Here is a 117,500-nt window from a genome sequence, read left to right as displayed (position 1 = left end):
GGAATGTCTGGGAGAAGGAACTGGGGATATGTAGGCCCAGGAGAGGTTTGGGGTGCCAAGGTGGGGCTTGGATGGCTGAGGGAAGGAGCAGAGGATAAATCTGGGGGGTTACGGGGCCCGGTGAAGGGGACATTGGAGCAGTGTGGGCCTGTGGCGGGCTGGAGGGGGAGGCAATAGGAAAGGTTTGGGGAGGGGGGAGGAATGGTTGAAGGGTTTGGGGTGTCTGGGATCTTTAATGTAACTGGGGGATTGGGGAGACCTCGAGAGACAGGTGGACCCTCCTTGCCCCTCTGCAAACAGCCATGAAGGGGTAACCCCTCAGAAGCCCCATCAACTTTGGCCCAGTCCTCTCCCCACCTGCTGGCCTGTCCTCCCAGCCCTGTTCCGCCATCCGTGCCAGGCCCTAGGGCTGGGGTCTGCCCACTCCCTCCTCACCCTCCCGGTCCCGCCTCTGGCAGCAAGCCTGGGCTCTGCTTGAACCAGCATCCCATACCCACTTCACACACGCATTCCATTCATACACACAGACACAACATCCATCCACACACACACAACACCCATCCTTCCATTCACACACCCTCACACCACAACACCCTCCCTGTGTGCACACACACACCCTCTCTTCCTTACACACTCGCACATCCATCCATGTTCCCACAAACAAAACATTTTCCCCATATTCATGAGCATATCCGCACTCAGAATTCTCTCCACGTTGCTCAGACCACCCCCATACCCACAACAAACACCCCCCCACAACATGCACACACATCCACATCCACTCTGCTCCCCACTCCACAGCTGCCAGCTGGGAGGATTTTTACAGAGAGGCTGGGGGGTTGCTCTGGAGGACACCCGGGCCCCCCCGGCCCCCCCAGCCCAGGTCTTAGGACCACACCTGGCCTTCAAGAAATCACGGGGGAGAAGGGTGTTGCCGGGGGGGCTGTGTACAGCTGGGATGCCACAGCTGGAATCTCCCACATTCCTCCCTGCTGGGGCTGCCCACCTGGCTGTGGCTGGCAGCAAGTGTCTTCTTACAATGCAGGTGTGCCGGGGGAGGAGGAGGGAGGAGTGGGCACCAGGCCCATGGCATTACCCAGCCAGGATGCTGGGGGCAGTAGGAGGCGGTACCAAAACATCTGGGCTCCAGCAGCCAAGTCCTGGGCCACCAAAGGTGGGGCCAGGCATTGCTGGGCTCCGGGGCAGGTGGGCAGGCCTCTCCGCAGAGGAGGATGAACATCTGGTACACAAGATAAGTCAAGAGCCAGGCTGAGGGTGCTGCCAGGGTCAGGGAGGGGTGCCCTAGGCCCTCCTGGCAGAACTGGGGATCCCCACTCCCCAAGAGGGCCTTATGCCTCTCCTGCCCAGCCTGGAGGACATGGTCTGTGCCCAGGCTGAGGTCCTAGCCTTGTGCTTGCTGCCCCGTCCCTGGGCTGGGAACCTGTAGTGGGGAATGAGGAGTTACAGCCCCACTGTCAAGGCACACCTGGCCAGGCACCTGCGTCCATGCCACACACACACACACCAGACTCCTACAGTCACGTGCACACAGAATCAGAAAGACACACACAGGCATGCTCAGACACACAAAGATACAGACCCTCCTCCTCCTCTGGGCAGTCGTGTAAAATGCCATAATCACACACGGACACAGGATCACCCAGAAATGCTGTCACACACCCTTAGTACACAGACACACAAGCATACAGCTGCAGAGAAAATCCCACACAGATCTCCCCCACAGAGTGACACCAATAACACTCCATTCACACACAAAGACCTTCACCATCACATAGACTCCCCCATAGAGACTCAGATTTACACTGACTCACAAAGACAAACCCAGTTATACAGACTCCCAGAATCGTACGCTGAGTCCAGTTACACAGATACACACAAAGTCACACAATTACACAAAGTTTTACAGACCTTTTGAGTCACATACACAGATGTTCTCAAAATCATCCATAGATGTGGCACACGCAGGGTGACACAAAGATATACGGATCACATATACACAGACACACAGGATCATCCATGGTCACAACTGATCACACACTGACACCCAAAGACACACACAGGCATCCCCAAATCACAAATGGGGATACTCAGGCCAGCCCGCAGCTGTGCACAAGGTGCCACAGACACACACTCACACGTGCCCCAGCAGCACAGCATGGCTAGCGCCAAGGACAGGCAGGCGGCAGGGCTTCCTGTGGCTAATGCTCATCTGGAGGCAAGGGAAGGAGCTGGGGAAACATTTCATTTGCAGCCGGCTGGAGACCCACCCCACCCGTCCTGGAAACCTGGCCCTGGCTCCTGAATGGGGCCTCTGTGCTGCCACCACCCAGCCGACCAGGGTGTGGGTATCAGGGGGGTGAGGCCGGCCGCACTGTGTCCCTGGCTGAGCATCAGGGGCCACCCAGCCACATACCAGGGCCCAAGCTGGAGTCCCCCAGACCAGAGGAGCCCCCCTCACCCCCATCCCCACTGCATCTGGAGGCCACTCCCCAACCCAGCCTGCAGAGGGAAGACAGAGCAGCAAGGCAGAGCCCCGGCTGGCACTGGATCTCCAGGTATCCCCTGTCTCAGGCCCACATGTGTCCTCAGGCTGAGCAGCTGCCGGTCCCATGTCACAAGGCCTCTTGATCCAGCACAAAGGTAAGACACCACGGCTGTATGTGACAGCATTGCTGAGGATGTGACACAGTGTAGCCGGGCTCCCTGTGCAGCCTTGGCGTGGGGGTGGGGCAGTCATAGCCCCTTGGCTCATGTCATCACACACTCACTGTCACACACATAGTGTCACATCACACCTTCAATCACACAGCCACACACAGCCACACTGTCTCATCTTCAGTCACACTGTCACACACCACCACACTGTCACACATGCTGTCACACACAGAGACACATTGTCACACCTTCAACCAGCAACCCTGCCTGTCACACCCCCAGCCACCCTGTCACACACAGAAGTACCATCACAGCCTCAAGGATTCTGGTCACACGTGCCTTCAACCACACTGTCTCACACATCCTCACACCCACCCTGACACGCTGACCCTCACACTGTATCACTGTCTGACCAGCAGGGGCACACTCACATACCCGGTCTGGGTGCCCCTTCAGCTGTGTTAGCCACGTGGCCACACGGAGTCACTGCCCCGCTAGGTCACAAGGAGGGGAAGCAGATCTGAGCACTTCATTCCCAGGGTGTGGTGCACAGCTGCCCCTCGAGCCATGTTTGAACCCAACCAGTTGCTCCAATAACGCGACAACACACCCTGATTGTCACAGAGCAGGTAGCCCGCAGGTACAGGCCACTGAAGAAGTGCTCACAGACATTCTGATGACATGCACTCAGCATCTCACTGTTGCAGGTGACAGGTACACATCTCGCACTGCCCAGAGTCCCCGGACAGAGCTACAAAGAAACAGTGGGGGACAGCCACACCACAGTGACAAGGACACCGTGTCACACAACAGTCATTCTCCCCAATACCTGTCACAACGTTGAGACAGTCCCTTAGCCATCCCAACAAGCAGCCAGGCACACTGACATGACCCCCACAGTAGTCACTAGGAAGCCCTCCAGCCCCCCAAGTCATGGAGACGGGGAGAGGCCCACGCTGCTACCCGCCTCTCCCCACTGCAGTTGGTGCCTGGAGAGCAGGGGGGCTAATAGACGCGCAGCTGTAGGCAGTGGGTGCCAGCCCCTCTGCCTCATGCATATTCATCAGCTGGGGCTCTCCTGAACCTGTGGGGAGTGGGAGGTCCCAGGCAGCTGGGCACCCCCTTCTGCGCCAGGAGGCCCTCAGGTGAGGGGGGGCTCAGCCAAGCCCTGGCAGTCCTTGGAACCTATACCCAGTACACACATAGGCACATATAAGTTTGTGAACACGGACCCCCAGACCCACAAACAACCGTCACACAACCACACCCAACAACGGGGCCATCCACCATCACACACACACACACACACCAGGCATGCAAACACAGGCACACACACTATCACATGAGCCCACAATCACAAACGCATAATCACACCCAAACCACAGACACCCACCATCTCTCTCTGTCTCTCTCACACCCACCCCTCAAGCATGCAAACACGGAACACACACACTGTCACATGAATTCACAAGCACATAATCACACCCAAACCACCGACACACACACACACACACACACACACACACACCCCAGGTATACAAACACAAGGGCACACAAACAGTCAAAAGACCACAAACACACAGATACACCATCACACCCAAACTGCACACTCACTGTCACACACAGGCATGAAAACACACACACACACAGAAGCACACAGGATCTCACTCTGCCCATCTCTTATGTTTTACAGAAGGGGACACTGAGGCAGTGAGTGGCTGAAGGCCCCTTGAAGGAGCACGGCCTCGCCTGACTCCAGGCAGAGGGTACCGCCGAGCGCCCCCTGCTGGCCCGGCCCCCTCACGAGCGCGCGGGGCGGGCACACGCCTGACGTAACCATGGCATCCTCTTGGCACGAGCGGCCCGCACGCGGGGAGGGCGGGGCGGGCGCGTTGCCATGGCGCTGGCTGGCCGCGTGAATGGGGCATTGTTCGCAGCGGCGCCCGGGCCGGGCTGTCCCGGACCCACCCGGACCCACTCGAGCCGGCAGAGACTGGGAGAGATAGAGACGGGGAGAGACAAGAGATGGAGAGAGACAGACAGAGCTGTAGATGGGCAAAGACACTTAGAAGCCGAGAGAGAGACAGAGATGGAGAAAGAGAGATGGGAGAGACCTGCAAGAGAAACGCACAAATAAGGAAGGACAGAGGGAAAGGGCCAAAGGGAGGCAGAGTCGGAGATCGAGATGGAAGATGAAGGGCTGGAGTGGGAGACAGGACCAGCCAGCCAATACCCACAGAGCACACTGTGCCTGGCAACAGGATGAGGCAGAGGACCAGGGCCCACAGACAAAGTCAGAGATGCTGAGAGGTGGGAAGAGACACTGCCGTAGAGAAACCCAGTGAGAAGGAGGGTCAGAGATACCTAGGGAAGAAATGAAGGAAATGCTCTGAGAACCTCTGGTCCCACCCACCTTGGTCCCTTCTCGACCCCCTTTTGGACCACACGCCTTCCCTGGTTCGACACTCTCAGAAGGCACACCTCTTTCCTACACATCTTCATACCCCAACTGACAAGATATCATTGACACGGGGTCCCAGTCTTCGGGGACCCTCCCCCAGACACTCCAAGACACCCTCATGAGCACAGTGACACCCACAAATACACCGACAGCCACCCAGTGACCCAGTCATGGTCATAGCCAGACACACCCCTATGACAGGGACTAGTACCCCACACCAGAGTGGCACTCACAGTTATAGATATGGCCTCTAGATGTGCCGTCACATGAGGATCCTGCCAGACACGTAGTCCCGGTAACACATGGCCACGCACCACCACACGGGCTCATGCACCATGGGAACGCTGTCATATGTGGCCACTCCAGACACACAGTGCACCCTCACACATGCACAGATGTTTCCCTACATTCATTGACACCTTCACAGACACGCACGTGCCTTCTGCCCAATCTGACCTGCTGACTGGGCACCCTGTCCCTTGATCCAGATTGGTATCAAGGGGGATGCTGGATCCAGTTCTCCATGTTTGACAGACATCAGTCACCAGCCAACACTGGGAGGGGTGGGGAAGGAAGTGAAGCCCTGTCCCCGTCCCCCTCAAAGAGCCGTGTCAATCCGGGCTAGGGTAGTCCCCTAACTCCTCCATGTCTAGGGCAGCTTGGCCCAAATCTGAGCCAAGGGTGTCCCCTGGTGGCCATGCATGTTATCTGCACCCATCAGGTTAGGGGGTGGGGGTGTGTGCTGGGGATGGTGGGCAGCCCAGTGACCCTGTCTGAATAGAAGGGCAGAGAGGACAGGCCAAAGTCAACACACAGAACCCAGAGACGGGAAGCCAAGGTCCAGCAGCAAGGACCCAGACCCAGAATTCAGAGTCTGGAATCCAAATCCCAGAATCCAAAACCAGATCTCAGAATCCAGAACCCGAATCTAGATCCCAGATACCAAGATCTAGAATCCAGATCCAAGAACTCAGGACCCAGAATCTGAAATCCAGGTCCAAGCACCCACAATCCACAATCCAAAAATCTAGATCCTATCCTCCAGAATCTAGAATCAAGGACCCAGTGGGAATTCCTTGGTAGTCCAGTGGTTAGGACTCGGCGCTGTCACTGCCAGGGCCCGGGTTCGATCCCTGGTCAGGAAACTAAAAATCCCACAGGCCATGTGACGTGGCCAAAAAAAAAAAAAGTAGAATCAAGAATGCAGATCCAAGAACCCAGAGCCCTCCTCAGAGCCAGCTCCCTGCCTTCCCCAAGTCCCCCACGTTAGAGCTCTGCCAGCAGGGGTTGGTGAGGACATGAACAAACTGAAGGGGCAGGAGAGGAGTCCTGCAGTGACCACACAGAGCCTCTCCCTGCTGCTGCCCCTGTGCATTCACAAACACACACATACACACTTTGACAGGATCTTATACACAGACCCACACACCCAAACATACAGCCTGTGACCATCAGGTGTACAGCACCACACACCCTCAGATACACATGCACAATCACATACACACACACACACACACACACACCATCACACACCATCACACACACCATCATGCATTCACCCAGACACACCGTCACCCAAAGACACCTGGAACTGCCATACGCTCCTCTCCCAGCACATGAACACGTGCCCATCTGTGTACCCACATGATCTCAGAGCTGCCCCCCAGCCCTGGCCATCCCCAAGCTCAGACACACAACCACCATGCCCAGAGACACACAAAAACCCATGACTTCCAGCCCTGCACGCAGATACGCTCGCTCACAGAATTGTGGAGGCTGGCACACACACACAGACACACACACACACACACACATGAACTCTCCCAGGCACAGAGAAGCCCCGTGCCTTGGCAGCCATGCAGCCCCTGGGAACAGGACCCCCGGGATGGGGCTCACCGCACACCCTCATGCCCACCCCAGCCCCCCCACCCCCCGCCTGGCCGGCTGGCGGGCTTTAATACAGATGCCAAACTCGTAATTGTAACTGAGGGTGACAGGGTCACCTTGAGCCCCAGATGCTCGCGCGGTGACAGATGGCGTTGGCAAACCTGATTATCGGCCCCTGTGCCAGCGCCTGTGGCACCTGCATTCCCCGCCCCTCCCCCGCTCCCCCAGCACTCATTACCCACCCATTACTGGGCCTGGGGGGCGGGGGTGGGGGCCGGCTGGCATTGCCCGGGAGGGGGCAGGGACTCTGGGGGCCCCCCTGGCACCAAGGTTCCCAGCTGGCTCCCCGGCTGGCAGGAGGTGGGCACAGCTGAAGGGGGAGAAAGCAGGCGCCTCATGCCTGCCAGAGAGAGGGGTGCTCGCGGTGCCAGGGCTGAGCTGCCCACTCGGACACTGCTTGGGGTTGGCACAGAACCCTGGAGGGAGGAGGGAGAGTATGCCCCCGACTCTGTGGGCCCCTGGTGATCACCCCCCACTTCAGGGCCCTTGGAGCAGGGGCTTGGGAGCTGCCTGCCTGGCCTGTTCCCACCTCTCTGTGCAGGCCTGTGGGGTCAGAGGTCACAGGCTCCCACGCCCCACTGGCCCATCTGTTTCCTCGGGTCCCCGCCTCCTGCTCCCCTCACCTGGGGCCTTCCTTCCTGAGGCAGGAAGAAGGCTGAGGGGGGCCTGGCCAGCCCCCGCCCTGAGCTCCGGGGGGCATTTGGAGGCAACCCTGACAGCGCCACATGTCCCCGCGTCTGTGCCAGACGGGCCCATCTGCTAGGGCCCTGGTTCCAGCCGCCCAAAGCCAGGCTGCCCTCGTCCACTGCAGACCCTGAGCCCAGCTGAGGAAGGAGCACTCCTGATGCCCACGCTCCAGCACAGGGCCACCCACTCCCAGGAAACCCCAATTGGAGAAATACACACACACACACACACATACACACACACAACCAAACTTGGCCAACCTTTATGGTTCCTGTAGATGCCACACTGGGCATGGTGCTGTGTGGAGACTGGATGTGGGGGGGTGAGGGACAGGAGGGGCAGCTGGGGGCACGTGTGTCCTGCCTCTGACTCGGGGAGCCCAGGTTTCCCCCAGCAGCTCTGTCTGCCTCCTGGCCTTGGTTTCTCGGGATCGCTAGGACCGTGTCATCACTGTGTCTCCTAGTCTGGGTGGGGCCGTCTATCTTCCCTGCAGCTGGGAGTGTCTTTGACTCATTCTGGGAGAGGAGGTCCAGCTTGGTGGTTAAAAACAGGAACCACCATGCCTTGGGTTCAAATGCCACCTCTGCCATGCACTGCTGTGTGACTCTGAGGGAGTGACTTTGCCTCTTGGGACTCAGGTTTCCTTTTCCGTAAAATGTGATGCTGCTAACCCCTATGTCATGGGGCTGCTCTGAGGATGACATGAGTTAGTACTTAACAAAGACTTAGAGCAGGGCCTGGCAAACAGTGAGTGCTCAATAAATATGCACTTTGACTATGAGTGGTCCACCCCCATGGCTGGGGCTGTGCCTGGTGTCCCTAGGAGCAGGGTGAGGACTCTGGAGACCTGTCTGGCTGTCCCTGCGTCCTTGGTTGCTGGACTGTGTGCATGGTCCAGGTTGGTGTCTTTCTCAGCCTGTCTTCCCCTGTCTCTCCACGGTGCATGCATCTGTGTGTCCATTCGTGATGCTCAGCTCATGCCTTTGGTCTGCACTGACACCCCTCAACCCACACAGTGGACATCCTTCACCTGGCGAAGGGAGGCTGGGCTGCCCGCCCAACACCAGAGGACCACAGGTGCCCAGCGCATGCGAGCGTGCACACAGCTGTTGCAGGGGATGAACGGGGATGTAGAAAGGGGAGCAGTGGCCAAAGCAGAGGTGATTGAGGAGGTAGACAGCCATGCAGCCCAGCCGGGAGAGCATCTGGGGCCAGAGGCAGGGAGATGAGTCAAGGGCAGTGGAATCTGGAACCAGAGACTTCATCCTACCTAGAGAGGCATGAACGCCTGGGTTCAAATTCTGACTCTGCCATCTGCTGGCTGTGTGCCTTGGGGCAACTTACTCAACCTCTCTGGGCGTCAGTTTTCTCACCTGTAAAATCATCAAAGTTCAACCAGGAAAAAAAAGAAAACCACTCTAGGCCTTTTTTTTTTTTTTTTTTTTTTTTTTGTGGTTCGCGGGCCTCTCACTGTTGTGGCCTCTCCCGTAGTGGAGCACAGGCCCCGGACGTGCAGGCTCAGCAGCCATGGCTCACGGGCCTGGCCGCTCCACGGCATGTGGGATCTTCCCAGACCGGGGCACGAACCCATATCCCCTGCATCGTCAGGCGGACTCTCAACCACTGCGCCACCAGGGAAGCCCCTAGGCCTTTTGACAGAGAGAATTAATATAGAGCAGGTCTGCTTTTCCCTAGCAAGAGATGATGGTAAAGATAAGGTGGCCTGGGGGTGGGCACTTGTAGGAAGCTGCTGCCACCTCCAGGGGTGAAGGACAATAGGAAGGGTGGTATTCCAGGATCCCTGGGGGGGACTAAACAGAAAACCCTTAGCTCATTGCCTGGCACACAGTTGGCAGTCAGTAAATGCTAGTTCTTCCTATGATCCCCTCCACCTAAGTGGATCTATCAACTTGCTCCCAGATCATGGCCCTTCTCTGTTTAAACCCTGCAACCCCCATCCGCCCTCCCGCCTCCACATCACCCTGCCCTTCCCCCCATCACTGCCCCAGCCACCCTGGTCTCCTCAATGTTCTTTCTCTCTTTCTTTCTTTTTCATTTATTTATTTATTTATTTTTGATGTGGACCATTTTTTTTAAACATCTTTATTGGAGTATAATTGCTTTACAGTGGTGTGTTAGTTTCTGCTTTAAACAAAGTGAATCAGCTATACATATACATATATCCCCATATCTCCTCCCTCTTGCGTCTCCCTCCCTCCCGTCATCCCTATCCCACCCCTCTAAGTGGTCACAGAGCACCAAGCTGATCTCTCTGTGCTATGCATTTGCTTCCCACTAGCTATCTATTTTACATTTGGTAGTGTATATATGTCCATGCCACTCTCTCACTTCGTCCCCTCCCTGTGTCCTCAAGTCCATTCTCTACGTCTGCGTCTTTATTCCTCGATGTGGACCATTTTTAAAGTCTTTACTGAATTTGTTACAACATTGCTTCTGTTTTATGCTTTGGTTTTTTGGCCCCGAGGCATGTGGGATCTTAGCTCCTTGACCAGGGATCATACCCACACCCCCTGCATTGGAAAGAGAAGTCTTAACCACAGGACTGCCGAGGAAGTCCCCCTTTTTAAATTTTTTGGCCGCACCATGCAGCATGTGGGATCTTAATTCCCCAACTAGGGATCAAACTCGAGCCCCCTGCATTGGAAGCATGGAGTCTTAACCACTGGACCGCCAGGGAAGTCCCTATTCTTTCTTTCTTTTTTTTTTTAATTGAAGTATAATTGATTACAGTGTTGTACTAATTTCTGCTGTATGGCAAAGTGACTCAGTTACACACATATATATATAGTCTTTTTTTATATTCTTTTCTGTTATGGTTTATCCCAGGAGATTGGATATAGTTCTCTGTGCTATACAGTAGGACCTTGTTGTTTATCCATTCTAAATGTAATAGTTTGCATCTACCAACCCCAAATTCCCACTCCATCCTTCCCCCACCCCCCTCCCCCTCAGCAACCACAAGTCTGTTCTCTATGTCTGTGAGTCTGTTTCTGTTTTGTAGATAGGTTCATTTATGCCATATTTTAGATTCCACATATAAGTGATCTCATATGGTATTTGTCTTTCTCTTTCTGACTTTACTTAGCGTGATAATCTCTAGTTGCATCCTTGTGGCTGCAAATGGTATTATTTCATTCTTTTTATGGCTGAGTAGTATTCCATTGTATATATGTACACATCTTCTTTATCCATTCATCTGTTGATGGACATTTATTTTGTTTCCATGTCTTGGCTATTGTGCATAGTGCTGCTATGAACATAGGGGTGCATGTATCTTTTTTTTTTTTTTTTTTTTTTTTTTTCTTTTTGCGGTATGTGGGCCTCTCACTGTTGTGGCCTCTCCCGTTGCGGAGCACAGGCTCCGGATGCGCAGGCCCAGCGGCCATGGCTCACGGGCCCAGCCGCTCCGCGGCATATGGGATCCTCCCAGACCGGGGCACGAACCCGTATCCCCTGCATCGGCAGGCGGACTCTCAACCACTGCGCCACCAGGGAGGCCCGCATGTATCTTTTTGAATAATAGTTTTGTACAGGTATATGGCCTGGACATGTGGGATTGCTGGGTCATATGGTAGTTCTATTCCTCGCTGTTCTTTCAATGCACCAAACTTGTGCCTGCCTCCGGGACGTTGCCCCTGCTGTGCCCTCCACCTGGACTTCTCGTCCATCCACCCTTCCCAGAGCTCATTCCAACTCATCCTTCCTTCCTCAAAAGCACCCCCAAGACAAATTTCACCCTCCTGGTAGTCTTTCTCCTAGCATCCTCATCTCTTTCTCCAGGGTCTCATAGCAATTCATTGTTATGTCTCTTTGGGGGATTGTCAAGGTTCCTCTCTCTCCCAGAATATTCACTACATGAAGGCAGGGACTCTTTCCGTCTTGTTTATGGCTATAGCCCCAAGAGGTGCATCATAACAAAAGCTAACACTTGCCGAGCCCTAACACCCTGCCGAGCCCATGCTGCTCACCTTTGAGGAACTCCCTCCTCCCCACAATGCTGCAAGGCTGGAACCATTAATATCCCCATTTACAGATGAGGAAACTGAGGCTCCAAGAAGTCCCTTGCTTGCCTAAGACTACACAGCTGCCGAGGGGACTGCTAGCCCTTAGAGCATCCCTGTGTCCCCCTGGGACAGTTGCAGCTCTGGGAGAGGGTACACAGCTGGATCCCAGGTCAGGGGTCCCCTCTGCTGTGTGCAGTGTGCACGGCTGTATGGGGCAACTGAGGCAGCTGGTCCAGGGCTGTGCAATACCACCGAGTTGTCTGAATTCAATGAAGGTTTGCTGAATTGATAACAAGCCAAGGGATCTTGGGAACTGACACCCTGGTAGGCATGGTGCCAAGCACTTCGCATGAGTTCTCAACTATTATTAACTCCCTTTTGCAAAGGTGGGACTTGAGGCATAAAGCAGGAAAGCCACTTGCCCTGGGTCACACAGAAATCAGCAGCTGAGGCAGAAGTTGAACGTAGGTACGCCTAGCTCCAAAACCTGGGCCATAAACAATACATGGTATGAATTATCAAAACCTTTACGGAGCACCAACTGAATGCAGCTGTAAGAATGCTTCCCTTACCCCTCTCATTCAGGCTGCCCAATAGCCCTTAGGAGTCAAGTACTACTATTATTCATTCATTCATTCATTCATTCATTCAACAAATACTTACTGAGTGCCCACTGTGTGCCTGGCTCTGCTCTAGAGCAGGGAAGGGGCTACAGAAGTGAACATGACATAAAAATCTCTGCCCTGGTGGAGCAAACATTCTAGTGAGGGAGATAGATGGTAAATGCAACTACAAAATCAATTTCATTTGTTAAGTGATGATGTGAACTACAGCGAGAAATAAAGCAGAAAGGGGGAACATTTTAAAACAACATCTGAGTAAAAACCTGGAGGAGGTGAGAGAAGGAACCATAGAATGTTGAAGGTGGGGAGTGCTAGAGGCAAAGGGAACAGCCAGTGCAAAGGACCTGAGGTAGACATAATATTGGTGTGTCTGGAGAAAAGCAAGATGGCTGGTGCAGCAGGAGGAAAGTGGGTGAGGGGGAGAGTGGGAGGAGGTAAGGGCAGGAGATGACAGGCATTTTGTGCAGGGCCTTGTGGGCCACAGGAAGGACTTGGATGTTCACTCTGAGTGAAGTGGGAGCCATGGAGGGTTCTGAGCAGAGGAGGGATGTGCCCAGACTCGGGTGTTCCCAGATGCCCTCTGGCCACTAGATGGAAAACTAGACTCAGGAGACAGGGTGGCCATAGCAGAAGCTGGGAGACCAAGATGGCAGCACTTGCATTGGCCCAGGTGGGAGATGCTTATGCCCCATTTTACAAGGGAGAAAACTGAAGATCAGAGACATTTAGGTGAAGGATGCAGGATTGACCCCAAATCTGTCTGGTGCCACAGCCTGTGCTCTATCAACACTGAAACCCAGCCCTCTCCTTCCCCTGCTTGAGTGAAGGGCACAGCTTTGCACATCTCCTGGGCTACTTCCTGTGGGTCCAGTGGCAGAGACAGTGATGGCCACATCCTGCCCATGCTGCAGCCTGCCTGTCCCCAGCTGCCCAGCTTTCTGCAGGCCCAAGAAGGCCTTCCAGCTGCCAAGGGCAAAGGGTGGCACTGGGAAAGCTGGGGCCCATTGACCCAGAGACTGGGTCTCATTGGCAGCAGCCTGGAGCTGAGCTGGGAGGCCTCGGGGTCCAGGCCTCCCTGAGCCTGTGGGTAGCCAGGCCCCACTGAGCAGGCTCAAGAGAGTGGTCAGCTGGCTGAGGATCATCTGTCTGTCTTTCTGTGTGTTGGTCAGTCTGGGACTGGGCTCAGGGTCCTGGGCAGCCAACCCTGCTGTCTGGTAGGTGGAATCTGTGCTCTCTAGATACCCACCCCCCCCTTTTTTTTTTTTTTTTTTTTTTTTGGCTGAGCTGCATGGCTTGCAGGATCTCAGTTCCCTGACCAGAGATTGAACCGGGTCCTAGGCAGTGAAGGCGTTGAGTCCTAGCCACTAAGGGCACCAGGGAACTCCCTCCAGATCCACCTTTTTTGTTGTTGTTTGCTTTGTTTTTTTCTTAATGTATATTTATTTATGTATTTGGCTGTGCCGGGTCTTAGTTGCAGCATTCAGGATCTTAGTTGCGGCATGCGGGATGTAGTTCCCTGACCAGGGATCAAACCCTGGCCCCTGCATTGGCAGCGTAGAGTCTTAACCACTGGCCCACCAGGGAAGTCCCCAGATCCACCTTTAATGGCTTGCCCCCAACCTGGGTAGCCTGGGAGGCACCTCTGCAAACCCACAATGGGGAGGAGAGTAAACCCCTTACCTGCTGGGTTCCCACCCCTCCCTAGCCTGGCAGGGGATCTGGGGGCTGGGCTTGCAAGTGTGTTTGGCTGTGGAGACCAGAAAGGAAAGGTGGAGATGCAGGGGCTTAGGGGCACAATGCTGAATGCCCTAAGGGGCTCCCTTCCCATCAGGGCCCCATTCTTCCATTTAGCAAACTCAGACTTTGCAGTTAGGCTTCTCAGGCTTCGGACTCAACACTGAAACTCCCTAGTTATGCAATCTCAAGTCCCTAAACCTCTCTGGGCCTCAGCTTCCTCTTCTGTAATATGGGGATAACAACAGTCCCTACTTGGGGGAATTCCCTGGTGGTCCAGTGGTTAGGACTCGGTGCTTTCACTGCCAGGGCTAGGTTCGATCCCTGGTTGGGGAACTAAGATCCTGCAAGCCAAGAGGCGCCACCAAAAAAAACCAAAAAATAAAACAGAAAAGCCAGTCCCTGCTTGGTAGGGTTGTTCTGAAGACTGGTGACAATTTATGTAAGGAGATTCAAATAGAGGTTGGTACACAGTAGCATCATGAATAAGCTATGATTAACACTATTGCTGTTGTTTTTTTCTTTGGCATGCATTAGAGGCCAGGAATAATTCTGAGCCCTGGGGATACAGGAGGACAACACGGAAAATGGGTCCTCGCTGCTACAGACTTTACATTGTAGTACAGAAAACAGACAACACAAGGTAAGATGATTTCAGAGTCTTAAGTGTTACGAAGATACTAAAATGGGATGTGCCTTAGAGGGGGGCTTCTGACCCCAGGGTGGTCGGGGAAGGTCTTCCTGTGGAAGTGACATTTTTGCAGAGACCCTAGGTGCTGTGGGAACAGCCCCGTGGGGAGTGCTGGTTGGAGTGCTGGAAGCACATAAACAGCCCCGTCCCAGGATTTGGGGCCCTGGAGGCGCCTGGGGGTTCCAGTCCTGGCCCTGGCACCTGCGCGGCTCCCATCTCACACCCAGGTGAGGAGCTGTAGGCCGCAGGGCCCTGAGATGCTGCAGGGCCGGTCCTTCCCGTGCCCTCCGGAGCTGCGAGTGCGATGGGGTGCGCTTGCCCTCTGGCGGCATCTCTCGGGATTGCACGGCGACCGTGCCCTGGACAACTGCCTCCCGGACGTCCCACCGGGAGGTGCGCGGGCACCTCCCACTGACCCCGCTACATCCGAGCCCCTGAGCGTCCCCCAACCTGCCCTTCCGCTGTCCTCTAGACCCAGCTAATGGCAGCTCCGTCCTGCCAGGTGCTGAGGCTCCAAACTTGGCAGCATCTTTAAGCCCCCTCTTTCTCTGACTCCCCCCTCCCCAATTTGATATGACTGCAAGTCCCTTCCACTTCAGAATCTACCCAGAATCCTCCCATTTCTCACTCCCTCTTCGGTCCCCAACCTGGACATAATCCTCATTATCTCCCACCTGAACCAGTGCAGTCCCTCCGCCCTGGTACCCCAGCTCCCGCCTCCTCCCTCCCTCAAAGTCTGTTCCTCCGACAGCACCCAGAGGGCTCCTCCGGGAACCACCTCAGTTGTACGGGGCTGCTACACTCTTGAAGTTTCAACATGGAAAATATAGCTAAGAAAAATGAAGTTAAAAAAATTCACAACAAGGTGCTGACGTTTGGGGGAAGAGGGATAAGAATTTACAGGTACAATTTTTTAAGTTTATTTATTTATCTATTTATTTTTGGCTGCATTGGGTCTTCGTACGTGCTTTTTTCTCTAGTTGTAGTGCGAGGGCTTCTCATTGTGCTGGATTCTTTTGTTGGGAGTACGGGCTCTAGGCAGGCGGGCTTCAGTAGTTGTGGTTCGCGGGCTCTAGAGCGCAGGCTCAGTAGTTGTGGCGCACGGGCTTAGTTGCTCCACAGTACGTGAGATCTTCCCGGACCAGGGCTCGAACCCAGGGCTCCTGCGTTGGCAGGTGGGTTCTTAACCACTGCTCCACCAGGGAAGCCCCTACAGGTACAATTTAATTGTATTTGCACACTGAAAAGAGCAGCAAGATTCTCCTGTTGGGGAGGGACATTTAAATAGGCAGATGAGATTGGCGGGGGTGGGGGGAGGGGGCGGTGTCCCTTTAGAGTTTAAAAATTCAATGCAAAAAAAAAAAAACTTAAGAAAAAAGCACAAATGAAAGCAATCAATACCTTTGTTCTGCCCCTTGTTTTTTAAGTGATTTGGGGCATTCAAGTAAGTATAGATAAAAATAGATAAACTATATAATAGATATAGATAAATATATAGTAATATATATAATATAAGTAATATAAATATATAATACAGAGAGATAAAAATATAACAAACACCTCTGTACTCATTGCAACAATTAAGAAATAAAAGATCACAGATATGAGAGAAACTGACTCTATACTTGTCCCTAATCCCTGAATTTGCCAATTATAATCCTCAGGCCTGTATTCATAGTTTTACTGTATATGTGTCCATTCAGAAAAGATACATAAAATTGTTTTGTTTAAAACAATATACACGGCATCTGAATGTATATATCCTTTTAACTTTCATCTGTCCTGCCCTTCAGTATTTCAATGCACATATATACACCCCAATTTTTTTCTCCATTATCCAATTTTTTAACCATCACAAACAATCCTGCAAAGAATATTCTGGAATGTAGCTCTTTTTCACCTAGGTTTTTGCACTTACTCTATCTGCGAGAGTTCGCTCCTTATCAGTGGTTCACATTCCTGGCTGCACATTAGAGTCACTTGTAAATGAGGAATCGATGCCCAGAATCTGCTGCAAATCAATTACTACATTGGAATCTCTGGGGATGGGACCCAGGCAGTGGTGTTTTTAAAAAAGCACCTCAGGGCTGCTGTGAACCCATGGGCTGTGTCGTTATATACAGCAGTAGATCTCAAGCTTGAGCCCACATCAGCATCACCTGGAAGGCTCTCACACAGATCTGATTCTGGGATGGAGCCTGAGAACCTGCATTTCTAATAAATTCCCAGGTGATGTTGCCACTGGCCTGAGGACCACACTTTGAGAACCATGAAACAGAGAGCACCTTTATTCTTTTTTAACATCTGCATAGTATCCCATTGTATGGATATCAGTAATTTCTTTGATAAGTCCTCTATTCTTAGACATTTGAGTATTTTTCATCTTTCATTACTACAAAAAAAATTGCCCATTGTAAGTCAACTATATTTCAATTTAAAAAATTTAATTGCCTACAATGGAACATCATTCAGCTATAAAAAGGAATGAAGTATTATATTAATTTCCTAGGGCTGCCATAACAAAGTACCACAGACTGGGGGTCTCAACCAACAGAAATTTACTTTCTTACAGTTCTGGAGGCTAGAAGTCTGAGATCAAGGCGTCACCACAGTTGGTTTCTTCTGAGGCCTCTCTCCTTAGCTTGTAAATGGCCATCTTCTCCCTGTGTCTTTACACGGTCTTTCCTGTGTGTGTGTCTGTGTCCAAATTTCCTCTTTCATAAAAATACCAGTCATACTGGATTGGGGCCCATCCTAATGACTTCATTTTAACTTGACACCTTTTCTACGTATGGTCACGTACTGAATGTTAGCACTTTAACATATGAATCTTGGGGGGGACACAACTCAGTCCATAACAAGTACTGATACATGTTACAGTATGGATGAACCTCAAAAATATGCTAAGAGAGACTTCCCTGGTGGTCCAGTTGTTAAGACTCTGTGCTCCCAGTGCAGGGGGCATGGGTTCGATCCCTGGTCAGGGAACTAAGATTCACATGCTGTGTGGCAAGCCAAATAAATAAATAAATAAATAAATTTTAAAAAACAACTAAGAAAAAGAATCCATACACAAGTAGTCACATTGTGTATGATTCCATTTACATGAAATGTCCAGAATGGGCAAATCCATAGAGACAGAAAGTAAACTAGTGGTTGCCAGGGGCTGGGTGGGGAGAGGGACTAGAGAGTGACTACTTAATGGGTACAGGTGATAGAAATGTGCAAGAAGGTGAATAGAGGTGGTAGTTGCATAACATTGTGAGTAGACAAAATGCCACTGAATCGTTCACTTTACAACGATTATTATTATTATTATTTTTTGCGGTACGCAGGCCTCTCACTGTTGTGGCCTCTCCCGTTGCGGAGCACAGGCTCCAGACGCGCAGGCTCAGCGGCCATGGCTCACAGGCCCAGCCACTCCGCGGCATGTGGGATCTTCCCGGACCAGGGCACGAACCCGTGTCCCCTGCATTGGCAGGTGGACTCTCAACCACTGCGCCACCAGGGAAGCCCTACAATGATTAATTTTATGTTGTGTGACTGTTACCTCAGTTTAAGGCCTGCCCTCAGAAGCCACTTCCCCATTACCATTTGGTACCTGCTAGATGAAGAGAACCCCAGCCAGCAGCTGAAATTCAACCCAAGCTGGTTTGACATCAGAGTGCCTACTTTTAACCTCTAAGCTCTGGTTCCCAGCTTAAAACTCAGAGTGGTTCCCTAATTTCCTGGTCTGGTAGGAAACTGTAGCTCAGATGTCCCACACCTGGCCGCCTATCAGCTCCATTCCAGGCACTTTCCTCCTCCTTTGCCTCCACTATAATTATTTATTTGTCTCACCCACAAGACTGTGAGCTGTTTGAGGTCAGGGACTGTCTCTACTTCATTTCCTATCTCTTCAAATGTCCAAGGATCCAGGGAGGTGTCCACTGAGTTAAACCTGAATGACAAGAAAGAGCCACCATGTCTAGATCCTGGAGACAGTTCTAGGCATGATAACAGCAAAAGTAATGAAAAGGCTCTGAGGTCAGTGCAGGTCAGGGACCATGTGGCCCCTTCTACCTCTTAATGGGTCTTCCTTCTTCTGCATGTTGCCCCACTCAATATCTTTTCTGCTCAGCAGCCAGAGGAGAATTGTAAGTCATATCCATTACTGCTCTGCTCAGAAACCTCCCATGGCTCCCCATTGCCCTTGGAATAAAACCAGAACCCCTCACCATGCCCTATAATTCCTGCATGGCTGGCCCCTGCCTAACACTATTCATTTTACCTCCCCCTTCAATCCTCTTCATTCACTGGACCTCAACCACGCTGGCTATCTGTCCCTCAGCAAACCCTGGGGACAGACTTGTTGAGCACCTCAGGGAAATTTCCCCGTGGGCACATGGGGACACAGACAGGGAGGCTTACTGCAGCATCATTTCTGCAATCAAGAAAAATTGGAGGGACTTCTCTGGTGGTGCAGTGGTTAAGAATGTGCCTGCCAATGCAGGGGACACAGGTTCGATCCCTGGTCCGGGAAGATCCCACATGCCGCGGAGCAACTAAACCCATGCGCCACAACTACTGAGCCCGGTGCCTAGAGCCTGTGCTCCGCAACAAAAAGAGAAGCCACCGCAATAAGAAGCCCGCACACCGCAACAAAGAGTAGCCCCGCTTGCCGCAACTAGAGAAAGCCCGCGCACAGCAATGAAGACCAAACGCAGCCCCCAAATTAATTAATTTAAAAAAAAAAGAAAAATTGGAAACAAACATCCATCAAAACAGCCTGACAGAATAATTATAGTTTATTCATACTACAGATAATACTGAGCATATATTTTTTCCAACTTTTTTTTTAACCGCTAAATGCAGTAAGAAATACATTTTACACTGTAGACCAGAGGTAGCAGATTGTACTTTCCAAAGAGGCCTCAACAATATGTCCTATCCTATATGCTCTACATACAATCCTTTGTATGCGACTGTGACAATGTGACTTTGACAATCCTTTGACTTAGTGACAAGGTCTCTGACCCCTCCCCTTGAACCTAGACAACCTTTGTGACTGGCTTGACCAATAGAATACAGCAGAAATAAGTCATGTGACTTCTGAGATTCAGTCATAAAAATGCCATGCACTTCAGTCTTGTTCACTTGGGATCCAGCTGCCATGTTGTGAGAAAGCTCAAACTGGCCCATGCAGAGAGACCGCTGTGTAGCTGTTCCAGGCAATAGCCCAGCTGAGTATCCAGCCAGAATGAACCATAAAACATGAATAAATAAAGATGCTTTCTGATGATTCTAGCCACAGGGTATAAAGTCACTCAACTTTCAATCTTTCCCACTGGGGCTGCAGATAGTATGGAGCAGAGACAAGCCATGCCCACCATGCCCTGCCCAAATTCCTGATCTACACAATGAGCATGATAAAATGGTTGTTTGGGGAAGGTTTGTTAGCATCAATCACAATTGTACCACCAGTATATACATACACGTATCTGTGACAGAAATAAAAGCTTTACCAAACAATACTTACCCTTACTATACGTGATACAATCTGACATTTTAATTTAATTCTATTTTTTTCATTAATAATAACTGCTATACACCTATGTTCACAGGAGCATTATTCACAGTAGCCAAAAGGTGGTTGCAGCCCAAATGTCCATCAGTGGATGAATGGATAAACAAAATGTGGTAAATACTTATGATGGAATATTATTCAGCCTTAAAAAGGAAGTAAATTCTGACCCATGCTACAATGTGGATGAACTTTGAGGACATTATGCTACGTGAAATAAACCAGTCACAAAAGAACAAATACTGTATGATTCCACTTGTACGAGGTCCCAAGAGTAGTCAAATTCACAGAGACAGAAATTAGAATTGTTGATTAGCAGGGGCTGGGGGAGGGGAGAATGGGGAGTTAGGGTTTAATGGGGACAGATGTCCCCTTTTGTTTGTTTGTTTTTAAGAGTAGACACCTTTATTTCTTTATTTTGGCTGCATTGGGTCTTTGTTGCTGTGCACGGGCTTTCTCTAGTTGCAGTGCGTGGGCTTCTCATTGTGGTGGTTTCTCTTGTTGCGGAGCACAGGCTCTAGGAGCAGGCTTCAGTAGTTGTGGCGCACGAACTTAACTGCTCTGCGGCATGTGGGATCTTCCCGGACCAGAGATCGAACCCGTGTCCCCTGCCTTGGCAGGTGGATTCTTAACCGCTGCACCACCAGGGAAGCCCTAAAAGTAAATAAGTTTTAAATTAACAAAAATGTTTTCTATGAATCATCCTTCCCTTAATTGTAAACCTGGAAATAAATAAATAAATGCTGGTTGGAACCCACTTCACTGACTTCCTGAATCAATAACGGCCCTGTCACCCACACTGTGAAAAACACAGCTACACAGTATGTGCAATAAATCTACATGGATCCAGGACTTCCCTGGTGGTTCAGTGCTTAAAAGTACGCCTGCCAATGCAGGAGACATGGGTTTGAGCCCTGGTCTGGGAGGATCCCACATGCTGCTGGAGCAGCTAAGCCTGTGCACCACAACTACTGAGCCTGCACTCTAGAGCCCACAAGCCACAACTACTGAGCCTGTGTGCCACAACTACTGAAGCCCACCCACCTAGAGCCCGTGCTCTGCAACAGGAGAGGCCACCGCAGTAAGAAGCCTGCGCACTGCAACGAAGAGTGGCCCCTGCTCACCGCAGCTAGAGAGGGCCCACGCACAGCAATGAAGACCCAACGCAGCCAAAAATAAGTAAATAAATACATTTATTTAAAAGAAAAAAATCTACATGGATCCACCTGGAGATATCTGGAAACCAAGAAGCTGAGGGAGAAAAGTTGCAAACTAATACATTCAGGATACTATTTATGTAAACTGTTTAAAATATATATTGATATTGTTTCCACAGACTCCAGATAAGTAGCAAAGGCATAAAGACTGGTCCTGGAAGAATATGCTAATTTCAAAGTAACTGTTACTCCTGAGAAATGGTGGTGGGGGGAGGGGGGAGCATCTGTAGGCGGAGGCCTTACTGTCATTGGAGGCTTTCATAATAGGGCTCAAGTTATATTAAAAGGAATTTTTAAAAAAATACCTGAAGCAATCGAGCCAAAGTGAATATTTGTTAAACCTGGGTGATGACACAATGACTGTACTCTTCTGTCCCTGTGAAATAATCCATTAACACTGTTAATAAGAATGTATAAGCAACTCTAGGATACATAAGAAACTAACACAAGTTGGGGTGGAGGGGCTCAGACACAGAAGCAGAGTATGGGAGATGGGTGGGGATAAGACTTCTCACTGAAACCCTTTATGTTGCTTGTATTTTCATTTTTTAAATTGTGAAATATAATAAAGCTACAAGAAAGTGTGCAGCCCACACATATAATTATATACAACTGAAAGAATAATTATAACTCAGGCATCACTGAAGTCCAGATCAAGAAATAACATTGAATAAAGTCCACTTAGAGAAAAGCAAACAGAATGGGAATGCCCAGCTCAATGACCTGTTACAAAGCAAACCCCGCCCACCTGCTGCCACGTGACCACCACCCAGATGCCTCCACAGCCCGGCGTCCCATCCTGACTTCCAGAATGATCACTGCTTGGCTTTTCTTTATCTTTTACCCCTTAAGGTGTGCATCCACAATGACACTAGGATTGTTCAACTTTATTTAAAAAAAGACAATTTGTGTAAACTTTCCACAATGAAAAACATTCCTTTATGAAAAGGAATCACTTGGGTCCTGCTTCCTTTGTTGCATAAAATGTCGGTTAGAATCATCCACATTGCTGTGAGCAGCTGTGAATGCTCCTGCATTCCTGTGCAGTATTCTGTTGGCCAAAACATCACAATTTAGGTACCCAGTCTACTGCAGATGGACTCAGGTGTGGATTGTTTCCGCTTGAGACTGAAATTTATGAGATATACGTTACCGCTATGAACTATGAACACTCTTGTCCAGGCTTCCTTGCTCACTGAGCAAACTGCTTTTTTTTTTTTTTTTTTTTTTTTTTGGCTGCGTAGGGTCTTCGTTGCTGTGAAGACCTAGTTGCGGTGAGCAGGAGCTACTCTTCCTTGTGCTGCGCGGGCTTCTCACTGCGGTGGCTTCTCTTGTTGCGGAGCACAGGCTTTGCACATGCAGGCTTCAGTAGTTGTGGCTTGCGGGCTCTAGAGTGCAGGCTCAGTAGTGGCGCACAGGCTTAGTTGCTCCGCGGCATGTGGAATCTTACCAGACCAGGGCTCGAACCCATGTGCCCTACAGTGGCAGGCAGATTCTTAACCACTGCACCACCAGGGAGGTCCCTTTTTTAATCATTTTTAAGTGTACTGTTCAGTGGCATTAACCACATTCACAGTGTTGTGCAACCATCATCACCATCCATCTCCAGAACTTTTTCATCATCCCAAACAGAAACTCTATACCTATTAAGCAGTAACTCCCATTCCCAATCTCCCTGCCCCTCCCAACCACCATTCTACTTTCTGTCTCTATGAATTCCACTACTCTATGCACCTCATATAAGTGGAATTATACAATCTATGTCCTTTTCTGACTGCTTTATTTCACTCAGTATTATGTCTTTCAAGTTCATCCATGCTGTAGCATGGGTCAGAATTTCCTTCCTTTTCAAGGTGGAAATCCTTTTTAAAAATAGTATTTAATTTCTACACCACGATCAAACGTTTTAAACGTTTTAAAATATTAAAAAATTAAATTAAAAGGCATAAAGTAACTATTTACAATAGAATTTAAAATAAAATTTCTACATAAATATCTTAAACAATAGCTACATTCAAATTTAAATATTTTAAACAGAAATGTAAATGTTAAGTACAGCTTTAAATAATTATTGAAAATTAAAAGTTTAATAAAGATACTAAGATCAAATTAAAAAGCATAAAATAAATAATGTTATGAACAATATTTAATTGTTTATAAAATTTAAATATTTCGAATAGATTTAAAATATTTAAATTAAAATATAAAGTACTACGTAGATTGAACTTAAAGTTGAAATGACATTTGAATGTTTAAATATTTAAATGATTTTAAATGTTAAACATTTAAATTATAACATAGAAGGTAGTTGCTGGGCTTCCTGGTGGCGCAGTGGTTGAGAATCTGCTTGCTAATGCAGGGGACACGGATTTGAGCCCTGGTCTGGGAGGATCCCACATGGCGTGGAGCAACTAGTTCCGTGAGCCACAACTACTGAGTCTGCGCGTCTGGAGCCTGTGCTCCGCAACAAAAGAGGCCGCGATAGTGAGAGGCCCGCGCACCGCGATGAAAAGTGGCCCCCGCTTGCCACAACTAGAGAAAGCCCTCGCACAGAAACGAAGACGCAACACAGCAAATTAATTAATTAATTAATTAATTAATTAATTAATTCCTACCCACAACATCTTCTTAAAAAAAAAAAGTAATTGCTTTTTTTTTTTTTTTTGGTACGCGGGTCTCTCACTGTTGTGGCCTCTCCCGTTGCGGAGCACAGGCTCTGGACGCGCAGGCTCAGCGGCCATGGCTCACGGGCCCAGCCACTCCGCGGAATGTGGGATCCTCTCGGACCGGGGCACGAACCCGTGTCCCCTGCATCGGCAGGCGGACTCTCAACCACTGCGTCACCAGGGAAGCCCATAATTGCTATTTTTAAAATATAGAATTAAAATTTAAATACGACTTTAATAAATTAACTGCTACAATAAAATTTAAAATTACACTTGAAGATGTGTAAAAAAATATATTACTCCCCTCTTCTCCTCCCTGCCCGGAACAGAAGCAGTAGGGAAGCTACTGGCCTCCTCCGGGGCTTCAGCAAACCTCACGCGCAGGCAGCGCCTTGGCCAGCCCGGCCAGCTCGCGAGGACCCCGTACGGCCAATATGGCTGCGCCCGTACGGCAGGCGCGCAGCCTGCTCGGGTTGGTGACGACCCTAGGCCCGGGCTCCCGCGGCTACCGAGCGCCTCCGCCCCCGCGCCGCTCAACGGGGCCCTGGTGGCCCGACCCGGATGACCCACTGACCCCGCCCTGGCAGCTGGGGCCGCGCTACGCAGCTAAGCAGTTCGGGCGGCATGGCGCCGCCTCCGGGGTGGCCGCCGGTTCTCTGTGGCCTTCGCGGAAACAACTGCAAGAGCTGGAGGCTGAGGAGCGCGAATGGTACCCGAGCCTGGCGGCCATGCAGGAGTCGCTGCGGGTGCAGCAGCTGGCCGAGGAGCAGAAGCTACAAGCCAGGTGCGTGCGTGCGGTCGGGCAGGCGCGAGGCTGCGGGCCGTGGGTGAACTGTGTCCCAACAGCAGTACTTAGTCCATCGGGCATTTTATCGCGGGGTTTGCATGCAGTATTTACGTGAATCCTCACCTAGATACAAAAGAGACTTATGAATAACAGTTCATTTAGTCATCAACAAACCTTTACTGAGCGCCTACTGTGCGCAAGGCCTTGCACCCCCTGCTGAGGACACAGCAGGGAACAAAACAAAGATAATTTCAGGTGGCGACAGAGAGCCATTAGGAAAATAAAATTGGGTGGAGAATGCATGCATGCCTGAGGGGGACTTCGGTTTGGTAGGCCTCAGGCCTAAGAACTTGACGTTTAAATGTTTAAGCAGAAACCTGAATGATCAGTGGTAGTCATGGGAAGATCGTAGGCAGAGTGTTCTCAGTAGCGGGAACAGCTGGTGCAAAGGCCCTGAGGTAGGAATGTGCTTTAAGGAACAGCCTGGACATTAGTGTAGCTGGGGAAGAGTGGGAGGTGATGGGGCATGGAATCAAGGGCAGAGGTCAGACTTGGAAGCAGGTCTGAAGGATTTGGAGTAGAATGGAAGCAAGACCAGGGACATTGATTGTGCCACTGAACTGAAGGGAGGGGGCAGCCAAAGGCAGGCAGGTGTGTTCCTGGTGTTTATTGTTCTTATCCTCACAGCAGCTCTAAGAGGAAAAGGGAACCACCCTTATTTTAGAGAGAGGACACTGAGGCCTAGGAAGGTGAAGTCACTTGTCCAGTCACTTAGACAGTGAACGGTGGAGTTAGGATGTGAACACCTGATAACCCCCGTTATCCCAGCTGGCTAACCCTGCCATGGGGCTTTCAGCTTCATGTTTCTAATTCTTAAAATGGGACAGTGACTCACACCTACAAACTCACAGGATTGGAGGGGAAGGTCCAATCCATTTCTTGCCTTCACTTCTGTGCCTCGAAGTAGGCCTGGCATACAGTGGTTGCTCAGTGATGTCTGTAGGACGGAGGAGTGAGCTGTGGGAATAGCTGGCATAACATGCAGCATAACACACAACATTCACTAGACAGCTCAGGGAAAGTTGCGTTGACTTGGGGTCTGCTTCTAGGAATTACTGGGGCTTGGTTCTCTCATGCTCGAGGCTACACATGTTGGTTTCTCTCTCCCGCCTCTCTTCACTTGTCAAGAATTTTTCTTCACAGTTTTAATGGCCATCATAAGTCTTCCCAGTCTTTCACCTTGAGATATGGGGGGTTTGGGAGAGGCAGGATGTGGGCAAAGGCTTGAGGGTGGGGTGTGGGTGGATGGGTACTGCTCTGGCTGCCCTCACTGACCACTCTCTTTCCCCTGCAGGGAGCAGCTCATTGAAGAGCGCATGGCCAAGATGCCACAGATGATTGAGAACTGGCAGCGGCAGCAGCAGGAGCGCAGGCAGAAGGAGCAAGCAGACAAGGAGCGGCGGGCTCGGCTGCAGGCTGAGGCCCAGGAGCGCCTGGGGTACCACGTGGACCCGAGGAGTGCCCGCTTCCAGGAGCTGCTGCAGGACTTGGAGAAGCAGCATCGCAAGCGCCTCAAAGAGGAGAAACAAAGAAAGAAGAAGGAGGCACGAGCTGCTGCGATGGCCGCTGCTGCAGCCCAAGACCCAGCAGACTCTGCAACACCCAGCTCCTGAGTTGTGTTCTTTCCCAATAAAACCTGCTGCCTGATAGCCCCACCCCTGAAGAGCTCTGCATCCTCTCTTATCCCACCCCTCCCTGGGCACCCTGGTTCTTTCCCCAGCACCTGGAGCCAGGGAATCCCCACCCTTCCCTGACTCTGCTCACTTAGGGACTCTAGGCCATGCCGACTAACTTTGGGGCTTCAGGGGGAGTGAAAGGGGGATGCAATGGGGAAATCAATGGAGGAGCAGATGGCAGAGGAGAAGAAGGCTTTTGTTTACCAACATTAATCTCCAGTAATTAGCCAATTACCAGGGGGGAAGTGTAGCCAAAACAGACTGTGGTGATGATGGTGGGGGGCAGGGAGAAGCAGCCCTTCCAAGGCTGAGCCAGGGCTGGGAGTGAGACACTGCCTGGGAGCGAGACAGCTTGGGGGAGGGGGAGGGGAGCCACTGGGAGCCACAGTCTGCAGAGGCTGACAGACCCCTCTGCCCCTTCATGGCACTCCCGCATCTCCTGTGCCCAACTAGCCCCAGACCCATATAAGCTGGAGTGGGATGCCCCAGCAGGCACAAACCACAGGACTGGCTTTTAAAACTTTATTCACTTCAAAACCTTTATCAGAGACACGGTTCTATTCTGGGCTGGGGGGTGGCCTTGACCTCCAGAATGACTCTGATGTTTCCCCTTCCCCAGGCAAGACAAACCAGACCTCCTCCTCCCCAGCAAAAGGATGCAGGATGGAGGCCAAGGCCAGACCATAGAGGGGTCTTGGGCCTCTGAGTGCTCACCCCAGATGGAAAGATTTGGGCCACTCCAATGGAGAATCAAAGTTTGGAGTTCCAGCTTCCCCTCACCCTGCAGGAGGGCGGGGGAGCTCTCAGGGGCTCTTTGGGGGATGGGGAAGCAAGCAGCCGCCTCTCCATCTGGCTGCAGGGAGCTGGGACAGAGGCCAAGAGGGGCCCATCTGTCACCTCCAGTCCTGCCAGCTCCTTGGAGCAGGCTGGGCTCAGGTGGGGGATGGGAGGACAGCTGTCTGGCCCAGGTCTTCTCAGGCCAAGATGGGAATGCAGGGCCACTTCAGGAGAGTGGGAAGTTGGGGTGGAGTGTTTTGGTTTTTATTAGGTTTTGATTTCTTTTTCCACTTCTTAAATAAACATGAATATATATATATTTTTTTCTTTTATAAAACTTTTGTGGAGTTGGGGGTGGGGAGGAGGGAGCAGTGGGCGGCCTGGCCTCCCGGCATCACTCGTCATCAAAGTTCTGACTCAGGAGGAAGTTGGCAGCCAAGTTCTCGTTTTTTTCACAAGCGAAGTAGGCCTGGATCACCAGGCTCTCTGGGAAGCCCAGGGCCTTCAACTGCGGGAAGATGGGCAGGTATGAGCAAGAGGTAGGGGCCCTGCCCACCCATGAGGTCACCCCTCTCAGCCAGATCTCTTACCCTCTCTATAGCCTCTTTTTCCTGCGGTGTCACCTGGATGTAGTTCATCTGTGGGGCCTCCTCGCCTATCGCGCCCACCTCACCCTCCACGTCCGAGATGTCTGCCAGCTCCCCAGGGGGCTCGTTCAACATCTGGATGAACTGCTCCTGGTGCCGGCTGATTTGCTGTGGGAGACAGAGGAAGTGATGGTGACCCACAGCCCTCGTCCCCCCCTTCCCCAGGTCCCTGTCACAGCCCTTGCTTTTTCTTTCATTCACTCAGCCAATATTTAAAGGGTGTCTATTCTGACCAAACAGCCACACGGTGGACATGGGCCCTGTCCTAGAGGAGTTGATGTTCCAGGGTGGAGAGACAGGCCATAAACAAGCAAGTTGACAGCTACTTACAATGTAAATACTGGGCGTGACATACATTAGGGTAGATCTTGGGCTGGGAAAGACTCTTTAGGCCAGGAGCGAGGGCCCTATGAAGTATTGGATGGGGAAGGAAGTTTCCCTCCACGTAGAGCAAACATCAAGTGCAAAGGCCCAGGGAATTCCAAAAGCAAAAGATCCATGTGGCAAAACAGTAAACAAGGAAGGGAAGGAGGAAGCAGAAGATCAGAGAGGCAGGGACCAGATACGCTTTCTTCTAGTATGATGGGACACCACGGTGGTAAGGATTAAATAAGGAAAGACATCTGTGTACCTTTTAAAAAGATTTAACTCATCTGGGTGTTGCGTATCTGGGGGTTCTAATATGCCTCTCTTTTTATGTACATCTGAAAATTAACACATTAAAGGAAAAAGTGCTTTTTCAGGAATCTGGCTCCTAGTGGAGAATGGACCGTGGGGTCTGTGCAGATGCAGAAAACTGGGTGGTGGCTGCCAGCGGACTTGGGAGATGAGGTGGCAGCCACAGAGGTGGAGTGCAGGGCTGGGGTGAGTGAGATCTTCTGGAAGTAGAGCAAAGAGGACAGGTGAGAGACAACCCCAGCAGGCCCCCAGTGCCTGGGGCTCAAGCAACCCCAGGTTGGTCCTGGCGGGGTTAGGGAGGGCTGGGAGGATCTGTTCTGGTCTTGGATATCTAGAAAGCATTTTCATGGAGGTATCAAGTCAGTCACAGGAGAGCATGGCATCCAGAGGGTCCAGACTGGTCATATGGATTTAAGGGTCGCCACAGACTGAAAGCCCCAGGATTGACTGCAGATAAATGGAGATGCGCAGCCCTGGCCCAACATCTGGAGGTGAGCGGGAGTCAGCAAAGGAGACTGAAAAGTCGGGGGCAGAAGCAGCAGACGCCTGAATCAGGAGACGCAGGCTTTCACAGAGGACCCAGAAGACCCTGTCACACCCAGGGGCCACTGCCCCTCTCTCTGCCTAGGAACCTTCAAGGACAGGATGGAGCCTTGCTGAGCACGGTGGTCCCAAAACCAACTAGGGCACAGCAGTCCTGGGTGCTGCCATACAACCCTACGGACATTCAGGAAGCAACAGCTAAACGCGGAGTGGAGCCAGAGCACAGGATCCAGAGACTGGAGGCAGACACACACTCCACCAGTTGCCAGGCGGCTCCAAGCCTCTGACATCTTCCTCCATGGAGTGGAGATGACAGTAGCACCCACACCCTACAGAGTGGTGGAGAGCATTACATGAAACCACGTAGGTCATTAGGTCGCACGGAACAGCAGAAGGCTGTCGTCAGCCCTGCTTTCCAAGCATAGAGATGCCTACATACCACGCTGGGCCAGGCTCACTCTCTGGGGCTGTGGTACCCACAGGAGAAGGGAGATGCTACCTGCACTGACTCCCTCTGCCCCCAGGCCTGTACCTGTAAAAGCTGGGGGTTCTCCTGGCCCAGCTGCTGAAGCAGGGCTGGCAGCAGCGCCGGGTTCTGCTGAATCACCTGCCGCATGTTCTGGAACTGGGGCTGATCCCGCAGGAATTCCAAGGGGTTCTCTCCTGCTGGCGGGAGGAAAGGGTGTGGTCAGATACCACCCTGGGCTCCCTGAAGTATGGGGGGGGTAGGATGAGTCAGGTACCTTGACAACAGACACCCCACACGCACACCTCCCAATCCACTCACCTGCTTCTGTGGCCGGCTGCTCGGGTACTTGGCTCTCCTGGACAGAACTGTGTTCTGGCTCGGGGCTCCCAGGAATTCCCTGTCAGGGGTCCTATTTAGTTCAAAGCACAGACTGCCCACTGCCTCCTTCCTGCATACTCAGCCCTGGCGGGAGACACGTGAAGCCTCTGCTCTGCCCTCCACAGGTCCACCCCATCGCTCATGTCCAGGCTCCTGCAGGAGGTCTTTCCTGGCTAGAACCACAACCCAAAGGCTTTTGGGGGCAGCTTTTGACTAGCCATCAGGCCACCGAAGCCTGCATGCTCCCTTGAGGACTCCCCAGGCGGCAGCAGCCCCACCTCACCGTGAGTAGATACTCCACTGCCCGGTGGGGATTGTTGTAGCTGGCCCTCAGGGCAGCCACGACCCGCTCCCGCTCGTAGCCCATGGACATGATCTCCGTCAGCATCGTCTCGTACTCAGAGCCAGTCACTGTGGAGGGAGCGGCAAAAGGCGGGTCACCAAGGAGAGGGAAGGACAGCTCCCAGGCCCTCCCCCACACCCCCACAAGGCCCAGCTGATGGCTGGGGCACCCAGTCATTTTCGCTCTGGGGACCACCCACCCACCTAGCGTGGAGGCCGCGTCTTCCTCTCGGCCGCTGCTACCTGAAGAGGGAACAGAGCTGCAAATTCAAGAGAGAGAAATCGGACCCTGGCTTCTGGTGGCTTGCCCTCCCCCAAGGTGTGTGGAACCACAAATGTGGGCGCTGAAATGTGCCGGAAAGACAGGGCCCAATCTGGGGCTGCTGCTCCCTGCCTTACCCGCACACAGACTCCGGGGACGTCGTGGGGGCTGATTCCTCCGATGGGCTCTTGTCCTCTCTGGCGGTAGGTGGGGGACTGGACATGCCTGAGGCAGGGGCCGATGGGAAGGATGTGGAAGACTCCGGGGCAGCAGTGGGTGAAGCCTCTGGGGGTACTGAGGTGCCTGGGCTAGTTTTGGCCTGTGACACCCAGAAAAAGAGAGCAGGCATCAGTAACTCTATCTAGCCCCAACATCCTTCCACATCTCAGCCCCACCCTGTTCATGGCTAATCTCTCTTGGGCACACATGCTCTTTGCCAGCTCCCCAGCTAATCCACCCAACCTCCCAACCAGCATACATCACCCACCTTGGTCACCATGACGACCACAAAGTTCTTCTCATCGATGTGATAGTCCTTGATGGGGACATCATCGCTCAGGATCTTGCCAGCATAGATGAGTTTCTGTCCAGCCACGGGGAAAGCATCACGACCCTTCTCAGCTTCTATCTTCTCCTTCAGCACCTTCACCTGGAGGGAGGGGTAGACAGTCACTGCAAACCCCGAGATTCTCTCTTCCCTTCTAGTTTGGGGGCAGGGGGGAGGCTGCAAGCCCTGATGGCTGAGAAGCTAAGCTTCATAATCAAGCATACTAGACCATTCCACCAATAAACAGAATATTTGCTGGACACTTGATATGGGCCAGGTGCAGTGTTAGACACTGACGATACAGCAGAGAACAAAACTCAACACAAGTCCCTGTTCTCATAGAGATGACATTTATTTGGGAGAAGAAAAAGCACATATTTCAGATGATGTAAACATGATGAAATGCAAATCAACATAAACGGGAGATAGGACCATTCCTCACTCCATGCTGCTGAGAGTGACCTTTACTAAGAGAATCCTAAGTTGACACCGCTATTGTAAACGTACACGGGTCACAAGTTTAAAGCCTCATAATAACTGAGTGAAACAGTTACCATTAGCCTCATTTTATATTTGAGAAAAACAGAAGTACAGAGAGATTAACCAACTTGCCCCAAATCAAAGAGTTAGGCTGGTCAAAAAATCTGAGTCTGTTTCCTTTTCTACAAAAAGTGAACTTCAATGTCTCCCTCGTGAGGGAAATTGTGCAGAAAGTGCCAAGTACATACGTTTGTTAGGTCCTAAGTCTCTTTTCAGCTAAAAGGACAGCATCATGTTTAGACCGTGGGCTCTCACTTGAGGCAATTCCGAATTGAATCCGCTCTGCCATGACTTGCTTTGTGCATATGCAACTATACCAATGTTCTTTAATCCAAGTTTCCGCATCTGTAAAGTGGGGAGACTCAGAGTCCCCGAATGACAAGCCTACTTCGCAGATTTAGTAAGATAACATAAAAACGCTCAGCGACTGGTGAAGAACAAACAAGGACCACTGAAACTCAAGGCCGTTTATTATTATCGTCGTTGCTGTCATCACCCGGCATCTCCTGGTCACTACTCCCAGATTCGGCCACCAACGTCCCGAGGAGAAGTTTACAAAGCTGGGAACTCGGAGGACCCATCCCAGAGCAGGCCGGCCGGGAATCCGAGCCCGCGGCTCCCGCGCCCCGCGAAGACACTGACATTGGACCCGGGGCCTGGCGGGCGCCCCGGGGGTGGAGCCTCGCCTGGAGAGAGATCCAAGAGCTCCGCCCGAGCCACCAGGGGCTGAGCCGGGGACCATCAGGGTATCTGGGAAAGTCAGGCCCGTTGGGAGAATGGGCACGGCCCGGCGCCGCGCCGTCTTCCCCGCCTCTCTTGTCAGGATCCCGGCCTCCCCGCCCCCGCCCCCACCCCATCACCAGCACCCGTCGCTCCCGCTCCCGGGCTCCGGCCTGGCTCGCACCGTCTCATCAGCCTCCATGCGGATCTTGAAGGTCTGCTGCTGCAGCGTTTTGAGCGTGATCGTGACGGCCATGGTGGGGCCCGAGCGACGCGGCGGCCCCGGGATCCTCACACGACATGCAACTCACGCCGCCGCCATCTTAGCGCCCAGCCGCGCCGTACACCGACCGCTTCCGGGGCAGGCGGTGCGCGCGCCGACCACCGCAGCACGTGTTCTGAGCGCGCCCCCTTTGCCTTCGTGAGCATGCACAAGAGAGCGGCCTCGAGCCAGGCATGCGCAGACTAAACTCTGCCTCGGGGGTGGGGGCGCTTCTAGCTCAACCGTCACGTGGCTTCCTGCGAGTGACGCCATGCCCGTTAGCGGTGACGTCATGCGGCCACAAAATGGCTCCGATGTCCCTAGTTTCAAGCCTACGAGTTTCATTTATTTGTTGACGTTAAACAAACTTCATGTACTTGTTATACTTCCATTTCTTACATAAAATGTTCGTGTTTTTTTGCTCGTTCCAAATGAGTTTTATTCTGGTCTGGCTACCCTGACAGGAAGCCTGTCAAGCCCTGAAAGAACTACAAAGGATACTTGAAAGGTCACCAACAATTAAACGAAAACTCTGTAAACACGTTTGGCCAAGGAACTGGGGACACGAGGCCATTTTGTGGCCCCATCCATTCCTGAGGGAAGAGCTGGATTTTTGGAATGAATCTAACAGTTCTAGCTCCTGGGTCTCCCCACCTCTCTGCTGCTCCTTCCCTGATCACTTTGTTCACCCAGCTACCCCCAGTCTGACCCCAAAGTGTTTTTTTGTTTTTTGGGGGGTTTTTTTGCGGTACGCGGGCCTCTCACTGTTGTGGCCTCTCCCGTTGCAGAGCACAGGCTCCGGACGCGCAGGCTCAGCGGTCATGGCTCACGGGCCCAGCCGCTCCGCGGCATGCGGGATCCTCCCAAACCGGGGCACAAACCCATGTCCCCTGCATCGGCAGGCAGACTCTCAACCACTGCGCCACCAGGGAAGCCCTGACCCCAGTTTTTAAGGAAGATGTTAACTTTCAAGGCTCCCCTACACTGAATACAAAATTATCTCCTTAAACTTTCCCTGAATATGCCAATCCTGGAGGCTTCCCAGAAGGGTGGCGCTAGGCCACAGGACACAGGAAGCTCAAAGGAGGCCTTTCCAAGGAACAAGGAATTGAAGAGTTGGTTGGCCAAAGCTGAAGAGGGTGCTTTGGCAGACAGGATGGAGGTGATGGTCTTATCTTCCAGTGAGTGGGTGGACTCTCCCCCTGCAATCCTGAACTGACCATTACCTGCCTCCTAACCTGCTCAACATTCCCATCCAAGTAGGACACCAGGCAGTCTCCCGCCACCTCACTCATTACCCAACTGTTACCAGGTCCTGCTGCTTCTCCCTTCACTGCATGCCCTGAGCTAAGAAGTTTCCACAAGAATAGGCCAGGGCCTCCCTGGTGGCGCAAGTGGTTGGGAGTCCGCCTGCCGATGCAGGGGATACGGGTTCGTGCCCCGGTCTGGGAGGATCCCATGTGCCGCGGAGCGGCTGGGCCCGTGGGCCGTGGCCGCTGGGCCTGCGCGTCCGGAGCCTGTGCTCCGCAACGGGGGAGGCCACAGCAGTGAGAGGCCCGCATACTGCAAAAAAAAAAAAAAAAAAAAAAAAAAAAAAAAAAAAGAATAGGCCAGACTTGGCTGAGGGATTCTTACCTCTGGCAACAAGGGACATCAGTTCCCAACCACCCACTGGACATAAGTGGCAGCCTTCAGGACCCCAACAGGGGTGGGCCTAGGCCAACCTTGGGGGCCCACACTCTCCTCTGCCACTTTTGCACCATCCCTTGGTGCCACCTCTTTCCCTTCAAGAGGTTCAAATCCTGACTTGGCCACTGAAGACCACTGGACAAGATAGATACCATTTCTGAACCTATTTCCTTGACTATAAAGAGAATTAATAGCTTTTGACACTGGCTAATACTAAGAAAATGTGTTTAAAACTGTCCAGTAGCTCTGTGGAGTCTTGCTCCTTAATAGGTTAAGACGTACATATGCGGCACAGTGTAAAACCGCTGGTACAAGTTGGTGGCTAAGGTGTGGGTTCAAACCCCACCTCTTACTAAATCTCAGTCTCCTCAGCAAACACAACTGGTAATAGAACCAAAACTCACCAGTTTGATGCAACGACTCAATGAGTTAATAAGTGGAGTATTTGTAATGGCACTTAGAATAGTTACTCTTTCCCACCTGTTTGGGGTTCTGGGGATAAACAAGGGCCCCTGTAACCTTATGGGACATTCAACCAACACTTGTAGTGGCTGCAAAATGAGCCTCACTTAAGAGTCACCTACCCCAAAAGGAAACACAGGAGGAAGACACAAAACTTAATTTAATAGAAATTTCATTTGTAGTTCTTACATTCTCAGTATGAGCCGAGCTAGAACCCACTGCCCCACTCGGAACTGGCCCAGTCCTGGGGGCAGAGGAGAAAGGAGAGAGGAAGTTCAGAGCTCAGGGCTTAGGAGCCCCATTCTTTCTCAGTGCTGGGGGGCTGGTGATGCCACCCTCTTCTCCTACCCCCCTGTGGGATCCAGGAAGGAGAGCAGATGGAATCTTGGGCCTGGGGCTTCTCCTTCATGCCACACCCCACCCTGAGTCCCCAAGTTGGAGGGGAACTAAGGGATCTGGGGAGATAAGGGGACAGCAGAAAGCAAAGATGTCAAATCAAGAAAGATGAAGGCCAGGGGTGGGGGCTGAAGGAGAATCAGAGACAAAACACCAGTTTAAAAAAAAAAAAAAAAAAAAAAAAACTTAAAAAAAAAAAAAAAAGGGAGCGGGAGAACAAAAACAAAATCCACCCCAAATTGGAACCCGCCTGGAAAAAAATGAAAGTTCTCTAGTCTCATAGAGACATTATTTGGCGCGGCCAGCTCTGCGGCAGGAGCACTCAGGCCTCAGTCCAGCCCTGGAGGCGGCGGTGTGGCCCCTACAGCTCATCCTTGGCCTGGCCAGCGGCAGCGTCTTCCTCCTCCTCTTCCTCTTTCTCCTCCTCCTCCTCCTCCTCCTCATCCTTGTCCTCCTCATCTTCCTTGTCAGCCTCCTCTTCTTCCTTGCGCTTCTTCTCCTCCTCCTCCTCCTTTAGCCTCTGCTCTTCGTCTTGCTTGTCCTTCATTTGTTTTTCTGCTGCCTGTGTGCAAACCACACACCTCAGGGCCCGGACTCCCCTGCCAGCCCTGCCCACCCCCAAGCCCAAGACTGGACCCTGGTCCCACCTTCGTAACACCCCATGTCTCGTTGCCAAACTCCTCAGCATATGCTTCGTCGTTGGTGATGAGGAAGTTGTCAAAGATGGTGCCAGACTTGACCTGTATGGGGCCAGGGAGTAGAGGGGTGGTCGGAAGGGTGGTCAGAGGGGATATACCTGTTGGCCTTGGCCTCGAAAAGGTCTCTTGCCCATATTCCCATAACCACTACACAATGCTACAGTTGAATGTTGCAGTTAAAAAACAGGCTGCCTGGGTTCCAACCCCAGCTCTGCCATTTCCTGCCTACCTGACCTCGGGCTGGTGACTTCACCTCTCTGCACCTCAATTTCTTCATCTGTAAAAAGGGGTCTCACTCCCTTCTTTAAATATTTCTCTAGTACCTACTACGTGCCAGGCACCATTCTAGGTGCAGAAGGTACATCAGTGAACAGAACAGACAAAAATTCAGTCCCGGTGAACCTAATTTTCTAATGGGATTATCTAACCACCTTCTAAGGTTGTTGGGGGCAATAAAATGAGTTGGTTCCCGTAGGTACTTGAAAAAACACCAAGAAGTTAGTAAGTACAACTTCATAGTGGGTGCTGTAAGAATGCCATAAAGACAAACCAGGAATTTCTTTAAAAAAAAAAAAAAGCACCATTTTGAAGTCAGACCTCCTTTGTCCCTTTCCTCCTGGGTTGACCCTGAGCACTTGAGGTCCTGGGATCCTTCTCTTCCCTCCGTGTCTCACCTGCCATAGATCCAAGCCCAGTACAGCAAAGTTTTCATAGGCGTAGATGTTGCTATCAGGGGAATACTCAGGGTTGTCGATCTCTGGGTGGATCCAGATGCCCTTGTAATCTGGGTTGTCAATCTGCCGGGGCTTCCACTCACCCTGCAGAAGTGAACTGGTGGGTGAGTGGAGATCAGTGCGTTCCCCACTGTGCACCACCCTGCTCAGAGTCCCAGTCTCACCTTGTACTCTGGGTTCTGAATCACTGGTGGTTCCCACTCTCCGTCCATCTCTTCATCCCAGTCCTCGGGCTTCTTAGCATCAGGGTCAGGAATGTGCTCAGGTTTGTCCCAGTCCTGAAGGTACATTAGGAGGTCAGAGTTGGCCCAGTTGTCCTCCACACCCTCCATGGTGGGGAGCCCCTGCCCAGGAACGAACCTCAGGCTTGGAGTCCGTAGGGTCATCAACCTTGGCTCGCTCGTCCCAGTCTTCAGGCTTTGCAGCATCAGGATCCTTTATCTTCTTGGGAGGCAAGAAATCCCAATCGTCCTCCAGGGAGCCTGACTCCACTTGGCTGTTGTCAATCTTTACCTCATAGGTATTATCAGGCCGCACAATCAGTGTGTACAGGTGTGTGAATTCATCATCCTGAAGAGAGTGGCAGATCAGTGCCCCGCCCACCAGGTTGGCCTCTGAGCCTTCCCTTACAGCCATTTGTCACCACCCCCAGAGCACACCTTGCAACGGATATCCTTATTGATCAGCACATTCTTGCCCTTGTAGTTGAAGATGACATGAACCTTCTTGGTGCCAGGGCCACAGATGTCCGGGCCTTAATGAAAAGCAGATCCGGTCAGAGCTAGAGGTGGTCCACCATTATGAACCCCTCCCCACCCATTTACAAAAAGAAAACTTGGTTCTTAAACTCACGTCTGTCAAGGTGAAAAGACAAAATTCAGATATCTCTAAGGGACCGCGATTAGGGATTTAAAGAAAAAAAAATCAGTGCTCTAGAAGTCAGTATCTTTACTTGCAGAATTAGGAAATGCCTACCTTATAAAATCGCGTGAATTAGCAGTCTTAAATCAACGATAACAATGCAGAAAGTTGCTACTAACTGTAACTATCCTCTCAGCTTCCCCTCCGAAGAAATGTCTAACCATTTAAGTGTTTTCTATGATCTTAAGACCACTTTTCATGGGCTATAAAGAACTCATGGGGTTTCAAACTCCCTCTAACTAATCAGAGGTCAGCATCAGGGTGGGGCCCGCTCACCAAACATGATGTTGTATTCAGAATCTCCATGCATGTCTGTCTGGTCCAGACCATCTGGAAATAGCTTCACGTAGCCGCCCCCACAGTCGATGTTCTGTTCGTGTTTCACGGTGAACTGCACCACCAGTGTATGACCCTTATTGGAGAAGGGCTCGAATCTGGCCGACAAAGCGTAAAACCGGGCATCCTGGCTTGTCTGCAGCCCTAGCAAGGAACGGTAGTCAGATCACGGCTCAGCAACAACCCCCGGGAGACCCTCAGGATGGGAAATACAGACGACTCTCCCTTCCTCCACCTGTTCTACTTCTAGGGATACCCAAACTGTGTGGTGACTAGGGCTTCCTCCAGGAAGTCCTCCTGGATCTGAGCACCCACCCGTAGGCTCTTACCTTTATCTTTCTCCTGGTCACCGTAGAACTTGCCGGAACTGAGAACGAATTTGCCAAAATCCGGTTTGTGTTTGGATTCGATCCAGCGCTCGGTCCACCCGTCTAGGGGACCAAAGGGGCAGGTCAGAGTAGCGGTGCTGATCACCCCCCACCAAACATCTACCAGGAGCTACAAACTGCTGGGGTCAAGGAAGGAGATTCCCCCTCCCCCCGACTGTCCCCATCCCAACCTCTAGCTTGACATCTCTGGTGGCTTAAAAGATCCTCGGGCGAACCCTAACTCCCGCCGCGGAAGGCCGCCGCGCCCTCCCCGCTCCCCAGGGACGCAGAAGGAAAGATCGCCTGCGGCTCTAGTCCCTGAGGCCACTGTGTTGGTCCTCTGAGCAGTAACTACAGGCGACACGCAGATATGGGCTGGGGGGCCAGCCGCGTCGTTAGGACGGCCTCGAGTTACCTCCGTCCAGAAACTGCTCCTTGAAGTAAACGGCGGGTTCAGCGGCGCCCAGGCCAAGAAGGCCGAGCAGCACCAGCACGGGTAGCAGCATGGCGGGCCGAGGGGGCGGCGGCGCGCTGGCCCTTTAAGTCACTCTACCAGCAGCAGCTCTGCAGTAGAGACAGACGGTGCCGCCAGCCGTGCGATTTTATACCCGGCCGCCTCTCAAACCAACCTGGTCCGGCCTCTTGGCCCTCCTCCTCCACCTTATCATTGGTCTGTGGCCACAGCTGTGCCTTTCCATTGGACCCTTATGGGCTCAGCAAGTTAGGCTGTGCCTCGGAACGCTGGGTTCCCAGATGGCTGATTTCTATTGGCCGCACCGCTGGCCAATGAAGGTCGACCACGCGTTGTGGGGGTCGCCCACCGGTGGAGTGGGGCCTCGAGCCCCTCAGGCCAGGTCATGTGACCAGACCTCGGCCCAACCCCGCCCTCGCCCGCTAGCAGCGCTAGAGATTTAGGCGTTTAAAGAATCCGCGCGAGCGCAGGTGCCGCCGCTTAGAGCTAGGGCCCTGCTCCAGCATCGATTCCGCTTATCTCCTCTATAGGGATGGGTAGGCAAGGTTTTCCTAGCCTTTTCTACCCTGAATTTGGGGAACCCCACCACTCCGACCCTCTCTCTGTCCATCTCTTTCTCTCTCTCTCTTTTAACCCCCGGCCCCCGCCCCGCCAGGATGGGGCAGAGGGCATCGAGCCCTGGGGCTTCACTTCACCCCAGCGCCAGAGCTGTGCAGGCCTGCGCGGGGAGTGACGGATCTCTCCTCCGTACGGCCCCTAGTTCCCTGGCAGCCTGTCAGACTGCTGCTGTGTGAGCTGGGGCAAGGCATTTAGCCTCTTTGAAGGCACAGGAGCTCCTGAAAGGCCAAGAGGAGCGACCCCGGCCAGCTGCTGGCCGGCAGAAATGCTTTCAAAGCTTTTAGGGATGTCTGGGACAGAGGGAAGGAAGCCCTGAACGGCTCGAAGTTGTGACTATAGGCTGGGTCTCCTACGGTTGTTCGCCTTATTGCAGCCTGTCCTTTACCCCCCATCCCCTCCTCAGCCGGTAAATGAAAGGGGTCACTGCCTTGTGGTCTCCCACAAACGGCCTGCTTTTGCAATTAAACGGCTAAAGATGAGAGGGCAGGGGGTTCCGTTGGGGAGGGAAAAAATAGGACAGATGGTGGGCAAGATAAGGTCTAAGGGAGGTGGCCAGGACCCCTGAAACTAGAGCCTTCTTCGGAAGCCAGAGGCACATGACTGAAAGTGACACACCAGCTCCCTGCCCCTAGGCTGCAGGAAGGAGGAAGGAGAGCTGGGGCTTTCCCAAACTCTGAGCAAATTGGCTCTGGACCTGGGAAGTGGAAGTAAACTGCTGCTGAAGGGGGGGATCCTGGCAAAAGGGTGGGGAGAGGGTGCTTCCCCTCTAGTGGTGGGGGCTCAGAAAAGAGAGGAATGAGGAGTCTTGGAGAACTTGGGGTTCTGCCCCTTCCCCAAGACAGTATCCAGTATTGCCCAACCTGGTCCTCCCCAACGAGGACCCCCCAAGTCTGGGATGACCACTCTAGGCCTTCCACTGTCCTTTCCCCCGCCTTCCCTCCCTTCCACCATGTGTCAGGGACACATGGGCTAGGTGCTTCCTGCCAGAGAGTAGACACTGTGCCTGTCTTGTTCACCTCACCATTCCCCCACCCCCACCCCACAGTGTCTCCTGCAGCACCGGGCACAGAACAGGCTTAAAACCTACTTGACGTGTGACAGAAGCAAGGAAAGAAGGACTCTTGCTGGAATTAAATAAGCAAAAATGGGGAAAGTGCTTTGAAGCTAAGAAGAGACTTTGAGGGATGCATTCTGAATTTTTATCAGGACCTCACTGTAGGTCCAGCATTGGGGGATATTAGTAACCCCATTTACCACGCTCAGATAACAGTTGTGATGGCTAAATGAGTAGGTGCTTAGAACAGCACCTAACACAGAGTCCACACTCAATTTAGTACCAGCAAGTATTGCATACGTGTGTGGGTACTATTTCACTTAATTCTCACAGTAACCTGGGCTCATATCATTTCCATCCAAGCGAGGAAACTGAGGCACAGAAGGATTAAGTGATTTGGCTGAGGGACAGAAATGGCAGATCTAGGATTAGAATCTACTTGTGCTGTCTAATGTAGTCTCCACTGGCCACATGTGATTATTGCCTTTTGAAATGTAGCTGCTCTGAACTAAGCTGTAAGTGGAAAATACACATCAGAATTTGAAGACTTAGTGTGAAAAAATAACGTAAAATATTTCACTAGTAGTTTTATATTAAGTGTTGAAATGAAAATATGGACATTTAGGTTCTATAAATTCTTCATATTAATTTCACCTCTTTTGTTTTTAATGTTGCTACTAAAATGTGTAAAATTACATTTCTATCTCGAAATATATTTCTTGTTTTGTTTTGTCTTGGCCAAGCTGTGGCATGCTGACCAGGGATCAAACCCGTGCCCCCTGCAGTGGAATAGTGGAGTCCTAACCACTGGACCACCAGGGAATTCCCAGTATCTTGAATTATATTTCTATAGGACAGCACTGATCTATACTACAAATTATTTCCCTGACACTGGTCTTCTCAGAGCAGGGGTATGGGGAGGAGGGGGCAGGCTCTGGAGTGTTTATAATTTCTGACACTCTCCACCAGCTCCTTGCAGAACCTTGGGCAAGGCATACCACCCTCCAAGCCTCAGTTTTCACATATGTGAAATGTATTTTATATCAGTATCTACATCATACAGTTTCGGGGAAAATGAAGTACACCTGAAGCACTTAGCACTGGGCTGGGCACAGGGGAGAATGTCCATACAGGTTAGCTGCAACCTTGAATATATTATTCAATAATATACTAGTATTGAGTCCTTCTCCCCTCTATAAATAGGGTTGGTCCCTACCCAGCTCCCTTTGAAAATTTAAAAGTAGTTGACATCAGGGACTTCCCTGGTGGTGCAGTGGTTAGGACTCCGTGCTCCCAATGCAGGGGGCCTGGGTTCGATCCCTGGCCAGGGAACTAGATCCCACATGCATGCCGCAACTAAGGAGCCCTGGAGCCACAACTAAGGAGCCCATGTGCTGCAACCAAGGAGCTGGAGAGCTGTAACTTAAGACCCAGTGCAACCAAATAAATAAATACATATTTTTTAAAAATAATAATAAAAAAATAAAAGTAGTTGACATCAGCAGGATGACTATGTCTGGAGTCCACCACCCACAGCCCTCCTGTGGGGTAAGAAAGAATCCCCAGGGGAGGACTGGTCTGAGGCCCAGAGAGGGGGAAGTCCAAGGTCACACAGCCCCTGCTGGTGGGGCTGGGTGAAGCTTAAAGCAATGCTGTGAGTCTGTCTTTGATGGCATTAATTTGACCTCTCTGGTCAACCAGAAACCACCAGTGTAGCCAAGTGACACGCTCAAGATGGCGGCACCCCGAGCCCTGCAGCATAGTCTGACACACTCAAGATGACGGTCACGCCCCCCGGCGCCGGTTCCGGTTCCGGTTGTTCTGACCGCCGGCAGGCACACGCTGAGAGCTCTGGGAGCAGTCATGGCAGATGGTCCGGTGGCGGAGGTGCTGCTGCAGCGGCTGGAGGCGGCCGATGGCGGCCTGGATAGCGCTGAACTGGCGGCCGAGCTGGGCGTAGAGCACCAGACCGTGGTGGGCGCCGTGAAGAGCCTGCAGGCGCTGGGTGAGGTGAGCTGGGCCAGTGATGCCGGGCCTCCTCGCTTTTGCACCTAGGGTTCCCTTGCCAGGAGGGCTCTGCCTCCAGGCCAGATTATCTCAGGCCTGGTTAGGAGTAATTGTATGTGTCCCGCCCAGGGTGCGCAGGCGGGGAGTCAGGAACGAGTGAGGGCCCCGGCGTACGGATGTTCCTCATGCAGTAAACGTCCATTGAGGCATGATCAGTGTTGAGGGGGTGGAGAGGAGAATGGTGGACCAGAAAGACGCAGTCGCCGCCTTCACGCAGGCTGCAGTATAATGGATATACTCAAGTGACCGGAGTGATGAGGAAGCACGGGGAGCTCAGAGGTGATAGCAGACCCAGCTCTGAGGATCAGGGAGAGCATCCCAAAGGAGATGACAGCTGAGTCGGGTTTCTGCATTGAGTAGAAAAGCCATGGCACTTTAAGGATCAGTGGGGTAGGGGGGGTGACACAAGTGGTGAGAGAGACCCAGCAGAGCCAGATTTTGCGAGGCCTTGTAGGTCTTTATCTCACAGGGGTACTGGGGGGCCATGGCAGGAGCTAGAGCCAATGAGATGTGCGTACTGCCTACATCACTCTTGGGAAGGATTGGTGCGGGCAGGACTGGAGGCAAGGGGACAATGGCAGAGGCTGGCATACCCCCAAACTACAGGGTATGGTCCCTGGCTGTAGGGAGGCAGCTGGAATGGAGAAGGGATTCAGGTGAAGGAATGGAATAAGGTTCATGGAAATGTAGATGTAGCTCGGATGAAGCCCAGCCTTCTGACTTGGACAAGGGAAGGGTGTTGGAGCCAGAGGGGGAGGATGCTGACAGACCCGTGGGTCACCCAGCAGGCTGGATCCATGAGGCTAGGACTCAAAAAACATAGCTGGGGCTTCCCTGGTGGCGCAGTGGTTGAGAGTCCCTCTGCCGATGCAGGGAACACGGGTTCGTGCCCCAGTCCGGGAAGATCCCACATGCCGCGGAGCGGCTGGGCCCGTGAGCCATGGCCGCTGAGCCTGCGCGTCCGGAGCCTGTGCTCCGCAACGGGAGAGGCCACAACAGTGAGAGGCCCGCGTACAGCAAAAAAAAAAAAAAAAAAAAATAGCTGAAAACATCAAACTTACATGATGTGCCCTGCTCGGGCCTCAGATTTATTCCTCATCCAATCTTTGATGTGACCTTCAGTTGATGGCACTGTTATTATCCCCATATTGCAGACGTGACAACTTCTAAGCACTGGTCAGAATCTTGATCAGTGTCACTAGAAGGAACAGGCAAACCTGGATTTGAAGCCTGAGGTCGTCAGTGCAGAAGGGGATTGAAGCTATGGTGTATGGGATGACAGTACCTTGATTGATGTGAAAGTGACATTTGTGTAGGCTACTGAGGGTTAAGTAGTGGCAGTTTAATGTGGTTCATTGTAAGGATGATGACGATGATATTAATGTAGTAGTAGTTATATTTATGCAGCATTTGCTGCATACTAAGCGCTCTGCATCCTTTTTGTGTATTCATTTAGTTACTCAAAACAACTCTCTGAGGTAGAGCCCACCACACACTTCTCTCATGGATAAGAAAATTTGCTCAGGGACGTTAAGCAACTTTCCCAAGGTCACACAGCAAGAGAGGAGCAGAGCTAGGAATTAGAATGAAAGGGGCCCCTAGGGTTCCTGTGTGTAATGTGGGCAGCCTGGGTTCTTCTCTGACATCTGGCTACACTGAGATGCATGTAAGTGTGGAAATAAATCATTTCACCTGAGACTTTAAAAAAATCTTTCCCAGGTTCAGAAGTGATAGGGTTTGTTCTTTGCCAGGCAGGTAATACCCTCAGTACTTTACCTCACCCTGGGAGGTGTGAATCATTTTTGTCATTTTTCCCTGTGTCACAAAAGATCTACTGAGGCTCAACAAGCCGAGATCACTCCGCTGGGAAGTGGTACAGCTGAGAGGCAAAGCTGGCATCACAGGCTGTTCTTTGACCCTTGTCCCCAGTGCTGCGGCAAGGGGGTGCCTGCATCTGAACCCTGTCCCCGCCTGTGTCCCCCTGTTTTCCTACAGATAATCGAGGCTGAGCTGCGCTCCACCAAGCGCTGGGAGCTTACTGCTGAGGGCGAGGAGATTGCCCGGGAGGGCAGCCATGAGGCCCGGGTGTTTCGCAGCGTCCCCCCAGAGGGCCTGCCCCAGAGCGAGCTCATGGTAGGGGTCTGAGTGGGCAGGGCCTAGGGAGGTGTTGGGATGAGGGCGACCCTTGTGTCCCCCTCACTGCAGCCTCGCTCCCACAGCGACTGCCCAGTGGCAAGGTGGGCTTCAGCAAGGCCATGTCCAACAAGTGGATCCGAGTGGACAAGAGTGCTGCTGACGGGCCCCGGGTGTTCAGAGTGGTGAGTCCCTGCCGGGCGGTGGTTGGACAAGTAGTCGGACAGGTGGGCCCCCTGCCCTCACAGCCCCTCATGCCCATCACTGTGACAGGTGGATAGCGTGGAGGATGAGGTGCAGCGGCGGCTCCAGCTGGTCCAGGGTGGACGGGCCGAGAAGCTGGGAGAGAAGGAGAGGAGCGAGCTCAGGAAGAGGAAGCTGCTGACTGAAGTGTGAGTGGGTGCCGCCCCCCAGGCTCACACCTGTGTCACCTGCATGGCCCTGGAGCAGAAGGGGAGCCATTCTGCCCACACTGGGCCAGGGTGCTATCAGTCTCCTCCCAGCCTCCCTTCACACTGTGCTTGTCGAGCACACACGCCAGGCTCATGCCATGTCAGGGCCTTTGCCTATGCTGTGCCTTCTGCTGAGAAAGATCTTCCTGCTCTTCTTCAAAGCAAGTTCTGACATCAAACCTCTGCTCGTGTGTCCCCTTAGAGAGGCCACCCTGACACCCTTTCTTCCCTTCAAATTCCATAAAAGTTCCTCACTCCTGGCCTCCATCCCTTGTGCCCTGTTTACTTCCTTTACAGTCCTAAACACTGTCTGAAAGTTTATGACTGCTGGGACCTGGACAGGCTGGGGGCTCTGCCCTCACAGAGCTGACGACTCCTTTGAGCAGACGTAGCAGTGGCCTAGCAGTTATAAGAACGCAAACTGGGAATTCCCTGGTGGTCCAGTGGTTAGGACGCTGAGCTTCCACCACAGGAGGCGTGGGTTTGATCCCTGGTTGGGGAACTAATATCCCATGTGCTGCATGGTGTGGCCAAAAAAAAAAAAAAAAAGACTGGAGCGGGGCTGCCTGATTCAAGTCCCAGCTCTGCCATATGCTAGCTGTGTGACCTTGACCAAGTCACCTGATCTTTCCAAGCTTCTGTTTATGCATGTGTAAAATGGCTCCTTTTCACACAGGATTATGGGGTGATTTTATGGAACAGAGCCTAGTGTGGAATAAACTCTCTAAACCTGATCTATTATTATCACTCCCAGCTATATGCTTAGTGCCTTGAACAGGCCCTGGTACACAGTAGGTTCTCAGTAAATGTTTATTGAATGAGTAACTGCATGAACATAGGGATGTAGGTCGGGGCCAGCTAAGAGGATTCCGGAGATGGTAAGTGTCAGGAAGAAAATACAGCAGAGTGACTTGGTGGGTGACTTTGGGGTCAGCATCAGATGGGAGGTCAAGGGAAACCACTTGGAGGAGGTAACAGCGTTGTCCTCTGGCCTCAGGACCCTGAAGACCTACTGGGTGAGCAAAGGCAGTGCCTTTAGCACCAGCATCTCCAAGCAGGAAACAGAGCTGAGCCCAGAGATGATCTCCAGGTAGGGGGTAGCCCCAGAGTTGGGGGCCGATGGGGGTGTGGTAGGCAGCCCCCACCAGACCCATGTACCCTGCATCCCCCCATAGTGGCTCCTGGCGGGACCGGCCCTTCAAGCCCTACAATTTCTCAGCCCACGGCGTCCTCCCTGACAGCGGCCACCTGCACCCCCTGCTCAAGGTCCGCACCCAGTTCCGGCAGATCTTCCTGGAGATGGGGTAAGCATGGGGCCGGGGGTGGGGCTAGCCCACCTGCTTGGCACAGGCAGGGCAGTCAGGCTGTGTCTCCCACCAGGTTCACCGAGATGCCGACCGACAATTACATTGAGAGCTCCTTCTGGAACTTTGACGCACTCTTCCAGCCCCAGCAGCACCCAGCACGGGACCAGCATGACACCTTCTTCCTGCGAGGTGGGTGGGCCCCGCCATGCCATCAGAGGTGCCAGGCCTGGGCAGAGCCTTTTGGGGTGGCGTACCGTTTTACAGGATAAACTCCATTCTCCTCAGTGTGGCCTACAAACCTGTGTGAGCCACTATCATCAACTTCTGTGATCTTCTTCCATCTCCCCTCCTGCCCACCTCAGGGCCTTTGCCCATGCTGTGGCTTCTGCCGAGAACTGTCTTCTCCCAGGTCTTCATGGCAGGCTCTGGCATGAAGCCTCTGCTCACATGTCACCTCAGAGAGGCCACCCTGACATGCCCTTGTCCCCCCAGGTTCTAAAAGTTCCTCACTGCTAGTCTTCAACATTGCTCCCCAGTTCTTTCTTTCTTCCACAGTCCTTAGTAGTCTCTGAAATTGAATGACTTTACAAAATGGTTGTTGTTTCCCCCACCAGCAGGGCAGGTGAGGCTGTTGGGTGCCTGTTACCTGGCCAGGAGCAACAGCGCCATTGTCATCATTTCAGCATCCAAAACTTGCTGAGCTGTGGGACTTCCCTGGTGGTCCAGTGGTTAGGACTCTCTGCTTCCGCTGCAGGGGGGCGCAGGTTTGACCCCTTGTCAGGGAAGTTCCACATGGCATGTAGTGTGGCCAAAAAAAAGAAAAAGAAAAAAATAAAATAAAAGTTACTGAGCTGTCACTGTCCTAATCTCTCCACCAACTATAGGAAGTAGACTGTTAGCCCTGTTTTGCAAATGAGGAAATTAGGTCTCAGAGAGGGGACATCACTTGCCCAGGGTCACAGCTTATAGGCGGTGGAGCTGGGATTTGATGTCAGGCTTTTCAGGTGCACTAAAATTGTGTCTCTGGAAGGGAGTCATAAGAACTTGCACATTCGTGCAGCATAGAGTCTGCACCTATGACTGAGCTCCTGTGTGCCAAAGTCTCCGTGAAACACCTGAGTCCCAGCCATGAATGAGACAGAAATCCTTGCTCTGATGAGACCCACATATCCTGGTTGGGTGAGATATGCATTTAATTCTGAGTAAGCTGTAAACACGGCGATGCAAGATGGCAGTAAATGCGATGGGGGAATTGACGTTATGTTGATGGGGGAGCACGCTGTCAATTTAAAATAAAGGCTGCAGGCTTCCCTGGTGGCGCAGTGGTTAAGAAGCCGCCTGCCAATGCAGGGGACACAGGTTCAATGCCTGGTCCGGGAAGATCCCACATGCCGCTGAGCAACTAAGCCCATGCGCCACAACTACTGAGCCTGCACTCTAGAGCCTGCAAGCCACAACTACTGAGCCTGCATGCCACAACTACTGAAGCCCGTGCACCTAGAGCCCATGCTCCGCAACAAGAGAAGCCACCGCAGTGAGAAGCCCACACACCACAACGAAGAGTAGCCCCCGCTCGCCGCAGCTAGAGAAAGCCCACGCAGAGCAATGAAGACGCAACTCAGCCAAAAATAAATTAATTTAAAAAAAAAGTCTCTGTGCTCCCAATGCAGCGGGCCCGGGTTCGGTCCCTGGTGAGGGAACTAGATCCCACGTGCATGCCGCAACTAAGAGTTCGCATGCTGCAACTAAGGAGCTGGCAAGCCACAACTAAGGAGCACACCTGCTGCAACTAAGGAGCATGCCTGCTGCAACCAAGACCCAATGCAACCAAATAAGATAAATAAAATATTTTTTAAAATAATAAAATAAAATGAAGGCTGCTTAAGCAAAGATGGAAAGAGGTTAGGGAGGGAGCTATGCCTGGGGAAGGAAAGTTCCAGGCAAAGGGAATGGCCAGTGCAAAGGCCCTGAGGTTGGCACATGCCTGGTGTGCTCACAGATCAGCAGGGCAGCCCTGTGGCTGGAGGAAGTGATCAGTTAAGAGTGGGAGGAGAGAATTCCCCGGCAGTCCAGTGGTTAGGACTCTGTGCTTTCACTGCCTAGGGCGCAGGTTCAATCCCTGGTTGGGGAACTAAGTCCTGCAAGCTGTGCAGCATGGCCAAAAAAAAAAGAGGAAATAGGACCACGGAAGGTTCTGGGCAGAGAGTTGTGACTGACTCAGGTGTTCCCAGGTACCCTCTGGCAGCTGTGGAGGGCGGGGGAGGGAGCTGCCTGTGTCACTATCTGTTTTCAGTGTGGTGGCTATTTGAGAAATGCTCCTTGACTGACCAGATGTTGCTCTGTCCTGCCCAGATCCAGCCCAGGCCCAGCAGCTCCCAATGGACTACGTCCATCGCGTCAAGCGGACCCACTCTCAAGGCGGCTATGGCTCACAGGGGTAAGACAGAACCCAGGACTTTGGGTCCTGGGCAGGACACCCAGGGGTGTCGGGGGGAAAGAGGTTGGGGGCCGAGAGCTGCATCATGGACTTCCTGTATGTCCCTCTGAAGGTACAAGTACAACTGGAAACTGGACGAGGCTCGGAAAAACCTACTGCGCACCCACACCACGTCGGCCAGCGCCCGCGCCCTCTACCGCCTGGCCCAGAAGGTGTGGCGGGGCTTGGGCAGCGTTGGAGGGGGCAGGGCTATCATCCTGACCTTCTCACCCATGCCCGGGCTTGGCCTGCCTCTCATCTCCAGAAGCCCTTCACAGCGGCCAAATACTTCTCCATTGATCGTGTGTTCCGGAATGAGACCCTAGATGCCACGCACCTGGCTGAGTTCCACCAGATCGAGGGCGTCGTGGCTGACCACGGCCTCACGCTAGGCCACCTCATGGGCGTCCTGCGGGAGTTCTTCACCAAGCTGGGTGAGCAGGCGGGCTGGGGTGGGCAAGCAGGAGAATGCCTTGGTCGTCAGCCTGACCCTCCCCCTTTGCCCCTCTCCTCCCCCTTTGCCCCCCCCAACCCCCACTCTGTTTGGCTGCCTCCCCACCCAGGTATCACCCAGCTGCGTTTCAAGCCGACCTACAACCCTTACACCGAGCCCAGCATGGAAGTGTTCAGCTACCACCAAGGTCAGGGTGGAACCCAGTACTGGGACAGGGAGGGAGGTCTCAGGCTGCCCATGGCTCAGCCCAGGTCCCCGTCACTGCCAAGCCCACACCCCACCTCCCAAGCTAACTGCCAGGCCCAGTATCACCCACACAAGCCGCCCCGTCGTTCTCCTGCCTTCACAGGCCTGAAGAAGTGGGTGGAGGTTGGAAACTCCGGGATCTTCCGCCCCGAGATGCTGCTGCCCATGGGGCTCCCTGAGAATGTGTCCGTCATTGCCTGGGGCCTCTCCCTTGAGCGGTGAGTACCCAAACCACTTAGGGTATTGGCTGCCTTACTCAGGTGGCTTGCCAGGCGTGGGGGCCTGCAGACTTTCAGCCCCATCTACAGTATCTGCTGTGTACTGAGTCCTGTGCTGTGATTATGACATACACATCTCTACTTCCATGAAGCCAGGGGTGCTAGTGGAACACAGAGGATGATAATTAGTGAGATAAATAAGTCAACAAGTAAAGCTTAAAGTATGTCCAAAAGCAGTGTTATAGAGAAAACACAGCAGGGAGGGCTAAGGAGATGTCAGGGAAGGCCTCTCGGAGGAGGTGGCATCTGAGCAAAGACTGAAGGTGGGTGAATTGGTAAGCTGTGAGGATATCTGGGGAATGGCGTTCCAGGCAGAGGGAAGAGCCAGTGCAAAGGCCCTGAGGCTGGAGCGGGCCTGCTGTGGTTGGAGGGAATGAGTGAGTGAAGGTGGAGAGTGGGAGGAGATGAGGGTGGGGAGGTGACAGGACAGATTGAGCAGGGCCTTTTGAGCCCCAGGGAGGACTTGGGCTTTTACTCAAGGAAGGTGATAAGAGAGGTTCTGATCAGAAGACAGCATGTGACCTGACCTCGTGTTAAACCATGTCATGTCCCCCCGCCAAGCCCGACAATGATCAAATACGGCATCAACAATATCCGGGAGCTGGTGGGCCACAAGGTGAACCTGCAGATGGTGTATGACAGTCCCCTGTGCCACCTAGACGCCGAACGGGGGCCCCCGTCGACACAGGAGGCCGCATGACACGAACCGCCCTGGATAGGCCGCCTTCCCCAAGACCCTGCTGCCCTTTGCATCCCTGCCAGTGACCCCCTTGTACTTACGAGGCCTCTGTGAGGCCAGTCCCCCTGCCCCTGGTATCTCCTCTTCCCCACTGGCCCCAGGGTCCCAGGGACAGGGGAGCGGGTAGCAGGTTCATTCTGTTGTCCACCTGTGAGGGTGGGCCTTGGGGAGCCCTGCAGACCAGCTGCTGGCTAATAAAGTGGGCACTTGCCCTCATCTGGTGCCTTTCCTTAGGGGCGGAGGGGTGCTGGAGCCCCGGGTGTGAGGCGTGGTGGGTTGGAGGTCTTGGATCCTCAGGAACCCCTGGCCAGCCTGAGCCAGATCCCACCAGGGAAGACTGGCTCCATCAGGCATTTACTGATTTACCTCCTGGTGCCAGGTCTCTTCTAGGTGAAGGGAACAGAACCCCCTACCCCTGTGGAAGGGGCATTTGGGAAGGAGAGGCCAAGGCGGGCATTGGGGCCCCAGGAGCCAGCATTCCCACCACCTGGGAGCCAGCGTTGGTGGGGTGGGGCGTATAGCAAGCTAAGCCTTTAAAGCTGCCCTTTTTGTTTTTTTAAGAGCAGTTTTAGGTTCATAGCAAAATTGAGTGGAAGGTAAAGGGATTTCCTATAAACCCCCTGCCTTGACAATATCATAATGACCCAAAGTCCATAGTTTACATTACAGTTGATTGCCTGTGTTGTATGTACGTTTGGACAAACGTATGATGACGTGTATTCATTCATTATTATGGTATCATAGAGAGTATTTTCACTGCTCTGAAAGTCCTCTGTGCTCCACACATTCATCCCTTTCTCCTCCCCCTAAAAAACTACTCTTAAAAAAACTCTCAAGGATTTCAAATGAGCCCAGAATAGAGATGAATGAGTAGGATAAAGCTCCATGGACCCACCACTCCACTGAACAGTGAGCAGCATCTCACACCTGTTTCTATGGGAATATTTTAAAGCCAATCCCAGTCACCACGTCACTCAGCCCAGATCTTCAGGGGCAGCACGCTTTTAGAAACATAGACAATTTTTTATGTAACCATGAGGCCACTTTCATACCCAGGGCAGTTGGCAGTCAGCTGAGGCCATGGGTTTTGCTGGTCCCAGGGCCCGGGGGCACCAATCTTCCAAGGGCTCCTCACTCAAATCTTTTGTTTATTTATTTCAAATTAAATAATCCAGGAATACAGAAAAATATTCCTTCATTCAATAAATGTACACCTTTTTTTTTTTAGGTTTTTTTAATTGAGGTATGGTTGATTTGCATTGCTTTGCCAATCTCTGCTGTACAGCGAAGGGACCCAGTTATACACATACATTCTTTTTTAATATTCTTTTCCAGTATGGTTTATCACAGGATATTCAATATAGCTTCCTGTGCTATACATTAGGACCTTGTTGCCTATCTGTTCTAAATGTAATAGTTTGAAACGTGCATCTCTCAAGTGCCAGCAGTGTTCATGAGCTGAAGGCCCAGCAGTGGGCAAAGCTGGCTCAGGTCCCTGCCTTCAGGAGCTGACATGGGGTGGGGATGGGGAGGGACCTGGGGAGGCATGAGAGACAGGATGAACAGATAAACGGAGGGAGGGGTAGAAGCCATGTAAAAAGTAAAGGCTGGTGAGGGTGAAGCATGTATAATATGAAGCATAATACAGTAAACACCCAAGAATCCACCCCTAGTTCATTCGAATCTGAACATAGATCATATTTGCTTTGGATCTTTCACTTTTTAGATCTGTGCGACTAATGGTTTGAAGACGCTATGAGCTTGTCCTAGTTTCTTTTGCCCCCAGCCCACTAAGGTTGCCGCCTCCTGAATTTGGTATTTATCATTCTCATGTGCTTTTAAACTGTTGCTACTTACATGTGTCACTTTAACAAGACATGGTTTCAATTTGCATGTTTTCAAATGTTATACAGACCTGTGCACCATAAAAATCATCTTGCATCTTCTGTGTTGCCTTTGTTTTGGTTTGGTGCCAGTGTGTTTGTGTATGCATGCTTAAAAGTAAGTCTGAGGGGCTTCCCTGGTGGCGCAGTGGTTGAGAGTCCGCCTGCCAATGCAGGGGACACGGGTTTGTGCCCCGGTCCGGGAGGACCCCGCGTGCCGCGGAGCAGCTGGGCCCGTGAGCCGTGGCCGCTGAGCCTGTGCTCCACAACGGGAGAGGCCACAGCAGTGAGAGGCCTGCGTACCGCAAAAAAAAAAAAAAAGTGAGATTTTTCCCAGTAGATAATCCTCAAATCTTCAAATCTGATGCTGCAGGAAGATGCATCTCACCTAACTTGCAGCTTTGCCACAAGATACTGTTAGCCACTGTTTATTAAACTCTTAATGTGTTCCAAATGTTTATCCCTGAAACCCTTATAATAGTCTCATGCTTTAGATTTTGTCGTCTTGCTATTAGACAAAGATGGGTTTTGAGAGTGAGTGGCAGTTTAACGATCATTCCCATCGGTAAGAGCCCAGATTGAAACCCAGTTCTCCAGAACGTAGGTGTAAAGGTGTGTGCTCTAGTGTGTGGCCAGGGACAGAGCCCTGCACAGAAGGGCTGAGCGATGTGAGCAGATTCCCACTGTCCCTTTTGTGAACACTGTGACATGTGTCCCGAAGAGGAGCTCCTTCCCAGTCAGTTGGGACGAAGTCCCAACCCTTCATCCTTCACCCACTGCTTCCCCCAAGCCCTGCTCGCCCCACCAGGCCTGGCCACTCCTCAAAGGCACTGAGCTTGCGCAGACCTCAGGGCCTTTGCCCAACCGTTTCAAATCCTTTGCCCTTTTTTTTTTTTTGCGGTACGCGGGCTTCTCACTGTTGTGGCCTCTCCCGTTGCGGAGCACAGGCTCCGGACGCGCAGGCTCAGCGGCCATGGCTCACGGGCCCAGTCACTCCGCGGCATGTGGGATCTTCCCGGACCGGGGCACGAACCCGTGTCCCCTGCATCGGCAGGCGGACCCTCAACCACTGCGCCACCAGGGAAGCCCCTTTGACCATTTTTTAACTGGGGTTTTTCTGTCTCACTGAGTTGCAAGAGGTCTTTGTACATGCTGGATACAAGTTGTTAAATATTTTCTCCCAGTCTGTGGCTCCTTGTGTGCCAATTACTATTATTGTTGTCCCTATTAATTCATTATTGTTATTACTACTCTTACTATTAAGGGGTATGGGCCCAACTCTTAAGGACCAGGCCCCCATGCTTTCAAGGAGCTTCTGGTTTTGGAGTGCAGGTAAACTCTGATTCAAGGTGGTAACTGCGTAAACTTTTTCACTGAGGGCAATAGGCCGTAATGAAGGGACAGCAAAGGTCAGAATTTTTTATTGGAAAGACTTCTCCGCGCAGAGCAGATGAACGGAAACGTAAGGAATGAACGCACGGTTCTCAGGATTCCCCTACTGACCTTGGGCCCTGGAACCTCACACATGCGCACACGCGCGCTCAGCGACCACAGGCTCCTCCCGGCGGTGCCGGCTGCGCGCGCAGCGCCTAGACAGCCCAACCGCCACTTAACGGCCGCCCCCACCCCGCTGCACGCTCAAGTTCCCAGAAAGAGGCGGGGCTAGGAGTGCGCACCGCGGCCCATCTTGGGGGCGGGGCATTCCGGGGGCGGGGCAGGCGCGTGCGCAGAGAGCGCGAACAAGAAGGCGGGAGAAGACGGAATGGAGCGGCAGGGAGTACGCTGCCCTTGTTTCCTTCGCGCGGGCGGCGGGCGGCGGGCGGCGGGCGGCGGGCGGACGGGCAGGGAATGGCAACGATCTTGGGCTTCCCCGACGAACCCGAGCCCTGCCCATTGTCTCCTGCCATCGCGGCCCTTCCTCGCCCGACTGGGCTCCGATTTCCTGACTGACCTACCGGGCCCTGACTAACCGACTGGTTGTGTGACTGACGCGCTGACAGCCCAGGCAGGACCGACTTCCACGCATGGCGAGTGGCAGGAGTAGGGTAGAGAGAGACTCAGACATCCACGCGCCTCACCCGTTTTTCTTCTTCTTTTTCTCCTACCTCTTTTCCCTCCTTGAAGGCCTTGAGCCGACTCGCACACCAGTTAGCCCAGGCCCCCCAGCACCCCATCCGGAGCACCTGTCCTCACCCAAGCCCCTCCAGGTCTCCCCACCTCAGTCCTCCTGTGCTCCAGGCACAGGATCCCCGCGGTCCTCGTGGTGCCCGTCCCAGCACCCCCCGTCTCTTCTGCGGGTCCCCAACATGCCGCAGCGGCAGACAGAGGTGCCCAGGGTTGAAGGGGCGGGAGGAGGGGGCTCTGACCACTTCTCGCCCTCCTTCGACCTCTCAAGCGCTGGCCGTGCTCACAGGTGGACATGCCCCAGGTAGAGTGCAAGGACCAGGAGCCACAGCTGTTGGGGGAGAGCCAGGAGCAGCAGCAAGGCGAGGAGAGCCGCGAAGAGGAGGCTGGTCGAGGGCCAGCTAGGTGAGGAAGAACCCGGCCCATCGAGTCCAAACAGACCCCTGAGTCCCTCTCATTCACCCTTTTCTTCCACAAGACCCTACCAGTGTCTGCTCTTGTCGCATTTGTTGCACATACTCGTCCAGCATCTCCCATGTGCCTGGAATGGAAGTGCTGGGGACACAGCAGTGAGGTGACATTCTAGGAGAATGTCTATAAACTCGGGAATATGCAGTAGTCAGGGGATGCTAAGTGCTCTGAGGGAAAAAATAGGGAGAGAGTGACAGGTGGCCAGTTTATTTATTTATTTATTTTTAAGTTGATAAAACACATTTTGTTTATTCTAATACAAAGCCAGTCTAAATCAGCGAAGTCTAAATTATAAAATAAGCTTTTAACAACTAGGAAACAACTTTTATATATATGCATTAGCCAATCTGAATTAATCCAGCCAAGTATTGCTTTGAAGAGGCCCTTAGATACCTGGAGTTAATTTGAAAATGAAGAAAAAATTGCTTAAGAACATCATATAGCAGTTCCTGTTCAAGACAGCTGTGTATTGGGTTGGCCAAAAAGTTTGTCCGACTGTTCCATAAAATGGTCAGGAAAAACCCAAACGAACTTTTGGGCCAACCCAGTATGATGCCTGTGAACTCCCCTCCTCCCAAGAGTCTACAGCTACATATGGAACAATTTCCTCTTATAAAAACCTAAAGGCTGGGCTTCCCTGGTGGCACAGTGGTTGAGAGTCCGCCTGCCGATGCAGGGGACACAGGTTCGTGCCCCGGTCTGGGAAGATCCCACATGCCGCAGAGCGGCTGGGCCCGTGAGCCATGGCCGCTGAGCCTGCGCGTCCGGAGCCTGTGCTCCGCAACAGGAGAGGCCCGCGTACCACAGAAAAAAAAAAAAACCTAAAGGCTGGCTGAGTAATAACTACACATTAGGCAAATGAGAAGAAAATCACATCAAAGTGGGTAGGAAAGGCTAGGAAACAATCTCACCATATGCCCTACCCCCAGTGCGGTGTCCCACAAGCAGGAGGGAACTCAAACCCTGGAGCTTCTCCCTGAGGACTGAAGGGTTCAAACCCACTCCTCAGGCATTTCAACTTTTTTTTTTTTTTTGCAGTACGCGGGCCTCTCACTGCGCCACCAGGGAAGCCCCATGTCAACTTTTAAGACATACATTGGAAAGATAAGCTCCCCAAATATCTAACTCTGAAAACCAACAGGGCTCATGTTCCTAGACCCACCAGACTCTAGTGATCTTAGAAGCTGCTCTTTTTTTTTTTTAACATCTTTATTGGAGTATAATTGTTTTACAATGGTGTGTTAGTTTCTGCTTTATAACAAAGTGAATCAGTTATACATATACATATATCACCATATCTCCTCCCTCTTGCGTCTCCTTCCCACCCTCCCTATCCCACCCCTCTAGGTGGTCCAGGTGGCCAGTTTAGATCAGAGGGTCAGGAAAGGCTTCACTGAGGAGGTGACAAGTGAACCATGAGGGTAAGGAGGACTACACTCCAGGCAGAGAAACAGCAGCTGCAAAGTCCCGGAGGGAGGACTGTGCTGGAGCAGCATGAGTAAGAGGGAGATAGTAAGAGATACAGTCAGACAGGTAATGGGACTTTGAATGATAATTACCCATGAAAAGATTTGGAATAGAGGAGTGACAGGAAGTGACTACAGCAGGGTGAGGACTATTGTTAATAAAGTTTTATTATAACAGGGTTGCTTCTGCAGAGGTGAATTTTTGCACCTGAGACTATATGGCCTGCAAAGCAGAAGACTTCCTATCTGGCCCTTTATAGAAGTTTGTAGTCCTCTGGACTAAAAGGCTCCCTCTAGCTGCTGTGTAGAGAATAGATTATTGAGGGCGGGATTGGAAGCAGGGAGGCCAGTGATGAGGCAATTGGAATAATTTATGTGCAAGAAGACCCTAACTTGACCCAGGGTGGATCCATGCAGGTGATGAGAAGTGGTCAGATTCTGGATAGATTTAAGAAGATAGAACTAACATAAACTGCTAGGGGATTCGATGTTGGAGTGAGAGAAAGAGCAGTGTCATGGATAACTTTAAAAAGACATTGTTGTCTTGCACATTTATTCACCAAGTATTTATCAAGGGTCTTCTTTACCCAAACACTGTTTTAGATGCTGGGGATACAACAGTGAACAAATCAGAATTCCTGCTCTCTTGGAGCTGACTTTCTTTCACTTAGTAATACACACTTAGTAATTTATACAATGTACCCCAGTTTATTTATCTACTCACCTATTGAAGGACATCTTGGTTGCTTCCAAGTTTTAGAATTATGAATAAAGTTGCTATAAACATTCATGTGCAGTTTTTGTGTGGATGTAAATTTTCAGCTCCTTTGGGTAAATACCAAGGAGCACAATTGTTAGATCATATGGTAAGAGTATTTTTAGTTTTGTAAGAAACTACCAAAATGTCTTCCAAAGTGGCTGAACCATTTTACATTCCTGTCTTCAGTGAATGAGAGTTCCTGTTTCTCCACATCCTCACCAGCATTTTGGGTTGTCGGTGTCTTGGATTTTCCCCACTCTAACAGGCAGTAGTGGTATCGTTGTGTTGATTTGCAACTTCTTTACGAAGTATGAAGTTGAACATCTTTTCATATGCTTGTTTGACATCTGTATATCTTTTTTGGTGAGGTATCTGTTCAGGTCTTTTGCTTATTTTTAAATTGGATTTTTTGTTTTCTTATTGCTGAGTTTCAAGAGTTTTTTATATATTTTGGGTGTCAGTCCTTTATCTGATTTGTGTTTTGTAAAGATTTGCCCCCAATCTGCGACCTGTCTTTTCATTCTCTTAATGGTGTCTTTTGCAGAGTAGAAGTTTTAAATTTTAATAAAGTCCAACTAACCAATTTTTTCTTTTGATATTGTATCTAAGAAGTCACCACCAAACCCAAAGCCATCTAGATTTTCTCCTATGATATCTTCTAGGAGTTTTATAGTTTTGTGTTTTAATTTAGGGCTATGATATCTATTTTGAGAAAAATTTTGTGAAAGGTGCAAGATCTGTGTCCAACTTCACTTTTTTTGCATGTGGATGTCCAGTTGTTCCAACACCATTTGTTGAAAAGACTCTCCTTTCTTCACTGAATTTTCTTTGTTCCTTTGTCAAAGATAGTTGACTATATATGTGTGGGTCTATTTCTGGGCTCTCTATTCTGTTCCACTGACCTATTTTCTATTCTTTCACCGGTACCACACTATCTGGATCGCTGCAGCTTTATAGTAAGTCTTGAAATCAAGTAGCATCAGTCTTCCAACTTCATTCTTCTTTAATATTGTGTTGGCTATCCTGGGTCTATTGCCAAGCTGCCTTTCTAAAAGGTAGATAATTTTTTTTTAAATGTGATTTCACTTGGTGGCAAGTGCTGTGAAGAAACAAAACAGAGAAGGAGCAACTAGAGTGACAGGGAGTTTAGAGTAGCTGGAGATCTCTAAGGAGGTCACATGAGGAGGAGCCAGCCAGGAGGCGCCCAGGACCCCAAACATTCCAGGCAGAGGGAGCTGCAAGTACCAAGTCCCTGAGGCAGGAGCAGGCCTGGTGTGTTCACAGAACAGTGGGGAGGCCAGCATGGTAGGCATTGTGATTGGCAGCGGTGGCACCCGGGGTACACTGACAGATGCTCATACACTCCCAGTGCTTCCATCTGACAGGAGAGGCATATACTGAACAAGTACTGACACGGAGGAGGGCAGGCAGCTAGGAAAATGTTTCCTTTGTGGGCAGGGGAGTGAGTGCCAGAGGGGGACTCAGCACAGGCTAGGTCGCAGGGCATTTTGTCGGCTGTGGACTTGATCCTAAGGATTTTTTTTTTTTTTTTTTGGTAACAGCTTTATTGAGATATAATTCATTTACCATGCACTTCACTTACTTAAAATGTACAGTTCAACTGTTTTTAGTACATTCACAGAGCTCTGCAACCATTACCACAGTCAACTTTTTAACATTTTCATTGCCCTGAAATAATCCTTTGACCCCTTAACCATGACCTCCCAGTCCCTGCGTCCTTCCCGGTCCCTGGCAACCACAACTCTACTTTCTGTCTCTACAGATTTGCCTCTGCTGGATATTTCATATAAGTAGAATCATACAATTATGTGGTCCTTTGTGACTGGCTTCTTTCACTGAGCATAATGTGTTCAGGGTTCATCTATGTTGTTGTAACATGTATCAGAACTTCATTCCTCTGTGTGGCTGAATAATATTCTATATTATGGATGTACCACGTTTTATTTATCCATTCGTCAGCTGGTGGAAATTTGCATTGTTTCTGCTCTTTGGCTCTTGTGAGTAATGCTGCTATGAACACCCATGTACAAGTTTTCATTTCTCTTGGGTAGATACCTAGGTGGGGAATGGCTGGGTCATAGAAGTAACATGCTCAGGTTCCTGTTATAAAAAGACACCACCTGCTCTGTGAGGAATGGGTGGGAGGGGACATGAGTGGACCTGGGAGATAGGTGGGAGGCTTCTTCAGGGGTGGCATCTAGCAGGGCAGATGGAGAGAAGAGCGGGGTCATTTAGTGAGGCATGAGGAAGGTGATGAGCTGAGGATGTCTCCCAGCTGCGGTGTGCTGGAGCCCGCTCCTGCCCGCAAGAGCCAGTTCTACACATCACTTCCCAACCTGGCATTTAGCAACTTCATGTTAGTAGCTTGAAATTGGCTATAGTGGGAGTCTCTGCACCATGGAAATTGGCAAACACTACAAAGAACACTACAAGGCTTCCCCTGCCACTACCGCTCCCCGCTTTCTGGCTTGGGGCAGTTTCCAGCTGGCAGAAGCACAAGTTGTATTTTGCCCTTGTTGAGTCTGAGGTGACCAGAGAAATAAACATGAATGCGTCCAAGATAGGGGTTGGACTTTCTGATGCAGAATTCAGGGTTTGGGGGGGGCGGCCAGGGGCTGGAGATGGTGCTGCTTCAGTGAAGGAGCTCACCTGGCGATAGAATGAGGCTCGGGACAGGGCGCCTGAGGACCGCACCACGCACAAAGCCAGCTTCCTCTTGCCTCCCAGATTCCTCAGTTGTAAACCAGACCGCAGGGCGGGATGGTTTCCAGGTGTGTGCAGTCAATTGGAGACCAGAAAAAAAAGAAGTAAATAATAACTGAAGTAGTTTGATAACACCTTCCTGCAAATAGTATGTTTAGACTGGGATCTAAGTGGTGAGGAGACACAGAAAATTGCAAATCATTGAGAGACTTCGAGGAGTTCCAACAAAAGAGTTTTGGGCTGAGAAGCAGATGGATTAGAACCAGTGCAAGGACCAGTTAATAGATCCAGCAGCAGACTCTCAGTGACATGATTAAAATGTGAGCACATTTCGGGCGAGAAGAGCAGAGGGGGAAAGGAATGGGCTCCTCAGCTTCGATTCAAACCTTCCCCCTTCCTGGCTGTACTTCAGCAAAACATCGTTTTGCCTAAGCGCCAAAGATTCTGTTGTGTTCCTCCTTGAATGTTTGATTAGCTTTCCTCCCCTCCTGGGACTGCCGCCTGCGGTGGTCATAAGTGGCTGGCGGATTGTTTACTTGTATATCTGTTAGAGGCCATGGAGGGAGGGCCCCACCAGCGGGTGGCTCTGGCTCTGGCTCACACGCCTGCCAATCACAGCTTTACCTGGAGCGAACAGATGGTCTCTTCGCTTAAACCCATTTCCTCCGCAGTTCCCGGGCCCCCTGCCAGCCTGAGCTCTTCTCGGGAGCTAGGTCCTAATCCTCAAAGCCGAATTAGGTACTCCTTAGAAGGACAGACCATCATAGATGAGCGGAGGGATGTGTTCACAGCCCCCATCCCGACCGCCCACTGCCCTACCCCCTGCACACGTGGCCTACTGTGTTGAGCTGACTTCCATTCCCTGGCCTCCATCCAGGGTTGGGCAACAGAGGCAGGCCCGGGAATGGGGGGAAGCCGGTGGAGAGGACACGGTGCATTTTGTTTATTAAAGTTAATTGGTGAATGCAGGCCCAGGGAAGCCTATGATTCATTAGCATCCTGATTAATATGCCGCTGCTGAGTATTAAGAAAAATGAAATGGAAAGGAATAAATCCCCAAAGGAGAGGTTGGGAAAAATCAAGAAGCTCTCTGCAGACATCTGATGCAGGCCTTTGTCCCATAACGAAATTTGAGTGAGCTGAATTCCATTGATTTTTCACCATTTGTGTAGCTGCCACAAAGACCAGTTCCAGCTTTATCCCTTGAGCTTGAAAAAGGAGCAACTCTGAACAGTTAGCAGCTCAAGCAGATTGTGAGCAATTATGCAAAAAGAAGCACCTGGTTCTATCATTTATTTTAATTTCTGAATCCTATACTGTTGGGACAACAAAGCAACTTTGGGTGCAAAGTGGCTTAAGAGCAAGAATGTTACATCTGGCTCTGGCTTCAGCAGCAGTTCATTCATTTAGGTATTCAGCAAATAGTTGTGATGCCTTTGGAATGAAGGCAATGCAGCCCCTGCCCAGAGTGTGCATGGCGCCTGGGGGGAATCTAGTGTACAAACTGGCAGTGTTGTGATTAGAAAGCAAAGGAGAGGTAAGGATGCTCCAAACGTTGCCTCGTGAAATTGGCAGAAAGGAAAAATCATTTCAGGCAAAGGCTGATGAGTTTGGTGAAATTGTGGAAGGTTTCAGGTTGCTGGGAGTGGAGGGTGAAAAGAGAAGGTGGAGGCCAGGGCCCTGGAAAGCCTTGTGTGCTGTGCTAGGGAATTTACTTGATCCTGCAGCTGGTGGGGGCTCTTGTAGGCTGTGGAGCAGAAATGGGACATCAGATTGCGGTTATAAGGTCACTAGGGCCCAGGTGAGAATGATAGGCGTGGGGTTGTGAATGGTTGGGTGGGGAGGAGAGGATAGATTTGGGAGAAATTAAGAGGTGGAAATGAAAGGATTTTGTGACAGGATTTGGAAGGACAGAGAGAAGCCAGGCTCCAGGCTGACTGCTAAGTTTCTGGCTTGGGAACCAGGTGGCTTTTGGTGTCATTCAATGAAATGAGGAGGGAGGACAACATTGGGCTGGTGTGTAGCTTTTGTTGTTGTTTTTTTTGGCCGCGCTGCCCTGCATGTGGGATCTTAGCTCCTCGACCAGGGATCCCCTGCATTGGAAGCGTGGAGTCTTTTTTTTTTTTTTTTAAATAAATTTATTTATTTATTTATGGCTGCATTGGCCCTTGGGCTTTCTCTAGTTGCGGCGAGCAGGGGCTACTCTTCATTGCGGTGCGTGGGCTTCTCACTGTGGTGGCTTCTCTTGTTGGGGAGCACAGGCTCTAGGTGTGCGGGCTTCAGTAGTTGTGGTGCATGAGCTTAGTTGCTCTGCGGCATGTGGGATCTTCCCAGACCAGAGCTCACACCCGTGTCCCCTGCATTGGCAGGCAGATTCTTAACCACTGCGCCACCAGGGAAGTCCTGGAAGCATGGAGTCTTAACCACTGGACCACCAGGGAAGTCCCTGGTGTGCAAATTAGAGGAGTTTGAAATGCCTCTGGGACAGCCAAATGGAATGGGCCTGGGGATAGTCAGGTACCTTGTTGGGAGCTCCGAAGTTTGCGAGAGGGCTTCCCTGGTGGCACAGTGGTTAAGAATCCGCCTGCCAATGCAGGGGACACGGGTTCGAGCCCTGGTCCGGGAAGATCCCACATGCCACAGAGTAATTAAGCCCATGCGCCACAACTACTGAGCCTGCGCTTTAGAGCCTGCAAGCCACAACTACTAAAGCTGGCGTGCCACAACTACTGAAGCCCATGCATCTAGAGCCTGTGCTCCGCAACAAGAGAAGCCACCACAACGAGAAGCCTGCGCAATGCAACGAAGATTAGCCCCCGCTTGCCGCAATTAGAGAAAGCCCACGTGCAGCAAAGAAGACCCAACACAGCCAAAAATAAAATAAATACATTTATTTAAAAAAAAAAGAAGTTTGGGAGACATGAAAGCATGGATGGTAATGAAAGCCCTTGCTAGTCATTCATTCATCTATTTGATGCACTTTTATTATTCTTCCCATGAGAGGTAGGTACCGGGGACAGCAAAACGTTGTTTTAACAAGAATGCCCAGGGAGACTTTAGTTGGTCTGTTGTTTTCTAGCTGATATAAGGCTTTGCTATAAAATGTCTGCCTTGATCAGAGGCACACTTTCTCATCTTGACAAATGCACTGAACACAAGTGTCTGGCTTTAGAGGCAGATGAACTTGCATGCTTTGTGTGAAGCCAGAGGAGGGAGGACTAGATCAGTATCCTTCCCTCATTCAGCAAACAGTGGAGGACTTACTATGTCCTGGATGCTGGGAATGCAGAGATAACTGGGGAGATAAGGGTGTGAACAGTGACAAGCATAGGTCATAGGCGGCTTTGAGATGCAGTGGTCAGGGCTAGGTCTCACAGTCAGAGAGCAAATGCAAAGGCCCAGGGGCAAGAAAACTTCTGGTAAGGAATACACGAGGACAAGGACACAGCCAGCATCTCAGGCCTGAGGACTTTTGTGTCTGGCTCTCATGCACCCAGGTTTCACTGTGCTTGCATCCTGAGCCAAAATGAAGAGCTCAGGCAGTCGGGGAGAAGTCAAAAAAATAGTTGTATGGAGGAAGCATCCAAAGATCAAGACATGTTTTTCTAAGTAGCTCTGCCTGGCTTGCAGTCATGGCTGACTTTATGGTTGTGTGTGAACTGGTGTGTTGAGGAACTGCTGTGTTGGCACCTCCGAGTCAGCCATTCGGAGCTGGAAGCACCTCAGGGGGCGAGGAGGAAACTGAGAACTTTGGGGGAAGAAGGACACAGGCTGGGGGTCAGGCCAACTGGGCGCCACACCCAGCTCTGCACAGACTGGCTGGTGATCCTGAGAAAGTGACACAACCACGCTGAGCCTGTGTCCTCAGCTATGAGGTAAAGATGATGGGGATAGACCCCAAAGCGTGGTCGTGAGGATGCAGCAAGATGAGGCATGTAGTTTAGCATGGTGCGTGGCAGATAAAGCAAAGAAATGGCCAAAAAAAAAAAAAACAACTTACCTTAAACATTTTAGCTTAATTTAAAACACCAATGGGTCTGCTGATCAGATTGCAACATTTTTCTTTTTTTTGCATAAACCTCATTCATAATGCATTACCCACAATTTCCACTTTTGTGTTTTTATGGCAGAGCAAAAACTTACAGGACTTGACAAAGCGATCTGTACGCAGAATCCTTCTAGATTTTTATGTTCTTGGTCCCAATATATAGCTGTCTCCCCCACACTTGATTTAATAGTTATGTTTTATTAGGGTCACCTTTATTCATTCCATTTAGCTTTATTAGACACCTGTCCCTTTTTCACATGTCACTAGCTAACATGATATTTAATGAATTGCATAATTATAGTCATGTGTACAGTGTGGGACAAACATAACTCTTTTGAGGGGTGTTTTTTACATTTTTATTTTTTAACATAATTACCTCTTTTTTTTGTTATTTTATTTATTTATTTTTGGCTGTGTTGGGTCCTCGCTGCTGCGCGCGGGCTTTCTCTAGTTGCGGCGAGTGGGGGCTACTCTTCGTTGCAGTGCGTGGGCTTCTCATTGCCGTGTCTTCTCATTGCGGAGCACGGGCTCTAGGCGTGCGGGCTTCAGTAGTTGTGGCACACGGGCTTTGTTGCTCCGCGGCATGTGGGATCTTCCCAGACCAGGGCTCAAACCCGTGTCCCCTGCATTGGCAGGCGGATTCTTAACCACTGCGCCACCAGGGAAGCCCCCCATAACTACCTCTTGACAGGCCACCTTACCTGATGGGAGCAGAGACATGCAGGTACTAGCCCCAGGTGGTCTGCATGCTGCTATGAGCATCACTAAGTAGGTTTAGAAAGGGATGGAAAGGGATTCAGCAGGCTGGTGACAGGAAGATCATCTAAGAAAGCATCTAAACTATTTTTAATATTATTGATACTCATTTCAAAGCAACAAGTTGCTGTAATAAAACGACTGTGGGCTTTGCAGTCAGGCAGATCTTCTTGTTCTGGAACCTTGGGCAAATTTTGTTTGTGCTCCTGGGTCTGTTTTCACAGTTATAAGATGGGATGCCATCCCTGCCTCTCAGGGGTGGGGTGGGGGTGTATGTGTGAATGAAATAAACAAGTGTCACCCACGAGAGACACACAACACAGGTTCTCCTCCCACCACAGAGCTAATTCAGATCAGCCACTGTCAACAGAGTTTGGCGCTGATCTCAGTTTCCTATACTTTCAGAAGTCAGGTTTCTAGCCCCTCTATCGCCACCTCCAGTGCCAACCACCACCTGATGATGCTAGAAGGGAAGTCAGGACCCTACTTCTCCTCTCTGGACTCGAGCATCGACATCCTGAAGAAGAGGGCCCAGGAGCTGATCGAAAACATCAACGAGAGCAGGCAGAAGGACCATGCCCTCATGACCAACTTCAGAGACAGCCTCAGGATCAAGGTGACGGATTTCCCCCTACATACTGCCAAGCCCCAGTGAAAGGGGAGGGGGTTCTTTATGTAAAAAGTGAAAGGGGGGGCTTCCCTGGTGGCGCAGTGGTTGGGAGTCCTCCTGCCGATGCAGGGGACATGGGTTCGCACCCCGGTCCAGGAGGGTCCCACATGCCGCGGAGCAGCTGGGCCTGTGAGCCATGGCCGCTGGGCCTGCGCGTCCGGAGCCTGTGCTCTGCAACGGGAGAGGCCACAACAGTGAGAGGCCTGCGTACCGCCAAAAAAAAAAAAAAAAAAAAAAGTGAAAGGGCAGAGAATGAACCGCAGTTATGTTCCCAGCATGGTGCTAGGCAATTTGCATGCAATACCTCATTTCACTCTTACAACAATCCTGCAAAGAAGAGATTGGACCCATTTTGTAGATGGGAAAAAATTTTCCCAAGTGAGAGAACGAGGATAAGAAGCCAAGGTTCATCTGCACCCACAGCCCAAGCCCTTACTTCATGCCAGGACTAATGGCTGTGGCAGGAAGGCATTGAGGCATAACCTGCATTGTCACACCCATTTGTCCTCCAGAAGTCGAATGATTTGTGACAGGAGAGTGGAGGTCCCTGGACATGGCTGGGACTTATATCTAACAAAGCCTGATGTTATGTTCAGGTCTGGTGTTAATGGTTGTCCCCGCCGATGCTTCTTCAGAATGCGTAATGGGTCCTATGAGCTGGACAGCTTGTGGATTCCACATGTCATCTCTCAATGACAGGCTGACTTTTTTCCCTGCCCCCCACCATCCCTACCTACCTTGTACATAGAAAATTTAGAGAGTAGAGAAAAATATAACATAGCAGAAAAAATATAAAAACACCCTTATGATACCACCACCCAGAAGCCACTTTGTTGTATGTTTTCTTCCAGTCTCTGTTCTATGTACTTTCCTCCTAACCTGGTTGAGCTTATACTATACACATAATTTTGCACCTTGTTTTTTTTTAATATTTATTTTATTTATTTATTTTCCTTTTTTTTTTTGGCTGCGTTGGGTCTTAGTCATGGCACACGGGATCTTTGCTGAGGCATGCGGGATCTTTTTAGTTACGGCACGCGGTCTGCTCAGGTTTCTCTCTGGTTGCGGTGCGCAGTCTTCTCTCTAGCTGTGGTGTGCGGGTTTTCCTCTCTCTAGTTGTGGTGTGTGGGCTCTGCAGCACGCTGGCTCTCTAGTTGAGGTGTGGGAGCTCAGTAGTTGTGGCACACGGGCTTAGTTGCCCCACGGCATGTGGGATCTTAGTTCCCCGACCAGGGATTGAGCCCGCATCCCCTGCATTGGAAGGTGGATTCTTTACCACTGGACCACTGGGGAATTCTCGCACCTTGCTTTTTTTTTTTTTTTTTTTTTTTTTTTTTTTTTTGCGGTACGCGGGCCTCTCACTGTTGTGGCCTCTCCCATTGCGGAGCACAGGCTCTGGACGCGCAGGCTCAGCGGCCATGGCTCACGGGCCTAGCCGCTCCGCGGCATGTGGGATCTTCCCAGACCGGGGCACGAACCCGTGTCCCCTGCATCAGCAGGCGGATTCTCAACCACTGCGCCACCAGGGAAGCCCGCACCTTGCTTTTTAAAAAGAAAAACTTAACATATAGGCAATTTCACCTCCAGTCACAGGAGTTGTTTTTACCACTTTTATAAGATAAATTGCAGAAATCTTAAAGAGCCAGCTAGAACAAATGTCTTGTGATGCTTCTTGTTTGACTTTCCAAGAACATATCTTATTCTTTCAAAGGTTTCAGACCTGACAGAGAAGCTAGAGGAGAGGATGTATCAGATTTATAATCACCACAACAAGATCATTCAGGAAAAGCTCCAAGAGTTCACCCAAAAAATGGCAAAGATCAGTCACCTGGAAACAGAGCTCAAAGAAGTATGCCACACCGTGGAGACCATGTACAAAGACCTGTGCGGCCAGCCTGAGGTATGACTGAACTCACGAATGCACATGGGTGCCGCCGGAGGAACGAGAGTTGTAGCAGCTAAGATGAAAGTAAAGTCAGATTTGTCAACAGAGAACAAGGACATTAGCACCACCGGGCCCTAAACCCCACAGGGGCCACTATTTCTGCAAAAGCCCTGGGGCTCTTGCCATCCCACTTGTGGCCCTGCGCTCTCCTGTAATGTGGTGAGTCCGAACTGAGAAGCTGGACCGTTATTTCCCACACTGTGCGTCAGCTCTGTGGTGACAGAAAGGACAAAATCCCCTCTGCCCTCAGCCCTGAGCCCTGGCAGTGCCTAACCAGGTTTATTTATTACAGCCGAGCCCAAGACTCAGGCATGGATCACTCTGGGGCGGGGGAAATCCCCACCAGGTCCCAGCGCGCTTCACAGCCCCGACACATGTTCCTTTCTCCTGTGACTGAAATAACTTCTCGGGTGGTCACAAGTAACTGTGGTCCGACACTGTGGGCTCAGACATGCTGGCTCTTTATTATTCTCTTTCCCCCTCACTCTGCTCCAACGTCCAGCATAAGGCACTTACCCTAAGATGGGAGGGTCAGAGGGCGCAGAGTAAACTCTTGCTGTGTGGAGGGGGTAGTTTGCGTCGTCAGACACCAGGTGGGTCTCACAAGTTGCTTCCGTGTCACTCTCCTTCCCTCTCCCTGCTCCCCTGTCAAAGGGAGCTTCTGTTCCAAGGTGAGTGGAGTCTGTTCCCATCCACAGTTAAAACTGGATTGAGAAACTCAGTACAGACAGTCCCATCTTCTTTTTAAGGAACACATTTGAATGACTTCAAAAGGGAAATTTTGATATTTAAAAATCAGCGTCTCTCACTTCCCACCAGAAGAAATGGCTCCATCTGCCACCTCCCTGACTAAGCTCAGAGCGCAGTATCTCCCTGGGAAGGGGTTTGGTACCATCCGGGCTCCCAGGTGAAGTGGGTTCACTTGCTGGCTGTGAACGCCTGGATCCCTGTGATTGCCCTTCCGAGGATCAGAGCATGGATGTCATGAGTGCCTGGGCAAGATAAATGCAGAGTTGGTTTGGAGTCTTAACAGCTCACAACTTCCCTTTAAAGTCAATCTTCATGTCTCCCCACAGGCTACTACTTTTACTTTGGAAGGAGAACAGACCCACAAAGACAGCGAATGCTGACAGCTGCCAGGAGAGCCCCCTTAGTGACAGCCACCAAGGGAAGGCTCAGAGGCCACCATTCTGGCCATGCCGAGAAAATTGTTTTTCAGAGTTCTGTAATGCATCTTGGCAAAAACCGACCAACCAACCAACCCAAAGCTCCTTGTGCCAGGCCCAAAACTGCAGCGAGTCCAGCCCCCACCATGGGCCAAGCTTTGGTGCTCCCCGATTCACCCGACCCCAACCCCACACGGTTGATTAAACAGTTGATTTTCAACCCAGCCATGCTTTCTTCCCACAGAGGTGGAAAGAGCTGATGAGCTCTGCAGAAATGGATCAGGCCCTTTCTCACTCACAGGAGGAATGGGAAAGCAAACATCAGACAATTAGTTGCCTGTCCCAGATGATCCCCCATCCTAGAGCCACCGCCCCACGCCCTACATTCCACATCCCATCCCACATCCACATGTCTAAGTAATACTTTACAGCCCTCAGTGTTCTCATTTGCTCTTCCTCAGCTTCCAGAGGTGGAAGGCAGAGATTATGGCCTCCCTTTTATGGAGCAAAATAATTCTATTTTCTTCCTAAAGTGCAAATCTCACCCTGTCCCTCCCCTGCATAAAACTATCTGAAGGTGCCCTCTGCTTGTCCTCCGGGTCACTGTCATGCCTGTAGAAACCCCCCACCCCCAGCCCTCCTTCTTGCTGTTCCTGGAATGTCCCATCCAGAATACCACATGGATGCTATTTCACCATCTCTGCCCAGGGAGCTCCTACACCTCCCTCAAGGCTTAACATGGTCCCACTTTCTCCCTAAGAGATTGAGTGCCTGTTACAGCTCCTCTAGTTCTGCGTGACTCACACTGAAATTGTACACCTCTTTTCTTTTTTTTTTTTTGGCCGCACCACGGCTTGTGGGGTTTTAGTTCCCCAACCAGGGATTGAACCCAGGCCACCGCAGTGAAAAGGCTGAGTCCTAACCACTGGACCGCCAGGGAATTCCCCACATCTCTTTTCTTTTTAATTATCTTTTTCTATGTCTGTCTTCCCATGAGGCAAGGGGTTCTGGGCCCCATGTGAGTCACAACTAGTTGTCAGGTGCAAACACCACAGCCTGCAAATGATTTACCTTTTCTCTTTTTTTCTCACATAAAATGGAGTGGTGATTCCTGTGTGTAGCTGCACTCTCACTACCTTGCATCCACCAGCTCGCTGGGCATTAATGCCCCGCTCTGGGAATGCCTGAGGAAGCCGTAAGCAGGCTTGGGAACATCCCTCCCCTGGAGCATAACGGAGGAAAGGACTGGGAAGGTTTACTTCCACGGTCCCAGTATGGGCCACTCCAGATGAGGGACACAGGGTGGGACTTGCCCCAGGTCATGCTGCCGACTGGTGACAGCTGGGAGTAGGACTTGGGTCTGCTGTCCTCTTCCTCAGACATGAGGCCACTGTGAACCCCACCCCAGGGATCCGGCCCCCACCTTCATAGGTGTTCACGGCCTCCAGGTTCATGGCATGCCGGATCACGTGATACTCATCAGAAATCCCATTCCCTCCCAGCATGTCTCGGGCCTGGCGGGCAATGTCCAGGGCCTTCCCACAGTTATTCCTCTTCAGCAGGGAGATCATTTCCGGGGTGGCCCTGGGAACAGCACAGACATGTAACGAGCATTGGATTATAAAGAACTGACCCTGCTTTGGGCATCCAGGCATCCCTACACCCTGGACAAACCCAGCTGGGGAGGAGGGTTACCGTCACAGCAACAGACACAGCTCCTAATGAGGGAGAGGCAGGAAGGGATGGGTCCCAAGGGGCCACCAGGCAGGAAGGAGCGCTCTCTCCAGGGCCAGCTGCCACCATGCCCAGAAGGGGCACTGGGTCCTCCCACCACAGCTGCCTCCCGCTTCCTCCCCAAACACACAGCCCCTACTTGTCTTGATCCTTCAAGCGGCCGAGCTGCAGGCAGGCATGAAGGCCCAGCGTGATCTCGGTGAGCATGTCCGCCAGCTTCTTCTGAATCAGTTGGTTCTTGGCCAGTGGGACACCAAACTGGATCCTATGTGGTCAGGGTCAGGGTAAGTACAAGGAGGGCCCACTCTCCAGTCCTGTCCCAGGGCCTTCCCATGCTGCCTGAGCCCCCATGCAGCTCACTCTGGCCCTGTTGTTGACGGAGCCCCTCACTGCTCAGAAGGACTCCCTCGGCCATTTCACAGAGCAGGGAACTTAGGTCTCGTGGGTGGGGGCCAGGGGTGGGGGGGTAAGAGAGGGAACCCAAGCCCCCACGCACTCCCCCAGGAGTTCTCATGGCAGCCCCTACACACCTGTCCAGGGTGTACTGCCGGGCCGTGTGCAAACAGAACTCAGCAGCTCCAAGCACACCCCAGGTGATGCCATAGCGGGCATTGTTTAGGCAGCCGAAGGGACCCTGCAGGGTTCAGAGGGGGCCTCAGCCCCACCAAGAGGAGATGAGAGGCCTGCGCAGAACTAACTTTTAAGTAGGGGGGAGGCCCCCTCCCCAGACACTCAAGACATGCAGTCAGTGTAAACAAGGGGGACTCAGGGCAACTGTTTAAGTCACACACGGCCCTGACACCAAAGCTCATGTACACAAGGTCTTGCTCACTGCTCACTCTTGGTTTGCATACAGTTCTACCCAGCCCAGGGTCTGGATTGGATACTCAGACCTGGGGTTGATGTAAGGAGACAGGAAGATGCACATGCATCAAAGGATTAAGCTCGTTCAGGCCTATATGTACTGGGCAGAGCCAGCATGAGTGAGATGGTCACCAAAATGGGGCAGCTTCTGCACATCAGTGAGCCAGGCAGAGCCTCTCCAAATCACTACTGTGTGAACTCCATGTGTGACTGTTCCCCAGCTGGGTCTCTAGCATGGTACCTGCCCAAGAAAAGCGAACCAGCAGGTGACCTGAGGCCAGTTCCCAAGGTGGCTGCTGCTTACCGCCAGACCAGACGCCTTGGGCAGCACATTCTCCTCTGGCACTTCCACATCATCCATGATAATCATACCCGTGGCCGAGGCCCGCAGAGAGAACTTTCCCTCAATCTTGGGGGCCGAGAGGCCCCGCATCCCCTTCTCCAACAGGAAGCCCCGAATGCAACTATCTTCGCACCGAGCCCACACTACAAACAGGTCGGCCACAGGTGAGTTGGTAATCCTGGAGGCAGGACAGGCAGTGAGGCGTCTGGCCGTCACCCACTGCCCTTGCCCACCTGCCTGAGGCGCCCAGGCCCCTCACCAGGTCTTGGCCCCATTGAGGGTGTAGCTCCTGCCGGACGGGTTCTGGTGGGCTCTGGTCTCCATGCTGCCGGGGTCACTCCCATGGTTAGGCTCTGTGAGCCCAAAGCAGCCCAGGAGCTCCCCCTTGGCTGCAGGCATGAGACAGGGTCACGAGGCTGCCTCTCCCCCATTCATTTCCTCTACTGAAAATTGTCAGCCTCTCCACTGAGCCAGGCGAAGGCAGATCCAGCCCTGCCCTCACAGTACTCCCAGGTGGTGGGGGGACAGGTCTCACCCAGGCCATAGTCACAATGCCATGATGGGGTGAGGCCCAATACAAGTCAGGAAAGGGTGGGCTAAACTGTCTTGAAGGGCAGTGAAAAGGAGTTAAGCAGGAAAAGTGTGAAGAGCAGTCCTGATAGAGGGAGCAGGATGTGCAAAGGCTTAGTGGTACAACTGAGAGTTCCAAGTAGTTGAGTGTGGCTGGGAAGGAGCAATCAAGGCAGTGGCCAGAGATGAGGTGGAAAGATCAGCAGAGGCCTGCTCATGTGGGGTTTTGTGGACCCAGTTAGGAAGTTAAGACTTTAAACTTTGGACTGGAAGGGGAGTACAGAAAGCAAATCACGGGGGATCTGATGGTGGTGAGGAAGGGACAGAGTTAAGAGGGATCTAGGAAAAAAAAAAAGACTTAGAAGAATCAGATGTGGGGGTGAAGCCCAGGGTCTGGCAGGGGGCCTGAGTGGCCACTGGTAATATCCTTGGGGTGAGGACAGAAGGCAGGCCTGGGGACAGCCCCGCCCCTGAGTTTCAGACCATTGGGACTGCCTCCCTTCCACCAGGCTCCACAGGCAGCTGCTCACCCAGCCGCGGCAGGTACTTCTGTTGCTGCTCCTCGCTGCCGTAAGCATAGATAGGGTGCATGACAAGGGAGGACTGGACACTCATTGCTGACCTGTAGCCGCTGTCCACTCGCTCCAGCTCTCGGGCCAGGAGCCCATAGGCCACAGATGAGACTCCAGCACAGCCATACCCTGGTGGGTGGGCGGGGGGAGGGGAGAAATAGGGCAATGGGGGACAAAGCCCTGCCCAGCTGAGATCAGTGACTCCTGGGACCCAAGAGACAGAGCTACATAGGGGCACCCAAGGAGAGGGTACCAAGCTGGCCCTTACTTGAGGGTTTCATCCCCACAGCCACTTCAGACAGAGGGATTAACATCCTCTCTTTACAGACTGGGAAACTAGGCTCAAGGAAAGGAAGGGGCTTTTCAGGACACAGTGGGGGCTGCAGAGTGTGGAGAGAAATTTGTCCCTACCTTTGATGGTGGGGCCCAGCACACCCAGCTCCCCCATCTCTGAGATGATCTCCCGGTGAAAAACTGCAAAGGGACAGATGCCCAACTTCAGCCTTGGCCCACTGGAGCCCCAACCCAGGGCCAGAGGTGCCCTAAGGCCCAGCTAGAGCAGGCAGAGCTGGTGTGAATGGTGGAGAGTGTGGTTCAGGTGGCAGCGGGAGCTCCAGGGTGCCCACCCGCCTGCCTGGGCACCTTCGTTGCGATTGGCCAGCAGGATGCGGGGCATGAGGCGCTCCTGGCAGTAGGTGCGGAAGGTGTCCCTGATGAGGACCTCATCTGCTGTCAGCTGCTCCTCCAGCAACAGTGGGTCCCTCCAGTCAAACTCGGGCCGCGAGGCTGGGCAGAGTTGGAGGAGGTGGGGCTCATCCCTGCCCACCCGACCACCACACCCTCCCCTCCCCCAGAATCATCAGCCCCATCCCTCAAGCCCCATTTCGCTCCCAAAAAACGTGGGCTGCAAACAGGACTGACAAAGTGGCCTTTCTCGGGGAAACTCACTGCCTCAGCGGCCCTGCCTCCCCGCCTGGGCAGCCCTCGGATTCCGGGACAGAGCCCATCCGGGACAGACAGACAGTTGGACAAGGGCCGCAGACACACGGCGCGACAAGGGGTCCTTACACTTGGCTGATCGGCTCTGGGTCTTCCCGCCTTTTTCTGCAAACACAGGACGGGAAAATCACCCCGGGAGAGTCCCCGAGCCTCAAGTTTCTCCCTCCCAATCCCACCCCCGGTCCGGCACTGACCGGTCTGCGTCGCCGCCGAGCTCCATGAACGAAGGACTCGCAGGCTGGGTCCGCGGCTCAGTAGCCGCCTATAGACGCCTCTCAGGGCCATGTGGGCAGCGAGCTGGCGAGCGGAACAACCAAGGCCGACCTGGAGGAATGGAGGCGTCTGAGCGGACTTGCTCCCCCGGCCCTTTGCGCCCTTCGCCCCTATAGCCAGTCCTTACCTGGAGCCCCCGGGCTCACCGCACAGGCCACAGTGCTACTGACCAAGGCTTTTGACCTCCGGAGGGGGCGGGCGGGGAAGAGGCCAAGTGGGGCTTGTCATTGGTTCGTCCTAAGACTCCGCTCTTTCAAGGCTCTGCCTTTTAAAGGGGCCACGGCAGCCTTGCCGGTGTAAGCAGGCACGCCCAAGCCGAGGCACCTTAACCCCTTTAAGGGGCGGAAGAGGGAAGGGGGCGGAAGGCGAGTGCGCCAACTCGATTGGCCAGCTGTATTCCTGCTCTGATTGGCCCTGGGAGGGAGCTCGGCCCACTCCTGGTGGTAGGGGGCGAGGGCAGAGTCTGGAGTTAAAGTAGACAACTGAGGCACGAGAAAAATGAGTCCTACCTAGTACCCAGGAGACCAGACCTCAAGGTCTCCTTTAATGGGGGTACTCTGTGTGGGAGGAGGAGGTGGGCTCTGGTGGGCGATCTCAGCCCAAGCTGTCTGCCAGTCTGTCCCAGGAAGCTTGCTAGCCACATGTGACTGTGACTTGGTGTGGTTCCCTATGCTTTGTGATTCTGTGCGGTTGATTGAGCCTGAGTAACTGTGTATCTATATGTGAATGGGGCTGACTGTTTCTGTGACGTTGTGGGGCTGTTGACTATGGGTGGTTGTGTGACTGTCCGTGTGGCTGAATGTCTTTGTGGTTTCCTAATTGTAAGCTCGTGTAATGGTATTCTGTGTGATCGTGTGTTTTTGTGGTACTGTGTGCATGACTCTTTTTTTAATAATTTTTTCAGGGCTACTGATTTTTTTTAATTTTTAATTTAATTTAATTTAATTTAATTATTTTTGTCTGTGTTGGGTCTTCATTGCTGCGTGAGGGCTTTTCTCTAGTTGCGGCGAGCGGGAGCTACTCTTCTTTGTGATGCGCGGTTCTCTCATTGCGGTGGCTTCTCTTGTTGCAGAGCGCAGGCTCTAGGCGCGTGGGCTTCGGTAGTTGTGGCACGCAGGCTCAGTAGTTGTGGCTCACGGGCTCTAGAGCATGGGCTCAGTAGTTGTGGCGCACGGGCTTAGTTGCTCCGCAACATGTGGGATCTTCCCAGACCAGGGCTCAAAGCTGTGTCCCCTGCATTGGCAGGCAGATTCTTAACCATTGAGCCACCAGAGAAGCCCCATGACTCTGTTTTGATGGCTTTCTCTGTAGATGTGGCTGTTATCTTTGTGAGAATATGACTAGATATTTTTGTGTATGTCTGGGCGATTGTATATAACTATATGTGTCTATGTGTTGTGTGTGTGGTTGTGAGCTTGAGTATATAGCTGAGTGAATGGCTATGCTCACCTAGATCACTTTTATGAGCACTTGTGTCGTGTGCTTTCGAATCTGGATGCATCATGCTTGACCATTTCTGTATCTGAAAGTCACTCATCTACCATGACCCTGTCCATTTCCCAGTTGGGGAAAGTAAGGCTCAGAAAGCAGATTGGTCTTGCTCAAGGTCACAATGGACCAGGTGCAGAGCAGGGACCAGGACTGGGATCCGGGCCTTCTGCTTCCCAGGACAGACCCCTCCCTGCTCACCCAGGAACGCCTCTTCCCACATAGACAGTCTGGGTAGTTGTGTGTGTAGAATGCTCTGTCTCACACATTGTCTCTGACTGAGTATGATGGGAATAACTGTGAGACTGTGTCTGAAGGTGGTCACTAGCCTACATATCCCCAAGTGCCTGGGGCCTGGGTGTGTCCAGACTCTTCCACTTTCTGGGCCCTTCTTGCCCTTAATATCCAAATAAAATGATTTGAACCCTCCTCTTCACTCAGTAGGGAGTCCATCACCACCCTGAATTGTCTGGGATTCTGCATAACTCTTATTCTTCTGGACATCTCCCTCTGCCAGGAAACAATGGCCTCCCTCCTTCCATCCCTTCCTTTCACCAAAGCTCCCTGCCCTGGAGTTGTTGTGGATATTGGAGTTCTCTGTAGGGGGGTGTAGAGGGTGATGACAGCATACACATTAGGAAACCCAAATTGAGGCTCAGGCCTTGCCACCCAGGGCCGTCTGTCATCCGTACTGGCTACCTGCTCCCAGAGGCCTTATCTCCCAACCAGATGCCCACCCCACTCCCCGACCCTCAACCTCTTGCCTCACCTTTCAGAGCCAAACATGCCTGTTAGTGCTTTATCCTAAATCAAGGAGATGTCTCCCCAAGAGACACTCTGCTTTCTTCTCCAGGAAACCACTCTAATTTCAACCATTTTGTTTGATGGAAGTGAAATTCACATAACATAAAATGAACTTTTTTTTTTTGGCTGTGCTGTGTGGCTTGCAGGATCTTGGTTCCTCGACCAGGGACTGAACCCCAGCCACAGCAGTGAAAGTGCCGAGTCCTAACCACTGGACCGCCAGGAAATTCCCTAAAATGAACCATTTAAAGTGTACAGTTCAGTGGCTTTTAGTATATTCACAATGTTGTGCAACCACCACCTCTATCTAGTTCCAGAACACTTCCATCACCCCTGAAAGGAGACCTTATACCCATTAAGCAGTCACTCCCCATTTCCTCCTCCCCTCCCAGCCCCTGGCAACCACTAGTCTTTCTGTCTCTGTGGATTTGCCTATTCTGGATATTTCATATAAGTGGAATCATATAATATGTGACATTTTGTAACTGGATTCTTTTACATAGCATGTTTTTGAGGTTTTTGAGGTTCATCCATATTGTAACATGTATTAGAACTTCATTACTTTTTATAGCTGAATAATATTCCTTTGTATAGATGGACCACATTTTGTTTATCCATCCGTTAATGGACATTTGGGTTGTTTCCACCTTTTGGCGACTGAAACTAATGCTACCGTGAACATTAGTGTACACATACTTGATCCGGTACATGTTTTCAGTTTCCTTAGGTATATACCTAGGAGTGAAATTGCTGGGTCATATGGTAACTCTATGTTTAACTTATTGAAGAATCATCAAACGGTTTTCCACAGTAGCTGCACCACTTTTCATTCCCACCAGCAGTGTACGATGGTTCCAATTTCTCTGCATCCTCACCAACACTTGTTATTTTCCTTTTTTGTTGTTGTTAATAGCCATCCTAGTAGGTTTGTCGAGCTGATTTTTACATTACTTTTTTTGATCCCCCCACCCTTGTTGCACATGATAATTTTTCGTCTTTCTGTGTGATGCATTTATGGTGCACCAACTCTGGTGATGTGCCTCCATCTGGGTGAGGTTGTATGCCTTTCACTATCAGGGTGTCTGGTTTCATGTTAGTGTGGTTGTGTTTGGGTGCGCCCCCTGTGGTTGTGCATTAGTAGTTCAGTTGTGTGACTAAATAATTATATACAGTATCAGAGACAGGTGGCTGTGACTATGTAAGGTTGTAGTGTGTGATCATGTCTGTGCCTGATGTATAACTGTGTGCCTGACTACATCAAAAGTGTGTTTATGGGGCTTCCCTGGTGGTGGAGTGGTTGAGAATCTGCCTGCCAATGCAGGGGACACGGGTTCGAGCCCTGGTCTGGGAAAGTCCCACATGCCGCAGGGCAACTAGGCCCGTGAGCCACAACTACTGAGCCTGCACATCCGGAGCCTGTGCTCCGCAACAAGAGAGGCCGCGATAGTGAGAGGCCCGCGCACCGCGATGAAGAGTGGCCCCCGCGCGCCGCAACTAGAGAAAGCCCTCGCACAGAAACGAAGACCCAACACAGCAAGAATAAATAAATAAATAAATAAATAAATAAATAATTTTTTTTTAAAAAAGTGTGTTTATGAATGGTTGTGTGGATGTGTTTTACACTTTTGTGTCTCAGGCTTCGTCTGTGTTTGATGGGATTGTGTGACTGCATCTTCTATAGTTCTGTGACGATATATCCAGGATTCTGCATGTGTCCGTTTGGTTGTGACTAAATCGTGTGTGTGACTGTGTGTGATTTGGGTAACTGTGTATGATTGTCAGCACCTGATAATGAATTCTATGTCTGAGGGATTGTGTGACTATAACATCATGTAACCAACGTAGTGGATGGTTGTTTTTGTGCCTGAGAATTGTATGTCTGTGCATGGTCTATGTGACACACAGACACACAAGTATTTGTGCAGGGACTATATGGGGTGTGTGACTTAGGGACCAGGGGATTTGTGTCATTATGTAATTGCATAGTGAGTGTGTGCATGTGTGTGTGTGTGTGACTATGAACTCTGTGTCTGTGATGTGTGTCTGTGTCACCCACCTGGACTCCCTTGGCACCACAGTCTCTGGTTCAGAACCTCAGATTCCCTCCTCCATGTGGGGTAGAAATCAAGAAGCAGCCAGGTCTCCTGCAGGTCAGGTATTTCCTATGGCCCGATCCAACTTTCCCATGCCACGCAGGAGAGGGAGTCCCCTCCTCCTTCCCAGCCCCCATCACGCTGGAGCAGCTCTAGTTGCACCAGCCTCAGCCTCCATGCAGCTACACTCCCTGCAATGCCCCCTGGGTTGGGGGGGTGTCCATGGTAGACAGTGACGGCTGATTGGCAGGGGCCTCTCCTGCCACTGGGCTCAGACCTGGGAGCTCACTACCCAGGAAATTTAAAACCAAGTTAATCCCCAGTCCCCAGCCCTCCCACTCACCAGGGACAGAGCCTTGGCTGTTCTGGGCCCCTACCTGATAGCAGCCTCCAACATCTGGGGAGTCTGATAATGCTTGGCTTGGCAGGGAGTTCATGCCAAGTCCCGCCATCAGCACGGTTGCTGCTGTTTATGGGGAAGGGGAGAGCTGCAAGGTCCTGGTCAGGGACGAGGGGGTCTTGAAGCTCCTTCCCAGAATCCCCATTTTGCCTGTCACCCCTTCTCCAGGAAGGTAACTGAGAACAGGCTCCAAGGTTCTACTTCTTTGGGAACCCACTGCCTCACTTTGCCCAACCCCTGAACCCCCAGCCCCTGAACCCCCAGCCCCTGAACATCTGATTGGCTTTGGATACAGGATCAGTCTTTAAGGCTCAGCCCCAAACAGGCCTAGGCGAAGTCTGTTCCCCCAGAAACGGTGATCCCCGCCTTTGCCTGCCCCTTATCAGGGGCTGCAGCCAATCAGCTGAGGGCAGAGAGGAGCCCTCCAAGGGGCCATCAGAGCCTCAGAGCCCACGAGGCCGCCAAAGGAGAGGAGGCCTGAGCCCCAGGGTGGGCACCAGCCAGCCATGGCTGCAGCGGAGACTGCCTTGCCCTCCATCAGCACGCTGACCACCCTGGGCCCCTTCTTGGACACACAGGAAGACTTCCTCAAGGTGGGGCCAGTGGGGTCTAGATGGGCTGCCAGGGGTTCCAGGCCCAGGCCACAGAGCTGGGGGATCAGGTCTGAATCTTGCCTTGGAATTCAGAGACCTGGTCAGCACTGGGTGTCCTCAGTGCAGGCCAGGGGTCTGAACTTGGTCTAAGGGTCTATTTCTGTCATAGAAAACTGAGGCTGGGAACCGAACAACTCAGGGATCTAGGCTCAGTGAGACACCCCCAGATATCAGAGGGAAATGGCAGATGTGTCTAGGGGACATTCAGGAATTAATCTTGGAATTAATCTTGTTGGGGGACAGGGAAGAAGAGGAAGATTCTTGGGGGAAACTGAGGCAAGGCTGAGCCTCCCCCGTTCTTCCATCCTTGGCTCTGCCACCCTTCCCCCTTGCCTGAGTGTGGCTCCAGATAATGTAAGCCTTATCTCCTGTCTCCAGCCTGACCTATAGGCCTCTGTCTCTGGAGCTGAGGTGGTGGGGGGAGGGGGGGGAAGGACAATGTGAGGGACAGACTGACATGACAGACAAGCAAACAAGACCCCTTTATTGAGCCTCTAGCCAGTCTGCCCCCATCAGGGCATCCGGCCCCCACCATCTCCGGGCAGGATACCCTGGTGTCCACTGAAGCTTCGTGCTACCGGCTCCCTCCCACAGTGGTGGCGCTCTGAAGAGGTGCAGGACTTGGGTCCAGGCCCCCCCGACCCCACAGGGCCACCCCTTCACGTGAGGCCTGAGTTGGAGGACACGCCTGGGGAGGACGAAGACGATGAGAGGGACGCGGCTACCTCCTGGGACCTGGATCTCCTCCTCACCAACTTTCCGTGCCCAGAGCCAGGCAGCGCGCCCCAGACCTGTGTCCCCCAGACTTGCGCTCTGGCGCCTGGCGAAGGTTCCGGGGTGCAATATCCACTGCCGCCCGAGACTCTGGGCGCGTACGCGGGCGGCCCGGGGCTGGTGGCTGGGCTCTTGGGTCCCGAGGAGCACCCGGGCTGGGCGCGCCCGGCCCCACGAACCCCGGCTCCCGATGCCTTCGTGGGCCCAGCCCTGATTCCAGCCCCCGAGCCCAAGGCGCTGCCGCTGCAGCCGATGTACCCGGGACCGGGTGCGGGTTCCTCCGGCAGCTATTTCCCCCGGACGGGGCTTTCAGTGCCTGCAGCGCCGGGAGCCCCCTACGGGCTGCTGTCCGGGTACCCTGCGCTGTACCCGATGCCGCAGTACCAAGGGCACTTCCAGCTCTTCCGCGGGCTCCAGGCTCCGGCGCCCGGTCCCGCCACGCCCCACTCCTTCCTGAGTTGTCTAGGGCCCGGGACGACGGGTGCAGGACTCGGGGGGACCACAGGAGACCCAGGAGGGACCGCGGAGGCCGCGCCATCCAAGCGCAGCAGGCGATCGTGGGCGCGCAAGAGGCAGGCTGCGCACACGTGCACGCACCCGGGTTGCGGCAAGAGCTACACCAAGAGCTCTCACCTGAAGGCGCATCTACGCACGCACACAGGTGAGGGGGCAGGACCCGGTGCAGGGGGCGGGGCTGGGTGGGACCTTGGGAGCCAAGAGCTGCAGAAGAGCTGGAAACCAGGAGCAAGGGGCGGGGCTCACGCAAAGTCTCGGAGCAAAAGGCTGAGCAGAAGGAGCTGGGGACGAGTCTGGAACATCAGGAGCCGGATGGGAAGTAGTGCGGAAGGCATGTGGGGACGGAGAGAGGACATGGAAAACCTGGGAAGCATTTCAAGGAACCGAGGGCTAAGACCTGGGTCAGGGACGGGCCGAAGAGCAGAAAGCCAGGCAAGCTGTGTAGGGGCCGGGGTTAGAGGAGGGACTGCGGGGAGAGGACAGCTCGAAATACCAAGGGCGGGGCCAAAGACCCAGGGTTCAGTTTTGGGGCAAGCGGGAGCGGAGTTAGGTGTTCTGGGGTGGTAGCCAGGAGTATAAAGAGTGGGTTGCTTGGTTAGACTGTAGGGGGCGTGCTGGAGCTCAGGAGAGTTAGTTTCAGTGGCCCGGACGCAGAGGCAGGTCCTGGAGAGCAAAGGGAAATGGCTGGGAAATACAAGAGGGTAGGCATAGGAGGAGAAGCCGGGTCCCAAGGAGCCAAAGACAGGGGAGGGGACGTGGAACAGAGGCGGGGAGGAGGAGGAATGAGGCCTATGCATAGTGGTCCGCTCAGAGGATGGGGCCACGTGTACAGACCTGTCCAGGAACGCAGGGAGGAAGGGCCACGTCTAGCAGGGGGAGAGTATAATCACTGGGGACAGGGCCTGGAACACCAGGTGGATTTCGGGGCTCAAGGGCCAAGGCCAGGGACAGGATTGGGCAGCAGCTTGAGGGTCCCCTGGTGCAAAGGAGGGGCTGGGACATAGGGGCAGTACCAAAGCACGAAGATTGTGGCAGTGTTAGGACGCAGGGGCAGGGTACCGGGCACAGGAAGTAGGGCTAGTAGTGTAGAGGGCACGACTTGTGACCAGGAAATGAAAAGGGGCCTGGCGCCAGCAGGAACAGAAGAAGAAGGGTCGGGGTAGCAGAGGCCGGTCCTGGGTACAGATTCAGACCCTCCCCGAGAGTGAGTGCCTCCTTAAATTTCACGACCTAGGCTCCTCACTTGCCTCACCCTAGTCCTGGCCAAGGCTAGGAGGGAGGACTCTGGGACCAGGTGTGGGGGACAGTGGCTCTCAAGGCTTCCTCGTCCCCCCAGGGGAGAAGCCATACGCCTGCACGTGGGATGGCTGTGGCTGGAGGTTCGCGCGCTCCGACGAGCTGACCCGTCACTACCGAAAGCACACCGGTCAGCGTCCCTTCCGCTGCCAGCTCTGTTCGCGTGCTTTTTCACGCTCGGATCATCTGGCCTTGCACATGAAGCGTCATCTTTGAGCCCCGCCCCGGCACTTGGACCTTTTCTGGGGACTGGGGTTAGAACAAGAACAGATCCAGGCACGGTGGTTTTCCCTCGGATGAACCCTCGTCTGGACTCTTGGGCCCACAGATCCACCAAGGACTGGCCCATAGACAGACCTGGGGGAGCCTCCAGCAGAAGTTCCCACATGTCCTTGGCCAAAGGGAGCCACAGTCACACACGGTCATGTAGACCGAGCGAGATAGACCTCCAAATAAATGGACTCAGGTGGATACTTAGATACTTCTGACAAAGAGACAGACCCTCAGAGAGCTGGACCATCAGACCAGCTCACAGGTGGCCCTAGACAACGGAGGCGTTGTGCGGTGAGGCTTCCCAGAGACCCTGGTTCTAGAAGAAGGCTTCACACTGTGACTCCTGAAGCTCCACGTAGCGGCTGGCATTGCTGTGAATGGTTACGGGTCTCGTAAAAATGCTCCTTCCAGATAAAGCTTCAGTGTTGGTCTGAATTTGTGGGTTTTGGGTGTGGAAGTTGGGAAGAAGCTTAATCCCAGAGGTGATTACTGGGGAGCCATACACACACTCACACCCTCCTCTCCTAAAACTGGGCAACCCTCCTCAGGCACTTGCAGCCGGTCCTTCCCCCACCCCAAGGTCAGGATACATTGTCCCTGTCTCCTGCCTCGAAACCCAGGGACATTCACAGGGACCATCTTCCTCCACTTAAGAATCCTCGGCCCGGTGGTTTCCCTAGTAGCACAGTGATTAAGAATCTGCCTGCCAATGCAGGGGACACGGGTTCGAGCCCTGGTGGGGGAAGATCCCACATGCCGCAGAGCAACTAAGCCCAAGGGCCACAACTACTGAGCCTGCGCTCTAGAGCCCGCGAGCCACAACTACCGAGCCTGCGTGCTGCAGTTATTGAAGTCCGCACGCCTAGAGCAGGTGCCCGCAACGAAAAGCCACCGCAGTGAGAAGCCCGCGCTCGGCAACGAAGCGTAGCCTCCGCTCACCGCAATTTAGAGTAAAGCCCACGCGCAGCTAGCTCAGCAGCGGTGGCGGGGGGTGGGGGGAACATGCAAAATGAAAAGGGGGAGGACCAGGAGGGCAAGCGCCCTTTAAGGGAGCAAAAGTCACAAGAGTTGGGGGGCTTCCGTGGTGGCGCAGTGGTTGGGAGTCCGCCTGCCGATGCAGGGGACGCAGGTTCGTGCCCCGGTCCGGGAGGACCCCTCATGCCGCGGAGCGGCTGGGCCCGTGAGTCATGGCCGCTGGGCCTGCGCGTCCGGAGCCCGTGCTCCGAAACGGGAGAGGCCACAACAGTGAGAGGCCCACGTATCGGAAAAAAAAAAGAAAAATAAATAAAAGTCACAAGAGTTGGACCTCAAGCTGTAAGGCAGGAAAGGAAAAAAAAAGGAGAAGCCAGCGGAGGAGCAAGGCTCAGCGGAAGAGTGTTGATTGGGATTAGCCAGAATTGAAAGAGACGGAGGCAGGGCCTGCTGGAGGGGCGTGGGCTGTGATTGGCCAGGAGTAGAGCCGGAGGCCGGACACTGGAAACACCTGGCCATGAGAGGCCGTGTCTGGGCCGAGCCAGAGAGTAGAGCCTATCAGGGACTAGTCTGCCGGAAGCAGGAGGAGGCCCCAGGCTGGCCGGGTCGGGGGCGGAGCCTGCAGGGAGTGACTGCCCCGAAGAAAGCCGAGCTCAAACCTCTGCTTCTCACCTCGCGGGCGGAGTCTCCATCCTCGTGATGTCCGGGCCCAGGCGGGTTTGGGGAAGTGGAAGTCACCAGAGGCCGGGTCTGGCCCAGCTCGTGACCCCGCGCCTTGTGGTCCCGACATAGATTTCTAGACCCCAGCTAGAGCTCTGAGCTCATGGCCGCGCTGAGCTTGCTGCTATTGGCTTCGCTGCTCTGGGTCCCTGTAGGGACCCTGACCTGCTACGGGGACTCGGGGCAGCCTGTGGACTGGTGAGTGCGCGGGAGCCAACTATCCCTCCAGGACCGCACTGGGGATTGCTGCGTTCCTAGTTGAAGACTGGGGTTCCTTCTCTTCTCCCTCTATTCTGTCCATTTCCTAACCTCCAGGTTCGTCGTCTACAAGCTGCCGGCCCACAGCGGGCCCGGAGATGCGGCGCAGAGGGGGCTGCGGTACAAGTACTTAGACGAAGACTCAGGGGGCTGGCGCAACGGTGCGGGGTTCATCAGCAGCTCCACGGGGGCCGTGGGCCGCAGCCTGCTGCCGCTGTACCGAAACACCACCAGCCAGGTGAAGACGCCCCCGGCGGAAACAGGGGTGGGACTCTAGGGTGGGCCCGACTTGGGGGAACCTTCAAGTTGCCCCTGTCCATCTTCCCCAGCTCGCCTTTCTACTCTACAATGACCAACCGCCTCAATCTAGCGGGTCTCAGGACTCTTCCAGCCGTGGGCACACGAAGGGTGAGGCCAGACTGGGGACTGGGGAAGAGTTCAGGTTTCCCTGTGCATTTCCCCCAGCTAACCCATGAGTTGCCAGGGGGGTGAGGGTGGGCTGCTCTGTCAGGCCCTAGCCGTCTGTTTCCTTATTTTAAATCAACATTGTCCTTCCTCTGGACTATGAGAATCGATGGCTGTGGAAACTGAGCTCAGCAGCGGTTCTGACACTGCCCACTGGTCCTGTGGTCCAGGCCCCCTACAGACTTGAGTGTTCCTGGGTTGCACATGTGCTTGTTGGAATGCCTCAAGCAGTCCCCCTGATCTCCAATTTCTGGTTCAGGTGTGCTGCTCCTGGACCACGAGGGGGGCTTCTGGTTGATCCACAGCGTTCCGAAGTTCCCTCCACCTGCCTCCTCTGCTGCGTACAGCTGGCCTCCTGGTGCCCGGAAGTATGGGCAGACCCTGATCTGTGTATCTTTTCCTCTCACCCAGTTCCTGAATATCAGTGAGTGGAGACGGGGAGGCAGGGCGAGTCCCTGATTCCCAGGCTAGAATCTTGGAACAGTCCCTCGTTTTCTTCGCCCCTTGCCTTCCAGGCAGACAGCTGACCTACACCTATCCCCTCGTGTATGACCATAGGCTGGAAGGGGACTTCGCCCAGAAATTCCCCCACCTGGAGGAGGTAGTCAAGGGCCATCATGTTCGCCAGGGACCATGGAACAGCAGTGCAACACTCACATCAAACAAAGGACACATGTTCCAGAGCTTTGCCAAATTTGGAAACTTTGGAGATGGTGAGCCTTGAGGTTGACAGTTGGAGAACTTTTTCTGCAGAGGGGGTGTCTGGTGTGTCCATGGCTGAGGGCAGGTCATGGTTAGGAACTAGAACACCTTGGAGTCATAATCACATGAGAGGTAAACAACCAATATACCTGTGTTCAAATATTGGTTTCTGGCTGTGTGATACATGATTTAACCAGAGCCTCAACTTACCTTTCTGAAAAATGGGAATAATGGTATCAACTTTAATGGGCTGTTGAGTGGCATGATGCATATAAAGCATTTAGTAAGGGCTGTTAGTCTTAATGTTATAATTCCCCAGATTGCCAGGAATCGATAACTGAGGAAACAACTCAGAGACAGGAAGTGGCCTAGGGAATCCCTAGCAGTGATCCTGACCCTGTCCTTGTCCTCTTTCCATCTTCTGCAGACCTGTACTCTGGCTGGCTGGTGGAAGCTCTTGGCAGTGACCTACAGGTCCAGTTCTGGCAAAGATCTTCTGGCATCCTGCCCTCCAACTGCTCTGGGGTCCAGCACGTACTGGATGTGACCCAGACGGCCTTCCCTGGGCTAGCTGGGCCAACCTTCAATGCCACAGAAGACCATTCCAAGTGGTGTGTAGCCCCAGAAAGGCCCTGGGCCTGTGTGGGTGACATGAATCGGAACAAAAGAGAGGAGCACCGGGGTGGGGGCACACTGTGTGCCCAGCTGCCCGCCCTCTGGAAGGCCTTCCAGCCTCTGGTGAAGGCATGGGAGCCCTGTGGAAAGTAGAGCAGGGCCTTCTCTCTAGGAAGCCCAGCAGAGCATATAAGAGCTAAGGCTCAGGTGCCAGTTCGGACTTCAGTTTGAATCTATTTAGTATTTTCCTATTTGTTTGGCCTTAATCATGTGCCTTAACTTCTCTGTGACTCAGTCTACTCATCTGCAAAATGGGAATCATAACACCTTACTCAGGATTGTTGAGGAATAAAAAGAAATTGGTAAATGAGGCTGTTAATCTTTTCTTCAGGTGGTCACTGGGACTCAGAACAGCATTGCAGCTTGCTGAGGGTCTGGGGGCAGCTGGCACATAGGTGAGACACAAAGTGGGACCACAAGGAAGGGCCAACCAAGACTCACCTCCCCTCTTTATGGTAACCAGGACTGGAGTTCCACCCCTCAACAAGCACACAGGCAAGGGGGAGGAAACATGATGTCCTGCCTTGCTAGGGGAGGAGGGGCGGGCTCTAGAAAGCTCACGCAGCACGGACGCACTTTATTTATATGTGTACATATGTATACAGGGGGCTGTACAGCGCAGGGCCAGTGGCTCCCTCTGCTATGGGCCCGGGGGCATGGGGCAGGGCGCCCCTTTTTTGGTCGGGGCTGCTGGGGGCACAGCTTCAGCAGGGCACCGGGAAGTCAGCGCCACCTCAGGCTTGGTGGTGGGGACCAGGAGGGAAGCAGGTGGGGCTGGGGGCCCTGCACTGCTGGGTACACTCTTTGTTAGGGCTTGGGAGGGGGTCTGGGGCTCTGGGGAGAGCTTGGGAGAGGCAGGTTTGGAACGAGGCCCGCTCAGCGTGGTCCGCTCCTCCACCACCTCCAGCACCCAGCGCTCCCGGCCCCGCGGGGCCTCAGGTGCGGGAGGTGCCAGGGGTGCAGATTCCTGCAACCCCTTGGAGTCCACACTTGGAAGTTGCGGCACCTCAGCCTTGGCCCCAGACCGCACAGGCTCTACGACAATGGGCACCGGGGGCGTGCCTGCTTCGCCGGAGCTGCTGCGCCGGCCCGTCTCGTGTTCCTGCACCGGGCTCAGCGCCGCCTTGGCCACGGCCCTGGCCGCCCCGCCCACGCCGTCCTCTGTCTGCACGCTCTGGTGTCGCGTGCCGCTGGCGTCCCGCTCCAGGGTCCGGCCCCCGGGGGTCGTCGCGCGGGGCGGGGTGCAGGCCTCGGCGCCACCCGGGGACTCTTTCTCCTTACTCGAAGCCGGCAGCAGCGGGTCCGCGCCCAGGCTCAGGGGCGACTCCTGGCGGCCCAGGCGGCGGACGGCGACCTGCCGGGGCGCGCCGGGACCCTCGACAGGGGGCGTCTCGCCGTCCGACTCGGCGAGGCTATGCAGCGCCAGCTCGCCGTGGAAGTCCTTGCGGAAATCCGGGTGGCCCACCTCGAGGCTGTGTTTGCGCAGCGCGCCCTTCTTGTCGGCGCCCAGCGAGGCTCCCAGCTTCTCCGCCGACTGCACGCGTTTGAGGAGTGGCGAGCGCGGGGGCTCGGCACTCTTAGGGCGCGGGCGCACCACTGGCGGCGACGAGTGCAGCTTGGCCGGAAAGCTCTGCGTCGTGTGAGAGCTGCCCACCGTGTGGCCCGGCAGCGGCGGCGGCGACGCCTGTGTCGGGGACGGCGTGTGCGCTAGCGGCGACAGCGGGATATTGCCGGCCGACTTGCAGCGCGCAGAGCGGTACTGGCGGTGAAGCTTTGGCGACAGGCCGTGCAGCGTGCTGGGCCGGATGTGGTGCGAGGCCGACGACGCTGGCGAGTTGGGCGTGCTCGAAGCCGGCGAGCTGCTCTGGGACGAGGCGCCTGCGGACGGGAGAGGGAGGACGATGAGCGCCGCGGGCGCCGCGGGCGCCGCCAGGGCACCGCCCCGCCACCGCGCGCAGCTCGGCCCCCGCGCAGGCTCAGGGCCTACCTAGGTAGGCGGAGTCAGGCGTGGAGCGGTAGCTGTGGGTGGGCGAGCGCGCCGGCAGTCCGTGCGTAGGCGAGCCCGGGAGGCTGTCACTGGACGACAGCGAACGGTTCAACGACGACAGAGAGCGGCTAGTGTGCAGCAGGTTCGACTGCTTCGTTATCTTGCGGAAGAGGGAGCTACGCTTCTTGCTGGAGGACAAGGAGGGGACCACCTTCCCTAGACCAGACTCCAGAGCTCCCGGCTCCTCCCACTTCAGGACTTCAAGGTACCTCCTGGAACCACCCACCCTTTCTGACCCCTCCCTCTTCAGCTACAACACAGTTCCAGACCAAAGAACTTCCTTTAGCTCCGTCCCACTTGGCTCCTCCCACCTCAGGTCTACCCATTCCTTTCTGACCACTCACAGTCCAAGCTGGAAACACCCATCAAAACAGAACCAACATTTTCTGGCCCCGCCCACCTGTCTAGCCCCTCCCTCTCCAACTATACCCACCTGTCAGAGTGGGAAGAAATTGACTGGACTCAGCCAGGCTTATCTCAAATCCCCACTCACTCCTTGTGCAGGTCAAACCCACTGATCAAAACAGAAAACTCTCCTGGCTCCACCCACCTCTCCTAGTTCCTCCTACATATAAGGGAAGAAATTATTTCTACTGGCCTGGCATACTCATCCCAGATAGAAATCTCTTCTCCCGGCCCCTCTCAGTCGCCTAAATATAATACATCCGGCAAGGCATAATCACCTCCTGGACGGCACCCTCTTAGTCCACATCTGCTGGCCCGCCTCTGCTCCCACAGTGCCTTTCCTTCAGCCTAGGAGCTTGGTACATCCTCCTTTCCTGACTCCTCCCGCTTTCCCAGCCCCTCCTTCTCTGTTGTCTTGGTTTTGCTCTTCACTTGGTGGCCCCGGCCACCTTTCCTGTGAATGTCCCTTCTCCTGTCCTCACCTATGCCTCTCCCACGGAAGCCCTGGCCATCGCGCATAAACTGGAGTGTTCCAGGGGCCTGCTGTTTATAGCCCCGCCCACTGCACTTGGCCCCACCCACCTCTCCTGGCCCTCCTTGGCAGCGGGCCGCTTGTTCCTCCGAGCCATTTTGGCCTTGTAGCTGCTGCGCCGCGCAGGGCCGATGCGGATGGAGGTATTTTCGAAGGGCGTGGTGGTCACGGCTACTTTGTTGCCACTCTGGGGGAAGAAAGGGGGAAAGTTCTCTGCTGGAAGCTGCTCTGGCAACTCCAACTCTCCGGGGTCTCCCCCACCCTTCGCCCCACCCCCACCCCAAGACAGTTGGCTCTCTCCCATGGACTCACCTTAAGGATCAGCTCGACGACCTCAGGATGCACCATGCCATGCACAGGCTCCCCGTTCACGTGGGTGATGAGGTCCCCGGCACAGAGCCCTGCCTCCTGGGCTGGGCCCCCCTCCTCCACGTGCTGGGGATAGGGAACCCCACAGGAGCAGAATTAACAGGCTTGGTAACAAGGAAAGCTCCCTAAGCTTATGTGCCAGACACCTAGCTCTGCAGGCACGGTAATCTTCATAACAGTTTATGAAATAACAATTATTCTCCCCAGTTTACAAATGAAGAAACTGAGAGTCAGAGAGGAAAAGTTACAGAGGAGGGTCACAGAGGAGTCTTATCCAGGTTGCCTGGTTCCAGAGTTTGAGCTGTCCCTCACCCCTGGGGAGGGGGGGTGTCTCTCTCCCCACCCCCACCGTAGAACACAGGCTCCACCCATTAGTGCTCACCCAGACAATGTGTTGTACACTGTAGACATCTGAGTCACCCATGTAGACGCGGATGGCACGCAGTGTGAAGCCATACTTCTTGCCCGAGCGTTGGATGGTGATGGGGGAGCGAAGCCCACTGACAGCTGGCGAGTAGTCCCGACTCGGTGAGGAGTCCCGTGAGGACGGGTTGGAGGAGAGAGATCGTGGGGACATGGGGCTGGCCAAGGGTGAGCTTCCATGGGGGTCCACTGCAGACACAGACCCATGGTCAGAAGTCAAAGCCAACAGACACAGCTCTCCCTGTGTCTGCTCCTCCCTCCTCCCAAGTCAGAGTCCCAGAGCTCTCACTGGCCTATCCCAGAGCCAGTCACTGTGGACCAGGAAAATGCAGCTGGCACCAATGGGGGCAGCCCCTCCCCTGCCAGGCGGGGCCCAGGGTCACCTGCAGGGATCATGACAGACAAGGCAGTGGCCGAGGCTGACTTGATGACTTTGCCCCCGGTTCGAGAAGGCCGCTTCTCTACCGCCGCCGGGTCTCCTGACAGCTGCTGGTGCCGCGCCCGGCGCAGAACCAGGTCATTGGTGGCTCTCAGGCCTGATGGGTCCCCATCCTTCGAGGGTGGACAGAGGTCGCCTGGGCGTGGGCGGTCAGCTGCAACAGAGCAGGTGGGTTAGGGGTCACTCCAAGGTTGTAAACTTCTTGCATGCGTTCCCTCTGCCTGGAATGCCCTTCCCACTTCTCTCCCTCGCTGGATTGTGAATTTCATGGGAGCAGGTAACATGCGTCAGGAACAGCTCCTGACTCAGAGGAGCGCTCACTTTTGTTGACTGACCATGGAATACGGGTCTTCCTCATGTTGATGAGAATCCCAGATTGGAGTGTGAAGAGTACACGAGAACTTGCATAAACAGTACAGGCTCATTGAACGCTCATATATGACCCCTGGGGAATTGGGGAAGGCGGCAGGAGGGGGCACTCACTGGCCTCCGGGTCCCCGGCGCTGGGGGCGCCATCCCCTTGAGCTGCCTCCTTGGGGGCCCGCGCATCCAGCGAGCCTGGAGGGTCGGAGCTGGGCCGAGGAGACCTGCGCAGCCGGGCCTCATCCTCGTCCTCTTGGGGGGCGCTGAAGCGGCTGGGCTCCAGCAGCGCCGAGAAACGGCGGCGCGCGCCCAACGGAGGACTGGCCTCCCCCTCCAGGAAGCTGGCCTCGGACGCCGAGAAGCGCTTGCTGCGCAAAGGGGGCGTGGTCAGAGGAGCTACTCCCCTTCGGGTCCAGCCCTCAAACCCAAAATCCTGCCCCTGCTCACATCTCCGGGGAGCCCCCTCTCCAGGTCTTCTCGCGCAGGGTCAGGCCACCTAGGCCTTCCCGCTTGCCGGCCACCTTCTCCTCTGGGCCCTTGGCGCTCGGCTCCCGCTTGTTGGTCCCCGCTGCTGCCACGGGGGTCTTGGGCTCGTGCTGCGACAGCTGCTCCATACTGCTATACACCTTCAAGGACGGATGAGTGGTGATGGAGGCAAGTCCAGCCCCCAGGTCCCGCCTTCCCTCCCGAACCAATCGAATTCCCGCTACTGGACCCGGCCAAACTACGCTCCGCCCCAGTAAAACCGGGTGCCCAGCCCCCCAATTCTGGGCCGACCCCGACCACCTACAGTTCTTCAGTTCTGGCCCCACCCCACAAAATTAGGCTCCGACCTATTCTAGACCCTGCCCTGCCCAAGCCCTAAAGAATCTGGTCTCCTTCCTGCCCCGCCTCTCCAGGCCCCGCCCAATTATGTGTGCCCTCGCCCAAGGCAGGTCCTGCACCCCCCCTACGTGCTGTTCCTCAAAGCGAGACGTTGCCCAGCCTCGCCAAGGCCTGGCCCAGCCCCCTCCATCCCCAGGCCCTGACCCCGCCCCGTCCAGATCTAGCCCCGCCCCACTGTGGGTCCTCATTTCCACAACTGTCCAGGCTCCCGTTAGATTCCACTCGATGCCAAAGGTCGGTTCCAAGACATCCAGTGAGGATGTCCCCCCCCGCCCCCGCCCAAGCCTCATCACTCCCCGATCCTCACCGCCTCAGTAACTTCTCTAGTCTGAGACCTTGGGCCTGGACCCTGCTCCCCATAGCCTCCTCAGCCCCTGGCCACTTCAGGCCCACCTCCATCCCGTACTTAAACACAGGTCCCACCTCCCGACGGTCTCACCCCACCCCTATCCCCGCCTGGCCTCACCTTGCTGAAGCGCGGGGAGCAGGAGGAGAACTGGCGGATCTCCACGGGCTCCTCCTCCGTCGTGTCATCCTCGTCATAGGAGTTCACATGGTGATACCTGTCTGAGCGGGCTGGAGTGGAGGTGTGGGTCGTGACCGCGGGCATGGGTCCACTCCCCAAATCACACCCCCACGGGAGCCAGCTTCGGGTCCTGCGGCCACGCCCCTGCCCCTTTCTTGGATCAGGTTTAGGTCCTGCCCCCTCGCTGGGTCCCTGTCCCACTCTCTGAGGCTTCGTCTAGCCCTGCCTCCACAGAGGCCACATCCCCAGATTGCACCAAAGGCGTCTCCGCCAGCCCAGGCTCTTGCCTCATGCCGCGTCCTAGCATCGCCTCTAACCTAGGTCCAGTCCCAGTTTTAGAACTTACTCCTGTCCAGGCCCCACCCCTACCCCAGCTTCCTTTCTTACCTTCTTCTCAGACTGAGCCCCGCCCCTATGCCAAGCCCCTGCTTCCGCCACAACTTCAGCTCTCTCCTCTCGTCTAAGGCTAGTCTCCTACCCAGCTGCGTCCCAGCCCAGGCCATAGGCAAGCGCCCCCTCAAAGGATCCCACACCCTGTCCCCGCTCACTGTCAAAGTAGCTGGTGTCATCCTCGGACTCCAGGTGGGGGATGAACTCGGCCTTCTGCCTCAGCAGCCCTGTCCAATCCAGGTCTCGAAAGAAACTGTGCTGCTTCACCTCAAAGGCACCGCCTGGGGAGGAAGGGGTGGCGGGTGTAGGGGAGGGAATTCTCGCGACAGCTATGGCCAGCCAAGCAGCCCAGCTCCCCACCCATTTTCCGGCCCAGGGACACAGCACTGGGAGCCCTGCTCCCGGACAACAGACCCCCAAACTCAGATTCTCTGCGACCCCTTACCTGCCCCTAACCGGCCCAAGGGGTTGGTCTGCAGGAGGCTGGATATCAGGTGCTGGGCATCCGTGGGCAGGGCCTCGTCCCCCTCGGGCCACAGGATGTCATCTGCAGAGCAAGGTGTAGGGCTGGGGTTTGCTTTTGGAGTCCATGAGGCCCTGGGCCAGCCCATGTTTCCATGCCCCCTGCCTGCCCACCGCGGAGGCACGCACCACTGATGACCTGTCCAAAGAGCTCTTCAGGTGTGTCTCCAAAGAAGGGCACGCAGCCCACCAGGAACTCGTAGAGAATGATGCCCATGGCCCACCAGTCCACCGGTTTGCCATAGCCCTGGCGCAGGATGACCTCGGGTGCGATGTACTCTGGGGTCCCACACACCTGGGGGTAGGACGTCAGCCCACGCCCTGGCCACAGGAGGGGCCTCCCGGGGGAGCAGTGCCCCCCGCCAGGCCCTGGGCCCCACAGTCCTGCCGGGTCACTCCACCCGAAGTGACCCCCACTCCCGCACACACACCTGTTTGTCCAGGAACTCCCGGGCGTCCTTCTCAATGTGGCCCTCATATAGGTTGGTGGTTAGGCTCATAAGCCCCATCTTGGAGAGGCCAAAATCCGTAAGCTTGATGTGCCCCATGGAGGTGATAAGGAGGCTGCAGAAACAAACTGAGGTCTTAGAGGCGAGGACCGTCCACTTCACTCCTGGCCCTTTCATGCCAGGGCCTCCCGAGGGGCAGGGAAGGAGTGATGGGAAAGGTCAAGGCTCACTTGTCAGGCTTAAGGTCACGGTGCACGATGCCATAGTTGTGCAAGTACTCGAGCGCCAGCACTGTCTCAGCGAAGTACATGCGGGCCATCTCCACAGGCAGCGCCCCAATGTTCTTCAGCAGGGTGGCGCAGTCCCCCCCTGGGGGTGAAGGAATAGGCCCACGTGAAGAGGGAGGTACCCCTGGCTCAGAGCTGAGCACTCAACACGCACCATAGTACCGAGTCCCCATCTCACATTGCCCCAATTTTATGGCTAAGGAAAACTGAGGCTTAGAGAGGGGTCTCCCTATCTAAGTCCCCAGCTTGCACAGGGACTGCCCTCTACCAGGCTTCTCTTGTCCTCTTAGCCATCCTCCAATGTCAGTATAATCAGCTGATTTTACCCAGGAGGGGACTGAGACTCAGAGAGATGTTGGGTCATGCAGGGAGTTGACGGTGGAGGTAAGGTTTGGTTTGGGCCAAGGCTGCCTGCTTATCGACTGAGTTTAGGCCCTTGATCTGGAGTCTGAACCTTGAGGGTCTGGGGCCTTAATATATAAATTACTTGCCCCCACCAGATTTACTGCAAGCAGCATTCATATTTTAGTCTCCCTCGGTGTCCATTTCTCTTTTTTCTTACAAGGGCCAGATTTCCTTCCAGGTTTAACAGCTGGGTCAGCATGTAACCCAAGTTGTGCCAATGACTTTTCCCTCTTTTTTCACAAAGATTACTAAGCCCATAGAATGTAAACTGGAATCTGTTGGATAGTAACCTCACTATATCAGGGCCTGTTTAAAGGGAAGTCCACAGAGGCAAAATATGGAGCGATTACGAATGACATGATTTGAGCACCTAGATACAGCCATTCCTGAAGGTGACATGGATTTTTTCTATCACAAGTCAATAAATTTCTTTCTTTCCTTTTTTTCTCTTCAGCCAGATTTATCTATGTCAGAAACTGATGAATCAGACTTGAAGCCGTGCCCTCTGCAGTGGAAGCACGGAGTCCTAACCACTGGACTGCCAGGGAATCTGAATTTGGGCACCAGATAATCCTGACACACTATGCAGAGAATAAAGTGCCCATGTGGCCATGGTCTTCTTGAGCCTTATATCCCTTGTTGCCAACCTCACTATATGAAACCACCTTGCCTCTTTTGGCTTATTTTTCTTGTTTATTGTATGTTTATACAGACTTGAATGTTACCTACATGAGGGAAAAGTGTGTTTGTCTGGGTATCCACCAGTGCCCAGCACAGCATGTGGCATGAGGGAGATGATGAGGGGACACCTGTTGAGTGACTGAATGGTCAATTAAGGCTCGGAAGTGGCACAGTTGTATCCCTGTGAGATCATGTGTGTGTCCTAATAACCATAATACATGTCTGTTTGGACAATAGGTGGATTAATATTTGGGATGGATAAACAGATGAAAAACCTATACATTGGTGGTTGGATGATTGGATGGATGGTAAATGGACAGATAAACTGATGGATGAATTGTGGATGAATAGATGGATTTAAATAGCTAGCTAGATAAAATGAGATAGCTGCTAGAATGGAGGTTTGGATGAATGAATAAAACTAAGAACAGTAAATGGATGGATGGAAAGAGGGATGGATAGCCGATGGATTAATAAATAGGTAAATAGGTATTGGTGGATAGATGGATGGTAAGTAGTTAGGTGAATAAATAGATAGATGAATGAATGTCTAGATATAGAAAAAGATGGATTGATGGAAAATAGATGTACAATACAAGCAATGAACCCTAATATAAATTACGGACTTTAGTTAATAATTATGTATCGGTATTTGTTCATCAATTGTAACCAATGTATCACACTAATACAAGATGTAAATAACAGGGGAAACTGGGGGGAGGGGGAAGCGAGTATGTGGGAACTCTCAGTACTTTCCAATCAATTTTTCTATAAACCTAAAACTGCTCTAAAAAATGAAGTCTATTAATTTTTTAAAATAGATGTAATATAATATTGTAAATCAACTATTCTTGAATAAAATAACGATGTAATGGATAAACAGAAATATGGATGGACAAACAGACGGATAAATGGATGGATGGATGGAGAGATGGCACATAGATATATGGATAGAAAAACAGATGGATTAGCAAGTGAATAGATGAAATGAAGGAAGGATGGATAATTGGATGGATGTATCTATATTGAGAGAAATGAAAATCAGTGACGAGAAATGAAGATAAATCAATAGATGGCTGGATATAAATAAACAGATGGAACGTATGGATAAGTGGTTGGATAAACATACAGGTGGGTAGTAAATTCGGTGACTGGGACTCAGGCAGGCCACCCCCAGCAGCCCTGACTAGCGAGCACCCCCTCATCTTCCCTGCAGCCCTGCAGGCAGCCACACCTTCCACATATTCCATGACCATGCAGAGGTGGCGCCGGGTCTCAAAGGAGCAGAACATGCCGACCACAAACGGGTTCTCAGCGAAGGTGAGGATGTCGCGCTCCACGAAGGCCTGCTGGATCTGGTTGCGCAGGATCAGGTTCTGCTTGTTGATTTTCTTCATCGCGAAGCGCTGCCTCGTTTCTCGGTGCCGCACCAGGTAGACGGCGCTGCAGGGGGAGAGAGCGAGGACCGGCCATCACCTCCGAGACACCCGGCCTCCGCCACCCTCCCCCCGCCAGAGCCCCGGGTGGCTCACCCGTAGGCACCATTGCTTATGAGCTTGATGGTCTCAAAGTCATTCTCTCCAGGTGGTTTCTTAGCCTTGCTGCTTCGGCCCTGCAGGGGAAAGATGGAGACCACCCCCATCATCATCATGAGATTGGCACTCTTGTTATTCCACCTAACACATGGGGAAACTGAGGCACAGAGGGGGTGGGTGTGCCCTTCAAGTGCCACAGTGAGGGAGTAACAAAGTCAAGACTTGAACCCAAGACTGGCTGACCCTGAAGCCATATATTGATAACTAACTTCTCTCCATTAGGAAAGAAACCTACAAAATGGCTAATCACTCTAATATATAAAGAGCTCTCAGACATCAACAAATAAACTAACATTGAAGAGAAAAAATAGGCAAGATATGTGAACTAGAGTTGGAGCTCTTAACCATGTGAAAAAATGTTAAACCTCACATATAACAACAAAAAGGCAAACTAAAACTACCTCAAGATACCATTTTGCACTCAGAAGATTGGCAAAAAAAAAAAAAAAAAAAAAAAAAAATCCAAAAAGCTGACACTCTGTGGGCAAAGCTGTGGGGAAACAGATACTTTTATACCTTGCTCTTGGGAGTATAAATTGGTACAGCCCCCATGAAAGGTACTTGGGTGTATATCAGAATTACAAATGCATGTTCCCTTTAATCCAGCAATTTCACTTTTGAATTCATGCTACAGATATGCTTGCACATGTGAAAAATGACATATGTACTCTCCTGCTCATTGCAAGACTGGAAACAATCCATACACAGGAAATTGGTTAAATAAACACATGAGGGGATATAATCTAAAGGAATATTTTACCGCTGTTTTGTTTTGTTTTTGGCTGCATTGCGCCACATGCAGGATCTTAGTTCCCCAACCAGGGATCGAACCCGTGCCCCCTGCAGTAGAAGCATGGAGTCTTAACCACTGGACCACCAGGGAAGTCCTGTACATTTTTAAAATGAGGAATATCTCTGTACACTTATTAGTAAGTTCTCCAAAGTATTTTGTTAAATGGGGAGGGGGACAAGGAACAATATTACTGTATGCTTTTGTGTAAAAAAGGGGACAAAATATAATCATATTTGAGGTAGTAGGGATATGGGGGACAAGAGTGGGTATAAGATTTTTCACTGTATGTCTTTTTAAAAAATAATATTTATTTTTCTTAGGGACAAGAGATTTATTACATAAATATTTCACAAAAAGATCTATGAGATATAAAAATATTGAACTCTACACTCCTAAAAATGTAGCCCAAAAGAGTCTGACACAAACATTGACAGAATTACAAAGAGAAATTACTCAAAACAAGAATTTAACACATGGCTCTCAGAAACTATCAGATCAATCTGGCAAAAAAAAGATGAATAGGAAGATGGAAGATTTGAATCACTCAATTCACAAGTTTGATTGAATGGAATTACATAGGATCCTACAAACAACAATTAAAGATAAATACCTTTTTAGAGTTTTAGACTTTTGAGTGATGTCATTCCATTACCTATTCAAAAAATTAAACAAATGGCATGTATAATGAGATTTTAAAATATATATATATATACATATATATATATATGACAGATGTGTGTGTATGTACGTGTGAATTCATAGACACAATTTGAAACAAAGGTCACAAATCCAAATGCCTTCAGGGGCCAGGCATACCGGGTGAGAGCCATGGGTGGCTGGGGTGTGGATACCCCATTATCATAGGCCAACCCCCACTCAATGCCAGCTGGCTCCATCACAGTATTGTCAGAGCTTCTAATTTTTCAAAAAAGGCACAAACCCAGATTCTAATTTTAATCTTCTGATTTCTATATTTTGTTTCACATTTTTGAAAACACTAGGCAGCTCAGAGAAAACACATGCATGACCATTATGGTGGGCAATCTCCACCAGATACGTGGAACATCTACCGAGTGTGGTGGGCCCGGGGGGTGGAATTATAGTAATTTTTACTATGCTGAGCTGTTAGCACACAGACACTCAACCCACTCAAAACTCCATGCAGTGTTCCTCAAGAAATTAAAAATAGAATTACCATGTGACCCAGCAATTCCACTCCTAGGTATGTACCTAAAAGAACTGAAACAGTTGTTCCAACAAATACTTGTACACAAATGTTCATAGCAGCACTATTCACACAATAGCTAAAAGATGGAAACAACCTAAATGTCCATTGATGAACGATGGATAAACCAAATGTGGCATATTTTATTCAGCCATGAAAAGGAATGAAGTACTGATTTATGCTACAGCATGGATAAGCCTTGAAAACATTATGCCAGACACCAAAGGCCACAGGGTGAATGATTCCATTAAATGAAATATCCAGATTCAGCAAATCCATAGAGACAGAAAGATCTAGAAAGCAGATCAGTGGTTGCCAGGGGCTGTGGGGGAGGGAGGATGGGGAGGAACTGCGTAATGGGTACAAGGTTTCCTTTTGGGATGATGAAAATGTTCAGGAACTAGACAGAGGTAATGGCCACACAACATTGTGAATGTAGTAAATAACGATGTTATGTGTATTTTACCATGAAAAGAAAAAAGTCTATGGAGGAAGAGCTATTATTAACCCATTTTAGAGTTGGGGAAACTGAGGCTCAGAGTGGGGACCAAGAGGTCCACCCAGCCTGAGGACAAAGAGCCAGGAGGTGAGCCCCGACCAGTCGGGACAGACCAGAGTGTTGCCTGCTAGGCCACCTGGCCTTACCTCAGAGAGGTCGTCCTGCTCAGGTGTGTTAGAGCCGCCACTGTCCTGTTCCTCCAGGTGCACCACGTCTAGGAAGGGAATGAGAGTGAGCGGAGACTGGGGTCCCAGCTGGTTCACCCACAGTCCCCTGCACCCAGCAGCCAGCACCTGGAAAGGTGTCACGGGTGAGGCCCAGCTGGCGGATGATGTAGCGGGGGATGTCCGTCTTGACAAGGTGGCCTTCCTTCGCATGGCCCTCAGCTGCCTCCAGCAAATGGTAGAACTCCTCGGGGTTGAATTCCTGAGGCAAGGCAGGGTGCGCTCAGGGTGAACTCCAAGGTGTCCCAGCCAACCCCTCCCCTGTCCCTCACCAACTGCCCCCCACCCATGCCCAGCCCCCTTACCAGGCACTCCAGCAGCCTCGCTGGGCGCGAAATGATAATGAGCAACTTCTTCACGAGCTGAGTGACGAAGGCCACCTCCAAGCTCTCGGAACGTTCATAGGCCTGGGATGCGGGGCATAGTGGGGGTATGGTTCACAAGTGACTTTCCTGAGCCAGGCTTCTCTCCCATCCCCACAGGAACTGACAATACTGCTGCTGTTGTCCCATTTTACAGATGAGTAAACTGAGGCCCAGGCCACATGGTAAAAATAATCATTATTGTTATAGCAAACATGGTCCTAAAACCTTCACTCACTCAATTCATCTTCAAAACAGCTCTATAATCCAGGCCGAGTTAAAAATCCCTCTGCCTGGCATGCTCTCTCCTCAGATCCTTGCATGGCTTCCTACTTCTCCTCCTTTAGGTCTTTGCTCAGTTGTCAACTCCTCATGGAGGCCTGCCTTGACCCCTCCAATCCAAAATCACACCCCACTACCTGGTAGGACTCTCAATCGCCATTACTCTACTCACCTGTTCCTGTTTTCTATCAAACAGGCCACATATTAATTTATCTATCATGCCCATCAAAGTCAGGACTATGGTGAGGCAAATGAGGCAGTCACCTTGGACACCAAAAACCTCAGTCTTCAAGATAACTAATATTTTAATGCACTATTTGAAAAATCAAAATTAATGCAGAAAAAAATGATAAGCAAAACATTTATTTTTTGGCCACGAGGCTTGTGGGATCTTAGTTCTCTGACCAGGGATTGACCAGGGATTGAACCTGGGCCCTGGCAGTGAAAGCACCGAGTCCTAACCACTGGGCCACCAGGGTATTCCCGGAAAACTTTAAATAAGGACAGGATCCCAGAGGGCTGGGCCAAACCATACTGGAGCTTGAATCAAAAGGAAACGTGTGGGACCATCTCTACATGTTTTTATGTTTTTCAAATGATTAATGATTTTAATGAAAACAGTATTACTGATTAGTTCGTTTCCATTAAAACCAGGAAAGTTAAATTATAACAAATTTTGGTTTAATTATAAATAAAATATTTAAACTTAATGTTAAGTTTTAACATACCTTTTTTTTTTTTTCAACTTTTTCAATAATTAATGTTCTGAAGGGGGAAAGAAATCACCTGCCTCATCCTAGTCTCAGTCCTGATGCCATCTGAGGAGGTAGCATTTGAGCAAAGACCTGAAGGAGGTGAAGGATGTTAAATTCCTGCTTCCTGTTTGGGGGGTTGGGAGGGATAAATTGGGAGATTGGGATTGACATATACACACTATTGTATGTACAAAATAGATAACTAATAAGAACATACTGTAGAGCACAGGGAACTCTACTTAATACTCTGTAATGACGTATATGGGAATAGAATCTAAAAACAGAGTGGATATATGTATATGTATAACTGATTTGCTGTGCTGTACAGCAGAAACTAGCACAACGTTGAAAATCAACTATACTCCAATAAAATTAATTAGAACAGTGAAAAAAATAAAAGAAACTTTATGGGGCTTCCCTGGTGGCGCAGTGGTTGAGAGTCCGCCTGCCGATGCAGGGGACATGGGTTCGTGTCCCGGTCCGGGAAGATCCCATATGCCGCGGAGCGGCTGAGTCATGGCCGCTGAGCCTGCGCGTCCGGAGCCAGGGCTCCGCAACGGGAGAGGCCACAACAGTGAGAGGCCCGCATATCGCAGAAAAATAAAAAAAATAAAAGAAATTTTAAAAAAATAAAAGAAACTTTAAAATTATTACTGTCAATATCACCAAATTATGTGAAAATCTTGGTTATAACAATATAGTGATTTTGATGAAATAAAGGCAAAAGGTGCATTTTGTGAAATATATATGTATATATATAAATTCCTGCTTCCTCCTTCAGACCTAGAGCGGGGCTTTAGTCTTTCTCCTCCACCCTTCAATCCACACTAGCCCCCTGGCACGTGGTAGCCGCCCCCTGAGTGGATGTGGGGCGAAGGAAAGTATGGGGCCATTGAGCCTCATTTGGGGGTTCAGAGCCTTAGGTGTGGCCGGCCTCCTGGTGCACTCACGTCCTGCAGCAGCTTCTCCAGGTTTTCCTGCAATTCGTAGAAGTATACGGTGGTGATGAGGCCGTCGCGGGACTTGGTCAGGCAGTCCCGGGCCAGCTCTATGATCTGGTGGTGAATGAAGCTGAGCACGCCGTCGGCCAGCGGCAGCACGCTGTCAGGTTCGTAGGCGCGGGCGAAGTCGCGCAGCTTCTCTTCCATCTGCGCGGTGGCCTGAGGGAGGGACGGAGGCAGGGCCGGGATGCCGGCGCGGGGCTCAGCCCGGAGGCAGTGGTTGCCAAAGCCTGCACTGCGCGGCGCCGGCCGCCAGGGGGCGCGCGAAGCTAAAGCGAGCGAGGGCTCCGGCCGCCCCGCTTCTCTGCAGCCGCCCCCTGCCCCGCCTCACCTTCGGGAACCTCTCCTTGTAGACATGGTTCATCATCACGATCTCGTTGTCGTAGGAGGAGGGGGAGCGCCCGGGGCTGCGGAGAGAGAAGCCCATCGCGTCCAGCCACCTTCCTCCAAAACTGCAGACAGGCGTCTCGCAGGGCATGAGCCCCCAGACCCACCAGCTTGGACGGGGAGGGGGATGCAGGCCCACCTGAGGCTCCGCGAGCGAGGCCGCACCGCAGGGGAGCGGCGGCCACCATCCTCATCCGTGATGCTCTCGGTGCTGCCGAAGTGTTTGGAGAGGAAGTGGAGCTCGTCCACGGTGGGCTGGTAGGGCAGCTGGTGCAGGCGCTCCTGGGAGGAGCAGGAAGACTGGGGGGAGGGGCGGGGCCGGGGTCAGAGCCACCACGGTTCCCCCACAGCTCGGGACCCTGGTCTGGGACCCCCGCGGCTGGCGGGCCACTGAGCAAGGCCAGAATCTGGACCTGGCTTATGATCCTTGGATCCCAAGGCTCAGCTTGGGATTCCTGGCAACAGAGGGGGGCGGGGGGGCAGGGACAGACACAGATGAGAACAGTGACACAGACATGAATGTGGCCCGAGGGAGCCTGTGAAAACCTGAGTCAAGTCTTATGCCTCCTCTGTTCAGAACTCTCCATGGCTCCCACCGTACTCATGGTGAATGCCTAAGTCCTCCCCACAGCCCACAAGGTCTTGCAAGATCTGATCCTGTCTCCTTGCCATCACCTCCTCCCACTCTCCCCCTCACCTGCTCTGCACAGGCCTCCTTGATGGTCCTTGAACGAACCAGGCACACTTGTGCCTCAGGGCCTTTGCACTGACTGTTCCCTCTGTCTGTCACACATCTACTATGGATCACTTCTCCTTCAAGTCTTTACTTTAAAGTCACCCTTCGGGAGGCCTCCTCTGACCACACACATCATTCCCTCTCCTTGCCCCAACTCGTTTCTTCTTGCTGACTTCTTATCTCCTTACTTACTACTGTACATCTTTATGACTTATTTGTTACTGCTGTCTGCTCCTCCAGGGCAGGGATTTGGTTCTGTTTGGCCCCAGTCAGGGCCTGGCATGCAGTTGGGGCAAACACACACCCACAGACATCAGTGGAGAAACACAAGGACAGCCACCTGATTCTGCAGGCAGGATGATCTTTTTCAACATGATATCACTCACTTTCTTGCTTAAAACTCCCCATCCCATCATTATCTATTAATCTTTTCAGCGCATACAATCTATGACCTACAGAATCAGTAGGTCAGACTGAAATTTTAATTTAATTGAATATAAAGCAAAACAGCCTTTCTATGGCTTCCCACTGCATTTAGAATAAAATCCCCCTCACGATCCTGGCCAAGAAGTCCCAGCATGATGAGGGTTGCTGCCTGCCTCACCTCCATCCCTCCACTTCCAAGCCAAAGTTCCAGCCACACAAGGCTATTTTCACCTTTCTAAATGTGAAAAGTTCTCTGTTGCCTCTGGGAGTTTGCACATGCTGTTCCCCTTTCCTGAAACACCCTTCCCTCCCTTCTTCCACCTGCCAAACTCCTGCTGATCCTTTGTCTTGGCTTCAATGCCACCTCTTCCAGGAAAACTTCTTTGACCCTCCCTCCAGCTCAGTCAGGTGCCTCCCCTCTGCTATCATCCCCTTGCCTTATGCTACCCCCATCACAGCTCTGACCACCCCAGCACCCCAAGTTACAAATGCCTTCTTACTGATCTGTCTCCTCCCATGAGGGCTTTGTGAATCCTTGGGCCCTGGCCCAGCTTGTAGAGCCCCCCACACATGAAAGTCATGTGATAAATGTCTGCTGAACATCACACCAATGTATGGATGAGCAAACCAGAGAGACAGGTAGAAAAGAGGGCAGATGGAGAGAGCGACTTTGGGTACTGCAGTGGGGGAGCAAAGGGGATCTGGGTGAAAGGGGTGTGTCCTGGCCCTGGCCAGCTGCAGACACTTGGGCAGTTGGCTTAACACATGAGCTTTAATGTCATTATCCGAGGTAAGTAAAATAAGTAAAATAATTAAAATAAGTCCGAGGTAAGTAAGACCCCCAAGAAGATATGTTGAAGATGGAGAACAGGACCTTGGAGGGGACTTGGAACTCACTAAGAGATGGACAGATGACACCCTTGGAGAACAAGAGAAACCCAAAGCTCTCATTTAGGCCAGTCCAGCCGGCCCCCCGCGGCTCCCACCCACCGGCCCCACCTGCCACACTCACCGAGACGGTGGAGCTGGGTGTGTTGGTGCCATAGCCAGACGAAGGGAGTGAAGCCAGAGACCAACGGCGTCCGTCCGCCCTGGAACCCAGCCGACATGCTCAGAGGCCGCCAGGTCCCACCAGACAGCCCCATTCCTCAGGGTGTGAGAGAAACCACTGGCCGTGGCCAGAGCAGGAGGTGGGGGAATATATCTGCACTCTGAGATTCCTGAAGTCCCTCAGAGTCAAGGAGGTAAAGAGGAAGTCTTCCAGCCAGGCACCCGGGACCCGGAGCAAAGACCAGTCTCCTCTGCTCCTTCCCGTTTATGCCCCTCTCCTGTCAACCTCATGCCAAACAAGCCCCCAAAGTGAAAAGCTCACTCAAGGAAGTCATCCCAGAGGGACCCAGAAAAGATGACCGCTAGAGGACCCCCCCATGAGAAAATTCTCAGAGGAAGACCACTTGGGTCTTTTCAGAGAAGAAATGTTCCTTCCTCATACACACACACACACACACACACACACACACACATGCTCCCATAGACACAATCACTCTCATGGCTACATCCATTAGTATTACTGTTACTAGTACAGTTGAGTTCACACCCTGAAAGTCACACACATTCACACCACGTGACTCTTCAACAGACACTCACATGCATTCACTGTTCCATACATGGACCCAAATATCACGTTTCCAGGCTAACACACAATCATACACGAAAAAAGAGACGTACACTCACATATAGACACATATTCTTACAGAGACCTGGTACTCACACTCTGACATACACACACACTCCCCCACACACTCTAGACTCACATTCACGTGACACATATTGAAGACACCCTCACGCACTCAGTCACACATTCAAACTGTCAGAGAGCCACACACTCATTCACACTCCCACACAAATTACACATTCTCATGGAGACACACATGGAGGTACATGTTTCCTCAGCTACTCACACACACATTTACAACCCTAGAAGTACACAGTCACACACGTTCACTCTCACGCGCTGCTACACACCCATGGATACAACAACAGGCATGGGCTGCCCCCCATATTCACAGCCTCACAAACTCACACACATCCACATCAGCACACAGATTGCACACTCACACGTACACACACTCCCATGCACTGGACTCCTCTCTCCAGGCAGTGACCTCACTCAGGTCACCTGCTTCCCAGCTCACCCTGCATGTAGGTAACCACATCCAGCCCAATCGTGGATCCCTTTTCTGGCTCCCTATTTCCCTCAGCTGAATTCCACGGTCGAAGGGGATCCCCATTCTTCCAAGGGAGCCGTCCTCTGTCCCCACAGTCTCCTGTGACTCGCACCCCACAGCTTTCACTAGCCTTTGCGGTGATCTGCGTTGCCTCCCCAACTCAACTCCAAGGATAGAGAAGGGATGTGGTTCACCCCATATCCCAGGTCCCAGAACACACCAGTTGTTCAGACAACGTTATTAGAATGAATAAAGTTCAAAGAAGAAGAGACCCGCCCAAACACCCTGGTGACTCCTCGAAGATTCCCCCTCAAAATTCAAAGAATCTCTATTCCTCCCCCAATCTCGACAAAGCCCCCCAGAAAATTCATCTTACGGACACTCCAGAAACCCACAGAAACCCCCGGAGGGAAACCTGAGATTTCTCCTCTTGGGGCCTCGAGAAATAGCCCTAGGGGCCCTCCCCCACGTCAAGGACCAAGTCCTTCGATGGGCATCAAGTAGTCTGCGCTTGCGCACTTCCTCCCTGCTTCCTGTCCCGTTGCTATGGAAACGCCTGGCCTGGAGAGCGAGGCTTGGGAGACTAAGACCCAGGTCCCATAGCGCAAGCGCTTTCGCTCCGCGGCAAAGGAAGCCCCGCCCCTTCCCTGGTTCTGAACGGGTGGTTGGCCCCGCCTTCTTATAGGTCCCGCCCCTAAGACTGGGTGCCTGTTCCCGCCAGGACGTTGGGGCACTCTGCGGGTCCCTCAGGCCTGACTCAGGTGCAATTAGAAGGGGAACAGATGGGGGCCCAGACGGCGGGTAGGGAGGGTAGGGCCAGGGTTCTGGGGCCCTGGGGAGAAGGACTCACCTTCGGGACGAGGCGAAGGAGAAATGGGCGGGGGTGTTGGGGGAGAAGTTACGGGGACTGTCCAGGGGACTGCTACCTGTGGAGGAAAGAGGGGGATCTTCAGGCTTGGGATGGAAGGCAATCCCATCAAACCTCCTTATCCTCAAAGCGGGTTCCAAACAGCAGCTTGTCCCCTCTTTAGTCAAAACCCACCCATCTATGGGTGGACCGCTCCCCTTAGCTGTGGCCCTGCCTCCCAAACTGTTTTGGCTACCGAGTCAGCCCAGCCCCTCTCCAGGCCGATTCCGTCTTTTTCGGGGTGGCCCCGCCCCTTAGGTATGGCTCCTCCTTTCTGCTCCATCCCCTTTCCAACCAAGCTCCTCCTGGGCCTCCGCCCACAAATGCCCGTCCCCCTGCGGACCGGCCAAGCCAACACAAGGATGGCTCCGCCCCTTGTCCAATCCGGGTCCTCTCCCTCTAGACTCTGGACCATCACTCCTGTGGCATGGACACACCCCTCGCCTGTGACCACGCCTCCTCTAGTCTGGCCCACAAACCCACCACCTGTCTCACCCAGGTGTCCAGGCAGTGGGGAGTGGGGTCGCGGCAGCGTGGGCGAAGTGCTGGTCAGGATGAGACTTTTCCGGTTACTGGTGCGGCAGCTGCGGGGAAGGCGAGGCAAGGGACCGGACCCGGCCGTAGCCCAGTGAGTTTGTGGACCCAACCCGCGGCCCTCCCATCTCAGATCCCCACCTGTCTCCCAACTGTGTGTGCTTGGATGTGCTCCCAAAGGACTGCTCAGAGGAGGAGGCAGTGGAGGCCTCGGTAGGACTGTGTATGGGTGGGGATGCGTATGTGTTGTGTATGTGCAAGACTCCTGGTGTGGATCATGTGTGACCATGTATGGCACAGTGTCAGTCACGGGGTGATAGTCATGCCCACGTGATACCAATGGAGATACTGAGTGTCTGTGTGTCTTTGGATCCTTGCGTGACATTCGCTGTGTGTATCCAGGTGCGGCACCTCGTGTGTGAATTCAGCACTGGGAGCATCCTAGTGTGGCATCATGTGTGACAGTCCTTGGGTTTATCTTGTGTGACATGACCTGTGGCTTTGTGTGTCTATATGACACAGTGTAGCGCCACTTGTCCATGACTAGATGTGCCACTGTGTGCTGTAAAGTGTGCGTGATGCATGATTTCTGCTACGTGTCTGTCTTTGTGTAGCAATCTGAGTCTGTATGAGATACTGTCCTTGTGTCTGAGTGTGACATTCACCATGTGTGTTCCCGTGTGGCATCTACTGTGTGTGAGTTTAACACCCTGTGACACTGGGCACGTCTGAGCATACCACTGTGTGTGACATGGATGAAAATAAGTGAAAACGTGTGATATTGTGTGTCTCCGACTCTGCAAGATTCTGTGTCTGTTATTCTCTCATCCGTGTGGCACAGCATATGACATGCTTAGGTGATATCGTATATTGTGACATTGAACGGATGTCATTGCCACACATGTGTCTGTGTGCATCTCAGATGGCACAATTGTGTGCGTGGATCACCAGGCATGTGACCTCTTACTGAGTGTACACTACACTGTGCCTGTGGGCCTACTTGTCTGTGTGATGCTGCGAGTGCCCTTGTGTGTCTGTGCGTGCCTCTGACCTATGGCCACCATATGGCTGGGTACGCGTGGCGACTCCCGGGTGTATCTGGGACACTAGGGCTGTTGTGTGTGTATGTGTGTGTGACATCATGTCCTGCGTGACGCTGTGTGTCACTATTTTTCGTTTGAGGTTGTGTTCTTTGGGGGGTGGTTGTGCTATGATAAAAGCCCCCCCCCCTTTCATTCTGCCCCTCAGGATCCCAGCTTCCAAAGAGGGACCCTCCAGCCCCTCCATTCTCTTCGCACACACCCCCCTCCCTGGCTCAGTGACTGAGCATATTCGCGCGGCCAGAGCACGCGGCATGGGGGTGGGGGGAGGCCAGGTTGCGGCTATTGTTCTGAGGGTGCTAAGCCCCCCACCCTCCCCTTCTTCCCCTACCCTCACCGGGCTGCCGGAGCCCGCAGCGCCATCAGACAAAGGCGCCTCAATCCCCCACCAGGCGCAGCCCCCTCCCCCCGCGGCGGTCCTTTCTAGCGTTCAGTCCCCCCAGCCTCAGCCCACACTGCCCCCCATTCAGCCCCATCCCTGGCAGGAAGGCGCGAGCGAGCACCTCTGGCGCAGCTGGACCGGGTGCAGCATCCCGGACCCCGCCCTGCAGCAGCAGCCGGAGGGCGGCTTTGGGGGAAGGGCCAGGTCAGGGTCTGAGGGATCGGGGGTCTACCTCTTGGTGCGACGGAACATACTGCCGCCGGGGAAGGAGGGCATCGAGAAATTGGAAAGCGCGGTCCAGAGAGAGTCAGACATGACCCGGCGGCGGCGACATGGTGGCAGGTGCGGCAGCGGCGGCGGCGCGGGGAGCAAACGCGCGGGGCGGAGGCTGGAGCCGCAGCGGGCAGGGTAGGGCGGGGGAGGGGAAGGCCTGCGGCTGCCGCCCGCCAGGAGGGGGCGCTGCAGTGCACCAGCGCGCCTGGCCCCGCCCGCGCGCCCGCCTGGCGCCCCAACCCGGGCCGGAGTAGGGGCGACCAGCCCCGCGCGTTTCTCCCCAGGGCTCACCTGCTGCTTTTCCGGGGCAGGGGCAAATCTTTCTGGAAGGCAAAGGGGCAAAAAGATAGAGGTCAGCGGGGACCAGCAGCCACTGCCCAAAAGCCCTGTCAGCCCCCTGGAGGGGTAGAGGTGGGATGGGACAGGTCCTTCATCAGCATGGTCACCTGCGCCCTTGGCCATGAGGTGAGGGCTGGGCTCCTAGAGGAAAAGGGTACCAGGGTGATTCCTCTCCCCACCCCCAGAGGCCAGCAGAGGGCCCCCTATAGGACTCCTGAGCTGGCGTCTCAGTATGTGTTTGTGCAAATGAAAACATCCAGGAGTCGTTATTTGAAAAATATTTCTTGAGCACCTACTGTATGAGAGACCCCATGCTAGGCACTGGGGACACAGCAGTGAATGAGACAAAAATCCTGACCTTTGGGGACTAGCATTTAAAGGAAGGAAGCAGACAACCAAGATTAATGTAGAAGTGAACGAAATAATTTTAGACAGAAATAAATGTTATGAATAAAATTAAGCAAGGTGATGTGATGGAAAATGGCTAGGAGGGGGACATGATAGTTACAGAGGGCTGCTCTGTGGAGACGATTTTTAAGTTTATTGCTGAAAAATAGAAGTCAGCCATGGGAGGCTCTGTGGAGAGAGCTTTCCAGGTAGAGGGAATTGCAAAGGCCTGGAGGCAGGAATAAACTTGGCATGCTCAAGCATGAAAGGGTGAATGACTGGATGGATGAATGAATGACTCCTCCACACCTCAGTGGTTCTACCCCATCTCAATCAGGTTCACAGAGTTGGGGTGGGGATAGTTAGGGTGGCTCAAACTGAGATTTGACATGGGAATCAGGTGATGGCTGGGTGGTCTTTTTCAGTAATGGCAGTGATAATCATTGGTAGTTATTGCGACTTCCCTGGTGGTCCAGTGGTTAAGACTCCGTGCTTCCAATGGAGGGGACGCAAGTTCAATCCCTGGTCAAGGAACCCACATGCCACACGGTGTGGCAAAAAAAAAAAAAAAAAAAGTAGGTATTAACTCTGTCCACATCAGAAGAAGGTTGCATTCTGTTTGTCAAGCACACAGGAAACCACTACAGGGACCAGAAATTACAGAGGTCTGGACCCTTTTCTGAGAGCACTGGGGAGAAGGGGCATCACCTTCCACCCAGTTCTGTGTCCACAGGCTAAGGTGAATAAAAGGGATTTGGTAGGGCTGCAGGCAGAAAGATTCAGGTGAGGGTTCCAAAGCCCTTTGGTGGGGACTCCAACCAGGGAGAAATGAGGAGTGTTCTAGGATTTTTCTAGAATCTCTGATAGCAGAAAGCCCCGGGTTCAAATCCCAGTTTTGCCACTTATAACCTTGGCGAATGACCTTCCAATAGTCCATTCCTTCTAGAGGATTCTGTGAGATGATGCAGGTGCCTAGCACCTTAGTATGGTGTCTAGCATATAGTAAGTGCTCAATAAATGTTAGGTCATAGGAACAGGAGTTATTGTGGATGGACATGCTGCATGGCAGAAGATGGGCCAGAGGGACCTCACACGCCCATGTACAGAGGACAGATGGATGGTCGGCGTCAAAAGGAACACCGTCCAGATTGGCAGCCCTGCCATCCTGAGCCAGGGGTGACCAGAAATCTATACCAGGTTTTCCCTCTGTCTTTGCAGGATCAGCTTGAATGAGCCGCCCCTTGGACCAGCCGGCTGGGCCAGGCGGCTGCAATGGCCCAATCAAAATCAAGACCTGGATTTTCCCGCCACGGAGCCCGGTACTCCAGACTCGGGTACAATGGGCCTAGGAGGGTGAGCCCCAGGGGGACCTTTAAGTGCTACCTAGAAAAGTCCTCGACTCTAGCCCCATCTGCTAGCATCCCTAAACATTTTAGGGTCGAAGAAAGGGGCAAGGTGGAGAGGTAGAGGATTTGGATCCTTGGCGTCCGTGTAAACAGACGCCACTTCCATCCCCAGCTGCAGAGCTGCTCTGCCCAGCGGATTCTGCATCTCTTCGTGATTAACGGACGGCCCTGCGGCCGGGGCATTCGAACTTAGGTTGCTGTACGATCCCAACTGCACACAGGGGACCCTTGGGAGCTCCGTGGTTGTGGGACAGCTTCTAAGGGGTTGCACCAGTGTGTGAGAGTGTATTCAGGCTGCGAAGTGGTTAACCCTGCCAGAAGGGAAGAGGTTCGGGCAGGACTTCGGTGGGTAGCTCCCTCAGCCTAGAAGCCTGGGGAAGGATGGGTGGATGAGTGGGAGGATCCCGGGTTGGGGGCGTGGTCTTGCACCGGAGAGCTAAGTCCCGCGTGGCACGGAGCCAATGGGAGTCGGCGCCGGCCCGGGGGCGGGGACACACCCCATGCAGGCTCCGCCCGTTTCAGCCCTTTTCTGGGGACCCGACGGCGCGGACCCAGTCTAACTGCTTCAGCACTTGCTCTGGTTTTGCAGCAGCTCCCTCCCTTTTTTCAGAACCCGTTCTCCTAACCCAGCCCAGGGAAAGGAAGGAAATCCGAGGAAGACCTGAAGAGCCCATCTGGGCTCTGGTTAAAACTCAGGTCTGGCTCCAGCATCATCCAGATGCCGGGAAAGTCCTTCCTGCCCCCTGAAATGGCCCCATCCAAAAATGGACGAGGCCCCTGGGTGATGGTTTGAATCGTCTCCTTCTCTTCCCAAGCTCCAGGCTAGGCATGTAGCCTGAGACTGGGCCCATTCTAGGCTTTATATAAACTTCTCCAGACTACCTAGCTCGGGGCTGCTTCAAGGAGGCTCAGAAAGACCAGATGCCAGGCAAACCTTAGGGTGAACCTTTGATCGATTTCCTCTCTGGGGTTAGTTTGGGGCCAACACAGAACCCCCGTATTAACCCTTAGAAGTGCATGCCGCAGACGGAGGAGAACACTTCTCAGCTTCAGAATTCCTACCCATCTAGGATGTGGGAGTTCCTGACGCCTGGATTTGTCCCCGCCTTCCCCACACTCCACAGCAAACCTCAGTGTCCCACTCCGCGCAGTGGACCCACGTCTCCTGCGCCTGCGCAGCTTAGAGACCAACATCTTCTAAGGCTGCAAGGAGCTAAAAATCGCTCCCGCCCACCCACAAGCTGGGCTGGACTTGAGGATCGCGGAGTGGGGGCGGGTGGGTAGTGTTGTAGTGGAGCGGGGTGGAATGAAGAGTGAGGAGGGAGGCTGTCTAGATGCCTGTCCAATTAGGGCAGTAGGAAGAATCCTGGTGGCTGAGCAGGTGCGTGGAGGTCGCAGGGGGTCGCCATGCCTCAGGAAGGGGCTCCTGGGGTGGTGAGGGGCGAGGCTGCAGCACAAACATGTTTACCGCTGCTGCGGCGCCGGCAGCCCCGAGGGGCGCGAGCCCTGGGGCAATAACTTTGTTCTGCGCCCCCTCACCCCCAGCCTGGCTGGGCACCAGGGCAAAGACCTCGATCCCAGCTCCTTCCCCCTCTGACGGGCCGGGAGCCCCTCGGGTTATCCTCGAGGGGGAGCGCTAGGCTGCATCCCCCTCTGTTAGATCCCTGGATCCCCGGGCGACCCCTGAGGGGCGGGGTCCCCAGCGCGGCGGGACGCGCGGCCACAGCGTTCCCCCTAGGTAGCGTCCCGAGGCCATGGGAGAGGGCGCCTGGGCCAACCCTGGCGTAAGTTCTCCCGCCTCCTGCCGGGCCCCGCCCCAGGGCGCCGACCCCTTCCCCTCCACCCGGGGCCAGGGCTGCCGCGTACCTGCAGCCTACGGCGACGAATCAGGCCCGAATCGTCCATGGCGGCGGCGGCAGAGGCTTCGGCCCCGGGGAGGGAGGTGGGAGGCGGCGGCAGGGGCGGCGGCGGGAGGCGGGAGGCGGAAGGCGGGAGGCGGGAGGGAGTGAGAAGCCGCGGGGACCGCGGCGGCGGCGGCTGGGGGGGGGGGAGGGGGCAGGGAGGTGGCGGGGGCGGAGCAAAGTGGGGCGGACCCGGCGTCGTCACTGCGTCTGGGCGCCCGAGCCCGGCCTCGGCCAAGGCTGCCCGCGCTGGGGGGGTGGGGGGAGCGGACAGGCGGAGGAAGGAGCCTCCAGATGCCCCCAAGGAAGTCAAGCTACCGTGAGACCCCTGTAGAGACACGCCAGGGGAGAGACATGCTCATGGCTAGACTCCCAACCCAAGAAACACCCCAAAGGAGACATTCTCACTAAGATATATTCCCTATGCAGACAACCTCCTCCCCGCAGTGACCCCCTCAGAGAGACACATTCCCACGGGGAGGTAGTCTCCATAGGGAGGCCCTCTCCAATCAGGAACTCCTCTCACCCTGAAAATCATTTCTAAAACAGATGGTCTCTGAGGGGTGACTCTTCCTCTCAAAAGCCCACCCTCCAAAGAGGAGACATTTCCGTAGAGAAAGATCCCCGCGGGTGATATTTCACTTGGGAAGCTTGGTGAGGTTACCCTCAGTGAAAGACCCCACGAAAGCCATATTCTCTGTGGGAAATTGTCCCCACCCACGAGACCTCACATCCCAAGGAGATACACTCTTACATAGTGTGTATTTGCACTGAGGAGACCCGTCCTTACGGGAGAATCCCCCTCCGAAAAACATTTACGTGCTAATACCATCCCCCTTCCCTAGCGATCCCCTCCCTCATCGTCAGGATTAAGAAGCCAGGCCAGGCTGGGCCGTATTTATAGGAACGATTAGCTGGTGGCTGGGGAGGAGGGCAGCCGAAGCGATTTTCACCACTCCCCCCCCCCCCGCAGTGTTCCTGCAGCTGAGGCCAAGCCAACCATGCTTCCCCTAGTTGTAGTGAAAAGCGTCGGAGACCTCCCCACACCAGTCTTGGCACTGGAGGGCATGGTGGGGTGGGGGCTTCCCAAGGGTCTCAGTCCATAACTGTCCCGAAGACCCTGGAGGACGCGGTCCCTGGGCGGGAGCGACCCCTGCCTGTCAAAGGGGGCTACAGCGAGGTCTAGGTCCCGGTGTTCCCCAGGCGCTTGTCTGCTCATCTCTGCGCCTTTGCCTGAGTTGTCTCGGTCTGTTTCTCTCTGTCTCTGTCAGCATGCTCGTGTTGCCATATCGCTGAGTCTGTTCCTCGCACTTCTCTGTCCAAGGCCGGGAAACCGCTCTTGCCGCCCCCTTCTCCCGCCGGCTGCCGCGGGAGCTCTCCGTGGTACTGATTTCTAGCGCTCCTGTCCGTAGTGCTGAAATATGAGCTCAGGTTGGGGGCGGAGGTTAGGGGAGGGGAAGGGTTATGGGGAGGCACAGCCTAGAGGCTGGACAGATAAGACCCACGAGCACCCTGGACTACCCCAAGATGAACTGAAGGAAGGCTAGGTCCACTGAGTACTGGTTGCTGAAGCCTCCAGGACATCAGTGGGTGCCCTTAGAGGGGCCAGGAGACAGTGCCTCCTGATTAATTTACTCAACAGGTATTGAGCACCTACTGTGTGCAAAGTAGTATTTTGGATTCTGGGAGTACATCAGTAAAAGAGACAGACAAAAACTCTGCACTAGTCTGAGAAGAGAGGGAGCGAGATTTGTGGTTGTAGTCCTTGCTCACAAAAACACATATGCACAATCTACAAGCACAGGCATGCACACACACTGTGCAAACATACACACAAACACGAAAGTACCAACACATGCTCAACAGACTCACATATACCCATTCATACACCCTGCAAACACATACTCCACAAAAACACATATTCTGCAAATACACACACATACACATACTCAGCAAACACAAACTCACAAACACTCACAAACACACTGCAAATATGCAGTTAGCACATAGACACAGAGAGTCCTATGCAAACACATAAACACAGAATACAAACACACATTCAGCAAACACAGAAATACATATTCACATAAACTCACATTCTGGAAACACACATGCAAACACGTACTTAGAAAACACAGACATACACACACTCGGCAATGCAGGCACACACAAACAACACATACAAACACTCAACAACACAAGCACACACTCATCGTCCCCAAACCAAAAGAAGCTCAGCTGCACACACACTCTTGTCCAAAATACAGACACATTATGCTCCCAATGCGAAACATGGACACACACACACACTCACATACCCACTGGAGGGCAGTTTTTCTTTTCTTTTCTATTTTATTTTATTTTAGAGGGGTGTTTTTTCTTACTGGACTCCCCCACTAAACTATCAGCTCTATGAGGGTTGAGATTTTCATGTCTTAAGTCACTACACTACATCCCCAGAATCTGACACACCCTAGGTGCTCAATAAATGTTTGTTGAATGAATTGAGGGAATGTTTGCAGCGACACAAATTCACAGAAATTGCAAAGGGACACACACACACACACACACATTTCAGATGGAGTCCCACACCCTCTCCACACATGACAACACCTCTTGTTCACTCATTGTCAACATTCATGGTCAATAACCTCTGTCCAGTGACCTATTCACAATATTTTTGCAGAACATCTATCCTCATCCTTCATCCCCCTCCCCTTCATTTATTATCTGACTCTTACTCAACTGGACACGCTTGGCTCTTGGAACACTTACAGACCTCCTTACCCAGATTTTGAACACACACACACACACCACACACTAAAGAGATGCACATAAACATACCGTCACACAACAAACACACATACCCACTCAATACACACACAGACACAAAACACACCCTCATCCCCCCCACACACACCCTCATCCATCTCCTCACACATATACAGAGTTTAAGCCACAAGCTCAACATAAAGACAAACACAAGGATATATACACACCAGCCTCAGATCCTCTGGTCTTTGGTCAGCTGGAGCAGAGGGCGGGGCGATGGGAAACCCCTCCCCTGCATCAAACCACGCCCCTTTCAGCTGTTTCCTGGATTTGACCCTGAGGTGTCTCAGCAGTGCCCTAGACTCCTGTCCGGCTAACAGGTGAGGGGTGGCCCGAGGGGGCAGAGATGGGGAGGGAATTGCCTTGTCTTCACAGATCCCTAGTTTCCCCTGCTCTGGGGCCTTTGGATCCCACTGGCAGAATCCGAGTCCTGCCACAGCCAAGCTTGGGTCCAGAGGTCCAGCCCTGGGTGGCAGCCCCTAAGCTGATTGTGGGCCGAGAGAAGGTGACCATGAAAGGGGCCAGCAGGGATCAAGAGGGAGGGAGGAGACTGGGCAGAAGAGAAGGAGGAATTACTGGACAGAAGCGGGGATTGGAAGATCTGGGGAGGTCCCTTTAGAGGACGGAGGAGGTTGCCTGAGGGCCCATAGGGTGGGAGATCCCGCTTTGGGTCGGAGTGGGGGGGAAGGGAACCATCGTCAAACAGAGGTGGGGACACTTGCACCTGAAGGGATGGAGGGGACATGAGTCTGATGGTGGGGTTCCTTGGTCAGAGACAGACCTTGGTGGCCCCCGGGGATTTGAGGGTCCTTGGCTATTGCTTCCTCATCAGCTGCCCATTCTCTGCTCTGCCTGGCACTGTCTCCTGGCTGTGCATCAGGACAGTGCCACCCTGAGCTACCAGAAAGGGACAGCTGAACCTCACCTCGTATCCCAGCTGACGCTTATCTCAGGTGGACATGGCCTGCAGGGGTTGCACTCGACCCAGGGGCCTGGCCTGGGCCCTGCAACTGACCCTGGCATGGATCCTGCTGGGGGCTTGTGGAGGGAGCCACCCACTCCCAGCTAGATCCCAGAGACACCATAGGCTGGCAACCAATTTGGGCACAAGCCAGCTGCACCTGGCAGGTAAGCATTCCAGACTTTGCCTAAACTCTAACAACCAGAAACCCCAACTCAACCATAACAATGCCAGAATTTCCTTTGGAGAGGGGTTTAGGGTGACCGGAGGAGGCACCTGGGTCTAGTGGTGGTTAAACAGCACAAATTGCCTAGGTTCAAATCCCAACTCTGCCACTTCATAGCTGTGTGACCCTGGGCAAATCACTTAACCTCTCTGAGCCTCAGGTGGGCCATTAAGAAAGGAGGAGAAATAATAGACCTACCTCATAAGGATGTTGTAAAAGAGTATATGTAAGTATATGAGAATTTATATCACCACCAGGGATGTCATAAATGATAAGCTGATTGTGATTAGTGATTTTTTCTTGAAGCTCCATTTGCATCCCAAGCGAAGAGTCTTTAACTTTTATGTTTAAGAAAACATATATAATTGGGGTCTCCCCATTCAGAGGAACCCCAAGCCTTGGTTCCCCAACCCTACCTGAGGATCCAAGATGGCAACTCACTGGAGTCCCCTTCTCCATGACCCTCTTGTCCCTCAGAGATGAACACACCAGAGGCATCGGACCCTGGGATCGTCTCAGGGCGCTGTGGGGAGCTGAGCCCCGGGTAAGTACAGCCACCTCCAGTGTTTCCTTGTGTTCTTTGCTCCAGTTGCCCCGACCAGGGGACAGAGCGCTTGTGCATCTTGACCTATCTGGGCCTGTCTCTCCCGATGTCCAGGTGTGAATCCTTCCTGGGACACC

The 117,500-nt window shown here is 52.7% G+C and overlaps 11 protein-coding genes and 1 non-coding gene across 22 annotated transcripts in view; 7 read left to right on the top strand and 5 right to left on the bottom strand.

Annotated features, from left to right (window-relative positions):
* The first annotated feature begins 6,210 nt into the window (after positions 1-6,210).
* On the top strand, positions 6,211-6,282 carry TRNAD-GUC (transfer RNA aspartic acid (anticodon GUC)). The gene has a single exon. It is a non-coding gene; the product is annotated as a tRNA-Asp (tRNA).
* Positions 6,283-8,746: 2,464 nt separating this feature from the next.
* DAND5 (DAN domain BMP antagonist family member 5) lies at positions 8,747-13,561 on the bottom strand. The gene is given in 5 exon segments (XM_060092223.1): positions 8,747-8,794; positions 8,796-8,898; positions 8,900-8,976; positions 13,237-13,306; positions 13,308-13,561. Coding segments are annotated over 5 exon segments (552 nt in total).
* An 11,126-nt stretch (positions 13,562-24,687) lies between these two features.
* Positions 24,688-26,792, top strand: GADD45GIP1 (GADD45G interacting protein 1). Its single transcript, XM_060094018.1, has 2 exons — positions 24,688-25,074; positions 26,432-26,792. Exons 1-2 carry the CDS (start codon positions 24,725-24,727, stop codon positions 26,748-26,750), a joined length of 669 nt encoding a protein of 222 aa, XP_059950001.1. The 5' UTR covers positions 24,688-24,724; the 3' UTR covers positions 26,751-26,792.
* Positions 26,793-27,321: 529 nt separating this feature from the next.
* Positions 27,322-33,122, bottom strand: RAD23A (RAD23 homolog A, nucleotide excision repair protein). 2 transcript variants are annotated; one of them, XM_060094016.1, is made up of 9 exons: positions 32,901-33,122; positions 31,397-31,558; positions 31,047-31,228; positions 30,852-30,907; positions 30,589-30,716; positions 30,246-30,324; positions 29,991-30,124; positions 28,181-28,345; positions 27,322-28,098 (listed from the first exon to the last, which is right to left on the bottom strand). In XM_060094016.1, exons 1-9 carry the CDS (start codon positions 32,970-32,972, stop codon positions 27,985-27,987), a joined length of 1,092 nt encoding a protein of 363 aa, XP_059949999.1. In that variant the 5' UTR covers positions 32,973-33,122; the 3' UTR covers positions 27,322-27,984. The 2 variants fall into 2 exon arrangements, with proteins under 2 accessions (XP_059949999.1, XP_059950000.1); XM_060094017.1 differs by having other exon boundaries at positions 29,991-30,121; positions 32,901-33,121.
* A 2,149-nt stretch (positions 33,123-35,271) lies between these two features.
* Positions 35,272-39,164, bottom strand: CALR (calreticulin). The gene is made up of 9 exons (XM_060094015.1): positions 38,998-39,164; positions 38,544-38,645; positions 38,155-38,358; positions 37,617-37,711; positions 37,318-37,527; positions 37,122-37,235; positions 36,898-37,041; positions 36,173-36,265; positions 35,272-36,087 (listed from the first exon to the last, which is right to left on the bottom strand). The coding sequence occupies exons 1-9, from the start codon at positions 39,086-39,088 to the stop codon at positions 35,887-35,889; spliced, it is 1,254 nt and encodes a 417-aa protein (XP_059949998.1). The 5' UTR covers positions 39,089-39,164; the 3' UTR covers positions 35,272-35,886.
* A 3,402-nt stretch (positions 39,165-42,566) lies between these two features.
* Positions 42,567-52,824, top strand: FARSA (phenylalanyl-tRNA synthetase subunit alpha). Its single transcript, XM_060094014.1, has 13 exons — positions 42,567-42,736; positions 44,789-44,926; positions 45,013-45,111; positions 45,200-45,318; positions 46,376-46,468; positions 46,554-46,682; positions 46,759-46,874; positions 49,038-49,122; positions 49,235-49,334; positions 49,427-49,595; positions 49,725-49,802; positions 49,965-50,079; positions 50,701-52,824. Exons 1-13 carry the CDS (start codon positions 42,590-42,592, stop codon positions 50,837-50,839), a joined length of 1,527 nt encoding a protein of 508 aa, XP_059949997.1. The 5' UTR covers positions 42,567-42,589; the 3' UTR covers positions 50,840-52,824.
* Positions 52,825-54,483: 1,659 nt separating this feature from the next.
* SYCE2 (synaptonemal complex central element protein 2) lies at positions 54,484-69,111 on the top strand. 5 transcript variants are annotated; one of them, XM_060094012.1, is made up of 5 exons: positions 54,484-54,538; positions 55,175-55,290; positions 65,552-65,726; positions 67,492-67,680; positions 68,802-69,111. In XM_060094012.1, the coding sequence occupies exons 1-5, from the start codon at positions 54,524-54,526 to the stop codon at positions 68,853-68,855; spliced, it is 549 nt and encodes a 182-aa protein (XP_059949995.1). In that variant the 5' UTR covers positions 54,484-54,523; the 3' UTR covers positions 68,856-69,111. The 5 variants fall into 5 exon arrangements, with proteins under 5 accessions (XP_059949995.1, XP_059949993.1, XP_059949994.1 ...); XM_060094010.1 differs by having other exon boundaries at positions 65,516-65,726; XM_060094011.1 differs by having other exon boundaries at positions 54,495-54,538; positions 55,157-55,290.
* GCDH (glutaryl-CoA dehydrogenase) lies at positions 67,345-74,435 on the bottom strand. 5 transcript variants are annotated; one of them, XR_009531495.1, is made up of 13 exons: positions 74,374-74,435; positions 74,168-74,297; positions 74,043-74,078; positions 73,617-73,760; positions 73,386-73,448; positions 72,933-73,103; positions 72,092-72,221; positions 71,794-72,010; positions 71,156-71,259; positions 70,765-70,890; positions 70,315-70,475; positions 68,242-68,717; positions 67,358-67,738 (listed from the first exon to the last, which is right to left on the bottom strand). XR_009531495.1 is itself a non-coding variant. In XM_060094004.1 (12 exons), exons 2-12 carry the CDS (start codon positions 74,256-74,258, stop codon positions 68,644-68,646), a joined length of 1,317 nt encoding a protein of 438 aa, XP_059949987.1. In that variant the 5' UTR covers positions 74,259-74,297; positions 74,374-74,435; the 3' UTR covers positions 67,346-68,643. The 5 variants fall into 5 exon arrangements, 4 of the variants coding, with proteins under 4 accessions (XP_059949988.1, XP_059949989.1, XP_059949987.1 ...); XM_060094004.1 differs by having other exon boundaries at positions 67,346-68,717; XM_060094005.1 differs by lacking the exon at positions 74,043-74,078 and having other exon boundaries at positions 67,345-68,717.
* Positions 74,436-79,537: 5,102 nt separating this feature from the next.
* On the top strand, positions 79,538-82,486 carry KLF1 (KLF transcription factor 1). The gene is made up of 3 exons (XM_060094007.1): positions 79,538-79,624; positions 80,279-81,119; positions 82,311-82,486. The coding sequence occupies exons 1-3, from the start codon at positions 79,538-79,540 to the stop codon at positions 82,484-82,486; spliced, it is 1,104 nt and encodes a 367-aa protein (XP_059949990.1).
* A 1,641-nt stretch (positions 82,487-84,127) lies between these two features.
* On the top strand, positions 84,128-86,642 carry DNASE2 (deoxyribonuclease 2, lysosomal). The gene is made up of 6 exons (XM_060092222.1): positions 84,128-84,433; positions 84,551-84,731; positions 84,823-84,901; positions 85,218-85,382; positions 85,474-85,671; positions 86,088-86,642. The coding sequence occupies exons 1-6, from the start codon at positions 84,339-84,341 to the stop codon at positions 86,426-86,428; spliced, it is 1,059 nt and encodes a 352-aa protein (XP_059948205.1). The 5' UTR covers positions 84,128-84,338; the 3' UTR covers positions 86,429-86,642.
* Positions 86,643-86,842: 200 nt separating this feature from the next.
* On the bottom strand, positions 86,843-108,809 carry MAST1 (microtubule associated serine/threonine kinase 1). Its single transcript, XM_060092221.1, has 26 exons — positions 108,727-108,809; positions 106,974-107,062; positions 106,422-106,497; positions 104,356-104,434; positions 102,321-102,481; positions 102,126-102,201; positions 101,744-101,953; positions 99,700-99,801; positions 99,464-99,596; positions 99,317-99,384; positions 96,591-96,670; positions 96,293-96,501; positions 93,916-94,054; positions 93,668-93,800; positions 93,366-93,531; positions 93,160-93,261; positions 92,873-92,995; positions 92,265-92,374; positions 91,361-91,539; positions 91,034-91,281; positions 90,495-90,704; positions 90,071-90,300; positions 89,632-89,754; positions 89,370-89,506; positions 88,323-88,510; positions 86,843-88,213 (listed from the first exon to the last, which is right to left on the bottom strand). Exons 1-26 carry the CDS (start codon positions 108,807-108,809, stop codon positions 86,976-86,978), a joined length of 4,692 nt encoding a protein of 1,563 aa, XP_059948204.1. The 3' UTR covers positions 86,843-86,975.
* Positions 108,810-116,580: 7,771 nt separating this feature from the next.
* The window catches only part of RTBDN (retbindin), a 2,359-nt gene continuing 1,439 nt past the window's right edge, over positions 116,581-117,500 (top strand). The window contains exons 1-3 of one of the 2 annotated variants that reach the window (XM_060092219.1): positions 116,581-116,760; positions 117,297-117,363; positions 117,478-117,500. The exon at positions 117,478-117,500 is cut by the window's right edge and continues 88 nt beyond it. In XM_060092219.1, the coding sequence (XP_059948202.1) occupies positions 116,592-116,760; positions 117,297-117,363; positions 117,478-117,500 (259 nt within the window). In that variant the 5' untranslated portion in view covers positions 116,581-116,591. Of the gene's footprint in view, positions 116,761-117,278; positions 117,364-117,477 lie in introns of both variants that reach the window. The other variant, XM_060092218.1, reaches the window with a different exon arrangement.

Source organism: Mesoplodon densirostris, chromosome 3 (assembly GCF_025265405.1).
Source record: "Mesoplodon densirostris isolate mMesDen1 chromosome 3, mMesDen1 primary haplotype, whole genome shotgun sequence".
Classification (NCBI taxonomy): domain Eukaryota; kingdom Metazoa; phylum Chordata; class Mammalia; order Artiodactyla; family Ziphiidae; genus Mesoplodon; species Mesoplodon densirostris.
Note: the sequence above shows the minus strand (reverse complement) of the source record. Positions and strands in the feature narration are given on the sequence as shown.

Excerpts from the sequence above, each read along its gene's own strand:
- KLF1 (XM_060094007.1), top strand. The coding sequence starts at position 79,538 with ATGGCTGCAGCGGAGACTGCCTTGCCCTCCATCAGCACGCTGACCACC. Across the intron at positions 79,625-80,278 it reads CACAGGAAGACTTCCTCAAG|TGGTGGCGCTCTGAAGAGGT; the intron begins GTGGGGCCAGTG and ends TCCCTCCCACAG. Across the intron at positions 81,120-82,310 it reads GCATCTACGCACGCACACAG|GGGAGAAGCCATACGCCTGC; the intron begins GTGAGGGGGCAG and ends TCGTCCCCCCAG.
- GCDH (XM_060094003.1), bottom strand. The coding sequence starts at position 74,258 with ATGGCCCTGAGAGGCGTCTATAGGCGGCTACTGAGCCGCGGACCCAGC. Across the intron at positions 72,222-72,932 it reads GAAGTACCTGCCGCGGCTGG|CCAAGGGGGAGCTCCTGGGC; the intron begins GTGAGCAGCTGC and ends TCATGCCTGCAG. Across the intron at positions 71,260-71,793 it reads CCAAGGCGTCTGGTCTGGCG|GGTCCCTTCGGCTGCCTAAA; the intron begins GTAAGCAGCAGC and ends TGAACCCTGCAG.
- DNASE2 (XM_060092222.1), top strand. The coding sequence starts at position 84,339 with ATGGCCGCGCTGAGCTTGCTGCTATTGGCTTCGCTGCTCTGGGTCCCT. Across the intron at positions 85,383-85,473 it reads CACCCAGTTCCTGAATATCA|GCAGACAGCTGACCTACACC; the intron begins GTGAGTGGAGAC and ends CTTGCCTTCCAG. Across the intron at positions 85,672-86,087 it reads ATTTGGAAACTTTGGAGATG|ACCTGTACTCTGGCTGGCTG; the intron begins GTGAGCCTTGAG and ends CATCTTCTGCAG.
- CALR (XM_060094015.1), bottom strand. The coding sequence starts at position 39,088 with ATGCTGCTACCCGTGCTGGTGCTGCTCGGCCTTCTTGGCCTGGGCGCC. Across the intron at positions 38,646-38,997 it reads GGAGCAGTTTCTGGACGGAG|ACGGGTGGACCGAGCGCTGG; the intron begins GTAACTCGAGGC and ends TTGGTCCCCTAG. Across the intron at positions 37,712-38,154 it reads TGAATACAACATCATGTTTG|GCCCGGACATCTGTGGCCCT; the intron begins GTGAGCGGGCCC and ends CTTTTCATTAAG.
- FARSA (XM_060094014.1), top strand. The coding sequence starts at position 42,590 with ATGGCAGATGGTCCGGTGGCGGAGGTGCTGCTGCAGCGGCTGGAGGCG. Across the intron at positions 44,927-45,012 it reads TGCCCCAGAGCGAGCTCATG|CGACTGCCCAGTGGCAAGGT; the intron begins GTAGGGGTCTGA and ends TCGCTCCCACAG. Across the intron at positions 46,875-49,037 it reads TGACACCTTCTTCCTGCGAG|ATCCAGCCCAGGCCCAGCAG; the intron begins GTGGGTGGGCCC and ends TGTCCTGCCCAG.
- SYCE2 (XM_060094008.1), top strand. Across the intron at positions 55,291-65,515 it reads GCTGGTCGAGGGCCAGCTAG|AAGTCAGGTTTCTAGCCCCT; the intron begins GTGAGGAAGAAC and ends CTATACTTTCAG. Across the intron at positions 65,727-67,491 it reads GAGACAGCCTCAGGATCAAG|GTTTCAGACCTGACAGAGAA; the intron begins GTGACGGATTTC and ends ATTCTTTCAAAG.
- GADD45GIP1 (XM_060094018.1), top strand. The coding sequence starts at position 24,725 with ATGGCTGCGCCCGTACGGCAGGCGCGCAGCCTGCTCGGGTTGGTGACG. Across the intron at positions 25,075-26,431 it reads GAGCAGAAGCTACAAGCCAG|GGAGCAGCTCATTGAAGAGC; the intron begins GTGCGTGCGTGC and ends TTTCCCCTGCAG.
- MAST1 (XM_060092221.1), bottom strand. The coding sequence starts at position 108,809 with ATGTCTGACTCTCTCTGGACCGCGCTTTCCAATTTCTCGATGCCCTCC. Across the intron at positions 92,996-93,159 it reads CTTGGGCCGGTTAGGGGCAG|GCGGTGCCTTTGAGGTGAAG; the intron begins GTAAGGGGTCGC and ends CTTCCTCCCCAG. Across the intron at positions 91,282-91,360 it reads AGAGGGGGCTCCCCGGAGAT|CAAGCGCTTCTCGGCGTCCG; the intron begins GTGAGCAGGGGC and ends CCCTTTGCGCAG.
- RAD23A (XM_060094016.1), bottom strand. The coding sequence starts at position 32,972 with ATGGCCGTCACGATCACGCTCAAAACGCTGCAGCAGCAGACCTTCAAG. Across the intron at positions 31,559-32,900 it reads GCATGGAGGCTGATGAGACG|GTGAAGGTGCTGAAGGAGAA; the intron begins GTGCGAGCCAGG and ends CCCTCCCTCCAG. Across the intron at positions 30,325-30,588 it reads CAGTGGAGTATCTACTCACG|GGAATTCCTGGGAGCCCCGA; the intron begins GTGAGGTGGGGC and ends GACCCCTGACAG.